This window comes from Babylonia areolata, chromosome 2, assembly GCF_041734735.1.
Source record: "Babylonia areolata isolate BAREFJ2019XMU chromosome 2, ASM4173473v1, whole genome shotgun sequence".
NCBI lineage: Eukaryota > Metazoa > Mollusca > Gastropoda > Neogastropoda > Buccinidae > Babylonia > Babylonia areolata.
The window spans coordinates 64,809,452-64,939,451 of record NC_134877.1 but is presented as its reverse complement, the minus strand read 5'-3'; the positions used below and the strand labels follow the sequence as shown (position 1 = coordinate 64,939,451).

Genomic DNA, 130,000 nt, shown 5'->3' with positions numbered 1-130,000 from the left:
TGGAAGGTGATTTTAGCAACTTTGCGAACGAAACGCCTGAAGATGGACCCTTTGACAGAATGGAAACACCAGCCGACACAGCCTTTGCGCGTACAAAGCGGGAGGAAGAAGCTGTGCTTCGATGCATTCAGCAGTCGCGCGCTATTGGTTCAACAACGGTGGACTTGAACGGAAAACGCTTGATGGCCATTCCAGATGAACTGATGCAAATGGAAGAGCTCGAGGTTCTCTGTCTGTCTGTCTGTCTGTCTGTCTCTCTCTCTCAGTTACACACACTTGATGCATGTGCACACACACACACACACACACACACACACACACACACACATGTACACGTCCACACACGCACGCACACACGCACGCACGCACACACACACACACACACACACACACACACACATGCACATGCACATGCACGTACTTGAAAGACGTAGAACTGAAGACTGCATGCATGTGTGTGTGGGCATGTGTGATGATGATTTTATGATAATGATGATGATTATTTATGGGTTTGTTTGTGTTTCAGTATGTACTGCTCTCTCAAGTACTGAATTATTTCATCCTCTTCTTGTTCTGCAGTTCGATATCACAACAACATCTATTTGTTGATTATTCTAGAGAAATGTGATTGATGCATTCCAAATATTTATTTTTCTGTAATTCATTGAACTTCATGTTTCTGTAATTCATTGAACTCTGACATTCTTTTGTGTGTAGTTGATCTTGTGCATGTATAAACATGTGAACCGAGTTCAGGCACATATATACATATACCTCAAAGATCAGAAAAATCTTGCAATACAGGCACTGTTGTGGTTCAAACTTAGAACTTTCAGGTTGAAACCACACTGGCCAGTGCTCTGACAATTCAGCTTTTATGTTGTACCCAACCTTAAGCAAGAATATTTCTAAATTGTAGCTGACTTCAAACTAATTCCCAAGATTTTAATGTTTTAAAACAAGTTGATAATTTCTATGTATCACTGGATGCATTTGATTTCTTTTTGTTTAATCAAAGTGGGTATCATTAAAATAATTTTATAAAATACAGCCAAACCGAAAAACAAAAGTTGTGTGTCCATGTGTGTGCATATATGCACACATGTGTTGGTGTTTTCTTACCTTTTTTATTTATCTGTTTAGTTATTAGCATGCAGAGTTAGTGCAAATATTCTCCTGAAGATATAACTGATTCATACATAGATACTTTATTAACATTATCACACTATTATAGGAACACATATATTTCCTGTTACCATTAAAAGTACTTACCATAGTTCAGGTAACATTAGAATTAATTCAGTTACTGTGTAATAGAAATTAGGAAAAGGAATTATTTTTAAAAATCAAAATTTTCTTTTTAACTATACACCAATTGTGTCACTGTGTTTGTGCATATAATTTATATGTTGTATCAGTGTATGACTTTATCCATGGTATATATTTAGGAACATACATGCCTGTCACTTTATGCATAGTAAATATTTAGGAACACATAATTGTGCTCATCATCTCACTGGTATGTTTCTTTTTATTTGCTGTATCGTGACAATTTATGAACTGTTGAATGCTTTATTTTTTCTGATTATATTTTTTTCATCCTTTTTCAGACACATTTTCATGGTGTGTGTGTGTGTGTTTCATTTAGCATTTTATGATGATGTATGTTACTTAATCTGTGACACTTTTTTTCTTTACTTTTCAGTATCTCTACTTGGAAGGAAATGAAATTTCTTTTCTGCCCGATGAATTCTTCAAGTCTTTCCCCAGACTGAAGTGGTTGGACCTCAGGAATAACCGACTGACTCGCATCCCCAGTATTTTTCTGGGAAGTCATGCCTGTCTTCGCAACCTTCTTCTGCAGAATAATCTGCTTAAGAGTCTTCCATTGGAACTGGGTAACTGTCTGGTTGTCTTATAATCTGAAATAAAATGGAAGCTGATCATCAAGCAAGGAAAATAAATCCAGAAAGCAAGCACCCTTTTAAAACGAAAACTCAATATTATTGTATATTTAAAAACCTGTATCTGGTGTAAATGGTCAACTGAAAAAGAGTCAGGACACAGGGATGTAAACAAATCGGTGTATGCTGTTAACATAATAATAATGTTGATACCTACCCAGTCATTCAGCTTACTGGACATGTGTTTGATGTCAGAGAGGAGTGAAAACTTTTATGATTTTCAAACAGCCATCTCCCAGCAGATCACCACCTTATTTGGTGGGGTGGCATGTGTGCCTCAGTGACCTTGAGAGCTGTGCTGGCAGAAGCCTGATGGGGCCACCCAAGCCAGATACACTCAAACTGGAACATTTTAATGACTAGGCCATTTTGCTTGTGTCAAGCGGATAGGTTAGGGGTCAGGGAGTGGGAGGTAGTGGGTGAGGGACAATGTGTAGACAGAATGAAACACAAGTCATCACTGTGAAATATGCATGTTGGCTTGAACCAAAAAGAGGAGTTGAGTGATTCATGGTACTTACAGTTATATTCATTCACATTAGGATATATCAAAGGGGAGAGGACAGACAAACAGTGATCAACAAGCCCCTCATTGTTTAGAGGTCAGGCACAGGGCTGACACCCCTTTTTCTGTAAAACTCACTATTTGTCACACTAACCACTGTTGAAGTGATCAGCAGTTATGCAGTATTTTCTCTGATGGGTGGCCTGGTGGAGACCTAACATTCACAGTCCCCTGTGAAGTGCTCCTATTGGGACAGATTTAACTGAGGTGTGAACATGCATGGAGGGTTTGGGATAAATTATGTGCCACTGAGAATCACAGAAATCCTCCTGGAAAAAGAAAAGAAAAGAAAAAGAAATGAATTTATTATGTACTGTATACTTATAATTCAGAATTATTTACAATGTTTTTGAAGGTCTTGTGAAGACACTGCATGGACTGAACATCACAAACAATCCTCTGGAATTCCCACCACAAGACATCATCCAAAAGGGCACCTACGAAATCCAAAAGTTTTTGCGAGATATGCTGCAAGCCAAATCAAGCGCAAAAATTAATGGAAATAAAGAGGGTATGTGTGTGACATCATAGTGTGTTTTTTTCATCTCCCTGCCTGTCTGTCTGTATGTCTCTGTATATTCAAAGTTTCATGTCAGTTGTTTTGAAGGGGGGGTGGGGGGGGGGGGCGTCGTTTTTGTTCTTTTTATGAGGCAAACAGCAGATTCATGTATGTTTTGTGCGATAGGACTTGTTATTTCAGAAAAAACTGACATGTTTGTTTGTTTTTTACATACCAAGATATAAACTGAATTTCTGGTTTGAAATGGCAACATGGATCATTGTTAAGTATTGATTAAATGTGTTTGATTACTTTGGAGAGGTAAATTGTGAGGGAGAGGAGGACTGTGTATACATGTGTGAATATATATATGTGTGTGTGTGTGTGTGTGTGTGTGTGTGTGTGTGTGTTCCTTTGGATTAAAGACCATGATGTACTAACCATGCCTTCAAGTCAGCTCTCCAAACCTACCTGTTTTACATTTTAGCAATACTGCCAATGCCAAAACTTAAAATCATCATCATCATCATCATCGTCGTCGTCGTCATTGTCTTCTAATTCTTCTTTTTCTTCTTCTTCCAGGGAAAAGATTAATAGAGAGAGAGATGAGAGATAGATCATACACCTTGCAAACAATCTATCAGTAATACCTTTTTTTCTTTTTTTTTCTTGTAAACAGACTTAGTGCTGGATTGCATATTTGAGGACTCTGGAGACTCGAGCAGCTCTGATGACTGGAACACAGAGGCCAGCATGATGGAGCTTGCTCGCCAGCGAAGGATCCAGAAAAAGTCCCTCTCTGCTGACACTGCTTCCAACACCACTGGCACCACAGCCACCAAGCTGACGGGCCCAGTGCCCATGTCTGCCGAGCTTCACCGCTCCCGCGGCTACAGCCAGCTGAGGCAGCAGACCAAGGAACGCATGATGAAGTTCAGCGCCAAGGCCCACAGCAGCGCCGGCAGTGGGCCAGGATCCGCCGACAGGTGTGTGGGGGTGTGTTCCTTCTGTTTCTGTACAGGCCCTGTGGGAGGACTATCATCATGCTCTGACATTTCAGACCACCAGTGCTTGATTTGAGCTTTCTTATCATAGTTATGATGATGATGATGATGAGAATGATAATTATGATAATAATGATGATTAGAATAATAATGATAATGATGATTATAATAGTGATAATAATGATAATAGTAACAATGATAATGATGATGATAAGTAGTTGTAGAAGTATCATTATAATGAAGGCATTTGTTACAGCACTTGACCTTGTGCAGAGACAAAATAAAGCACTTTCACACTAGTATTTCACACACACATGCCTAAATCTGATTCACAGGGTACGGAAGACAAAACTGTTTCATAGCTGTTGGAGCTCTAACTGACATGACACATAGCTAGGTATTGTTCAGTTTGCATCTCTATTTGAATGAATTGTAAGGTGATTGTTCAGTTTGCATTTCTATATGAAAAAAATTGTAAGGTGATTAAATCAAAGACTGTCACCTGTTTTCATTCTTGTCTGTGTACCCAGCTGTGAAACGGTTGCCACAAGAACAAAGAGTCAAGCACGGAATGGTTGCTGTAGTTGATTTGAGTGATCAGACAGTGCCCGAGTATTATTTGAGTAAAAAAGATGTAACATGAGAGAATAAGACTATGCAGTTTTATAGGCTGAGAACCCAAGTGGTTAAAGCGTTGGACTATCAGTCTGAGGCTCCCGGGTTCGAATCTTGGTAACGGTGCCAGGTGGGTAAAGGGTTGAGATTTTTCTGATTTCCCAGGTCAACATATGTGCAGACCTGCTTGTGCCTGAACCTCTTTTGTGTGCATACAAAAGCAGAAGATCAAATACGCATGTTAAAAATTCAGCAATCCATGTCAGCATTCAGTGGGTTATGGAAACAATAACACACCCAGCATGCACCCCCCGGAAAACGGAGTATGGCTAACTACATGGTGGGGTAAAAACGGTCATCCACATAAAAGCCCACTCGTATACATACAAGTGAACATGGGAGTTGCAGCCCACAAACGAAGAATAAGAAGAATGCGCTGAGAACAAAGATTGAGTCCATGTGTGGCCTGCTGTGCTGCATGAGGAGTTGCATGTCATGCATGCTTCTGACAATATGCATGTACAGGTAATGGGCAGTAGAGTTTCTGCTGGAAGACAGGCTTTGCTTCTTCTCCTTCGTTTGTGGGCTGCGACTCCCACATGTATGGGTGGGCTTTTACGTGCATAACAATTTTTACCTCACCATACAGGCAGCCCATACGCCATTTTCTCTTAGGTGCCAGTTCTTTATGCTAGATGCCGCAGTCTCCCAACATTTTCTTTGCTATAAATTATTGCATGTCATTCACTTTCATCACAGAATATCACAAAATAAGATAATAGATGATTATGACATAAATTTGCATATCACTTTTCTCACACAAAATGGCTTAGCTGTATGAAATAGTAATTAAGCAATTAAGATTTTAAATCACATTTCACACAAACTTAAAACCTCATTTGTATTTTTTTAGAGCCAAGTAACATTGTCACAGAAATATTCCATTCAAAAAACTTGTGCATCATTCATTGTTGTACAAACATCATCATTAAACAAAGTCAAACAACGAAAAATTTAAAAGTTTTGACATGTGTTCTACAGATATAGACTATCTCTCTGTATTTTTTTTCTGAATTTTTTATTTAATTACATGAGCTGGAAGGTAGTTTATACATTTTCTGTCATATGAAAATTGACATGATTCTCTGTCCCAAAATTACGTTTATGTGTTCATCATATTAATTTTGCACATTTCCTTTTCAATCAAGATATCAGAGCATTCTTTTGTTGTTGTTTTTGGGGGGGTTGTTTTTTGTTTTTGTTTGTTTGATTGTTTTTCATCAAAATACAGTATTTCACAATGAGCATTGACTGATTTAGAATAAACAGCTTTTGAAATTTCCTTTTTATTTATTGCTTGATTCAAAAGATAAAACCTGATTCTGAAAAATCCTGAACATATGTAGAGCAGCTTAGTTTGTCACAGCTTCCACTAACATGATAACAAACACAGCTCAAGTGATCATTTTTGTAATAGGTGGAGCAGTGGCTTGGTGGTTAAGCACACTTTGAGAAAGCAAGTGTCCAAGTTCAGATCTCACATGGACAGGGATCTAGACCTTGAGTGGTGGCTTGGGTGCGAGTCTTTCAGATGAGACAATAAACTGAAGTCCTGTGTGCAGCATACGCTTAACACATAAAAGAACCCGTGGCAAGAAAAATGTCTGTGGAAAACTTCTGTAGAAAAATCCACATTGAAAATGAAACAAATACACTTGCGGACCAAAAAAAACAAAAACAAAACAAGTTGGTACTGCACTATGGCTGCTGTCCCCAGGGAGGGCAGCTTGAATTTCACACGGAGACATCTGAGGTGACAAAACAGTAATACAATACATCAGTAATGTTGTATGTTGTTTGTTTTGCAGTCGTCAAAAGCCATCCAGCGTCCAGTCATGGAGGGTCAATCCTTACCCAGAGCCCCCTAGCCAAGAGTACATCTCCTTCAAAATGGCAGAGGAACGACAGCTGGCTAAAGTCCGAGAGATGAAACAGAAAACAGACGCCATTCTACAGAGACGAAAGTGGGTGACTTTGAATGTCTCATTGATTTGTCATTTGTTTAGTGTGTGTGTGTGTGTGTGTGTGTGTGTGTGTGTGCATGTGTGTGTGTGTGTGTGTGTGTGTGTGTGTGTGTGTGTGTGTGTGTGTGTGTTTGACTGTGACACTTATCATGCCCACCCTTCGCAGTACCACCTGAACTTCACAAGCAGTCGAGTGCCTGGGTGCAGACATTTTGCGTGCTTGTGGGACTGTGTGGCAAGCGATATTGTGTGTGAATGTGAGTGATTTTTTTTCTTTTTTTATGGATTTGGTGTATCTTAATGTTAATTAACTGAATTTTTTGGCATGACGTTTGTTATGTGTTTGCATCCGTGTGTCCATGCATGTATGTGTGTGTGTGTGTGTGCATTTTACTTATGTGTATGATTAATTTGCTGGATGTTTTTATTTATATATATTGTTGTGCAATACCTTATTGTCTGAATGTGTGTGTGTGTGTGTGTGTAGATGTTTTGTTCTCATTGTGTGTGCATGCATGCATGAGTGTGGATGCGTGATGTATAGACTATGTAAGAATATTTTTGAGAGGAAATACAGTTGATACAAAATGTAACTGATTCTGCTTTTGATGATTTTTTTTCCTTACATAATATGAGCCACATAGGCACAGGATATACAAATAAATCTTCTGGGGTATTACTCAGTTGGATACGCACATGGTCAATTTCAGGGACCAGTCGATGTTGAAGGGATGGCGAGATGATGCCAAGAAGCTGCAGGCCAGAAAACAGTTTGAGACGTTCACCAAGGGAACCAGAGGTGAGAGATTAGCTGCCGCACGCATTCTCACACAGAGAATCTGTCTGTCACTCTCTGTTTGTCTCCTTCTGTCTGTTTTTCTCAAGGCCTTTCTCACAAGAACTCTCTCTGTCTTTCATTATCTTTTTTCTTTTTTTCATCTCCCCTTTGTCTGTTTTTCTCTCACTCTTTCTCACAAGAGCTCTCTCTGTCTCTCATCATCTTTGTTTCTTTGTTTCTCCCCATATCCCCTTCCATTGGTCTCTCTGTGTCTCTGTCTGTCTGTCTATCTGTCTGTCTGTCTGTTTGTCTGTCTCTCACCCTCTCCCTCTCTCTTACTCTGTCTCTGTCTCTGTCTGTCTGTCTCTCTCTTCCTCAGTCCTCTTGTTCCCTCTTTGTTTCACTTCCTCACATCCTCCCTCTGTCTCACATTTTCCTTCTGTTTTGTTCAGTAGTGTCTGCTTTTCTGTCTGTCTCACTCTATTCCTTTCTTTCTGTCTGTCCATCTGTCTGTCTTCATCTCTCTGTCTTTGTGTCTCTCTCTAAGTCTCTTTCCCCTGTACCGTTTCTCTCTCATACCCCCTCTCTCTCTTGCTGTCTGCATGTTTGGTATCCTCCTGCTATGAATGCTGACATGGTCAGGTATTATTGTGTGGGTTTTTAAAGACTGAAGTTTGTTGCACGCACAGAATACCCGGAAACAGCTGAGGAAGCCCCGTTCGCTGTGGACAGACCTTACATGAAGATGCTAAACAATGACGATCGTTTCAAGGTCAGGTTTTGTACATACCACTTGGGGAGAGAGCATAGATGTTTTGTGACAGTAGAGACAGAAAAGATGTGCAGTACAAGAAAAGAAGAGCCAAATCATGTTGTTTATAGTCTTGCTAAGGAGCCATTTCAGGGCTGAAAAGAAAAGGCAAAAAACAAAACAAAAGACAGAAAAAAGGACCAGAAAAACCAACAAAAAATAAGAATCAATTAAAAATGAGGACAAGATTGCTTAATGGGCAGTATGTAATTGATGCTGTTCACTTTATCAGAATTTGGTTGTTTAGTTTATTGTAGTTGCTCAGTTCGCTTATTTTTGTATTTATATCTGAAAACATCTGTTCATTCAGAAAACAAATGTTCTAGATATCTTTTTAATATTCTTCACAGATAACTGTAAGATTACAAGAATAATAACAATAATGATAGTGGTAATAAAACATGGACTCTTGTTCAGCCATTTTTCTCAAATAGAGATCATTGTACAAAATATGTACAATACTCATTAACAACAAATCATCAAAGGTGATTGAAAGTCTATTTCAAGACGAGCATTGTATCAAAGACTAATGGGTTGCCCAGGAGACGAAGGAGAAGCCAAGGAGAGCGCTGTCCCCTACATCACGCGCTCGAGTGGAGGAAGAAAAGTGAGCCTCTTTCAGTGTTTAATGCTGTGGTTTGGGATTGATTGTCACTGGCAATACACAGTAGATCTTGAGCACTCTTATGTTTAAATGGGTGTTGGGGATGGATTTGTCACTGGCAATACTATAGACCTTTCTGTCTATCTCTCTATGAGTTTAGCCCTTAAAAGTAAGCATCCTTGCAGGTGATATGTCCCTTGAACTAGGATTCCTGTGAAATTGGCAATGCTTGATATACCTTTGTATCTTTCCATTGTGTCTTCTGTTCCCCCCACACCCACACTCACCTGCCCCTCTTGCATTTTAGCTTGATTGGCTGTTTCTCTGTGATACTGTATAAAATGTTCAGTAGGTTTCACTTTCAGGTGAAACTATTATGTTATGTATGGATGATGGTTGGGCCTGGGTGTCTGTGAGGCTGCACATTGTTGCATGTGCGTTGTATTGAAACGCATTGTATTGTGTTGCATCTTTGTCACAACAGATTTCTCTGTGTTAAATTTGGGCTGCTCTTCTCAGGGAGAGTGCATCACCACAGCAACGCTACTTTTTTTGTTTCTCTTTTTTTTTTCTTTTTGGTCATGTACTACACTCTTGATTATTTTCCTTGGAATTGATGTTAAAACAAATATTCCAGACTGTAAAGATATCTCTAAGAAACAGCTCATGTTTGTGTCTGACGTTTTAATCATTGTTTACTTTTGGAGGCCATTGTCAGTCAGCTTGGTGGAAGTACAAAGGATTGTGGGATGTACTTTTCATCACCAAAACGAGGCTAATCAGTACAGATGTACAATGCATTACTTCCATCCTTTAACACAACCTCGTCTTTATCTATTTGCTTTTGTTTGTTTGTTTGTTTGGTTCTTTTTTTTATAGGTTTATTTGCTTATTTATTCTAATTCATTTTTTCCAATAATTTGATGACTTATCTGTTTATTTGTTTCTGTATCTTTTTCATTTTTTGTCCTCAAAGCCTAAGCATTTTTGGTTACGCCGCTTGTCAGGCACCTGATTAGCAGATGTGGTGTAGCATATATGGATTTGTCCGAATGCAGTGACACCTCCTTGAGTAACTGAACTGAACTGAACTGAACTAAGACAACCTCAAATGAAGACAAGGTAATGTCTGGATGCTTCACAGGCAGTCGAAAATCCGTGAGCTGGAACGCCGCATCAAGGAACACACGGCACAGATGGTGGACCGGCGCCGGAAACCCAAGGGCACGCCACAGGAGGAGATGGAGGCTGCCAGGCGAGAGCTGGAAATTGTAGGTCTCCTTTTCCTCCCTTCCTTCCGTCCTTCTTGTTTTTTGTTGTTTTGGGGTTGTTGTTATTCTCTGCCCCCCCATCCCGCCCCCCTTTGTTTATCAATGTTCTGGTTTCCATGTGTATTCCTTCCTTTGACATTGGAATCTGATTGTAAACTCTTGTGTACTTGTATCGTGTGCCCCACAGTGTGTGACATGGCTGTTTTGGTGTGTTGTTGCTGTGGTTCTAAAGTCACCAAAAAACAAAAACCAAAAAAAAAAAAAATGCTTTTGAAAATTAAAACTCTCCCCTCTCTTTTTCTGGTTTTTAGTTCTTGATAAAGAATTATGGATCTTCAGCATAAAGTTACTCTGAAGAATGAAAGGCTAAGAGAAATTAAGTTGAAGTGAATGATACTGGAATATGAGTGGATTTGTTTGTTTGATGCAACTACGACTGACTGGGCCTAAGATGCATTTGCTTGTGATGAATTAGCTGCTGAAAATGGCACAGAATAGTGTATGCTTTACTGTTGCACCATTGTACATGTTGCACCGTTGTACAAAATGTTTACAAGCTGAACGGCTTGGGATATCTTTGCTGGGTGCTGCATTCTGATACGCTTTGATGTAAGGAAATCTTGTATTCAGCTTTTTTCTCAAGGAAGTGTGAAACAGATTTTTTTTAAAAGAAAAAAGCCTTTCACACACACTCATATGAACATGCAAATGCACACACACACAAAAGCAACACCAAAAAAAACACACAGAAAACATGCAAATGCACACACATACACGTGCAACCGCATGCAGATGCATGCACACACACACATATAGACAGAAACACACACAAACACACACACACACACATTATGATGTATGAACAAGATCAGATTTCAGACCACCCCTTCTCCCTTCCCACACCACCCCCTTTCCCCTCTTTCTTTCTCTCTTCCTCACTCTCTCTCTCTCTCTATTTTTAACCTTTCAAAAGTATGCAGGTACAGGCATGTCAGATTCAGGCCAAGAGTTTTTGTGGTTGGGTTCATGCTTTGTCTTGTTTGTGGTGTTTTATTCTGTGTGTGTGTGTGTGTGTGTGTGTGTGTGTGTGCACCTGTGTGTGTGTGTGTGCCTGTGTGTGTGTGTGTGTGCGCCTGTGTGTGTGTGTGTGTGTGCGCACCTGTGCGTTGTGTGTGTGTGTGTGCATGCGTGCGTGTTGTATGTGTGTGTGTGTGTTGTGAGTGTGTGTGTTGTGTGTGTGGATGTGTGTGTGTGTTGCATGTGGGTGTGTGTGGGTATTTGTGTGATGTGCGTGTGTGTGTGTGTGTGTGTGTGTGTGTGCGCACACATGCACAGAAACATGAGTGAAACTTGTAAATCAGGTATCATGAATGACCTGAAAACAAACGACAGCAAGGTTTCCTGAATGTGACTCCAGATAGCACATCTTCCTTTCCATTGTCTTTCCCCCTGGACCCTTCATTGGTGTGTTTCAGTGTGTGTGTGTGTGTGCAATGAAAGCTGTGCTGCACTGCGATGCCTCAGTTGCTGTGGTTTGGTTTGGCCTCACAGTCTGTTCAATCACCAGTGTGCTTTTTTATGTGAAATTAAAAAAAAATACTTGGAAGAATGTTTCCTCTGCAAAAAAGGTTTGTGAGACCACTGAAATAGACAAGTTCAAAAAGTTTTGATTCTGAGTAAGGAAACTTTCTTCTATATACAGAATGAGAGAACTTATACCAACAAAAAAATACAAACACTTCTTCATTCAAAATATGCTTCCACTAAACTCAGTGACAGTAAAAGTGCACTGTTGAAGCTTTAATGTTTCATGATCAGTATAGATAAATAATATATTTAGCAGCAACAGTAACTTTTTTTCTTCTGTCATTGCTACAGTGCTTGTTGGTTTCCTTTAGGTTTGCTGCCTGTTAACTCAGCGATTCTTGATGTTGATGGTTTCTGTCATAATTTGATGAAAAATAATCGTCTCAGTGCTAATCTACACCCACCCACCCCCAAAAAAAAAACAACAACAAAAAAAAACAAAAAAAAACATTGCTAGGTCTGGCCTTGATAATGAATCTCATAACTGATTCACCAAGAAGCATGTGTGATATTTGTTTTTTAAGGCTCTGATAATTTGTATCATAACTTACAGAAAAAACAAAACGAGTTAGGTCACAAAGCATACTAACTGTATTGCAGGCAGTGCAGTATTCATTTTCATTCAGTTTAGCAAGCAGTGAGTACTTTTTTGTCTGTATGCTGAAGTTCCCCCTCCATAATTTCATTGTTGCTTTCAGTTTTAAATTCCAACATTTATTTATTTCCATTTCTTTGTTGTGCTGTTGTGTGGTGTAGGTGAAAACCCTACAAACAGATTTGAAGCGTCGCTACCAGGAGCTAAAAACTTGGACCACAGGTTACCACTTTTGCTTTGTAGTTGCTTCCCTTGGCTTGCACTCTTGGCACAGATGCACTGTTATTAACCGCATGCCACTGTCCTGTGATACCACTGTACCACACTGTTTGTTGACTTTAATCCTGGTGTAATGTACTGTTTGTTTCTGACAAGTTGCTTCAAGGGTGATATATATGAATACTTTAATTCATCTTCAATTGATTCTTTAATTCCTCTTCAGTTCTTGACTGTAAGGATTTCAAATGGACAGTTGATCCTGGAAACAATTTTACTATCAGTTTGCTGGCCGTTTATTTATTTATTTTTATCAAAATGATAGTATTTTTGTCTTCAGAATGTTCTTTTCATAGTCATACACTTTTAAAGTGCTGATAATTTATAAATTGAATTGTTCTGTATTGTTTGTCATATTATGATGATTTTTGTGTTGTTTATGTTTGTTTTGAATTCATGCTAATGAGTATGAATGCACTGCATTATAATAAGTAAGAAGCAAAATTCTATAACAGTTACATCAGCAGTAGGATGAAAGTAAGCAACATTTTGAAGTGGCAAAATTGGCATTGATGTGGAAACATTACACAATAGCAAATGTAGCACTGAACATTGAATTTTCTTCTCTTTTTTTCTTTTCTCTTTTCTTCTTCTTTTTTTGGAAAAAAAGGTAAATGGTTAAAAAGTGTTTGTATTGCAGTTGATACGGAATGCTGCCCTCAGGAAGACTACAAAATTTATTTTGTTCTGATATTTCCGGCCACGTCTCAGATCTAAGGGCTGTGTCTTTGATGTGTCTTTCAGTTTGCTGTTTTCTGCCTCTCTCAGTCGTCTGCTGTCTACTGACTTTGTGTCTAATTCTTTCTCTCTACTGATCTCTTTCTTCTTTCCTTTTTGTTTTCTAACTTTTCTCAAGGAATAGAAATATATTGCAACAAATAGGTATCTTATTTTGGTGGCTTGTATGTTTGATAAGGTAGAAAGTAAGCCTTGACTTCCTCATGGAACTTTCTTTTTTTTAATGACAAATAACAAATACATACATGAATGCATGCTTATGTTAGAATGGTACAAACATGTGGTACTTGTGATACTTTTAGTGCATGGGGATTTTTCATCTCATGATACTGTGAATAGGTCGGTGCCTCTGCCTTTTTTCTAACCATGCATTTTGAGGAATACATTGAATGTCTGTCAGCCTGTTCACTTCTTTCTCTTCCTGCCTTTAGTTTGAATTATTGTCAGTGCAGTTCTTCCTGATTTTATGTTTCCTTTGTGCTAGGGGTTGTGCATGGGTGTCGGGTAATCACCTTATTCAACTGCAGTGGTTTTGGTGATAATGTATAGTGCTTATCTGGTGCAGATTTCCCAAATCGTGGACTCAAAGCACTGAAACAGTACATTTACAGTATGCATTTTCGTGGGGCTATTTATGCTTGTTGGGGTAACTATCTTTTTAGTGGTTATGCCTGGGTGTGATAAAAGGAAATTTGCCAACAGAAACAGGTGCTTCATAGTGGGACATCACATCATAATGTAATTATTCTTCTGGTCCAGTGGGAGAGGTACTCACATTGCATTTTCTAGCCCAGCTGTGCATAGAAGCAGGGTGTCAAACCGTCAGCTTCATGTCTGCCCCAAAGGGTTTTGGCGAGGAGGCTATGGCAGTCTGCACATTGGTTTACCCAGGCTGGGTGGTGGTGGTGAGTGTGCACACATAACATGCTGTGGCTGTGGTCATCATGCCAGTCCCTGCTTTTGCTTGGAACTGTAGCTGGGGTTGGGAAAGGCTCGGGGGTTACGGGGGGGGGGGGGGGGGGGGGGGGTTGGATTTGATAGCTTAAGGATGGGTTAGTGGGTCTAGTTATTGCTATAAGTGTTTGTTTGGGGTGTTGTTTTCTTTTGTTGGTTTTTTGTTGTTGTTGTTGTTGTTGTTGTTGTTTTTGTTTGTTTTTTTGGGGGGGGCTTGGGGAGGTGGTTGTGATACTGCTCAGGAAACTCAACATGTTTGTGGGTGGGGGGTGGGGTGGAGGATATGTGTGTGTGTGTTATGTGTGTGTTTTCAGAGTTCTAAAAAATCAGTGTCCGGTACCAGCAGAAAGTTCTCTCTCTCTCTCTCTCTCTCTCTCTCTCTCTGTCTGTCTGTCTGTCTGTCTGTACATCTATCCTAATTTGCTAATGCATGCGATAATGTCAAATTCTGAGATAATTTTTTTTCACCTCACTAAAATTTATTTCAGTTTATTTCATCCAGTGGGAAGTGGCAAGATCTATAGATTTACCTCAGTTGATGCTTTGCTGAGGTCACACTGGACATGACAGTATCTCATACACATCAGATAAACCAATACACAGTTGTAACCACAAACCATGAATGAATTATCTCACTTGTATCATTAAAGTACTTTGAAACATTATTAGATGGTTGAAATTGCAAATGTGTCTGTCTGTGTGCATGACTGCCAGAATTCTGATACATGTGGACAGTTAGCACAGGTTTGTTTCCTTTCACCCCAGTGAGGGTTATGGAGGATCACAAATAAAGAGCAGACAGTCAAGGTCTTAGATATGTTCAGAATGTAAGATAATATATATTTTTTGCCTGTGATTGTGTTTGTGTTGTGGACACCATCAGTGGTCAACACATGTCTAGCGAAGCTGACTTTCCCTCGTTCCAGAGCTGGGCTGTCGTCTCCAGAGTGCTCAGCGCAGACTTTGTATGAACACTGATGTTTCTTCCTGCATTTCATGGTTCCTTCTAGACTGCGCTGCACGAAAGCTTGTGATTAGTTGGATTTAGTTTAGACAGCATTAGCTTCAGTTTATGCTTGTACAGACTGATAGAACTAGAAGTAAAAAAAAAAAAAAATTTTAGAGTATTTTTGCTGCTGCTTATGCAAGTGGAGTTGCCATGAATGAGCCGGATGAAAGTGACATCAGGAAAGTTTGGAATGGGTCAGGTGAATGGGTCAGCTCAGGTTAAAGCGTAGTCTGACACTGTCGCTGTTTCTACTGTCGACTGGCAATTTTTAGATTTCAGGTTCATGAGCTGCTTGCCATTGTCATGATGTGACTCTCTAACAGATTGTGGATCTAGGACCAGCTGGCAATCTTCAGAATGCAGCCAGTTAGATGTGTGTTACTCTGGGTTTATTATTGTGGAATGGCCTTCATCCTCACAGACTTTTAAGATGTCAAGTGATTGTTGGCTTTATGGATAAGACGCTCATCTGCCAATACCATGTCCTTGAGGGTGTGGGTTCAATTCCCATTTACCCAAGTTTGACAGGAAAATCAGACTGAGCATCTAGTCATTTGGATGAGACAATTAACAGAGGTCCTGTATGCAGCACACACTTGGGGCACTGAAAAATAATTCATTGCAACGAAAGTGTTGTCATCTGGTGAAATTTTAAAGAAGAAATCTACTCTGATAGGTACATGAATGCATGCACTCAATGTCTGACTAGTGTGTTGGGTTATACTTCTGTCAGGTACAGATGTTAGGAAGTATATATGGATTTGTCCAAAAGCAGTGATGCTTCTTTTAGAGACTGATACTGAAACTGTTGGCTTTAAATTCCCCCCTCTTTTTTGATGTGGTCGATGTGTATGTGTGTGTGCACACCTGTGTTTGTGTGTGTAAAAGTGTGTGTGTGTGTGTGTGTGTGTGTGTGTGTGTGTGTGTGTGTGTGACAGCTAAGGTGCAATCAGTTTTTTAAGATGAAATGATAATTAAGAGCATCTGTCCTTAATTCTTTTCATTTTCTAAATGTACTTCTTGTCATGCATGTCTTTTCTGAAACATACAGTATACATGTATGCATAGAATCTCTCTATAAATTTGTTAATGAAAACTTTCCCCTTAGTCTAAGGAAGATATTAACCAAATAACCATTCTGTAACACATGCTTTATATGAAACTTTCTTCATAATCTGTTATTTCTTATTGAAATATTAAACAAATTGTAGAAGAGATTACTTTCTTAAGTATTTTATTCGCTGTTCTTATCATAGTCTGTATAATTTGGTCTGGCTTTTATGACAACAATCAGATGGAACCACTGCTTAGTGCGAGAGACAGACAGACAGACAGACAGACAGACAGACCCCATTTAGTGAGACAGTGACAGATAGTTATATTCTTTTTTTTTCTTCTTTGTTTGGTGCCCCAGTATTTGGCACATTTGGTTTTCTGTTATTTTGATGATGATGAATGATTATTAGAATGATGAATATGCTGCTATGGGGGGTTTATTCAGGTTTGGGACTTCTTGATAAAGCTGTACTCTCAAAATAATATCCCTGCATCACCCAGACTGAGAGATGCAGACACCTGCAGTGTTGGTCAGGAAATTGGAGCTGATAAATACACTCAACTCTGGGAAGGAGTTGGCCACTTGGCCAAAAACAAAAAACACCAACAAAAAACCAATCTTAGCTCTGATGGGGCTTGAACACGCATGACAGATAGTGTTCAGTAACTGACCTGTGCAAGAAATAGTTCATTCAGTAGACTGACAGACTGACCACTGAGTTTCAAGTAACTGACTTGTGCAGTAAATCAGTTCATTCAATAGACAGTCAGACTGACCATTAAGTTTTCAGAAACTGACATGTTCAGTAAATCAGTTCATTCAATAGACTGACAGACTGACCATTGAATTTTCAGAAACTGACATGTGCAAGAAATCAGTTCATTCAGTAGACTGACATTGAGTTTTCAGTTACTGACCTGTGCAATGAATCAGTTCGTTCAATAGACTGACAGACTGACTGTTGAGTTTTCAGAAACTGACCCGTGCAAGAAAAAATCAGTTCATTCAACTGACTGACCATTGGGCAGTGTGCTGACAGTGCTCAGGGAGGTGGTGATTGTGTTTCAAAAGGTGTGATAATGCGGTCAGAGATTTGACGATGTGGTGTACAGTCACACGAACAGATCTCCAACCCATGTTGGGCAATCCAAAAAGCCACTGGTTTAACACATGGGATGCCACTCAGCAATTTTAGTTTCAGTTGCATCATGCAGATTGTGTGTAGCAGTTAGGATTAACAACTGCTTAATTAGCTGATCTTTGCTCCCTCCACCCCCCTACCCTCTGTCTCTGAGTTTGACTGATGTATGCTGTACTGCTGTTCCACTACCAGGCAAGACACAACCACTGAACAGGAGTTATGTTACTGGAATAGTGCTCCTTATTATCAGAGAAAATCTCAGAAATTTTACAAGTCGACCAAAAATCTTACGAACGCAACACATAAATATTGATTTAAATCCAACTCAAACAAGAAAACATTTTGCATTGATCAGAAAAGTAGTTTGCACCACCGAACGACTGATCAGCAGCCAGGCTTAAGGGATGTGAAGGTGAAGGAATGGGAGGATTGCAGGGGGGTTGGGAGGAGGTGGCACCATAGAAAAAAACAGATTCACCATGGCATTTCTGAATGTCCTCTGTCACCTTATGGGAATGTTACCCACTGATCTGGACAAGCTCTGAGCTTGACATGGTATCACGTGTGTGAGAAGACATATGAAACAACTACACTGCAACTGCTACTATAAACTTGCAGTGAGCAAAATTCTCCTCAGTCTTCTAAAAAAAAAAGAGCTTATGTCTACGTGTGTGTGTGTATTTCTCAGTCTGTCTTTCTGTCTTAGTTTTTATTGCTCACACCCTCTTTCTTTCTCTTTCAATCTTTCTAATCTCCTTCTCTCTGTCACTCTTTCTCTGCCTGCCTGCCTGCCTGCCTGGTGTGTGTGTGTGTGTGTGTGTGTGTGTGTGTGTGTGCATTAAATACCCCATCAGCCTATAGACAATGATAAATGAGCATGAATAAGTAAATTTATCAACAGGATGTTTGACAACATCAAGGTACTTTTTACAGGAATTAGATGAGTACTGTCTTTCACAATGTTTACTGCAAACATTAGCTGTTGAGGCTTGGGAAAATACCTGCTTCTGTCTCAGAATCTTTTTTTTTTTTTTTTTTTTTTTTTTTTAGTCCAATGTGGTTGTTTTTCTTCCATGTATGATCTTATAACTTCTATTGTATCTGACAACTGTTATGAATCAGAATATTGTATTTGTGTAGCATGTGTGACAGAGAATAAGGAACAGCTGACATCTTTGATAATACATTCAGCTGATAGACATTTTCATCTTAGCATCATGTTATGTTAGTGGTATGTTGTGTAATGTGTGAGGCTAATTGACAACAAAAAGAATATTGTATTGATGTGGTGTTACCCAGTGTTTACAGTGACTTAGGATACAGAGGCTAGCGATGCTATCAGTGTGTGATTTCCCCCCCATATTGATTTTAATTGTTAAAGCTCTGGAACCCTGTATTGAGTGGTTAAAATGCATCATATTGATACTGATTGTCAGAGCTCTGGGTCCTGTGCTAAGGAGGTAGAGTGCATCATATTGATGTTAACTGTTAGTATTCTGGACCCCTGTGCTGAGGAGGTAGAGTGCATCATATTGATGTTAATTGTCAAAACTCTGGGCCCCTATGTTAAGGAGGTAGAGTGCATCATATTGATGTCAATTGTCAAAACTCTGGGCCCCTATGTTAAGGAGGTAGAGTGCATCATATTGATGTTAATTGTCAAAACTCTGGGCCCCTATGTTAAGGAGGTAGAGTGCATCATTATGATGTTAATTGTCAAAACTCTGGGCCCCTATGTTAAGGAGGTAGAGTGCATCATTATGATGTCAATTGTCAAAACTCTGGGCCTCTATGTTAAGGAGGTAGAGTGCATCATTATGATGTCAATTGTCAAAACTCTGGGCCCCTATGTTAAGGAGGTAGAGTGAATCATATTGATGTTAATTGTCAAAACTCTGGGCCCCTATGTTAAGGAGGTAGAGTGAATCATATTGATGTCAATTGTCAAAACTCTGTGCCCCTATGTTGAGGAGGTAGAGTGCATCATCATGATGTTAATTGTCAAAACTCTGGGCCCCTATGTTAAGGAGGTAGAGTGCATCATTATGATGTTAATTGTCAAAACTCTGGGCCTCTATGTTAAGGAGGTAAAGTGCATCATTATGATGTCAATTGTCAAAACTCTGGGCCCCTATGTTAAGGAGGTAGAGTGCATCATTATGATGTCAATTGTCAAAACTCTGGGCCCCTATGTTAAGGAGGTAGAGTGCATCATTATGATGTTAATTGTCAAAACTCTGGGCCTCTATGTTAAGGAGGTAAAGTGCATCATTATGATGTTAATTGTCAAAACTCTGGGCCTCTATGTTAAGGAGGTAAAGTGCATCATTATGATGTTAATTGTCAAAACTCTGGGCCCCTATGTTAAGGAGGTAGAGTGCATCATTATGATGTTAATTGTCAAAACTCTGGGCCCCTATGTTAAGGAGGTAGAGTGCATCATTATGATGTTAATTGTCAAAACTCTGGGCCTCTATGTTAAGGAGGTAGAGTGCATCATTATGATGTCAATTGTCAAAACTCTGGGCCTCTATGTTAAGGAGGTAGAGTGCATCATTATGATGTCAATTGTCAAAGCTCTGGGCCCCTGTGCTAAGTAGGCAGAGTGCAGTACCAATGCTGATGAAGACAGGGAGGTGATAGGATGCCTGGTGTGTGTACTGACCCATGTGTGTAAAACCGACTGTAGGCAGAAGCAGCGGGGGTCACTTTGCAGCAGCAGGCAATGGGTTCTAGGCTGCTGCCGATGAGGGCAGCTGGAGGTGAGTTGTATCCCTTTCTGGGCTCCCCCTCCACCCCCTTCCTTACCCTTTCCACAAGGCCCCTGTTCCTCTGACCCCGTCACTCTGTCCTCCACACTCTCAGTTCACCCATGCATTCTCGCAATCCTATGCTTTCTTTCTCCTGCAAGAAAACGCGAGATTGACAGAAAGCATGGTTGTTCCCCTGCCACACTTACAGTTGCAGGAAAGCATTGGTGGACACCCCCTTACCTTCTTGCAGTGTATGAGAAAGTGTGGAAAGTCCCCCTTATTTGTATTAAAACCATTTTCTTTGTCATCGGGGTTGGGTTCTTGTCTTTCCCCAACACAAATCTCAGAGAAAGGTAGCAGAGAGAAAGTATGGGGGCACCCTCCACCCTTTCTCACAATATGTGAGATGGTGTGGGGTTGCGAGAAAGCATGGGTTAACACTGTCGTTTCAGTCCATTGTACTGTTGTCATGGAGGGCACAGGGTGATGGGAATCACAGTACTGTGGACCTGGCACCAGCTGTGCCGGTGGGTCGGTTGTCATCTCTCATTTTCTCCAACTTCATGGTCCTCTCTCTCTGTCTCTCTCTTTCACTGAGTTTTCAGTTTCATAGAGTTCAGGATTCATCCATTGGTGCCGGCCATTGTAAGGAATCTTGCTGGTGTAGCTCTCTTCTCCACTGCTGTCTGTGATGCTCTGTGTTTGTACTGTGCTTCAGCGAGAAGTGGGTGGGAGAGGGAGAGAGAGTGGGGAGGGGTGGGGGCGGTGCCAACTGTATACCCATATTATGTCAAATACTGTGCTGATTCTTTGAAACATGTTTGCATTTGCCTCTTGGTGGTTTTTGTTGTTTTCTTACTAGCATTATCCAGTGAGCCTTTCTGATTTATGATAACGTGTCCATTTTTTTGTTTGCTTGTTTTTAGTATTGGGATTACTCTTATTTATAATGTTACAACCATTACGTTTTCTTATGTGTGTTTTCTTTTTATTTTATTTTTTTGTTTGTTTGTTTGTATTTTGTATTTCTTTTTATCACAACAGATTTCTCTTTGTGAAATTCAGGCTGCTCTCCCCAGGGAGAGCATGTCGCTGCACTACAGCGCCACCCATTTTTTTTGGTATTTTTTCCTGCGTGCAGTTTTATTTGTTTTTCCTATCGAAGCAGATTTTTCTGCAGAATTTTGCCAGGAGCAACCCTTTTGATGCCGTCAGTTCTTCTACATGTGCTAAGTGCATGCTGCACACGGGACCTCAGTTTATCGTCTCATCTGAATGACTAGCGTCCAGACCACCGCTCAAGGTCTAGTGAAGGGGGAGAAAATATTGGTGGCTGAACCGTGATTCGAAACGGCGCGCTCAGATTCTCTCACTTCCTAGGAGGACGCGATACCTCTAGGCCATCACCACGTATTGTTGGGGTCATTCTTAACATAGATATGATGTTGTTGTTTTTTCTTGTCAGGGCAGTCTTGTGATTAATGATACTGCATGTGAACCATACCAGTAGAGTGGCTGAGGTATTGTAGTGTTTAATGTTTGGTTTGATTACATTGCCGTTAGTGACTGTCAACAGGTGTCTGGCTCTTCTAACTCTCTTCTTGTCCCTCTTTATTATGTTTCCTTTTCATTTCCATAAACTATTATTGAATAAACAACCCATTATTTGAACTGAATGCAGTGTGTGTGTGTGTGTGCATGTGTGTATGTGGGTGTGTGTGTCTTCTTGCATGGATATATGAGTTTGGAAGAAGAATACGAAGAAGGCATTTTAGAAAGTGATAAATGAAAATAACATTTCACTCTGTGCAATGTGGCTTTTTTCCATTCTTCATTTTACTATTATTAATTGATATCTTATATATCATAATTATATTGATTGTATGCTTTCTGATGTATTCTGTTCTTTTGTTGTTTTTGGTTTTTGTTATTTTGTTTTTTTTTTGGTTTATTCTGCTTAATTTTATTATATCAGTTTTGTTTGATTTGTTTTTGCTATGATTATTACTCATCAAAGCGTGCGTTTATTTTTGCTATATCGCATTAATATCTATGATCTATTGAACATATTGTGAGACATTCTTTTTTCTGCTCTAACAAAATCAGTGTTTTATCCATATAACAAGCATCCATTTTTTGCAAGGAAATATACTCTTTTGTTCCACAGCACCTCTTTTTTAAAGACTGGTTGTTTTGGAAGACTTTCTTCTAAGATTATTGATAATGACATATATGTATGTATTCTCATGAACACATTTGTATGTAACTATTCTTTTTGTAATTGTTTGGACCAAAGTTTATATGTAAGCTAGAGAGTAATTTTTGTGTGTGTGTGGTTTTTTTTTTCCAGTTGATAACCCCCATTTGTAGATACAGTATACCTCTGTGAATGAGCGTGCATGAGAGAGAGAAAGAGACAGAGTGTGTATCCATGAGAGGCTGAGAATGAGAGAGTTTATTCATATAGGCCAAAACATCATTAGGAGGGAGTATACATTAAATGATGAATATATTCCTGCTACCAAGAGAGCGAGAGAGAGTATCCTGAATTTTCATCAGTAAAAGTGACAGTTTCATAAAGATGGCTTTTTAATTATTGGCTTTTTTTTTTTTAAATGTATGATAAGATAACTGTGTAATGCTGACAGAAAGTTATTTACCCTGTGACGGTAGTTTCACAACTTGTTAGTTCATTATTATTACTCTTGTTGGTTAAATGCTGTTAGTTCATTATTCCTCTTGTTGGTTAAATGTTAGATGTTGTATAGTTTCAGTTCATTATTAGTACTCTTGTTGATTAAATGTTACATGTTGTGTAGTCTACACAACATGTAACATTTAATCAACACTAGTTTCAGTGTCATTGTTCAGATGAAATCCATGAACAAATTCTGTCATTGGTAGACTGTGTAGCACTTGTGGAATTTGTAGGTGTGTGTGGTAACTAACACAGATCTGATAGGCATAGAGAGCACAGGCACAGAACTGCGTGGACATACAGACAGCATGTCTTCATTTATCAATGTCTCACGAGGTGGACATGGCTTTAGATGTCTGCGATCTGTTGTAGGTGTGTCCCTGTAGGTAACAAAGCTTCACTTTGGTGATGACTAATACAGGATGAAAATCTACACATGTTCCCTGTTAGTAAATACATAAATATAAAGCAAACAGTAGATAACTGTTATCAAGTCAGCAAATATGTCAGATAAATGGGTCTTACTTTCAGGATTCCATGTAATAAATAATAGTAGGGAGTTATTTGTACTGTTTATTCCCTGGACGAATCAGTCTTTTCTGGAAACTGACAAACTTTCCTGACCTTACATTTTGACAAAAACATGTTCTTGTTGGTGGATGCGATTTGTTGTCCTGTGCCTGTGCTGGGGAAAGAAGCAAAGTGTGGTGATGTAGACTGCTGACAGGAGTGACTGTCACAGTAAAGTGTAGGACAGCACCAGTGACAGAATCAGAAACCTGTTTGTCAATCCTGACAACGTTCGCACCATTCCACAATGCCTGCCTGGGGGCATTGCTGCCAAAGTGATCATGGCTAAGAAAACTTTGTGCAAAAAGCCCCCCCAAAAAACCCACCTCTATGACTAAGAAAACTTTGCGGAAAATGACCAACCTTTAATTCCCACCCACCACCCCTCCTCTGCCCTGTTGATGTTCCAGACTGGTGTGTGTTGCAGGCTGAGGATCTTCATCGCCAGCTGATGCAGCGACAGAAAAACGTGGAGTACAGGCTGAAGGAGTTTGAGGCAGACGTTCAGAAGAACTTTCCCGTGGGCACTCGCTTGCGGCACTAATGCCTGTGTGGTCATGGGCACTCGCTTGTGGCACTAGTGCCTGTGTGGTCCAGAGGAACTTTCCCATGAGCACTTTCGTGCGTAACTAATGTGTAGTCCGTGTCTGGTCCAGGGCTCAGGGATTGCTCTGGCTTTTTTGGCAGCCACACCGTTTGCCTTACAACCACAGTCACTTTCAGCATTGGTGTCGTCGTCATCGTCATCGTCATCATATTCACTTCATGCACACACTGCAGCAGCACGTTCTCCCTGGGGAGAGCAGCACAAATTTCAGACTGAGACGTCTGTTGTGACAAAGAGTATTACAAGAGTACTACAAGACAAAACATTTGCTGCGCAGTCTGGCTCAGTTTGGCAACATGTACGACTAAAACTAAAAAGACATGAAAAGAAGAGTTGGTGTGTGTACAGGGATGATGGCAATGTTTGTCAGGTGGAGAACATGTTGGAAACATTTAGAGCGCTGAAATTGTGTGTGTGTGTCTGTGTGTTTCGTTTTGCTTTGTTTTTTTAATTAGCGTTTTTTTTGTTTTTTGCTGAAAATTTGGTTTATTTTTGTCTCGAGTAGTTTTACAGTCATTTAGATAGCACTTTCTGTTACTGTGTTACACATGATTTATCGATGCTTGATAAGACAGCATTAAGTTACAGATTACTGTTTAGAAAAAAAAGTTATAGATCTATTAAATACTTTGTAGTTTCTGGTTAGTCAGTAGTGTGTGAAATCAGGCATATAAATCTGTTATTATTGTATTGAAAAAGTCTGTTTCTTTTTTTTTTTGTTTCTCTTGTGCATGACAGCTGCCATATAATTGTGACAAACAAAACACGATGGATGTTGTAGTCACTGGAGTGGTGTATGTGTTGCCATACCAGTTTTTACATGTTTTTTTACACCCCTCCCGTGCCCACATCCAGTCCCTTACCAACTCTCCAAACCCAGTGTATGAGGGCGTATGTCTGTAATGAAATGCATGAATGCGTATGTGTCTTAATCTCCATGTAGTCAATAAACCAACGAGACCAACGCTAGTGTGTATGCTTGGCCATATCAGTGCTGCTTTGTAATCCAAGAGTTGATGCTAAAGATTTTTTTTTTTCATGCCATTTACATATATATCTAAGTAAATCTTGTTTTTGAGGTTTTAGTTTAACATGCTGAACCAGCATCAGCTGTGTACATGTAATCGTATGTACAAAATATTGTGTTTATGGCATGCATGCGGGTGTGCTTGTGTTGCTGTGTTTCTGGTTCAGTCAAAACATGCAGTCAGGAAAGTTGTAAAAATCCCTGAAAATAATGAGTTTACGAAATGTTGGACTCCACAAGGAATGTGTACGTTATCTAAAAATTAATATTAGAGATTGTAATATGCAAGTGAGACACACTATTTTTGACATATTTCCTGACCAGCTTGTGTATTGGATTCAATGTTTTCTTTTATTTCAATGCTTGTCATTCAGATTTTTTTTTTTCAATGCTCTTAGCCCCTCCTCATCACACCCTGAATCAACCACAACGCCCTTCCTTCCACCCCCCTCTTCTGTCAGAGTAACAGAGTTCTAGAATACCAGAAAATCATTGTCACACATCACATAGCACCAGAACCAGTTACCTCATTGATGATTTGAAACTTGGAGTTTTTTCATTTGTCAGAGAGGGTGCAGTTCTTACCAAATTACCCCCACCCCCCCTTTTTTTTTCTTTTCCTTTTTTAAGCCTCATGAATTCACCCCAACTACCAGAGGCCTAGTCCATTATATGTACCACGTTTAAGCTTCATTAATGGAGGTGTGTTGGTAACAAATGCAAGTCAGATGAATGTGTTTTGTTTTCAGGTAACCACTAATAGTACTGTACTATTCCCTGAATGAATCAGTGAGCTTTTCTGGGAGATTACAAATTTCCTGACTTTCACGTTCTGACCCCAAAAAATGTTCATGTTGGTGGATGTGTAAGCACATGCATGTTCTATATGCCGAGATAAATAATGAAGTCAACTTCTGACCATGGAAGTTGAAAAGGATATATACAACCTTGTAATTATTATCTCTATGGAATAAAGATATAATCTAGTAAAATTGAATATTATTAAGTATTTGTATTTCATTTATTCATCATTATACAGTATTATGTGTCCTCCATGTTTGGCTGAATCGGTACACACCATTGATATGTCATGTCATGCCAAGGCAAGTCAGTGACTGCATTTTTAACTATATGAACACTTTACATATATATCATACTTAACAAAGTGTGTGTGTGTGTTTGAAATGTTTGTTTACCTAAAATCAGCTAGCTAGAAACAAGATATTGCAGACGACCTGGCCCTGCTTTCCCACAGCCGCCAACAAATGCAGGACAAGACTACAGAACTAGCAGCCACCTCATTACAAGTTGGCCTCAAGATTCATGAAGGCAAAACCAAGATTCTCAAGATCAACGCAGCGAGTGAGGACCCAGTCACACTAAACGGGAATGAGCTGGAAGAAGTGGAGGCATTCACGTACCTGGGTAGCATCATCAACACGCAGGGCGGCACAGACGCAGACGTCAGAGCAAGAACTGGCAAGGCGAGGGCAGCGTACTTGCAGCTGAAGAACATCTGGAGCTCCAAGGTGGTGTCGACTCGCACTAAGATCAGGCTGTTCAACTCCAACGTCAAGTCAGTCCTACTGTATGGAGTGGAGACATGGAGGACAACAAAGACCACCATCAAGAAAGTGCAGACCTTCATCAACAGCTGCCTGAGAAGAATTCTCCAGATCCACTGGCCCGACACCATCAGCAACGCAGACCTGTGGCAACGTACCAACCAGCTGCCAGCCGAGGATGAAATCCGGCGCAGGAGGTGGGGATGGATCGGGCACACCCTGAGGAAGCCAGCCAGCAACATCACAAGGCAGGCACTATCATGGAACCCCCAAGGAAAACGAAAAAGAGGAAGGCCAAAAACACCTGGCGACGTGACTTTGAGGCAGAAACCAAGAGGATGGGATATACCTGGAGACAGCTAGAGAGAACAGCCCAGGACAGAGGACTCTGGCGGACTGTCGTCGGCGGCCTATGCTCCAGGGGGAGTGATGGGCCTAAGTAAGAAAGAAAGAAACAAGATAGTTTGGTATATGGATCTGCCTCAGCTAACTTTTTTCCCCCCTGATCAATTGTTCTTACACACTCTCTCTCACGCATGCATACACACTCACCCCCCACCCCTCCCCCAACATAGCGACACCAGACACACTGATCAGTCCTGACACACACTTCTCTAAATGGCAGTCAAAACACTTCTTCCCTTCACTTCCTCACCTTCACCTGTCCCTTAACTTCTGTTGATGTCGTTGGGGCACCAGTGAAGACAAAGCCTTCGCTCTTCTCTGCCCTCTCGCACTCTCTGGGATTCCACCAGATTCATCACAGAAAGTGATCTAAAAATTATCCTATGTTCAATTTTGCTCATTTGTGTAAACAATGCGAGTCTGTGTAATAACATGGTATTTGGTTTTGTGTGTTTGTGTGAACATATGTCTGTGTCTATGGTAAACTTATTAAACATTGTTATTTTCTCTGGAAGTACTTTGCCAATACCAAAACTGGATTGAAAATAGTGGGGAAACAATCTTCACAGTCATACCAATATGGATTAATCTGCATTTCCGGATCATGAAAAGTTTTGTTGAGGAATCAAATTAAATTGCTTGGGTTTGAAGATGGCATGACCTCATTTTTTCTTATTCACAAATGAAAAAAACAAAAATTCTGGACAGAACATATCATGACACCAACTACATCATGGACATGTTTACTGCATATGAATATTCATGGATACTGAATCGTGGTTTCCGAGTGTAACTAAGCCTGTCAAACACAGATCTCTGCAGATCTAGAGAAAATGGCTACATTTTATGGTGTGCTTGAGGCAAAGTCTTCTTTACTGCGGACTTTAAAGAAAGTGTTTTGTTTTGTATTGTGCATGTAGATCTGTTACATGGGAAACTGGAATGGGACAGTAAATCAAGTTCATTCCACGGAATTTCATTTATACCAATGGAAGCTGTATACAGTATAATTGTATATTCAGATGACACTGGATTGCTTTTACTTTAAAAAAACAAAAACAAAACAAAAACACCACACAAATGTGTGTATTTCTGTAAATACGCATGTGATTGCAAAGTAGATTTCCATGTAATATTGTGCTGCCCGAATTTTTGGTCTATAGGCCTACATAAACATTTTGTGTTCACCCATCGATGTATGCACCAATTTTGTGTTCACCCGTCTATGTATGCGCCAATTACTAGTAGGTCATGGTTAAGTATGTGTAATTAAATTAAAACTGGGGAATGATCTTTTGTTTGGCATTCGTTTAGAACCAAGATAGATACCATATGACTGCCTCTCATTCTGTATAAAAATAGGTGAAAGACTGCAGTCCACATATGCATGTCACACACTTTGAAATTTTTTTTTTTTTTAAAGAAGAAAAAGACATAGAAAGTTCAGTTGTCCCTTACGTTACCCTTCAGATCTATTGGTATTTTACTTTCTTTCCAATGGAACTACCTCCCAGTTGTCCAGAACAATATAACACTCAAACACAATAATCCTGGAATGATCTGACACTGACTTTTTAAAGTCAGATTTCTGGATGAGTTGGATGCGTCTGGTTGCAAATACTTTAACTGAAATCTTTGTCAAATAAATATATTTCTCTATTATCAAGGTTAAAAATTCACCAGAATCAATTCTACATTCTTCTTACATATTTAATTGAGAGATAGAAGAAAAAAAAAGGTGCATGTTTAGCGTTGTCTTGTCACCACAACTCATCACTACACAAACACCACCATACAAACGGACTTGTGAGAAAGAAAGGCCATTCAAAAATTGTATGTCATTTATTTAAGTCTGTGTTTTCCTCGGCAGAGGAAGCCAGTGGTGACTGCCCAAAGCAGCTCACCACAGCAGCCAGCAGTCTAGCTGACCAGGCCCTGACTTGAAGGGTGTCCAATACATCTGTGGGGAAAATGATCAAACTCCATAAGCACTCACAGTTACAGCAAGCATCACTCTGACATATGGGGACAGCAGAGAAAGGGTGAGGGGAGGAGGAGGGAGTTCACATCTTCTGTTATATTCCCAGCTCATCGCTTTTCTCCCTTGGTTTCATTAAAGCCAGAGGACGTGTTCTCCTCCATCCTCCCCCACCCCAACCTCCCCACCCCTTTTTTTTTGTCTTTTGTTTTCTTCCTATCTTGCATAGCAGTCACCACAGCAACCCATAAAGAAAACAAAATCATAAGCTAAACCAGCATGCATTTTTTTCCTCTCAAAAAACATGGTGATGAGGTGGGGTCCTGGCCAAGACAGGTCCGTCACCTACCGGCCAGATTCACAGCTCCAACAACATGACATGATCCAAGCTATCCCTTTGTCATCTGGCCAGGAGGGCAACTGAAAACTGGCTCATGGTCTGCTTCCTTCCAAGTTCTGTGACAACTCCTCAGAAAGCAGCCCAAACACAAATCACGGTTGTGCTAATTAAGCAGCATACAATGCTAGCTCTGTGCAAGTGTCAGAGCAACACAGTCAGGACAAAATGCTCCAGTTTAAAATAATAATGCCACATCAATAAAATGACAACGCATTCAGATGTACAAATGAAGGTTCTGCCTGGGGAGGCAGAAGAATTCCGTTTGTTCAGGGAATCACAAAATGTCAGCAATACTTCAATATACCATACGTGGTATCCACTCACCTATGCTGAACATTCAAATCTCTTTAACGCCAGACTATCACAAAGCAACAATCTTTGGCTGGCGAAGCAAAATAGCTCATATAAGAGCAGTGACACAACATCATGCAAGGATACTGCATTACTGAAAGATAAATATGTTATAAACAAAAAATAACCTCAATAATAAACAACAGAAAAGAAGCACATTCATTAGTGTTCTTTTTCCAGAGTTTCCAGCCACACTTTCTAACTTGTGTTAAAGTGAACACAGTCTAATGAAATACTGAGGCTGTAGGAAATGATTTCAAAGTAAAAACTGAAACCAAAACAGCTAACAAGTAAAACAAAAGAACGAGGAAAAAAAGGGCAACAACAAGAAAACCTAAGTCATTTCAACTCAAACTGATTTACAAATAATAAAAATAAAACGATGATGGAAAGACAATTACGCCTAGCTCAAAACAAAAATGGAAAGACAACTTGTGGGAAAACTGTTTACACTCCTCTCCAATTTGAATTATTATCCTCTCCAATTTGAATTATTCAAGTTGTATACTACCCTCTTCCACCCCATCCATTCATGATCCTCCTCAGTATGCACACAGGTAACTTCAGTCTGAATGGACTGACCAGCACCAAAGGCAGTCTCCAGTCTGCCAGTAGTTTTAGTTTCAAGGAGGTGTCAAAGCATGCAGACTGATGCATGTACGCTACACGTCTGCGTAAAACCAGTTCCAGTTCACCAGCATAACCCACAATCTGCTTTTCAGTCATTTAATGAAGACCATTTAACCATAAATTAGTCCCGACAGAAGCAGAAGTAAAGCAATTCCATCATAATGAGACAGAAAAAAAGAGAGAAAAGAAGAGAAAGAAAAAGAAACCTCCAAGAATGTCCCCTTTCAATTCATTAACTACTTCGAGAGCAGGAATATTATTCAACCAACATTTACCAATGGAATCTGATGAGAAAGACATATCAATTTACAACTTAGCGGGAGCTTTGCCTGAACAAGAATTCCATGAAAGCATAGTGATCTTCACTGGTGTATTAAAAGAAAAAAAGGGGGACAACAAAAAAAAACCCCAAGTTCTAACCACCACATGGTATTGTTACAACCCCCAAAGCATGACAAAGTGGAAACAGGTACACTAAAGTGTACATTTTATATATATGATAGTCAGTCGTGTCCAACTATGACCATCAGAACAGCAGAGGAGGCAACTGCTGTTCCGACTATTTGGGCTAGAATTTGATTATAGTGGAGACTGTCTTGCCCAAGTACATCCCACTCTCTCGGCCAAGAGGGTTTTAGGACAGTCGGTGTTGGGATGGTTCCCAAAGGCCAACTAGCCCACAAGGCTGCAGCACTAAGAGCCAGTGCAATTTTGTACATAGTATCAGGTTAAAATAAACCTGACCCAAAATCAGACTCAAGCGTACATTGGCACCATTCATAAACTGGGGACAAAAAAAATATATATATATATCCGCTCCAATTCACTTGGAAAAAGTCTCGTATCCAAGAGTTAACCTAAGATGTAAATAAGTTAACCAATGGTGTCAGTAACAGTGAATTAAATTTTTAAAAATCACAGGTATATAGTCCATGCATCCTCAAGGCACAGCACCATATGCCAGAGGGAACACCATCATTTGGAGAAAAATGAAGCCTCTACAATCATTTTTTTCTTAAAAACAGCAGACCATAAAAAACGAAATAAAATGTCTATATTAAAAAAAGAAAAAAGAAAAAAAAAGAAAACTGAAATCATCAAATCTGGACAGCATTTCTAATGCAACATTATATTTTTGCAGATCTGAGTGCACCTTGTACTAAAGTGTTCTGGTTACCCATACCCCTCAATTCAAATGTTTTAATCAGAACAGAAAAGTGTTCAAAAACATCATCAATGACGAGATTTCTGGTTTTCTCAATTCCACTGAAAAGGTCGGGGGTGCAGGAGGGAATTTTTTTCATAAAAAAGACAATTTCCCAATATCCCTGTTAATTATTTTCCAATATTTTTCAAAATGCAAAGTAAAAAAAAAAATTTTTAAAAGAAAACCCACAAAAAACAACTACTTGGCTTTCCCCATACTGTGTGACAATTTGTTTCAGAGTTCACCTTTAAATGTACTGGAAAAAGCCCATGCTGAACAAAACAATATCAACGCTTTCCTTCACTTCCAAGCGAATCAGTATTTATCACTGTCATAGAGACACACAATGCAAGTTATTTTACATTTCAAACCAGAGTTTATCAGGTGTCAAAAAACCTAGGGTTGAACAAGTGTATCAAGGATTCTCGCTCTACAAAAAATTATTAAAAAAAAAAAAATTGTTAAAAAAAAAAAAAATTGTTAAAAACATTCTCTTGAAAATTGAAGTTACACAAATGTATTCTTATTTTAAATAGACAGAGACTGAGAGAGAGATAGGGAAAGAAAGAGACAGAGCGAAAGAGAGAAAAATGTTCCCTCTACAACTGAAGAGAACGCATTCTGTTGTGTTCAACTGCAGCAGTGAAGTGACAAGGGCGGCACCAGTGCCTCTTGCAGATCAACAGACAGACAGAAGCAGCGCAGTCCAGCAGGCTCCGTGGAGGCACAGCCGGCGCAGCCATGACCCCTACCCACCCCCTGCCCCGCCCCCCAACCTCCACTCAGATGCAGCCCATGCCCCCCTTCTTCTTGGAAAAGATGTCCTTCATGTTCAGGTTGATGTCCAACTTTTGCCGCTCTCTGGGCGGCGTTGGAGTCTCCATCACAAATCTGCAAAATTCAGTTCAAGATGGAGTCAGTTCACAGCGTTTTCTATAGCCCAACCGAAAGAAAGCACATAATATGGAAACATGTCCAAAACTAAATCATTCGAGGTACAGCAATAAAATAAAAGATGATTGACAGATCTACAAAACTTAAAATTAATCAAAGTCAATCTTATTTCACAACCTACAGTTTCTTTTATAGATTTTCTCCATTTGTAAATGACCGAATACTGGAGAGAATAAAATCCTCTGCATAACAAAAATGACAATGTGACTGAATCATTGACCGAGTTAATCTAAAAATGACATGATAATCAAATCAAATGAAAATCATTTGCTTCTTTCAACAACTTAAAATTCATCTTTCAGTTGACTTTGATATAATCAATTGAAATGAAAAATACTGTTTGAAGAACAGAGACAGTATCTGTTTAACTCCATTTCAACAATATTTCGAATAATTCAGTCTATTAAATATGTCTTTATTTCACAAATTATACAACTGTGTCTAATTCTGATTTCAATAGTTGAAAAGAGAGACAAAGATATAACTTAAACTTAAAGTCATCACATGCGTTCTTTCTGAAAAATTACATTGTAATATTTTTATATATATATGTATATATATATATATATATATAAACAGGGTTATTACACAGACAAGACATTGTGTGTTAACACACATGCGAGTCAGTAAAGAGAATGAATAAAAAAAATAAATAAAAAAATAATGTTAATATAATAATAATAATAACAAGAGAGGCAAGGCCTTCAAGACTTACTTGTGATACACTTAAAAAAACAACAAAAAAAACTAATCGTTAAATGTGTTCTGTATTTGTTATTATAAAACTTCGCGTTAAAAAAAAAAGAAAAGAAAAAAAAGAAGAAAAAAAGTCCTAACCAGATTCGAACCCCGCGTGTTCAGGTGAGAAGAAACTGCCTTATCCATTACACTATGGCTCTTTAACTGACGTTCTAAAATTTAACATTTGAACATACTTTTTTAAAGGGCAATAAATCAACTGCGGTATTCGCAGTGAGAACGCTGTTTAAATCATATTATTCTGGTGTATCTTGGGCATTCAAAAAATCTTTAAGGGCAATAAAAAATTCTTTTTAATGGCTATCGCTGCAATCACACTGAAACATTTAGCCGTTTTCACTAGATCTAGATAGATGTACAAGTTTAGTTACACCCACCGGGAATGTAGTACGACACGGGCGATTCAATTTCTCTTTTATGTTCATTCTAGTTTTATAGTTTTAAAGTTGATATGAAAATTTAGTATTTTGTAAAACTAATAACATGTAGAGCCAAGTACAAGTACTTTTAGGCTTCATTTTTTTGTGCCCATCCCAGAGGTGCAATATTGTTTTAAACAAGATGACTGGAAAGAACTGAATTTTTCCTATTTTTATGCCTAATTTGGTGTCAACTGACAAAGTATTTGCAGAGAAAATGTCAATGTTAAAGTTTACCATGGACACACAGACACAGACACAGACAACCGAACACTGGGTTAAAACACAGACTCACTTTGTTTACACAAGTGAGTCAATAAATCAAAGCATGCAAAAGGAATCCAAAGTCCACAGGCTTGGAAAAATCCTCACCCGCTAAACCCTAAAATTTCAATCGCCACACAAAGCTTTGGACAATGCAAAGTGCATACGACACTATATTAGTTTGCCAGCAAATCTGTAGTTCAGGATCCTATAATGTGTTTTACTGGGCTCGCAAAATACAAGACAAAACATGTACACTTGAAAAACAGAATATTCAGTGCAATTTAAAAAAGAAGGTATTTGCTTTGTACATTTTCACACTGATGGATGTAGTTCTCCATTAGATTCATCAGCTCATTAGATTCATCAGCTCATGAAGACAGACTTTTGGCTAAGTCTTTCAACACAGTTTGCATGTGTGTGTGTGTGTGTGTGTGTGTGTGTGTGTGTGTGTGTGTGTGTGTGTGTGTGTGTGTTCCTTACACACATATGTCCCTGGGGCACACAGCCCAAATTTCATTCAAAGAAAATTGTTATGACAAAAAAAACAACAAAAAACAACCCACAAATAAACAATACAATACAATACAATGTATGTATACATACAGAAACACATACTGTTCAACAGATGCTTGGAAAATCGTACAAACAAATCTTGTGATGAAGTGCTCATGCTTGTCAATGAACACAGAGCCCACTTGCTAAAATTTGTTACCAACTTTTATCATGTGTACTATACCAATTTCTACACTTTTTAATTTCTTTTTTTTACAAGCTTCATATCATGTGTACATTCTGCAACCAAGGAAGGCTCCCTACTGATATTAACAGCTTGTAGAGTTAAAAACTACCAAAAGAGAACAGTATCAACACTTTGCGTGCCTCCTGATTTTTGTCAGGAGTGGGGGAACAGGGGTGGAAGGGGCTGGGGAATTCATAAATATTTGTATCAAATCAGCTACTATCCACCTTATTCTTGATTCAGACCACTGAGAGTTGACTCTATGTCCACTATGCATGCATGTGAGTAAAGTGCATTCTTTGTCTCACCATGGATTTACATAAGAATTTTTTGGGGGTGGTTGCTGACATCTTTGTGTCATTTCAGTGACATTACTCTCATACCACTCATCTTCAACATCATTCACACACTTTGTGTTCCAATGATGAAATGAAAAATTTTAGATAAAAAAAGTCCAGGGATTTACAATGTTAATAATATTAAAACAAAAATAAAACAAAATAAATAAAAGACAGAGAGAGAGAGAGAAGAGAAGAAAATCATGAAATACAGTTTGCTTTGTCCCTTTCACTGGATTCTAACTTTTTCCCACAACGAAATTATACAGAGGTGCCAACCCCCAAGATGGTTTCTTAGTACTGACAAAGAATGGTAGTGTTTCTTTTTTGTGCTACTCCATATCCTTTTTTTTTTTTTTTTTTATAATAAAACAGTCTTGTCAATTTTGGTTAAATAATGCTGGCCAAAACTGTGTTAAGTATTACTTTTAGCCAAGCAGAATTTGAATTAAACCAAAAGAAAGTATATTAACCATCAATTTACTTTTAAAATAAATAATAATTAAAGAAAAGGTCAAAGTGTCCTTTGCTCCATGACTGATCACAAAATCAAATTAAAATGTGGTACAGCTCATGTACCTGGCTTAAATCAAGGCAGTGTGGTTGGTAAACGCTGCACTTCTTATTTCCAGGTTTGTAAGACTTCTTTAATATTATCATTATAATATCAGTCATTCGAATGAGACAATAAACTGAGGTCCAAAGTGCAGTATGCACTTGGCACACGTTAAAAACCCCCTAGGCAAAAAAAAAAAGGGGGGGTGGGGGGGGTGTCCCTGGAAAGAATTCTTTAGAAAAAACCATCTGATAGAAATAAACAGAAAAGAAACAAGAAAAAATGGATGGCAATGCACTGTTTGGCACCTCTGTAGTGATCCAAGAAGTAAGAAACAAGACATACCTCTTGAACATCTCTATGTCCCATTCAGCCTCATCCATGTCGTTGCTTTCCAGCTCTTCCTCAGGCCTAGGCATGAACACTTCATCTACAACACAGAGAAAATCCACCTTTACTCTTTATTTATCTTTTATTTTATATTTATTCATTATCTATTTATTTCGCTTCTCCTTTCACACTTTTTCAGTGACGTTCTCCTCATGCTGCTCACCGAAGTACTTCAATACCTGAGTGGCAGCAATCAGCAGGGAACCATCAATGTAAGGTTGCTGTGACAGGAGAATTCAAAACTAAGATTACCATTACCATAAAGGCAGGCCATGAAAGAACAGAACTTTTCTAGTTTTATTACAATGATGAATGAGAATGATGACAATGCTGCTGTGGAAATCCTTTCTTATTGTAAAAAATTTCATCCCCTGATCTTCCACTGTTTTCATGGCATTACCCCCATGCCACTCATCCCCACACATAACCACAACTAGTCACACTGCCCCTGCCCCAGCCCCAGCAGTCCTCGGGGAACTACTACTAAGAATAGCTTTTACTAGTTTTAGTGAGTGAACTTTTCTTGTGGTCTGTTTTCAGTTTTCCATTTAATGACTAAAATAGACAATCTGTTTTATCAATTCAAGGGAGTTACTGATTAAGAAAAAAAAAAGATGCTTTCAAGACGTGTGATACGTAGTAAGTCCCAAAGCAAGAATTACAACAGATTGTAGAAAGAAAAAAAAACAAATGCAAAATGTGCAAGGCTGGGCATCATGGCCCCATGCCAGATATACTCTGAGCGGCATCCTGCGACATTGAACTTATCGACAAGATTCGTGTTTTGACCATAACCAGCAGCTCTGTTTAGATCAGGAAGAGAAATTGCATGACCTGAGCTCTGCTGTGCTTATGACCTTCTGTAATGCCTTGGTGAGATCTTGATCTTTGAATTTCAGTAATGTTGGTACACTTATTATGGCCAATCAATGTAATATGATCATGATTCCACAATGGCTAATCAAAATACCAAGTCTGATGAAGACTGGATGCAAGTCCCAAAATCTACAGTGCTTCCAGTGCTTTTTTTATGGTGTCATGCTGACCTTTGAACCCAAACCTCCATGTTCCAAAATACTCTTTGCTCTCATAATGATAAATCACTGTTCATGTCTGATAATGACTGAAAAAAAGACTGGGACCGGTCAATCTGATGAACTCTGTGAATTATGTTGTGCTACAACCTTGACCAGTGTCCTTGAATTTCACTCTGATACATGTATTCTCCACAGCTGGTCACTATACCAACACTGATGAGGATTGGATGAAAGACACAATCTCTGTTATGCCTGAAAGTCTGTTCTTTCAAGCTATGTTATGGCCTTTACCCTTTGACCCCGGATTCTGAATGACAGCCGATTAACAATAAGAACAGCATGAAAGCTTTTGTCAATACCTACCATCCTGCAAAGCTGCCTTCCACTTCCATTTGCAGAGATTGAAAAAATGCCAACATTTCACCAAGGACATTGGCACACATTGTACATCACACACACACACACAAAACCCAGATACCCACAAGAAGAAGACAAGCCAACAATGGCAATTATAACTCTGCTTACACACACAAGTCAAAAAACCCTGAAACCAGATCTAAATAAGACAAGCAATGTTAAAAATGAAACATCAAACAAGTACACAAATGTTCACACATACACCATTTCAAGCCAGTGCTGCTTTGCCTTTCTGGCTGAGGAACAAAACCATAATTCATCACTAACAAACAAACTGGGAGGCTCCTTTTTAAGGCAGTCTGTGCTTCCTCTGTCCTGTGCAGGGTGATGTCAAATCAAATCAAACTGTGATGCTTATAACCCTGTACAGGCTAATATGAAGTGCTAAGCAGTACTGGCTTGAAGTTAAAGAGCAAGATTGTGTATCTGCTTGGCACATGTAGAATAATCAATGACTGCCATCAAATCTTCACACAAAAATTTTGAAACAATAGTAAAGAATGATATAAGATTTCAGTTAAAACTTCACATAAACATTTAGAAACAATAATGATGATACACAACTACTGTCAAAACTTCAAGTCTACAAAGCATATAGAAAAAAAATCAAAGCTTATGGTCTTGGCAAATACCAAGAATACCATGGGATGAATTTTATGCCTGAAATGACTTGCACAAAGAGGAAAAAGGGTGATGAGTGACTTCTCCAACAAGTGTTCTGCAACTTGAGCATCCAGGTGACTTTGTTTTCTCACATTTCCTATCTTTCTCTTGATTGATTGTCATGTTGTCAGGTCTTCCAACAGAACACAGCAAGTGACAACCAGTTTACTCTGTGAAGAGCTAATCAGGTTTGTTCAATGCCAGCTGATCAGAAGACAAACCATTCACATACAAGCCAAAGCATGAAAAGACTATGTGTATCAAAAACGCGATCAGTGAAGGGAAAGTAAAGAATAAAAGGACAGACATTACTGTGATCTGCCTGTTGGAAGTGCTCTTACAAGCAACCCTCATTTCCTCCTTGAGCTGTCACAGCCTCCTAAAAGAAATGCAAAAAACAACAGCAACCTTTCTTATATTACTGATCATACACTCACCCACTGCCCGTATGTCCTGACTCTGCTTTTTCTTCTTCTTTGTTTTGCCCTTTGTATTTTTGGTCTGAAAAAAAAAGTGCACAATAACTATTCCACAAAAAAAACACAAAAAAAACAGAGCAACATTTTTTCAAAGCACACAATTGGAAGTATATTATCTACATGATCCAATGCTAATTTAATGACTGTAAAACATGTCAGTGTTAAACTATGTCATCAATCAAAACATCGCTTGCTCAATGTTAAAATTCCCCTCTCCAAAATTCTGAATGCAGGCTTTGTGTAAACTGAAAAATATCTGTATTTCAATCATTTATTACTTGAACCAGAGCCATAAAAACTGTCCGCACAACCAGAAAAGAAAGAAAGAGAAAAGCTTTTAAAATGTTTTAAAACAAATACATAACAGCACACACTATCAGTCAGGAAAACATGTCCAACTTTTATAGATTACACTGACATCTAATGGTCTATGTGATAACAACAGACACCCCCTCACCTTCCTTCTCTCTGTCCCCCTTAACCTCTCTTCTTACCGTAACTTTTTTTATTCGAAAGATGCTGCAGTTTGTCAACCGTATGAAAAATCTAATGACACCATTTAAACTCTGCAAGTTAATGACCGAGTGATTTCATGCTTATTTATCAGGCTGCCAAAATGGGAAAAGATTCCTTCAAGGAGGACACTCAAAATGGGAGATAACTCCCCTTACTCAACAGAGTCAGCAGGGGTGGAATGCAAATCTTTTCTTGCTTGTGTGTGTGTGCTCTAAATAAGTCATTTTATACACACAGTGCAGCAAACAGCACAGCAACTTTATACAACTTGGCAACAGAGAACACACACATCCATTTCAACATATTAACACGTCAGATTCTTAACTCTCATTCCAAACACAGGAGGGGAAGGAGTTGTCATACTGGCCACACTGACAAACTAAGTTGAGATGAGCAATATGAGTCATTGCAGTTGGAGGTTTTAATGCAGTCACTCAGTATGGAGACTGGTCTTTTTAACTCTGATTTTCTTTTCAGTTTCAATCTTAGTAATTCCCGAAGACACACTCATGTGTATTTGTTCGGAACTAAAGCAAGCCACTCCACCCAGTTATCCAGTCACTGCTCACAAAAGACTGTTTCTGCACCGGATGAATTGAGTTACATTACAAAAAAAACAACTGGTTTGTTGATCCTAGGGCACAACACAGCACCCTCCTGATGATTTATTTAGAACCATAAAAAATGATAAACGCAATTATATATATATATATATATATATATATTCATACCATCCATGTCTTGGTAGTGAAAAGAAAAACGAAAGAAAAGACCAGGCAATGAAAAACACTTTTAACTCATTCCGGACGAAGTTTTCTCCCTTGCTTTCCCCTGCAGACGATCCATTTGTTAGGGTTAGCGAAAAAAATCACAAAAAATACAAAACACTAAGTAGCTGAATAAAACTTGACCCACTCCTCACATCATGTACACCCCCCCCCCCCCCCCAGCCCCCACCCCCTTCCTCTCTTCACAGCCCTCAGAAGCTGAGTCACTGTCAGTTCCTTCTTGCTGGTAGCTTTCTTCACTGCAGATACTCTCTTCAACATCATCATTCCCGCCGATGTCAAAACTTTCAGCATTTCAATCACTTCAGCAGTAGTAAAAAGCCACTGTTGTGATCTAGTTTGCTCCAAAAATTTCCACTTGGATCACCTGTGATGCCATTTTCGATACGTATGCAGATTAGTTTGTCATGTGGGGTACCAAGGTCAACGGCTCGCCAGCAATTGTATAGTTAACCCCTAGGCTGCCTGCATGACGAGATAACTCGTCATGGCAAGCATGTATGCTTCGCTGCCTGCATGACCAGATAACTCGTCATCGAAATATTCTGACTTTTCCCTGCTTTGCATTCAGTTCGTTGACAAAAATGCTGGTAGCTTTAGCTTGGGGAATCTTTCTGGATTCTATTCATAGCTAGAAACACCATCTGCGTCATAAGGCAGTCCTTTATTTGAACGTTTTGGTTGGGTTACTGGCCGCAGTCTTTGCCTGGCTCCTCTCCTCGCTCGCTCAACAAAATGTCGGACTGACTCCGTGCTCAAGACATGCGCTCGTGGCGAACTAAATCAACCAAGATTACTTTCTTCAGCTAATGCTCAGAAAGAATTGGAGCATAAATTCGAAGGAGAAGACAGTGGTGAACATTTATAGGACGATTTGATAGAAAATAAAGGGAGCAATCAAGAGAGTGGCCAAGATACAACTATCAGTGAGTGATGCAGGCTGTTCAACTCTAGCAGACGAATTTTTAGCAGGGCACCGTATGAGCTATTTTCTTGGCACTCAGCCAACGCGGTCTGATGAAGTGACGGTGTGAGAGGGGTGAAGAGGAGGGGGGTGGAGACTGAGGGGGCGTGGCCTCACATCCATATTATCATTTGCAGAAGTCACAATGCATCTATTTCTTTTTCAGTTTTTTTATATTGTGGTTGTTCTAGTATGATTTTGTGTGTGCAGATATCCATTTGTCCAGAAAATGATATTTTTGTGCAAATTACCAGACTAATGTTTGTAATGAACAAGTTGAAAATGTGACAAAAAACAAAACACTGATTTCAAAACAACAGCATGTCACTTAAAATGCATAAAATGGGAAAACATCATGTGTTTTGTATTCTTTATTCATTTCCCTTTCAGAAAATATATACTTTTATGGGTCTTTCTCCAATAACAAAGAGCACAGAATTTTTTGAAAATTTATACCCGTTTTTTGTGAAAAAACCCTGGCAAATAGATTTCACTTAAATCTTATTTTCCTGGCAGCGAAAGGGTTAAGGAAACCCATGAAAAAATTTTCCATTCCACCCTTGACACGTTCACAATGCCCGGCATAGCTGCGATTTTTATGCTACCTCAAAAGGAAAATGTGGAACACGCTACAGCATTCCATTGCCAGAATGAGTTAAAACATTTTTTTTTTTTTTAAGAGCAAGGAGAATGTATTCATGTTTGTAGAAAATTAAACAGCAACAACCAGAGGGCACTGTTCACTTAACAGAGTCATCCAATGAACCAGATGGAAAGCAGCTATGTTCCAGGGAACCTTATTGGCCATTTGCCGAGCTAGAGTATGGGCAAAAGTATTTTGTGTCAGCTCTTCTCTGCAACGTTCAGCCAGACAGAGTAAACCAAGCAGTTACAGTTTGCTACTGTCCCACACAGATCTGACTTTTAGGGGAAAAAATCTATACTGTGAGCACATGCAAATTTCAACAGGTAAACATGACTCACCTGCTCGGTCTGCTCCTGGTTCTCAGGACTGGCTTTCCGCTGCATGTTGGCAATGTGGGCGTGATTGTCTGCAGACAGGGCTATCTGAGCCTGGTTGGTCAGACCATTGGCACCGGACGCCAGTTGCTTGCTAGAGACTGGTGCAGAGGCAGTGGCAGGACTAGAGACGGGGCAGGACTGAGAGGGGCGGGCCATGACGGCCACACCATTGGCCAGTCGGCCATGGTTGGCCATGGTAGCCTGGTGCTGTGGGGCCATGCCATTGGTGGTCACGGGCTTGCTGGGCTGGGGCAGTGCAGGGTTTGGCTTTCCACCTCCACACTGCTTCACGCTGGCTTCTGGCTGTGCTGGAGTCTGAAGCCTTTGTTGCTGCAGCTGCTGCTGCTGCAACTGGGCTGGTGGTTTATGCAGGGTTCGCTGCTGTGTCATTCGTTTGCGCTCAACCAGCTTCTGTTGCTGCTGCTGCTGCTGCTTCTCCTGCTCTTGTTGTCGCTGCTCCTGATCTTTCTTTAGCATCTGCTGCAGCATCTGTGTCTGCTGAACTTGCTTCATTGGTGATTGCTGCATCTGTTTCCTCAACTGGGTCTGCTGTTGGGACAATTCCTCAATCTCCTTCATCTGCTTGGCCACTTCCTGCTTGGCTTCATTCCTGCGCTGAATTTCTAACTGCAGGAGCTCTGACGGTGGCTGAGTAAGCAACTTGCGCTGTGCTGTCAGCTGGCCTTGTGTGCCTGCCGGAGCGAGGCGCCGTTTGGCTTTCTTGGCAGTGGGAGAGTTGGGCTGGCCTCCCAAGGTGGGTAGTGGTGCTGGGCTGGACATGGAAGGGGTTGTGGAGGCCAGGCTGGAGGCCTGTTGCAACGTCTGCTCTGCCAGACTCCTCATCAAATGAGCAGGGGGCTGGAACACTTCCACTGACTTCTTGGCCTCCCTGTCACTGGTTAAGGGACCTGCTGGAACACTCCTGCCAACACTGTTCTGTGCAGAGGGCCTGCTGGTGGTGACTTCCTGCCTTGTCCCAGTGAACGTGCTGCTGGTCACTGGCGCCGCCAGAGTGGGACCACCAATTTTCTCTGCCTGGTTGTCTGACTGCTCTTCTTTTAAACGCTGCTTCGCCCTTGTGATGGACTTTGTCTGACTGCTCTTGGACACTTCACTTCCACTGGGGGGGCCTTCTGATCGTACTGCTGTGGATCCCCTCTGCTGTCGCTCTTCTTTGTGCTTGCCCTTCTTTTTCTGACCTGCACTGTTGACTTTCTCGGCTTCCAAGAGGCGCTGGGCTGCCAGCTTCTGTTTTCTCTCCTCCTCCTCTTGTCTTAGACGTTCCTCAGCCTGCAGGAAAAAAAAAAACGAGAAAATTGGAAAACAGGCCACAAGACATTTCTGCTCAACTAGAAGTTGTACAATACATATCCTTTTTTTTAAAGCAGTAGTTAAAACAATCATCTTTCATGATTTTCTTCTTTTCAAATAATCAAGAAAATAACTACCCAATGGAGCACACAAAAAACCATAACACACAGCAATCTCTTCAAAGGTAGGATTACATAGTAAGTTCTGTTTTCGACATTTCCCTTTCATGGTGTATCTGAAAGTCGTTATTACTGCATCTGCCACAAAATTTGGCTGAAGTGAAGGCTGGTAGCTGTGTCTGCAGCTGCCGAGAGACCAGATGCTACCCTATTGCCAAAAGCGTGTAACCTCTGGTCGGTGAAGAGGCCCGGCGGGACTGAGGAAGGAGACCCCTTGTCCTGATTAACCGGACACTGTTCCCACAGCTCATTGGCCCTGTGAAGGAACGTGTCGAAGGTGTACGCCGTGGAAACCTCGAGGGGGCAGCGGCGGGCCAATTTGTCCCACTCTGCTAACGTTTTAAAGTGTAGGTTAGCTGAAGTGGGGAAGGTGGTGCGCTGTGAGACCAACATCCTGTCCTGTGCGGAGGGCTCTGCTCCGCTGTAGGCAGGGTGGTCCTGTGTGTACCAGGACCACACCCCTCCCTTGGAGGAATCTTAAAGAAACTTTCCCGGGGAAAAGGCGCCCGGGGCAGAGAGGGACTCCCTGCCTGGAGGAGGGATGGAAGCAGCACCCCTGACAGTGCGGGCTGGCTTATTAAGCCATACCTGCACCATTTCTGGCACTCTGAGTTGCCTTGTGGTTCTGGAGTTAGAGTCACATGGCGTAAGGAGGGTCAAGGGTAACAAAGTAGCCTGAGGGACTGATTCGGCATACGTGACCCTATTGGGGAGGGTCAGTTGGAGCTCGGCAAAGTCCGAGTTTGGTTCAGGCTGGTCCCTAGGGAGGCATGGGCTCAATCTGTCCCCCCTGGGATGTGGGCGAAGAGTGCCCATCTGCTTGTTCGTCCTCATCCGAAGACAGGGGCTCCCACTCTTGTTCGCAGTCCATCCCCTGCTGGGTGCCATCCCAAGTGGATGTACCCACTGGGGCGTCCTGTGAGCTGTGGTCAGCCCAGCGGGATGAGCTGGGACGATCCCGAGCTGGGACCATGGCCGCCACTGTTATGTCCTTGACACCTGAAGCGGGTGGGGAGCGTGTGGACCGTAGGTCCAACCATGCTTGGGATGGTGGGTGCCACACCTTTTCAGAGAGGGCGTCCCTGGATGCAAGAGTGACCCACGAGTGCTGTGTGGGGACAAACACCCAATCATCTCACTGTAGGACCGAGGGCTGGGCAGGTGGGGACTGCCGGCTCCGCCGGGCCGAGTAGGGCCCCTGAGCAGCCGTCGGTCCTGACAAGGAGGCCGTTGTGACCGTGGAGGTCACCTGTGGGTTGACAGAGGCCCGATTTGTGGACAGAGTGGCAATATTGGTCGAGGAGCTCGACCTGACCGACAAGAAGTCGATCCCACTTGTTGGGGCTGTGTGTGTCACCCTGTGAGATGTGCTGGGTTGGGTCCGGTGGGGAGCGGACAAGGGGCTGGCCCTTGGTGCTCCCGGCAACCCAGTGTGCACCCTAGGTGCACCCCAGTACGGGTAGAATGGGGGTAACCACCCGTGGGCACCAGCCATACTGTGACCCGAACCCCAAGGGTCACTGGTGCGTTGACCTCCATGAAGGGAACAACCTGGCCAAGTCGGAGGGAGGTCAGGTCCGACTTGGGTGTCAGTCCCGCCCGAAGACGAGCGGGCTGACTGCCCGGAACCGCCTGACACGCACGGGCCTCCCCCAGCAGGGGAGACCGGCCGGATAGCGGGAAGACCTGCAGAGCAGGTTGCCACGCGCCCCGAATCCCCTCCCGTGGGGAGACTGGGGTGGCTTGGCCCGGGGTGGGCAAAGTGGAGATCCCCCCCCGGAACCAAATTTTTCTCCCCCCCCAAAAGGAGGTGGGGGAGGGGGGTCGACAGAGAAGGGAGGAGGGGGAACAACAATGGGGCACGTGAGGGCCGTCTCCGAGTGGGGACCCGGGTAATGGCCGGGCGCGGCCTCCCCTTAGGAGTCCGCGCCTAGCTGCGAGTCCCCACAGCACGGAGATGACTTGCCATTCACCCTTCTCCCTGCCTCGCGCTGGGACACCTCGGGAGGCGACGCTCGTACCTCTTTCCCCCCGGTCCCCTTCATGACCGTTTTACTGGTACGAACGTCGCCTCCGCGATCAGCGTCTAACGACGCATTGCCGCGGTCCGTATCGGGAGGAATCATGAGCTCCGGGCCTGGGAGAGTCTCTTACCGAGTCTCAATCCCAGCATCATGATTCCCTGCCTTCGTGGTATGGCACACGAGGCATGGAACCCGCGCTTAGGCACCCAGCGAAAATCCGACCCCCAACAGAGAAAGGAAAGACAGGATCGACTTAGAGGCAGAAAAAATCGAACGAATCGAGGGTGCCGAGTCGAATCGAGTACACAGAATGTAAGAATACAATAAACACAAGCCGCATGCAACAAAATAAGGCCAAAAGGATACGCTGAATAGCCGAAAAAAGCGTAAGACGAGACAGAGCGTAAACCTGACAAGATGGCGTGGAGAGCCTTGGCCAAAGGAATGATTAAGCGCTTATAGTTTTTAGAGGCGTTTGATTGGCTGAGAGCGGGTGGGCCCGTCTTTTCACTGTTAGCCGCGCAAAATTTGGCCAAGCAGAGCAAACCAATAGGCCTAGTTTGCATCAGTTTGACATGGTACAGTATATGACACCAAATTTGGCCACACAGAGCAAAAAAACCTGGCAACAGCTTGCATCAGTTTCACACTAACTGATTACAATGCCAAAAAAAGCTTTTCCCCTTCTCACCAATGCACAGTGCACACATGTGTGCATGCATACAGGTATGTCCACGTGAGTGTGTGTGTGTGTGTGCGTGCACGAGCGCGTGAACATGTCAGTTAGCAGCAGCATCCTCACCTTGCGCTGTTTCTGCCTGGCCCTTTTGGCAGCCCTGGAGGACTGCTGGCTCTCTCCACGGCTCCCTTCAGAGTCCGTGCCATTGATAAATTTGAGCAGTTCATCCACGTTCATGTTAGCAGCACTGTCCTGAATGTCTGACTGGCTCCCATGGTTGCTCCCACCCTGCTTGGCTTCAGTCTGTTGCCACACAAGTCAATACCAAAAAATACATCAGAGACAGTATATGGAAACATACCACTGCCTCCCATTCTTATAATTGCTTCACATCCATTCAGAGACAGAGGGGGGGGGGGAAATTCAATACTCCTCTAAATGTCATAGTGCCAGATCATATAGGAGAATGTTTTCCATTGATAAGCTTGAAAGTAAAAAAAAAAAAAAAAAAAAATTGTTTTAAATGGGGGGGGGGGAGGGCAGGGAAGAGATTAAGCAAGGGGGGTTGGATTGGGGGTGCAGGAAAGAGGGAACTGGGTAAAGAGGAAAGGCAGAGAGAGGGAAGGAATCTAAAGAGGATTAGAAAGAGAGAATGGTTTATATAAAACAAGCAGAAGAAACATAAAATGGTGAAATATCTCTGTGACATAACCACCATAAAAACAAGCAGAAGAAAGATAATATGGTGAAAATGTCTCTTTGACATAGCTTCGTCTGTGCTTTATTTGTGTGCGTGCTTTCTCATGTGTGTATATGTTTGTGCATATTTTCAGACAAGAGAATTTATTTTGGTTTTTAAACAGCATCTTTGACTTGGTTGTTTTCAGAGATTTGTAGCAATTACCAGGTCTCATGAGTGTGTGCCAGTGAGAGAGAGAGAGAGAGAGTGAGAGAGTGTGTGTGTGTGTGTGTGTGTGTGTGTGTGTGTGTGTGTGTGTGTGTGTGTGTGTGTGCATGCACGTTGCTGTGTGCTGTCCGTGTGTGTGTGTGTGCGCGCGCACACACACTCGTGTGCATGTGCAAGTACCCTTGTTAATGTGCATGTTTGTTCACTCACAAATATTCGCCTGAACACAACACATCTAAACCATACCCTCTGTTTGAGCCTTCTCCGCAAACGCTCCCTCATCTCAGCGTAATTCTTGCTTGTTTGGGCCACAGGTGGCTGCACAAAGATAAAGAAGAAATCATATATCCCTGCCCTCTGTGCTGACAACACTGTTCCTGCACTTTCAGATTTTGAATTCTTTCCTCAGTGTAATGAATTCTAAATGTACTGAATGTACTGAAATTCTAAGCATGTTGGGTGGTGCTGGTCAAGCATCTGCTTACTAGGCATGGTATCGCATATATGGATTTGTCTGAATGCAGTGACACCTCGAGAAACTAAAATGAACTATACTAAATGTACTGAAGCAGCACAAAAGCCTGTCTGGCCTTTGAAATTCTTGTCTGAATTTCTAATGTTTCATCATCATCCATTGGCATTTTTATGTATTACAATTTCCCACCACCACCACCTGGAAAACACTTCATTTTCCCACACCTTTTCTGATTGTACAAACCCTGCCAGTTGAAAGAATGACTGGAATGCTGATGAAGGAAAAGAGCTTCAAAAAAAAACACACAATATATCTTGATGCACAAGAGATTGAAAGGATGTCAAGACACCAAATGAATGAAATAATTCCTCAAGCAATACTCACATTTCCATGACCAAAGAATTCACAGTAGCAACAATCACAGTATTTGCCCTCCTTCTGGTTGTTGGAGGTGGACGTGGACGAGGATTTCTCAGAGCAGCTATCATCAATGCTGTCGCAGTTGTCATCATGGTGTGACTGACAATCCGGGTCTGTACAGAGGGTGGAGGTGCCTACACTGACATTGTTGATGGTGGTGGGAAGTGCCGATGCTGACGAACACATTCCCACGCCCGCATGGCCATCTACCTGACTCTCCCCTCCACTGCTGTGTACCATCTGCAACCATGTTCAGAAAACATCAATCAAAAGATGTTTGTGGATTTTTTCTTCTTCTTTCTTTTCTAATGACTATGTCACAAATCAATATGGTAACAGAGGAATCAGATTCAAATTTCACTTGTCTTCAGTTAAACTTTTTTTCTTTTTTTTTTTTAATTCACACCATAACTTTACAAGATAGCACCCACATTGTTTCAACACAAAGCAATATGATTCCCACTGATTTTCCAATTTCAAAAGATGACAAATTATATAAAACAACTTTTGTCTACAAGCTAAAACTCTAGTCAGCTGCAGACTCATTAGAGACTTGCTGACAATGCCACACTGCTTTGACACCTGATGGACAGATGGACGCCTGAAATGGTTTTGGCCAGACCGTCGGCATAAAGAAGACAGGCGTCATGGGTCAGTGTCAATAAGCCATTCTCCGTCTCCAGCAATTTCTCCACTCCTGAAAATGTTGACAGCTTCATATACTTGGGATCCATGATCTTCAATAACCTGTCCCTCAACACTAAGATCAATACCACAACTGAAAGGCTGCCATCACCTTGGAATGCTCCACTGGTGAGTGCAGAAGAACAAGAACCACACAAACAACACCTTAAGATCTTCCTGGCATGCATGCTCAGCACTTTCCTGTATCCCAGTGTTTGTCAGCAAGAAGAAGGAAACCTGTTCTTTAGTCCATCTGTACTGCTTCGGATGTATCCTAGCCAGACAGGGTTCCAGACACTGAGGTACTGAAGAGAAAAGGTCAACATCTTAGATGGCTAGCTCATGTCTGGTGGGAGAAGAATGAGACGAATCCCAAAACACCTTCTACAGCCACCTTGAGACAGCCTTGTGCTGTCAGATGTCCATCCCTCCACTAACAGAGACAAATGCACAAGAGACGTGATCTCTGCAGCCAATGACAACAACAAGAATTAAATCAACACTGAGCACCATGCTTGCTAAAAGGAGACTAAAAAAATTAATCAAGCAATCTGTGGAAAAACAAGCACACAATCTGTCAAGTAAACTGAAGGAAGGAATATACACAGTGCCACTGATCCAGCTCTATCAACTTTCCTATTCAAAGTCTGCAAATGAGAATGCCATTCCATCACTGGACTGTTAGTCCATCACAAAGTTCAAGATCCACAGCATGAACATCAACTGACTCCAGTCTTACAACACATGCAGAGAGCGCCGCTATAAATGCCTTGCAGAATAAATTCACCTTTACAAATTTATATAATTCACTTCTGGAATAAAAGTAAATTGCCTAATACCCATTATAAATATATCTGCATGCATGTGTACATGTGCATGCAAGCGTGTGTGTGCGCGCCCATGTGCGTGTGCGTCTGTGTGTGTGTGTGTGCATGTGTGTGTCTGTCCTTGCAGTAAGTTAACCTGTCTTTTAATCAGAGAATTTAAATCCTCAGTCTGTGTGTGTGTTCCAAGCAATATGATAACCTATCATTTTAAATCAGACATTAAATGCTCAGTCACTAAACTATGTAATCAGAACAACAGAAGCTGTAACACTATCGGCAACAAAAAACAACTGTTTAACAATAAATGTAATAAATGACAAAAACACAATTTTATGGCAAAATGGCACACAAAGCCCATGCTGAAATGTTTTATCATGAAGAAAACTTCCATGATTATCTGAAAGAGATAACCAGAAAAACATTGCTTTTAAAACCTAGAAGACAGATGGCACAAAACAGATATATTCAATTACACTGATGTTCATCAAAGTTCTTTGGTGAGAAAGTAAGAGGACATTTTTCAACCACTAAGATGTGACTAGTGTTGTACACCAAGCATAAAGACAAAAACTTATCTTTGTCCCAAAAATCCCTGTATGGTGCATATACAGTATCAGTCGATAGTAAGCCTACAGCTATCAGACTGTGCTGGTTGGTTTTTTAACGTGTGAATGAAGTATTGAGACATGCCTCACAAATATCTTCTAATAATAATTCCAAAGAAAATGTAAAGTGCCCAGTTCAGAGAAGACATGCTATCAGTACACTAACTTGGCTGCAAGCTCAGTCCGCATTGTAGTGGTAGCGTCCAGCACATGTATGACAATAACTGCCAACTCAATATGACAACTCAACTACCATGCTTTGTTTACACAAAACACACCTTCAGAATGTTTCAGTCCCAGTAGCGTTGACTGACTGATTGATAAGGATACTTTTATAGCGCCTATCCTCGACTGGACCAAGCTCTAAGCTCTTCACAAACACGGGGTCATTTGCACAACAGGCTGCCTACCTGGGTAGAGCCGACTGACGGCTGCCACTGGGCACTCATCATTCATTTCCTGTGTCATTCATTCAAATTTCAGGCACGCACACATACACACTCAACAGACGTAACATTTTACGTGTATGACCATTTTGTTTATTTACCCCGCGATGTAAGCAGCCACACTCCGTTTTCGGGGGTGTGCATGCTGGGTATGTTCTTGTTTCCATAACCCACCAAACGCTGACATGGATTACAGGATCTTTATTTTGTATTTCTTTTTATCACAACAGATTTCTCTGTGTGAAATTTGGGCTACTCCGCATGGAGAGTGCATCGCTACTCTACAGCGCCACCCCTTTTTTTTTCTTTTTTTTTTCCTGCGTGCAGTTTTACTTGTTTTTCCTATAGAAGTGAATTTTTCTACAGAATTTTGCCAGGAACAACCCTTTTGTTGCTGTGGGTTCTTTTACGTGCATTAAGTGCATGCTGCACACGGGACCTCGGTTTATCATCTCATCTGAATGACTAGCATCCAGACCACTACTCAAGGTCTAGTAGAAGGGGAGAAAATATCGGCGGCAGAGACGTGATTCAAACCAGCACGCTCAGATTCTCTTGCTTCCTAGGCGGACGTGTTACCTCTAAGCCATCACTCCACTTCGCGTGCGTATTTGATCTTCTGCGTGCATATACACACAAAGGAGGTTCTGGCACTAGCAGGTCTGCACATATGTTGATCTGGGAGATCGGAAAAATCTCCACCCTTTACCCACCAGACACCGTCACCGAGATTCGAACCCAGGACCCTCAGATTGGAAGTCCAATGCTTTAACCATTTGGCTATTGCGCCTGTTGACAAATTAGGTTCTAATTAAGCTGCCACCTCTGCCATCACTTCCAAATGTGTTTGCTACAGCTTTTAGTATCAGATTACAAGATTGTGTCTTCAATAGGCACTAACCCAAGTGAATATCTGTGCCATGAATAGCTGTGACTGAGTATCAAATGTCTATATCAATGTGGACTGTGGCAGCACACAAACTACATGAAAAGATCTGAAAATACCTGTTGTTCTACTGAAATTCAATATGTCCCCAAGACTGACAACAGACAAATACTATGGGTAGACATGACTGCTTAAATGCTTTCAGGGTAACAGGCAATACATACATAAAAATTTTTTAAATCTTAAAACTTATTGGGCAAATACTTTTGACCATATACCAAATACGACTGCTTGATCGCTTCCACCAGCGCTGCCTTCGCACCATCCTCAGCATCCACTGGAGTGACTACATCACAAATGTCGAGGTCCTGGAGCAGGCAAAGACTATCAGCATCGAGGCAGTGCTGCTAAAGACCCAGCTACGTTGGGCAGGGCACGTGTCTAGGATGGAGGACCACCGCCTGCCCAAGATCGCGCTGTATGGCGAACTGTCCACTGGCCACCGTGACAGAGGAGCACCCAAGAAGAGATACAAAGACTCCTTGAAGAAAGCTCTCGGTGCCTGTCACATTGACCATCGCCAGTGGTCCGCAGTAGCCGCTGATCGAGAGACCTGGCGACGCACCATCCACCAAGCTGTCTCCTCCTTCGAAAACAACCGCAGGGCCAGCCTTGAGGACAAACGCAGAAGGAGGAAGAACCACGACGCTGCAGCCGCGAACCCAGACCAGACTTTCCCTTGCAACCGCTGCGGCCGACTCTGCTTTTCCCGCATTGGCCTTGTCAGCCATGAACGTGCCTGCATCAGACGTGGACAACGCCCTTCCTAGATCTTCGTCAGCGAAGCCAGGCCATGAATATACCAAATTAATCCAGAATAGTCTACTTAATTAAGATTTATGACTTCACCCACTGATGTCCTGTATCTTTATAAAGTTTATGGCTAGGAAGGTCTATCAATATCTACCATCCAGCCTAATTTGGTTTTTCTGGCAGGTACAGGAAAGAAAAAAAAAAGTTTGTTGAAGTTGGAATTTTTTTTCTTTCCTTTTGTTGTTGCTTTTATAGTTGATAACATTATACTATTTTCCTTACATGCTGGCTGTGACTGCAGGAATGCGAAGGCTGACTGCTGGCAGGAGCCTGTCGAGGTTTAGGTGCCGATTTTCCTGACGTTGCCTGGACACCACCGGGCAAGCTGACATTTAAGTGGTTGTGACTGGAAGGGGGTGGGGGTGGTGGGCTCACTCCTGCTTTGCCCACAGATCCAAAGCCTGAGTTTTGAGGAGAGGAGGAGGTGTATTTTTTGCATGGCTGTGCGTACGTACGCTGCTCCTTCCCGGGTGCCGGAGAGGTCCCTACGTTGCCTCCTAAGGTGACAGGGCGAGTGCTGGGAGGTGGGTTGAGAGGAAGAGGAAGACTACTGACAGAGGAAGGGGAGGCCGGGGAAAAGCTGAGGGGTAAGGAAGACAGCGCTGTTGAGCGCAGGTTCAGGTTGAGTTCCGGAACGCTGGAAGTATGTTGTGGCTGGGCAGAAGAAGAGGTGGACGTGGGCGTGGTGGTGTCTTGAACAAATTGTTCCGTTGGAATCTGGAACGCCGGGGGAATCCCTGTGGCAAAACCAGCAGTGGCGACAGCTTTAAAAGCGCTGCTTGTGGTGGTGGCCATGCTGGAAGAGCCCAACATGATGTGGGAGGCTGCCACTGCATGGGACGGGGTGGCCATGGACGACGACAAGGCCTCCAAGGAAAATGGAGCATCGGCCGTCATGGGTGGAGGAGGGAGGAGGTCCTGACTGAGGGTGGTGGAAAAGCGATGTGGTGGGGGCCCCAAGATACGAGAAGAGTCATACGAGGAGTTGTCCCAGTCCCCGTACGCACTCAGCAGATGGTCGTGAATAGAGTCTGGGTCTTCAATATCCAACTTGAAGGGCAGGCGAGCGCTGTGCAGGTTGTAGAGTTGAGGCTGGAGCAGAGAGCGGTCCTGGGTGTGGGGGGCATGGTTGACCATGGGGTGAGCAGCGTGGTGAGGGGCAATGTGCAGCTGGGAGTGGGTGACCGGCAGTGTACCATGGATGTGAGGGTAGAGGTGAAGTCCAGATGGCCGGGCAGGGATGGGCAGACTGGTGGGCAGAGCAGTGGACACCGTCTGCCCTCTCTGCTCCAGGCATATGTGGCACTGGCACTCTTGTTGTGACACCTGTAATACACACAAACACACACACCCATGGGCAACATGACTTCTGGTGACACCTATAAAAAAAAAACACACACACACACATGGGCAACATGACTTTTAATGACACTGTAACACACACTCTGGATCGAGCACAGGACCAATGAACATGTACGGAGCAGAAATGAGAACCTTGCTGGACCTCAGGAACCTCTCCTTTAAACTGTGAAGAGACGCAAGCTGATATGGTTTGGACACAACACTCGACACACCAGCTTGTCCAAAACAATCATGCAAGGCACCATCGAGGGCGGGAGAAGAAGAGGAAGACAGCGGAAGAACTGGCATGAGAACATCAAACAATGGACCGGACTCCACACACATGAGCTGCTGCCAGTGGCTGCCAACAGAGACAGATGGAGAAGGGAGGTTGCGTCTGCGGTCCTCAGGCTTCCCCAAATGACTACTTTGTAGTTATGGGCCTGAGGTGAGGTGAGGTGAGAGGAAACACACACACACACACACACATGGGCAATGTGACTTCTGGTGACACATGTAACACACACACCCCCCCCCCAATGGGTAACATGACTTTTAATGACAACTGTAACACATACACCCATGGACAACATGACTTCTGGTGACACCTGTAACACCCATGGACAACATGACTTCTGGTGACACCTGTAACATACACCCATGGGCAATGTGACTTCTGGTGACACCTGTAACACACCAATCGGCAACTTGACTTCTGTTGACACCTGTAACACACATGCACACACAGATATGGGCAACATGACTTCTGCTGACACCTGTAACACACACACTTATGGACAACATGACTTCTGGTGACACCTTTAACAAACACACACCTATGGGCAACATGACTTTTGGTGACAACTATTACACACACACTCACACACATAGCCATGGCCAAAGTGTCTTCTGGTAACACCTGTAACACACCTAAAGGCATCATGTATTCTGGTGACACCTTAACTCACAATTACCACACCCACAATATAATAATGAGCCTTCGCCCCCTGACTGAGTTTGATGTAAACACATCCATTGTAGTGTTTTGACATGAACCAAATCGTATGACTGAGAACGCTGTCTAAAATATTTGGTGTAGGAGTATTTTTCACATAGGTGGTGAATGAGCTGATGTTCTGGCCAATTAAATCATCATGCTGAATGATAATTGGATGAAATGCCGTATTTCTATCATGCCTCAACATTTAATTCCACCATGCTTCAACACTAGATCCAAAATGCCATGTTATGACCTTGAACTTCAACCACTAACCTTGTCTATTTATATGGATTTTGTTCTCACCATCACTAAACATCGTACCAAATTTGATGAAGATTATGTACAGGTCCTACTCAAATTCATACAAACAAAAAAAAAGTTTTCTGTCAATATCATTTGCCATTTTGTGAACCTGACCTTAAACCTCTGATTTTTAATTTCTTTAGGAATAATGATGTCACCAAGACTAGATAAAATACCAAGTTTGAAATAATGATATCACCATGACAAGATAAAACAAAAAGTTTAATTAAAATTGCAAGCAAAAAATTATCAAGCTTTTTCTATTCTGTAAAATAGCCTTGATCTTTGACCTCTCACACTGCTTTCCATATCATCATAAAGGGGTGACTTCAAAGGTCTTATCTATACCTACTATCTTAGTAAGTTAGGTTCCTATGGCACTTGCAGTATCTGCGAAGGTGCCAACATCAATGTTTACCATGGATGGACACAAATACATACCATGAGATTACACACTCTGTTAACACACGCAAGTAAAAAATTGCATGTTCTCACACACACACACAGTTTGTACATTTACATCTACCCTGGTCTCCGTCTGGGCTGGTGAGACACAGTGGTGACAGGCACAGGGTGGTGTCCCCATGTTCGGGTAGTCCTGTGTGTTCAGCTCCAGTGCCTCCTCCGACTGCTGGCTCTGCTGCTGGCACATGGCGCCCCACAGCTTGTTGAACCCTTCTGCTGATGGAACCACCACCGGTGCTGTTGGCATCCCCAGCTTCCCTGAGGCCAGCATTGCGTCAAACTCCTTCTGGTCTTCAGAAATACCGTCGTCATCTTCATCATCGTCGTCTTCATCGTCTTCTTCATCCGCGTCGCCTTCCTCCTCGTCCTCGTCTTCACCGTCGTCATCTTCATCTTCCTCATTATCGTCGTCGTCATCGTCTTCATCATTGTTGTCATTATCTTCGTTATCTGCATCGTCTTCTTTGTCGTCCCCCTCATCCACTCGCGATGTTTTTTCTTCCATTTCCCGATTGTCCCTGAGCACAGACAAACAAAACGATGAGCAAAAAAATAACAACGAAGTGCTCTTCTATAGTACTGTTCACTCAGAGAGAGGCTCACTGCATTTCAGGTGCACAGCACTTCACAAATTACATATAACAAGAAAGAAACAACAACAATCAAAAGAAACAAATAACAGTCATCCATGGCACTCCACAATTTACTTGTTACAAAAAACAAAAGCAAAAAAGAAAAGAAACTATAATTATCAAAAATCAACCATGAAGAAACAATCACCATCCTTACATCATAAACCATGCACACACACACACACACACACACACACACACACACAGCACACCCGCCCTGGAAAGATCTGTACATCTCCCAAATAACAGAAAATTAATTTCAAACTAAAAAGACGGGCACTACACTCTAAACAGAGCATAGAGAAAAACAGTAGTGTGGTGTCGCAGCTTGACTGTTGAAAAACTACTTGGGAAAATTGCAGTTTATACCTAATTCTGCCTTGAAGACTACTGATAATGATGACCAAAGAAATTATACCAGAAATGTTTCATGTGAAAAAAAATTACAAAGAAAAGCAAGCAGAAGACCATGTGGCCAAACACATCTGGTCGAGGCACTTAAAGTTGTTTCCTGATCCTGTATAACTGAAAATAGTGAAGGAGTGCTTTAACAAAGAGAAGCTGAGGGCATGGCATCACTACTCTCCAGGCCAAACTGTAGTGCATGACTCACTTAGCACATGTAGAGCGCATTCATGAACAAGAGGAGTACCTAGCAGCCAGATTGACTGCAGACGACTTCTGATATCTCGCAAACTGTCAGATGCAGTAAACCGACTCAGTGAATGCTGTCTAGCAGACTGTCAGACACAGTCAACCAGTAAACCGACTCAGTGAATGCTGTCTAGCAGACTGTCAGACACAGTCAACCAGTAAACCGACTCAGTGAATGCTGTCTAGTAGACTGTCAGACACAGTCAACCAACAAAAAAAATGTGATTAATGTTGTTTCAATGTGCTTTTCCTTATGAATCCCTAAATGGCTTACTTCACTATTTGTATGGAAGTTCCTGCCCTTCTGACTCAACTGATGGGAAAATATGGTATTATGTTATTCATGCCTGCCTTGATATTACTCTTTAAACAAGACAGGCAAGGCCTTCAAGACTGGCATGTGACAGCCAATTATTTGACAACAGGAACTGCATATTAGAAAATAAACAAGACCAAAAATCTTTTGTACCAGCTAACTTTTCCTGCTGATATAGAAAGCCAAGTCATTTTTCATCTGACCTTTATTTCAATAAGGATCATGCTATCATCATGGCTAGTCACTGTACCAAGTTTGAGGGGAACTGAAAGAATGACAGGAGCTCAATTTACTTTTTGTTGCCAAATTACCTTGACCTTCCACTCTGCTTACCAAGACATTTGTCATAAAGGGGATGATCATAAAGGACTTACAGCATGCCAACTATCCTACCAAGTCTGGTCCATATTTTATTTGTGCTTGGTGAGAAAATTCTAATGTGGGGGAGGGGCGGACAAAAAAAAAGAAGAAAGGGTACTGTCTGAAAGAAACCAAATTCTCACCCCTGTGATGACTGGCTGCAGGAGCTGAGGTGATTGGTAGCCATCTCTCGTGTAATGGGCACCGGGGAAGATGACGCTGAGGAAGATGTGGTGGATGACATAGACGGAGGACTAACGTCGATGATGTAACGATTGGAGTCGGGTGGAAAGTTGAAGGTACGGTGAGAGCCGTTCGTTTCCAGCTGCTCGGGGTTGATGATACCACACGTGATCATGTGAGTAATGGTGCACTCATCGCACGGACACCTGCACATTAACGAAACAATGACTCGCACTGTTCTCACATGATTTCAGACTGTAATACTAAAAACACCTCTCACATCATATCCTGAAAAAAAATCTCATTACGTGCATCTGCACATGAATGATTAGAAAAAAAAATGTTAAAGGTCCAACAGCCTTCTGAGATGAAAAGGGCACCAAATTCATATCCACTATGTTTAGGGCTCGGCATGGGTAAGTATGCAGGTACCCTTTCACACCTCAGAGGAATGAGAAAAAAATCAGAGAAAAATGCCTTTCCAACAACAAAATACCATGCTGAAACAGGGCCTTGAACTCCAACTACTGATGAACGTCAGATATGAATTCCAACAGCTAATTCTGACAAGGCAATTTTGCTACAGCACCTTCATGAATAATTACATTTCGCATTTAAATGTATGAAACCCTCATCATGATCTCAAAATAAGTAATGACATGGTTCAGTTTGTGGCGGTACATGAATAGACTATTGGCAGTGCCAGGTGAGTTACCAACGATGCTTTTTCCAGTCCCTTCAAGTAAATGGATGCACAGCTGCTACTCTCTCATCCCTCTTCACATTCACACATGTGAAGAACAACAAACACATTTAAGATTCCCTAATGAAAACTCATATCACAGCTTGAAAGCTTGAGGGCATACAAAAATAACCAATACTCAATGGTCCAGAAAAAAGAGGACAGCTGCCTCAACATCAAGAGAGAAATCAGCCTTTTACCTAAAGTCTACCATGGAAAGGAGAGCTGCTGCCCAGGAATTCTGGAAAACTTGGATTTTCTTCCGTGTATGGTTTTAAAAATATCTGTTCCAACTCACCAGTCATTTTCAGACTACACCTTAGATTATCCATATCCTCAAGGAAGTTCAGTCAACGTTGCCCAAAAATTCTGACTGATCCAGCTCATACAATCTAATAATACCAGTCACAAAAGCACACACATACACACACACACACTCACATACACACACGCTCATGCTCCCCGCAATGCCAATGCAATGTACATGCACGGGCAATATTTGGACATAAAAGAGTGTATTCCCACACAATGTTAGATTCATGTTCTTTTTCCACTGAAGTTGTCCTGGCAGTGACCAACTACAATAAATATGTGAAAGGAAAAAAGAAATCAGCTGTCACCTAACACTTCTATCCCTTTGAAAGGTAAAGTGTTTTAACTATTAACGGGCACACAACCAAAGAAGAAACAGTGGACAGTAGGGCTGAAGTGTTTTCTAATCCTACTTTTAGCATTCAGTCTCTGCATCCACTCCTTCCAATATGTGCACACAAAGGTATCCCAGTGGCCTACCTTTTCCTGCTACACCTTGGACAGTGCGACTCTTCAGCAGGTGGTTTTTGGCCTGTCAACATGTTCCTCATTGTTTCTGTGAACTGAGCTTCCATACTGGAAAAAAAAAAAAAAAAAAAAAAAAAAAAAAACCAAATGAATGTGACGCATGAACTGTCACATTGTGGACTGATAGGCAGACAGTGACCACAACACTTACATGGGAAAAGTGATTTCAAGGAAAGCCACACAGGAAAAGCAGCATGCCACAAGCAACAGTGCAGGTAAACAGAAATGAGCGGTGGGTGCACAAATCAGATGGTTGCACAAAACCAGGTGAAAAAAAAAAATTGGTAAGAATGAAAAATGATCAATGGCAGATCAACCATGTGCACCACTTCAGGCCATTCAAAAAGAAAATGCAGAAACAAAAAGTGACTGATCAATGTACAGACTGGTGCTGTAATAACAAAAACAAAATAAAACAGCCACAAAAAAAAAGAAAAAAAAGAGAAAGCTCACATCAAGTGAAGAAAGAAAGGATGACAGAAGCTAACTCCATCCATTTGTATACCAAGTTCAGCCATGTCAATGTTACGTGATTACTAATGCTTCAAACATGACATATAGTGCAATTACTACCACAAAGCATCTGTCACATCACCATCATGAGCACTAAAAAGTTCCTTTTTGTTCCTGTTTTCCTTGTTTCATTACTTTCAATTTCTATCCACTCAAATTATTTCCTTCAAATAACTTTTCACTTTCATAAAAACTGCTTTGTCCGGTCTTTTTTCCCCCTAACAGTTATAACAAACTCATTCTGTAAGTTACCAACAACAACAAAGAACTTTTCAAAAGGGTCACGACAAGCAAGCACTTTTGTTTCTGATTCCTTATGTATAATTTCAATTTTTTATTTCACATTGCTCAGTTTGGTCTTGGTTAACTTTCCTTGACCAAGACTGACAGTTTTTGTCTTACCTGTGAGGCATAGAGGCCTTTGGATTACTCTTTAGAACCTGCTGTTCCAGGATTTTCCGCTGTGCCTTGAAGAATTCCCAGTCTTCCTTCAGCCATTTCTGCTTTACTTTGAGTGCCGCCTGTCAAAATTCAACAAAACAAATCATGAAATGTCGCTCACCAATGCTGTACTGACGTACACCGTAGGTCATGTTACAACATTCTATGTTTCGAGTCCCGCATTACAAAAAATACCCATTAAATTAGCTCCCCTGAGAGCTCTTTATCTCCCGAGTTCATAAACTAAAATTATTCACCTCATTGTCATATTTATGGCGAAAGTTTTGCAAGTTGGTACGAAGCTCAAGTTGTGTTTGCAAAGCCATGGCTGAACGCAGACAAACCTACACACTTACACTAGTATTGGAAGACATCTTTCATGATGCAAATAGTAGAGATAAAGACTGTGGACTGAATGAGATATAACTGCGAGAAGTTGATGCCGAAGATGCTGATTTTGACATGGAGGGGGGTGGGAGGTGGAGTTGCTTGACGAAACTGAAGACAGACAAGCTCAGCTGATTCAAGATGAGGTGGGTGTTTACCAGGTTTGTCAGTTTAGTATCTGCTTTCTGTTTGCTGTAACAATGAATATGACTGCACTGTGTGTGTTTTGAATGTGTTAGCTGTGGTAAGTAGCTTCGTCAGTCACTGATCAGTGTGTGTGTGAGAGAGTCAGTCAGTCACGTGTGTACTGTGTGGGACCATCACAGCGCAAGGAGGCGTGGCTCGCTGGCTGGCTCATTGTTGATGACAGCATGTCGCTCGCCTAGAGCTTTCTGTGTATTCGTTCCCGAGTGTGTATTGGTTTGTTGTTGTTATCGTTGTTATTGCTGTTGTTGTGTGTGTGTGTATGTGTGAGAGAGTGGGGGAAGGGGGAGGTGGGGTGGAGGAGATGTTTATAAAACTGAAATAATGGAATTTTATGCCTAATTCACCTTGTAAATGCAACACCTGTAGAAGTGTGTGTGTGTGTGTGTGTGTGCATGTGTGTGTGTGCGTGTGTTGTCATTTGTGTGTGTGTGTGTGTGTGTGTGTGTGCGTGTTGTCATTTTGTTTTGTATGAGAAATAGAAAATGAAGGGAGTGTGGCATACCATGAACCAGTTTCAGTGTGTGGGTGTGTGTGTGTGTGTGTGTGTGTGTGTGGTGGGGGTTTGGGGTTGGGGGGGTGGGGGAGTAGGTGTGTGTGTTTGTATTTCAGCTTTGAAAACAATCAGAAATAAAATGGCACCATTTCATAACCTTTTTATATGTTATAAAAAAAAAATTAAAAAAACAACAACACACCTCCAAAAAACCAAACAAACTTAGTCTTTTATACAATGTGTTTCAGGTATGCAGCATGGTGATGATCATGATGTTCATCCTCGACCATCTGGAGTTGACAACTTGCCACAAACCTGCAGCTGAAGACCACCAGCAGCAAGACCAAAGGGCAGTAAACAATCCCCCAGCAATTCTGGATTACAACAAAAACATGGGTGCCGTGGACCATCATTACCAACAGCTGCAGCCCTAAGATGCCACAAGGAAAACCCTGAAATGGCACAAATAGCTGTGTGTGCATTTTCTACAGATTGCATTGCTGAATGCACACGTCCTCTATAAAAAAAAAATTTTTTTAAAGCTGGCAACAGCAGTACACTTCTGGACTTCCAGAAGGATGTAATTAGTGCCATGATTTTTGGTGACCAAAACCCAGACACTGCAAAAGATGACCACGCTGTTTGTCTTGTGTGGACGACACTTCATTCATGTCATGCCACATACCTCACAGCAGAAGAGTGTGATGTTCTACTGCCCAGACTGCCCCAGCAAACCAGCATTGTGTCTTGAAGACTGTTTCCACAAGTACCACACACAGTGTTTTTACTGGCGATAGATGCTGGGTGAGTACACCCTCTCCATTCTTTGTGTGGACTGTGTTGGGAGTCTTGTGGACCTGGACACTGTTGCTCAGCATTAGACAGTGTGTGTGGTTGATCACAACAGTCACAAGAAAGACTGGTTGATAACCTGGTTCATGTTGTAGCACCTACATGATGGAATGACAGTCCCTTTTTTTTTTATTGCATTTTATGGAACTTTTGTTTCAGACTGACTATTATTTGAACAAGTGAGTATTAAAAACAAAATCTTGGTTCATTTTCCTTTCATTTAATATATACTTTTATGCACTTATCTAAGTACTTTAGAAATATAAGCAAATTAAAATCATTGGCGTGTTTTTCTTGTTTTTCTGAAAACTTTCTCAGCATAGGCTATAGCAAAACACACTAGAAGTGAAGGGGTTAAATAAGACTGCCCACATAACTGTGTGCAAGACAACCTATCTTCTACCTAATCTTCTCCATTGAAAGGAAAAGGGTAATTTCTTTTTTAAATCACTGTGGAGTAGAAACAGCACTGCTCTTGAAAATAAATAAACTAATCTCCTACAAATTTATCACAGCTACCTTTACAAGCTGTAAATTCTATCTCAGCATTGTCAGCCTGTTAAACTGTGAGTGAAAGACAAAGCTGTAAAAGGCAACAGCTTGATCTGGGGGAAAAATGAAGTATAGTAAAAGAGAGAAAAGACACATTTTCAAAAAGTCTACATGATGCTCAGCTTCTAAGGGTAGTACATCTTGACATAAACTGAGAAACTTCAGAATTCATTTTAAAAAAATCTCTTGTTCTTCTTTAAGACTTTGGTTTCCTTCCAAATCAAGCTAACTTCTAAAGTATTTCTTACTTTCACTCCTCGGTTTCAGCTGGCAAAGTTCTTGAGATGCAGTTCTCATCTGCTTAGAATAACTGCATTTGACTGCAGATTATTTCCTCATTCTTTCCTAAAATGCAGCTCTCACTTTTGCTTCAGTTTTTTTTGAAAAAGACAAACTATGGACATTTCCTAAAAATCAATAGTCAGAATATAATATTAGCAATAAGAAATATATTTCACATTAACGTATGTACACACACACACACATGCACATACACACACACACACAATGCTCATACATATATGGTCATACTGAAAACAAATCTTTTCAGGCACTGGTAAGAACACAGACCAGTGTGTCATCTACCTGTTCCTCATTGTATCGATCAATCAGCTGCTGGCAGTCGTGCCACAGTACCAGTATCACAGACATCTCATTGCGAAAACTGACAAAGCTTTTCATCAAGTTGGGGTAAGTGTCCTCTGTATATGAGTCCTTGTCCAATGCTCCATACCTGAAAAAATTAAATGAAGACACTTGAAATATAACTGCAGGAGACCAACACCCTTCACCCCCTTTTTTTGAAATATCTAGAGCGTCTGTTTAACTTTGGTTATGGATCACCTTGTACAATTTCAATATCTGTACTCTATTTATGAACAGTCATTCAGTGCCTCTGTGTGTGTGTGTGTGTGTGTGTGTGTGTGAAATTTACAAGCGTGAGAAACACCATTACCAAATATATTCCAAATGGCTTTTATTTTTCAATGGCAATTAGTATCAACATCATTATCTAAAATCTGCCTCCAGTATGAACAATGATGGTTTGGTTGGTAACAAAACAAGTAAAAATCACTCTGTACATGCAGACTTCAACACTTCTGAACACATGCCAGAACTACCGTAAAGTTCGGTCTATAAGCCGCGACTTTTAACCCCAGCTTCAACCTCTGCTGCTTATACAATGATGCGGCTTATTTGCGGATTTTAACGACCCCGGGAGTGTCACGTTCTCGTCTATTCTTAGCTGCCCTTCAACTCACCAAAATCATGATTTCTGTCCATGAATTTTTGGATGAGCTTCAGGATAGTGTGCTAACTGTTCACGTTTTATAAATCAAATCCGCACACATTAAAGCCTTCAGATCAGCATTCAGTTCTATCTGCTCAAGCTTACACCCTCATCATGCCGAAAACGTGACGTCATGCCTATGATGCAGCCTTCAAATTGAAGGCGATTGACCTAGCAGGCGACAGTGCAAGCGACAAACCAGCAGCGACCTCCACCTTCATGTTCATGAAGTGAAAGCGAGGCTGAAGTCAGTGACAAGATGGCGGAGGAAGCTGTGCTGGTTCTCTTCAACTCGGACACTGAAGATGAAGATTTTAGTGGATTCAGTTAGCAGGATGACGTTGAATAAATGTGACTATCCCTAAATTATGGATCTTATTTTCGTTGTGTTTATTTATTATTTTTTTGTGGCACTAGCAGTATTTTCGCTTGCTTTTCTTTGTGTTGTACCCACTTGTGTTTATTTCATAACCTACAGTATCGACAGCTTTTCTGTAGTATCAGTATGTGTTCCAGTACTGGAAATAAGTGCAGCTTATAAACCGGTGCGGCCTATGTATGTATAAAGTTCAATTTTTTCCAAAATTTAGTGGGTGCGGCTTATATACCAGTGCGCTCAATAGACCAAACTTTACGGTAATACCAAAAACAGTGATCAATATCCAGTACCATCTGCAATGAAATGTCTTAGTGTCACCAAAACCAGCACAAAAAGGAGGCTAGGGCTCACCTCAGCTGCTCACACAGTGTTTCCAGACAACCCTGGACAGTGGGCTCTGTGTAAACAATGGTGTGATAAAGATGTTTGTTGTGCAGTTCCCACGTCACATTGAATCGCCGCAAATGGTCTTTCTGGAAAAGAGCAAAACAAAAATACCTGTGAAACAAATGTCACATTTCTCTTACAACAGATACACCTCATAAGGCTGTCGTTCTTGGGTAATATGCAACAATAGCAGCTCTTCATATTGAAACAGACCACCACAAACATCAAGTTTTGTTAGCATTTCTGTTATGACAAACCATAAGGATGAATGAAGTACCTGCAACAGGAAGGTGGAGGTAAATCATAAACCGCATAACAACTGCAAAATGATCAATCGTGTGTTCAAGGAATCTGACGTTTATTTTCATGTGTTCTTTCGGGAACAGCTGTGCGAGTTATTATACACAAGAACAGAAAATCACTACATGATATGTGCTAAACATAAAACTAACTTAGCTAAGTTAACACTGGCAGGGATAGTAAAGAAAGTACAGATGTATTATAATATATACAAATGATACATTCTGGGTGAAATGGATGTTATTCTCTATTTGACGACCATTTCAAATGTTATACTTATAGTGGTATTCCTCAGAATACTGTTGTTGTATGTGTTTTTCTTTTTTGTCTGCCGTTTTCGCGTTTTGTCCATTTTGTTCCCCTTTCCCTTCCAATTATGTATTTACAATAAATTTCTCTGTCTTATCAAAATGGAAATTTTTTTAATGTTGTAACCATTTTTTCAAAGCAGTGTGAGCTGGAGATAAGGTACTGGGGGAAGAAGACTCTCAAAGAAAAGAAGTGGGAGCGAGGGGGTAGAATTTTTTCTCTCTCCTTTATAAGTACAAATATTTGTCATAACATCACTCCAGAGCAATTTTACCACATTATGGAGAATGAAGTGAACTGGCAGTCTTTCCACTGAAAGTGACAAGACAAAATGGAATAAACTGACTGGCTTTCTAGGAACGATTTTCACCGAAAGAGGCAGATAAACTGGCATTTAACAGCACAAATGGCAAAACACATGCAGAGGACCATGAAATAAAGGAGAGACGAATTGGGAGACCTCCTAGTTGATACCATGTCGTCCTACACCCTTTTAAAATGTAGCCTCTCCTTGCAGTTTGTTATATTTCCCACGTTTATTTTTTTCTTTTTTTTCAGAACACCAGCAAAATGTTCTGTTCATCGTTATCCAAACCGATGTCTATCAACAATTAGATCCCTTCTGTATTTTATTTTTTTAATCCAAACTGCTTTAAGCATTTCCCAGTCTATTCTCATTCTATATTTAGCAAAAGTACCGGGTAAAAAAAACAACAACTGAGATAATAGAAATAAGACTTTAATAATAATGATAATAATTTTCTTATTAAAATTCAGATTCACAAATAACTTTATTCCAAGTGATTAAATAACAGATAAATTAACATACAGATTTATTACTATTCAAAATCTTAACAGTAAAAACATTTCTGACAATTTCTCAATGGTCTGCCATCATGGAGACAGCAGATAAGCCTGGGTGTGGCTGTGAAGGGTGGGACAAAGAATGGATGCCATAAATGCAAAATGAGATAAGAGATGCCTCATTTTAGTGTATTTAGTAATTAATGAAAAACAGATATGGAACAGAAAAATATTGCTCATGTTAACTTAAAATCTGTCGAATTCCACACAAATTGGTGTTGCTACAAGGAAATAACTGAAAGTGGAGAAGATTGACAACAAACCATTACGCTGTGAAAAAAACTGGAAAAAAAAATCCAAGCCAATAATGAAAGGTAAAAAAAAAAAAATTTTAATAGAGCATTGTACATCATCATGGATGTGTGTATTAATATGTGTATGTATACGTGTTTATAAAAAAAAAATGTACGTGTATGTATGTGCAGATGTATGCATATGTATATATGTGTTTTCATCTTTCTGTGTACGTATATATACATGTGTTTATGTATGTATGTGTATATGGATACATGTGTATATGTACAAGTGTATATGTGAGAATATATATATGTGTGTGTATGTACATGCATGCATATCTATCTGTATGTATATCTATACATAAATGGGTGTATGTGTGTATGTATATATATATATATATATATATATATATATATATATATATGTATGTGTATATGTATGTATATATATAGATATAGATATATGTGTGTGTGTGTGTGTTGCTGAACTTCTGTTTTAAAAATAGGTTATCATTCCGTGTACAAAATGTTTCAACGCGCGCACACACACACACACACAAAAAATGGGTGCCATGGACGTAATGCCACTTAAAAGGTGGAGATGATGGGGCAGCAAGAAAAAAAAGAGGGGGTTAACAAACAAGCAAACAAAAAATTATTCCCTTCTCACAGTCACACTCAAACACTACATCATTTACAGGAAGAAATTAAGAAAGAAAAATCTTCCAACACACATACACACACAAACACTTTGAAATCAAATAACCACAAAGAAACCATAAAACAAGTATATATAAATTGAACAAACCAACATAAGAAAGAAAAGCGTTTTCAGAGTAACAGCTCAGTGGCTTCAACCAATCAATTCCAGACAATGCAGAGAAAAGAAAACAACTTACAGCAGAAAATGATAGCTCGCAGGGACTTAAAGAACTGGAGACGAGACAGAAACCACAGAAATATAGAAGTGGTCTGAAGGCAAGGCAGGGCACAACCCTGTATGTCATCCAGTCTGCTCTGGACCATGGCACGACTTCAGATGGAAATGACCCAAGGTTGAAGGGAGCAAGTTATGCTGAATGGCTTAGCCAGAGCGAGGAATGGGAGCATTTTAATGCTGCTGGTAATCTTCAGCTACTACCATGCATTTCCCAACTCCATGTTGCAACTTTCTGTTCAACATCTTGAATGGTCTTCCTCTCCTTCACATCCTGTTGCATGCTGAGTTGTTTCATCATCTGAAGGGCGCAATAGCCGAGTGGCTGAAGCATCAGACTTTCAATCTGAGGGTCCTGGGTTCGAATCTCGGTAACGGAGCCTGGTGGGCAAAGGGTGGAGATTTTTTTCCCCAATCTCCCAGGTCAACATATGCGCTAACCTTCTTGTGCCTGAACCCCCTTCCTGTGTATACTCGCCTTAAAGATCCTGTAATCCATGTCAGCGTTCGGTGGGTTGTGAACATATGGCTACCTACATGGCAGGGTAAAAACTGTCAAACATGTTAACCCTCAAAGTGCTGGACATAATAAAACATACAGAAATCGTGCTTAAAACAAAGGGATTGTTTGCCTCCGCTACCTGTGCTCTGATCTGGGGCATTTGTACGCTTATTAGTAAGAATATATAGGTAAACCTATACATTTTTGTAAAGTAGAGTGCATAAAGAATCAGATATAAGTAACAAAAAAGCTGTACTCTGTATGTACTTGGAAATATTCCACAGGATATACTCAACAAATTTTGCACTTATTTTCCACAACGTCAACCACAATATCTATAGGTATGTTCACATCTTTTACAGAGTCAAAATCTCAAAACTGACATTAGACCGTACAAAAGAATGTCCTGGCTGCAGAATCATGATATGAATAGAACTGAAACAATGAAATTATAAGCATTGTGTTATTTGTTTAAGACACCCCCACTGAGCCATGCGCGCACGTCTACAATACCTGAAGCTATCACAGGCAAAAACAGAAATAAAAGTTTTCTTTTAGCTTATGTTGCTTTCAAAACAGTGAGAATGCTTTCAATCAAAATAATTCCCAGTTTTCTAGCTTCATTTAGTCAAGAGTTAGCAATAGATACATGCCTAACCCACTTTGCCACCCCTCCCCACCCCGGTCACCCACCCCCCACTTTTTGTGGCTGGAGACAAAAAACTCAATGAACAAGCAAACCAGCATGCCCAAGTGTCAAAATAACAAATTCGTTTTCACCATAATCCCTGTCAGCAAACGAATCATCACTAATGACAAGGTCACTCATTTCCTGAGCTATGTCAACTTCAGTGTCACTCATTTTTTCCAAAAATATGGAGATCTGGACTGTGCAAACACAAGCAGGGAAGCGGTAACACCAGAACGAGGCAGTTTTACAAAGGATGCCGAGCACAGCCGAACGATTTCAGACCTTATGTAAACAGAGCCATTACACTTCACATGGAAAGCCACGATTGTGGCCCATCGCACTCTTCAAGTTAAAGCCCACTCATGTGCATGCGAGTAAATGTGGGAATTGCAGCCCATGAATGAAGAAGTTTCATGATCTGTCATCATAATTATTTATCAAAGCAGATTCTGCAGTTTGTATTCCTGTTTTTTTGCGTGCATTCTAGCCCAGTGAGCAGGAACAACCTTGCTGACCAGAAATGATTGAATCAGGAACATCAGCATCCAGAATCTGATCAACAAACCTGACATCTGTTTTGAAACTTTACTAATCATTTCCAGCCAGAAGATAAACTCACTTTGTAGAGTCTAAACTGTGGTTCTAACAAGAGAGGCAAGGCCTTCAAGACTCACTTGTGATACACTTAAAAAAATCCAAGCTTTTTATGTATTGAGTATAATTTCAAAATGTAATGTTTAAGATGAGAAAGATCAGTTTAAAGCAAATTAACTCCCCTAGCATTAATTACAGAGTAATTTCCCTTTTTTACTATCTGCACCAAAACGTTTGCAAAATAAATAAAACTTCCATGTTTAGCAAAAGAAGTTCCTGTTTGAACAGAAAATGATAATAATGACTGCTCTTGTTGTTGGGTCAGATTATCAGATCAAAGTGCCAAGTTTAGAGAATACAAAAAATATAAATATAACAGTAAATGCAGTTTGCATATAATTAGGCTTCATCTTTTATTTTTTTGTGCCCATCCCAGAGGTGCAATATTGTTTTAAACAAGATGAATGGAAAGAACTGAATTTTTCCTATTTTTATGCCTAATTTGGTGTCAACTGACAAAGTATTTGCAGAGAAAATGTCAATGTTAAAGTTTACCACGGACACACTGACACACACACAGACAACCGAACACCGGGTTAAAACATAGACTCACTTTGTTTACACAAGTGAGTCAAAAATGTGCCTTGCCTGTAAATCTACCATCATTTCTAGCCAATAACTTGTTTTTTCTTTAAACTCAAATTTGACTTCTACGTAGCTGCATGTGCCCAATCTGTGCCTGAAAACTAAATTCAGACCGTGACCTTTGGCAACTATATATCTTACAACATGGAAAATAACAATAAATACACACAATCATATTGAATAGCAACAAATAACAACTTTCAGTTTTACCATTATTCAATTTGACAATGCTGATATTCATCATTACACAATTGAAACAAAACTGCATAGGACGCTGAATTATAAGTAAACGATCCAACAAACAAAAAACATTCTTGTAGGTTCTAACAAATGAAAAACAACCGGGCTCAACTCTTTTCATTCACAAATCATTTTTCTGTTTCATCCAAGCACTTGCATTCTTGTAGAATCTACAGGATAACTGATAACTTGCACAATATGGCTGTAGACTTCAGGTGAATCTGAAATTAAGCCTTTTGCTGCCAGGAAAATAAGATTTAAGTGAAATCTATTTGCCAGGGTTTTTCCACACAAAAAAACAGGTATATATTTTCAAAAAATTCTGTACTCTCTGGTACTGGAGAAAGACCCATAAAAGTATACATTTTCTGAAAGGTAAATAAATAAAGAAAACAAAACACATGATGTTTTCCCATTTTATATATTTTCAGTGACATGCTGCTGTTTTGAAATCAGTTTTTTGTTCTTTATCACATTTTCAACCTGTTCATTACAAACATTAGTCAGGTAATTTGAACTAAAAGATCATAATTTCTGGATAAATAGATAATATCTGTACACACAAATACACAATGCATTGTGACTTTTCCAAGTGATAATATGGATGTGGGGCCACGCCCCCTGCGTCTCCACCCATCCCCTTTTCACCCATCTCACACAGGTCACTTCATCCAGTTCTCATCAGACCGCGTTGGCTGAGTGCCAAGAAAATGGTTCACACTGTATCATGCTAATAATTCGGTCACTTTCTGTCATCTGCTACAGCTGTACAGCCAGCATCACTCACTGATAGTCGTATCTTGGCCAGTCTCTTGATTGCTCCCTTTATTTTCTATCAAATCGTCCTATAAAAGTTCATCACTGTCTTCTTCGAATTTACACTTCAATTCTTTCTGAGAATCAGCGAAAGAAAGCAATCTTGGTTGATTTAGTGCACCATCATTGCATGTCTTGAGCATGGTGCCAAACATTTTTTTGAGTGAGCGACTAGAGGAGCCAGGCAAACACTGCGGCAGTAACCCAACCAAAACGTTCAAATAAAGGACTGCCTCATGATGTAGATGGGGTTTCTAGCCATGAACAGAATCTAGAAAGATTCCCCAAGCTGAAGCTACCAGTATTTTTGTCAACGAACTCAATGCAAACCAGGGAAAAGTCAGAATATTTTGATGATGAGTTATCTTGTCATTGTGGCAGCAAAGCCTACATGCTTGCGCTGATGAGTTATCTTGTCATATAGGCAGCCTAGGGGTTGATTCAGCAATAAGAGGGCAAGGTCTTAACATTTTCACTGCCAGTCAATTTAGAGTGCAAACTTCCCTTGTGCTCTAAACCTAAAAAAATATGGTCTCAAAGAACAGCTTGGGACTCCCACTGCGATGTGTAGAAAATATTATGTCCTATCCTACCATCAAACATTAAAAGCAGTAGGTTCATGGATAATAGACCCGTGATCTTGGTCACCCTGCAGTGACATGGGTGCTCAAACTAGCTGCTGCATAAATGCGAGTTTGGCAGTGAAAGGGTTAAGGTATCTCTAGTGCCCACAATCACCCATTACACAATAACCTTTTGTCATCATATGTTCTTGTGACCCTTTCTGTATTCTGACTGTGACTCTGAGTCAGACCTCTCACCCTTAACTGACTCCGAGTCAGACCTCTCACCCTTCTTACATCATCACCTAAGTGGATGACTGGAATAGTCTTATTCATGCCTTCCATCCCATTAAGTTTGCTTCATTTACCACTTGAGGTTGTCAACATTAAAAAAAAAAAAAAAAAGTTCAACACACACACACAAAATAAAAGTTGGACATATATATACACACACACACACACACAAATAAACAATTTTTTTTTTTAATTAAACACACACACGCGCGCGCACGCATTCATGCACATACAGACAACCAAGACAGGGCAATTACTGACTTATTTTGTCTAACGCTCTTGACTTCATATTATCAGCAGCAGTAGCCATACTCTCAAAACATTTTTACCGAAATGACAGTTCATTTGTAAAGCATGCTACTTTCCCAATGCCCCAGAAGAAAAATTTTGAGCATGCACATGCATATTACTGTCAACTGTCACAAGCTTTGTGACAAATCAGTGATAGCATAAAAACATTTTCCTCTGCCTTACACGACGCTTTTACCCAACCTGATGTGTATCCAAATCCTCCACCAGAATCCAAAGGACAGGACAGAATTGTCACAAGTGTCACATTAAGAACTGTCACAAACCACTGATTTTTTCACTAACACTGTAATATGCAAAACTAAACCTTTCTGATTGTTCTCTTTTAATGTTCCTGGAATTTTATTTTACTTGCACATTATTTACGTATATATCACTGTTTCTATATTTGCCTCAGCTTCCTCTTTTCTAAACTACTCAATTTCATATCCAGAATCTGTAAGATCATCCTCTTCATCCATGGTTGCCATTTTTACACACACAAGTTACAAATGATACCTCATCCAGCCAATGCCAAGTTATTCACTGTGCACATAGTAACCCTGGAGGATGAGCACGGATGCAGTGGATGACCAAGATATCCTTTCGGTGTCTCATCTTGCTCTCTGCACTCCACAGTGCGTTGCTGTAACCGCCTTCCTCTCCGTTGAACCGATAGGTTTCTTCCGCAGATTCTGCCGGATCCAGACTAAGCATGCATGGGTAGACACACCCCGGGGGCCAACTGCGTGTGGCATGCACACAGCACAGTGGAGCTAGATGGCCGTCGGTGGCTCTCCTGAGCCAACGCCCTTTTATGGATCTCCATAAGGGTGTCTAGCCACCCGCCTCACCAGTCCCGGAAGGGAGCGGTGGGAGTGCCGGTTTAGTTGCCGGCAACCCGACCCTGAACAGGTTGTACTGGATTACAGGTTACCAGTAGCAGATCTAATGACCTGACCTGACTACGGTCTTGCCACTGGAAATTGGTGGACCCGGACGAGAGAGTGAGGTTGACGTTGCGCAACTCCTCTTCACTTTAAACAAACTCATCGCGCAAGTCATCAGTCATCCAAAATGACCTTTCATCCTTCATCATTTCATCACCCCCAAGTCCTGTGGCGACAGGCGAGCGACGAAACGACAGGTGTGGGTACACTGGCAGTCGCAGTCGCAGACCTGCACGCAGGCAGCTCAGGCCATAGGGTCGTTCTTCATCGACAGGAGCAGCGATGGAGCTCGGCAGCCGTCTGAGCAGCCCTCTTTAGGAATGCACTGCTCACCTCCCTGGCATGAGGAAGGGGCTAGAAAAGGTGCCCTAAAAATTGCCTGCTCCATATCACCCTGGCCAGCATACCGCGGCTGGCGGGGACCCTACATCAGCGGTCGAAACAACAAGAAAGAAAAGAAAAAAACAAGGATTGTTCCTCTCACCATTGGTGCTTGGAACATAAGGACTCTCCTGGACAGAGATAACGCGGACAGACCCCAAAGGAGAACGGCACTAGTTGCATCCGAACTCGCCAGATACAACATTGACATCGCAGCCTTGAGTGAGACTCGGCTTGCAGGTGAAGGCGAGCTCTGTGAACGGGGATCTGGTTACACCTTCTTCTGGAGTGGACGAGGAAGCGAAGAGCGACGTGAGGCTGGCGTTGGTTTTGCAGTAAAAACAGCACTTGTCAGCAAGCTAGCTGGAATCCCAAAGGGAGTCAACGATAGGCTTATGACCATGAAACTCCCACTGGCATCTGGCCAGAAGCACCTCACCATTGTCAGTGCCTACGCCCCAACCATGACCAACCCGGATGAAGTGAAGGCGAAGTTCTACGAGGACCTTCACTCTGTCATTGCTGCTATCCCAAAAGCAGACAAGCTCATCATTCTTGGGGACTTCAATGCTAGAGTTGGCTCTGACTACATCTCCTGGGATGGAGTGATTGGAAAGCACGGTGTGGGCCACTGCAACCCAAATGGATTGCTTTTGCTTCAGACCTGTGCAGAGCACGAACTGCTGATAACCAACACAGTTTTCTGCCTCCCTACCCGTAACAGGACGTCATGGATGCACCCTCGCTCAAAGCATTGGCATCTCATCGATTATGTCATCGTCAGGAAAAGGGATAGGCAAGATGTACGTGTAACAAAGACCATGTGCGGCGCCGAGTGTTGGACAGACCATCGCCTTGTAGTCTCGAAGCTGAATATTCGAATCCAGCCCAAGAGACGCCCCCAAGGCCAGAAGGCTCCAAAACGGCTTAACATCGCTAAGCTGAAAAACATCACCATCAAACAGTCCTTTGTGGAGCTGCTGGAAGATCGTCTGGAATCCGCCTCTCTGGACAACCAGAATGTGGAGTCTGACTGGAGGACCCTGCGTGAGCTGATCTATAGTACAGCTTCAGAGACCCTGGGACCCATGTCCAGAAAGCACAAAGACTGGTTTGATGAAAACTGTGATGAAATCAAGCAGCTTCTGGATGAGAAACGCCGTCTGCATCAAGCCTACCTGAGCAACCCAAAGTCCACATCAAAAAAGGATGTGTATGATGCCATCCGCAGGACTGTTCAGCAAAAGTTACGTCAGATGCAGGATAAGTGGCTGAGTGACAAAGCTGATGAGATCCAGGGATATGCTGACAGGCACGATATGAAGAGGTTCTATGATGCCTTAAAAGAAGTCTATGGCCCCACATCCTCAGGATCATCCCCCCTCCTCAGTGCAGATGGGAATACCTTGATCACCGAGAAGGAGAAAATTCTCGAACGCTGGGCTGAGCACTTCAACAGTGTCTTAAATCGCCCTTCCTCCATAAATGATGAAGCCATAGACCGTCTCCCACAAGTCCCCATCAACGAAGCACTGGACGATCCGCCAACACCTCTTGAGACCCAGAAAGCAATTCGTCTGCTATCCAGTGGCAAAGCACCTGGCTCAGACTCCATACCAGCAGAGGTCTACAAGGATGGAGGCACTGTGCTGACTGAGAAGCTCCATCAGCTGTACTCACTCATGTGGAAAGAAGAGACGATCCCCCAGGATTTCAAAGATGCATCTATCATTCACTTGTACAAGCGAAAGGGGAACCGGCAAGCCTGTGATAACCATCGGGGCATTTCCTTGCTCTCCATCGCAGGCAAGATACTTGCCAGGATCCTACTAAACCGCCTCACAGCACACCTTGACCAAGGTCATTTGCCTGAGAGCCAATGTGGATTCCGGAAAGAGCGCGGAACCACCGACATGGTGTTTGCTGCAAGGCAGCTGCAAGAGAAATGTCAGGAGCAAAATGCTGATCTGTTCTCCACCTATGTCGACCTCACTAAGGCCTTCGACACCGTGAGTAGAGAGGGACTGTGGAAGATCATGGCCAAGTACGGATGCCCTCGGAAATTTATTTCCTTGGTCAGCCAATTTCATGAAGGCATGCAGGCTCGAGTCCAGGACAAAGGCGAAACATCTGCTCCTTTTGCTGTCACAAATGGTGTCAAGCAAGGCTGCGTCCTGGCTCCAACGCTGTTCAGCCTCATGTTCTCTGCAATGCTTACTGATGCCTTCAGAGATGGCGATGTTGGAATTGGCCTAAAGTACCGAACAGATAGCAAGTTGTTTAACCTCAGAAGGCTTCAAGCAAAAACGAAGGTCATGACAGACATCATCAGAGACTTTTTGTTTGCTGATGATTGTGCCCTCAACGCTGGATCTGAAGCTGACATGCAACTCAGCGTTGACAAGTTTGCCACTGCCAGCAGGAACTTCGGCCTTACCATCAGCACGAGGAAAACTGAAGTTCTCCATCAGCCAGCCCCAGGGAAACCCTACGTTGAGCCCAACATCACAGTCAACGGTCAGAGACTCAGTGCGGTGGAGCGGTTCACATACCTTGGCAGCACACTGTCACGAAATGCGACCATCGACGATGAAGTGAACGTCAGGATTGCAAGAGCAAGCGCAACTTTTGGTAGACTCAGTGCAAATGTCTGGAACAGAAGAGGCATTAGTCTTGAGACCAAGCTAAAGGTCTACAGAGCAGTAGTTCTCCCCACACTACTGTACGCCTGCGAAACTTGGACAGTGTACCAACGACATGCCAAGAAGCTGAACCACTTCCACACAACATGCCTCAGGAAGCTACTGAACATCAAGTGGCAAGACAAGACCCCAGACACACAGGTGCTCGCAAAAGCCACCCTTCCCAGCATCTTCACCATCCTGATGCAGTCCCAGCTTCGCTGGGCTGGACACGTGGCGCGCATGCCAGACCATCGGCTGCCCAAAAGGCTCTTCTATGGCGAGCTGCAACATGGGAAGAGATCACACGGAGGTCAGAAGAAGCGCTTCAGAGATACTCTGAAAGTCTCTCTGAAAGCATTTGATATCAACCCTGACTCCTGGGAGGAATCTGCAGTGGACCGTGACAAATGGCGTGCTGCTGTGCACAAAGGCGCCAAGTTGTGCGAGGCCAACAGGACTGCTGCAGCTGTTGAGAAGAGGCAGGCCAGAAAGTCACGGGCAAACAAGCTCCCTGACAATGGTATGCCCGTCTTTGTCTGCCCCAACTGTCAGCGAACATTTCGTGCGCAGATTGGACTATTCAGCCATCTGCGCATTCACAGATAGATTCATGAGCATCCTCCCCCCCACCCCACCACCACCCTCCCCCCATCCCCCAGCTGGATGACAACGATGGTCATCATCGATCTCGATGGACACACACCACCAGTAACCCTATCATTCATTCATTCCCCTTTGTAGGGTCTGGCAATGAGAGTGAATCAGGGCAAGGTCTGGTGGAATGGAAAGTCACCACCACTTGTTGGGCAGTCTGGGGCACTGTGAACAGCAAGAGCACTTTTCCTGCTGGACGGTCAGTCATTTTGAATGCAGGGGTGTTAAACAGAAGAGTCAACAAAATGAAGAGCAATCCCGTCTGAATTTAATCAAGAAACGAAAGGCAGATTTTTGCAACAATAGAGGTATTGAAAAAATTTTCTATAAAAGAGAAAAATATCTACACATGCAACCACCACCTACTGAAACTCATGCACATACATGCGCACACAGTGACTTAATATAAGCACCTGCTAGCAAACATGCACAATAGCACATATAACCTGACTGGAAATTAATAAAACAATCCAGCTACAGAGTTAGTTTGGGTTTTTTTAATCTAGAAAAGAATTAATAAACGAAACAAAAAAGACCAGCCATATAAATGTTTTTTGATTCTTAACAATAAAATCTATGGCCTTGATCTTCTATAATGGTCACTCCTGCTTAACTCCATTCTCCAACCTGAGAGGTTAAGCTCTATGATCTACTTTATCACTGCCAAATATCATTTTGAACAGTTTTTCAAACAATGAATATCCATAAGTTATGCAATCATAATCAGTCCATCAGTTTGTGAAAGTGGAGTGATCAAAAGATACTGAAAAGTTTATAAGTTTAGTTTGGTCGTTTTTGTTCAATGACATGAGATGAAGTTTTCTACAACTTTTGCTGCTAACACTATCTCATGATTAAAAGAATTTTAGAGAGAAAAAAACTCACCAAAATATGAATAAAGTAACAGATTTATTAAACCATACTAAATAATATATATATATATATATATATATATATATATATATATATATATAATAGAATAAAATAAGACAACACAGAGTGTTTATCAAGGTTGTCAAATTCAATATTAAAAATACAAATATGACACACAAAACAAGGTCATGTGTGTAGCATGCACTTAACGAATGTAAAAAAACCCTGGCAACAAAAGGGTTGTTCCTGTAAAAATTCTGGCGAAAATTCCATTTTGATAGGTAAACAATAAAATACAATAAAACACTAAGTATTAGAACTTCATGAATTTTTTTTTAATTGGCACACACTTAAAATGCTACAGAGGTGCAAGTGATATACTGGCCAAAATTCAGGTAATTCTCTTACCTGTGTTTCCAAACAATACAACAACAAAAGTTAAAATCATTCAAATCTTTTTTCTTTTTGTAAATCATAACAATTACTGGGAGGTAAAGTGTGAAACTGCATAAATCAATCCAAATCATAGTTACTTTACTGTTTTCAATTCTATAATACTTCTGCTGGAAATACAAATGCAATTAGTAAACATAATAATCAATATGTTTTTGTTGAACCAAAAGTTCTATGTTTGAAGTCAACATAAAAAAGAGCAAGAAATCATTCTGTTTCCAAACTATACAGCATGAAGATGACATAAGGTTTTTAAAAAATACTGATTATGCAGATAAATTTGCCTGTCAAATATGCTTTCACAATCATCTTTTCTTGTTTGTCATTTACATCAAGTACAGAGATTGTTTTATAATACAATCTTGAAACCACAAAAATGAAAGCACAAAATTCAAAACTCATAACTTCAGGTACAATTCAGCAGAGACTTTCAAAAAACAGATTTCCAAAATATCCAGACACTGGCACCTCTGTAATATGTATATGATGGAGTGTCTGTCTCTGGAACCAGCAAAAGCACTCAGCTACACTCAGCTACATCTCCCCCTGTCTTTCGAAATCCATCGTCTGTGATGGTTAATTTTAAGTCATTCTTGAAAGCAGACTTGGATGAACATAAACAAAAACTATCAAATAGGTGAAAGGAGATAATTCAACTGAAAACACAGCAAAGCTCAAATTGGAATGACACCCTAGCCCGACAGACACTCCACCACATAACTGGCACTGCGAGTAGGATCTGAACCTGCATGGATATAACCCAACTGATTTCAAGTACAACGCCTTGACCACTCGGGGACGTTTTCTGAAACATACATTCCAAGCTCAAGGACTGATCATCTGAAACATACATTCCAAGCAATCTTAACCCACAAGGATTTTCTTCTGAAACACAATTTCTAAACTACCTCTTCATTCATAAGAACGACAACATCATAACATTGCAATTCACTACAGAACACAATCAATAATCATGTCCACAATACAAGCATTTTATGGTCACAACATATACAGACATGCTGATCTGAGGAAATATGTCAGCTGCTGCTTCACAATACAAGCATTTCATGGTCACATGTACCAAGACATGCTGATTTGAGAAAATAAGTAGAAAATAAGTTTCCCAGTAAATCCTATGAGCATTACATTAGCTGAATACACGATTATAGTCCAGCACTGGAGGAGGGAAATCAAGGGAAACACACCATCAATTATGTTACGCTGTTATGCATGAAATATAGACCTCCCAAACGTACTCCAGAACAATAACAGTCTCTTTGCATTGTGACCAGGAAAAGACACTGCCTAAATCTGGAACAACTTCAGTGACAAAAATTCTAGTGAAATTTCAATATACCGTATCCTTTTTCTCCCATGAATTGGAGAAAGAAAAAAAGCAGTAACAGCACTGAGTCCTATTACATTTTACCTACATTTATATTTACTTCTTTTTTTTCCAATCAGCAGCTAAGATGAAACTTTCAGTTATATACAAGCTTCACTATGACAGGCTCAAGATGGGTCACAGTAGTACCTGTATTGAAATGTGGTTCAAACTGCAGTGCTCACTGGGTTAGGGATGAAATGAACAATCTCAAAACATGCAGGGATCTGTGACAGCCTGAATTCCCTAATGTGTATACACATTCAGATGATCAAATACACATTATAAAGACCCAACAATCCATGTCTGCATTCAACTGGTATTAGAAACTTGAACATTCCCAGCAAGTGGGTATAGCACGCTCATGAATACAACTACAAGAGAATGCTGCTGTTGTAGTCCATGAACCCAGAAATAACAAGACCAGTCACAGGTTTAGGAGAATATTTATATCTTTCTCTGGCAATAGAAACATTTGACTCTTAGCTAATTTAAGGAATGTCAATCTCAGTTAACTTTTATTTGGCAAAAGAAATATTTGACTCTTGGCTAATTTGAGGAATTTCAATCTCAGTTTTATTTCTTAACACGATTCCTAAATGGTTGGTTAAATTATTTTCCTTCCCAAATAATATTCCATAAAATCCCATTCAACAACTAGGCTACTTTTTCCATGACATGCTTTCAGGCATGAAAAAGACCTCTACATTTCTGCAGCAGTTTACAGGAACCATTAAATACCCTCCAAAACCACCACTCAACAATGACCATCAGAAAAAAAAACTTAAAACAAAACAGCCACCACAATCAAAGACTGTTCCAACAACTCACCAGAGTGGACAAATTCTCTGAGACAATGCGAGCGACATTGCTCAAGTTGTTGTATTCCTCCAGCAACATACTCATGATTTCCTTGGCCTGTGGTGGTGTGCTGTAACCAGAGTTTATTTTCTTCCTCAAGTTCATCTTAATCTCTATGACAAATTCTCGAACCTGGGACTCCAACCGCTGAAACAGCTGATGAGGGTCACGACTGCACAATCTGAAAAAGAAAAAAATACACATTTGTTTTAACTTAAGTATAAGTACTGAGAAGACTTTTCAAGCAAATGAAGCTTGAGTGGGTCTTACACAACAGTTCTAGCTTGCTACACTTTCAAAGCTGTCTCCTGGTGTGTAATCTCACTAATCTGGTGTGATGGATACGCATCATATTAATACACATATACTGGAAATGTGTGTACAGGAGCAGCAATGAAGCAGGTAACCAATGCCAGACAACACCCTCACACTTTCTAGATAGCAAAAAATTGAAATAAATGAACAACACTGAATACTATCTCACCACAACCACCACCACCACCCCACCCCAACAAACACCTGAGCCAGAAGGCTGAAAGTAGAAGACAGCAGAATTTGACAAAGGACAGAATGGGACACTGAGTCATTGAGTGGGGGGGGAAAAAGATAAGAGAGCAGAAAAGACATGAATGGAGTTCACATACTTCCACAGATTTTCCATTAAGTGAGGAATACTATTCAAGAAGTTTCACTTCTAGCATGCTAACAATTTAACATACAACCAAAATTATATGTTAAACTATTAAAGAAATATTCAAAAAGTATAAGTAGTTGCCATTTCCCAAATCTTCTTTCAGTCTGTGTTTGATTTCAGAAATACCTCATTCCTGTGGACTGAAAGCACTGTTACAACACAAAAATGAACCCGGACATGGTTGTGTATATTGGATTCTGGACAAACACAATGAAAAGGTGTGCATAAGATTGGGCAAAACAGTATGCCATCAGCTTGACTGCACCCTATTTCCTTTGTCCTGTCAGTGTCTGATAAAAAGTCAACCCCTAACATACAAGAAAATCCATCAGATAATAATAAACATAACTGGCTAATGTGCATGAAAATTGGAATGCACAATTAATGACATATATCCATTGTCTCAGAAAGTGAACAATTTTTTTTCATCAATTACACACACCATAAGAATAAATTTAGTCATTCTGGAGACTGAACTTCATGAAACTTATAGATCTGAAAATATATCAACTTTGCCAGTAAAAGAAAACTGCGTGCGTTGGCATCTTTAATCACAAATTTTTTTTTGAAAAAACAAGAGGCTCTTTGTTAATTCTTCTGTTTACTTTAACATCTATCCTCAAGAGTGAATAAGGACGAAAATGCTGCCCCCACCATCATATCCTTTTTATCTATTCTCTCCTTTTCCTCTCACCACCTTCAGTCATTGAAAAATTAAAAAATAATATATAATGCGGGGTCAAAAGGGTGTGGGGGATGGTGAGAAGAAACAACAAACTGGCAGGCTGCCTGATCACGAGCAGCACACACACACATTCTCTCTCTCTCTCTCTCTGTACACACACGCGAGCGCGCGCAAACACGCACGCACACACATGCACATACACATGCACGTTGCTCTCTCTATCTCTGTACATACACACACACACAACACGCACACACGCAAGCACACACACACACACTCTTTCTCTTTCTCTCAGAGAAGTACATGCACATGAATATCTCTCCCGTAGTAAACTTACTTTACCTTAATGCTACTGAAAAGCATGCTTGACCCTGAAAATCAGTCCAACTGCTACTGAGAAGTCTTTGCACACAAGCAGATCTGGTTGTGTTTAACTACTCCTTGATTTCAATTGCTACCTTTAAAAAAATTCTGCTTTATTTTTAAATATCTACAAGATCAGAAAGTTTGGAAAGTACAACTACAACTAGCACAAGTGTCACCAGGAAAAACAATGTTCTTATAATTTGCCAAAAAAGGGTGAATGAGAAAATGGGTTACTCAACAAACTGTGTCACATCCTCCACTTAAGGATAAATGTACTTTGTTACCTTGGTGTTAGATTTCAATGACAACTACAGTGAAAATAAGAGCAAGTACAGCCAACAGGCAGATAGTTATCTGACTGGGTCAGTCTCCTGTGCAGACCTCTTGGCACTCTGCTCAAGGACATGTGCACTTATGCCTTAAGAGCTGTCTCTTCCTTTTCCTCTCCCCCTTCTCTTTTCTTATTCCACTCTGCTTTCCCCCACCCCCACCTTTCTCTTTGTTTTCTTATTTTGCTTGCTCTCTCTATCTCTATCCTTCCCTTCCTCCCTCCATCTCTTTTCCACTCTGTGTGTGTGTATGTGTGAGAGAAAGAACTGAACTCTGGATAACTTTTATGACTTAAATGCCAACATCCCCTATCATGACATTTCTAAAAATATACACACCTGAGAAAATATTAGTTTTTCAAATAGGAAAAAAACACAACACAAAGATTAATTCATTCAGAAATGCTGCACGTAAATTATATAGTAAATTACATGAACAACCCTCATCCATACACACACACACACACACACACACACACACAAACACTAACACACACACACACTCTTTGAACTCACTCCCATTCACTCAAACACTCACACACACACGAGAGAGACAGAAAGAGGGGAAGAAAGAGGAGTTGAGAGAGAGTACACATGTATGTTTACAGGTAAGATGTAAGAGAATCACAAATAGGAATATATATAATTTTCACAGCTAATTTAGTGCTGAAACCATAATCTCACCAAAAGAATACATCACACCTAAAAAGAATTGTACATGTACTACATTACACTTAGCACAGAAATAAAAATCAACAAAATGTCCCTACACAGCAAAAACTGCAACTGATTAATACACAATTTCTGGCCACAATAACAAAACAAAAAAACAACAACATAAATGTGCCCAAGTTTCATATCCGAACACAAGGGAAATTTAAGTATTGAATCATAAGTAAATGAACTCGGAAGGCAGATAATGAGAAATAGCTGACAGAAAAAAAAAAAGAAAAAAAAAAGAAATGAGGAAACATCAGACATGAGTGAAACTGAAAGAAATACGGAAATTCCTAGCATACTGTAATTCACCTGGATACAGTAACAGTATTCACAGTACACTCAAAGAGCAACCACCATGGGGAAGCCATGAACAGAACAGATTCTCGCTCTGTTATTCATTTGATATGTACATTCTCACATACATACGGCTGATGCAAATCAGAATGTCTGATGCAACAGTCATTCACCTAACAATAAATTTTCTGTACAGATGATTTAGAAACCAAAACTACAATATTTCAAGAAACTATGAGGAAGAATAGTACTTACTTGTCTACCTGGTTACGGAACGTTACAGCTTCCTCTTCACTCAGGCTAGTCACCTCCAAGGCATACAAACGCCTAACAGTGGTACGTAAAGTAGTCCACACTGTTTGCAAAGCTTTTGTTTCCTGTTCATACTCTTGGGTGATCTGTCGCCTCTCCATGCAAGAATCACAGTTACACACAGAGCCGTTTGGCAGTGTCGGTTCTCCTGTGCTTGGGGGAAACACATTTAAATCGCCAAGCATTCCCCCCAAAGACGCCTGGTCCAAAGAAATTTCCTGCAATGGCATACAATCACATGATTAGCTCCCTCAACTGTCACAATTAAGAAATTCTGTGTATGAGTGAGTGTGATTGTGAGTGTGTGTGTGTGTGTATGTGTATGTGTGTGTGTCTGAGTGTGTGTGAGCGTCTGCCTGCCTGCCTATGTCACTACAGTGTCTCACAATATGTATGTGCCTGTATGTCTGTGTATACATGTGATTGCACGAGTATGACTGTTGTATGTTTGTGTGGAAAAAACTTTTCAACTAAAGACAGAGAAAGAAAACACCATACACCTCCACCTACCCCCACCCCCCTCCCCCCCTCAACCAGACCCCTTACTTACAAAGACAGCACATAGTGACACAAAACAATTGTCCTATCTACTTTACTGAAAACATACTTCTGGGCTCTTGAAGAACAGCAGAGATGAAACAAATACAACTGTTAATTTGTTTTTCCAAGGTAAGGTAAGAAAGCAAAGCAATTCCATCAGCCATTCTGATTTTTTAATAAAGATCTCCTTTGCGTATAAAGCTGGTGGGGTTTTGTGGTGGTGGTGTTGTTTTTCATTCCAGATCCTCAAACACGAACACTTTACTGGCATCCACATCACCTTTTTAACTAAAGACCCACCAAAACCTAAGATAAAAAAGACAAGAGTTTTTGTTTTTATCATACAAACTTTCAACCTAAAAAAAAACACTTTTATTAGAACATACCTGCCCAGGATTCAAACTAACAGCTGGTATGGGAAGTTCACACACAGACTTCTGTTAAAGAAAAGAAAAAAAAAAGAAGAAATACTACTGGCAACATAGAAAAGTTATCCAAATGGTAAACTTCAGTTATTTTTTTGTGTTTTCTTTTTTATATTGTTTTTCAGATAAATACTCTTACATCTTCCTAATTTCACACTGCACATAACTCATCATAGTTGACTTACTATGTGTGTCACATGCAAAACTAAACAGTGCCTATTACAATGATGTTTATCTGTCTGTTTTGAGTGACATGTAAAATGAATTAATGCAATGTATTGAGGTGGGGTTTTTGTTGGGTTTTTTTATGCAGGTTTCTCTTTTCAGTTCCTGTAGTTTAAATACTGATTATTTTTTTCGAGGTCTTACTGAAAAAAAAACACCCTGAGATGTCAATGATTCATTCCTTAAGTCCAACAGCGCAACCAATTCAACTTGGTCATGACAGATTGTTAACTGGACAATTGAACTCTCCTGATTTTTCTGAACGTAACTGTCTTAAGTAGTAGTGGTGTCCTGATGCAAAAACTTAAACCTTCAAGTTGTAAATGAGAGAATTCACATGCTGTATACATGTACCAAAAATGCACAATTTCATTCTGATGACATCCAACTATAACTGACCCCAGTTCCCCAATACAACCGAATGTATATCATCTTTAGTAAAATTCTTAATAAAATTAACTATTAAAAATTTTTTTTTAAAAGATGCACACATTCACACACGCAATGAGAACTTCTTACATATGATTCACGTAACTTACATAGTCAAAACTACGATGCACACCATCAGTTGAGTTGCGACATGACTGGCAGACCCAAACCTGGAACTACAGTGCACACACACACACACACACACACACACACACACACACAGGTCAACTGGATTAAATCAAATCTACTTTCGTTTTCTCCGCATAGGCGGATAGCAGTTTGCACAGGACAGGAATGTCAGGCCCCTGCCGGAGTCTGCACTAGTGGGTCACGGTTAAGTATGTGTAATTAAATCAAATATAGTTTATATCATTATGCTGCACTGACATTTTAACACAATTCTGATCCAAATGAAGAAGTAAATAAACATCTTAAATATATGTATCTTATGAAATCACCTGCCATAGTGCCATGGATTTCTTGATTTCTGATTAAAGTTCACCTCCATTTTTTTTTTTCCTTTTTAAAGAACAGTGCTGTTCATCCCAGTGCTTCAACTTTCAAATTAAAACAATTACTGAGACAAGTGACAGATCAAAGTAAAGAATATATGTCAATAAAACACTGGATAAAAAAATCCAAATGCAATCTGTCTCATCAGATACATATCAATCTCTAACCGTTCTGTGTGATGTATGAGAGTGCATGCATATAATTCTACTTTTAATCCCTCCCCTTCCGTCTACCTCTGCTAATCATAATCGCTAAAATATTCACCACTTTAAGGTTTGATGCTTTACATAATGTACATGTATGTTAGATGTGTAACAACACTGACAGATAACTCACCTGGTCAAATGAATGCCCATCTAACTCAACCTTATTTGAGTCTTCAGAAACTGAAAGAAAAATAAAACATTGATGTTTTTTTGTAAAATGTACAGACTAAATCAAGATGGAGGAAATGATACAAAATATGTGAAAACAACAGCATACCCATTTAAAAAGTACCAATGCACTTGGCTTCTATTTTATCATTCAAATTCAAATTATTCCCTAAAGAGCCAATGTCTTCTCTGCATGAAATTCAGGCTGCTCTCCCCAGGGAAACAGAATCTCTTCAAGGAGAGCATCACCTTTGTTTTCTCTGTCTGCAGGTGAATGTTCCCCCACCCCACCCCCCGGACCCCCCCTCCCCCACCCACCCCTGAGTATTTTTGTTTTTGTTTTTTCAGAATTTTGCCAGGGACACCCCTTTTGTTGCCGTGGGTACTTTTATGTGCAGAGTGCATACTGAATATGGGACCTCAGTTTATCGTCTAATCAGAAAGACTAGTGCCCAAACCAGCACTCTGGGTCTAGTGGAAGACAGTGTGTGTGTGTGTGTGCGTGTGGTGGGGGAGGGTGAAAATTCCTGTCTATGTGGAAATCCAACCCATGGACGCTCACTTCCAGCCAGGTGCATTACCACTAGGTCCTGAATACACCAGATGATTATCCCAGCATTACTCATTTACTGTCTTTTTCATCTTTAATATCAAAGACCAAGCTTAGCACATAAAAAGGAAGCTTGTGGCCTGTCCAATGACATCCATGATTCTATCTGGCTTAAGTTAATTTGTTCGTGTTTACAGCTAAGCTGATCACACAGGGCCATTTCAAAATTGAAAATACATTGTACACACACCTGCACACGTGCAAACACACACACACACACACACACACAAATCATTAGATTACAGGTCATAATCCAGTCATACAAAGAAAATATGAAACGATCAGAAAATAAAGTGTAGTTACAATTGCATACAAACACATAATGACTGCCTCTAGCACTAACCAACTGATCTGGACCATCTTCCACCAGAGAATTCTATACAATTACACCTAAATACCATTTTACATAATTATGAAAACATCACTGCTGTAAGTTACAAACTTGTCAAAATGACTGACAGACATTACTAATCTTCAGACAACAACAAAACTGGTCATTGTCCTAACCGTGAACTTCTTTAGTTTTAAAATATGGATTCACATCACTGTGAAATGCATAAGAACATAGGGGATTACAGTGAAACTGTCCCTCAAAGTATGCAAAACACATCCTATAACCTATTTCATCTGATTTCAACACAACCAGTAAAATCAACAGTCTTTACCTGAACCCTCAGCATCTGCTGTAAAGGATTCTGGTTTATCCTTGCCACACAGCAAACACTTTTCTTTGTCCATGAAGGGGTTCGGCCCCTTGTTGAAAGCTGGCATGATGTCCCTCTCATCCGTGGCATCCATTATTTGAGCTATTCGCTGAAATGGAATATTTCAAATTAAAATAACAATGACCCACCTCTGAAGTGTCATAATTATAGAACCATGGATTTAAAGAACATTTTAATTTTCCAATCATCTAAAATGTGACAGAACAGTTCCTGTTACCTAGCTGAAACTCTGGATCCAAACAGTCTTAACAATGACAAGTATATAATCAGACACTGACTGAGTTGTGCAAATTTAACAAAAACTGTAGTAGTAACTCTGAGAAAAAAAACTGAAAATTCAGGAATGCTTCAAAATTATGTTTATAAATATCATTATTTGTGACTATGTTACATAGTATATATATATACACATATATCATACATAAAGATTTTTTTTTTTTTTTTACTCTCTTTTCTGATGGTTGCCTCACTTGTATAAAAGAGTGCGTCTGTGGTTCTTCCTGTTTTCTGGGTGGTTTTAGTTGCCTGAAAGGAAATTTTCTTCCTAAAATTACATTGATGTAACATACTTACCGTGACCCACTAGTACAGACTCCGGCAGGGGTCTGATTCCTGTCCTGTGCAAACTACTACCCACCTATGCGGAGAAAACGAAAGTAGCTACAGCCGATAACCTCCCAAAGTAAGTTACCTCCCGTTTGCATCCCTGACAAGCGCCCTCTTTTGATAAACTATTTCTTTGTACTATTTGTATTGTCCAATCAATGTGTGTTTTCATTTGTCTGGAGCTTTAATTTGCCAAGGTTTATGTTTTTTCTCTGTCTCTGTTTTGCTGTCTGACTCAATCAAAATCTATCCTCACCCCTCGATGACTCTCACACCATCCCATATCTAACACACAAAAAAATGGTCAATTCAAATAAATACCTGGTATTACTCATATATTTAGTAAAGTACAACATTTTTCCAAAATTCACAGTGACTGAGATGTGAAAACATGTATCAGTATGCTTATAGTTATATTTTGTTGCAGTGAATGATTTTTCTTCACACGGGACCTCGGTTTATCGTCTCATCCGAATGACTAGCGTCCAGACCACCACTCAAGGTCTAGTGGAGAGGGAGAAAATATCAACGGCTGAGCCGTGATTCGAACCAGCACGCTCAGATTCTCTCACTTCCTAGGCGGACGCGTTACCTCTAGGCCATCACTCCACTTCTTCAGCTCTTCAAAAATTTGCTGCTGCCAGTAACTTTCAGAATCAACACCTTTACCATCAGGTTCATCAACATCCTTGATCGGAAACGCAGAAAGTGACATCAGTTTATCAAAATGTCCAGAACACAGCACATGGCAAAACTTTTGAATCATATTCATTCTATCACAAACAAGAAAGAAATATCTTTAAAAACCCAAAACCAGGCTGAACTCTTTGATTTCCATAAAGACTGCGATCATATGATTTAGCTCCTGCCAATTACTATTAATCCAACCACATCATTCAACCCTAAATTACTTCCACCCCACAAATCCCAGCACTCTAATACTGGTATACATCTTGCAGCTGAACAGGTATCTAAAATATGTTCCTTCAATATGATGGATGTCTCCTACCCAACAAGAAACCAAGGACTCTGCTGGTTATGCTAAATAACTGCCCCAACAGTCAGGTCGACGTCTAGCAGATAACACTATTCCCCAGCGCTTCTCTTCAGCCAACTACTGAGCTTCTCATAAAAAAATTGCAGGTTTTGGCATTAATTCTATTTTTAGTGTTCTGATCGAAAGAAACATTGAGATGATGCTCGTTGAAGCAGCCAGTTTTCCAACAGACATTTGTCATGTATACATAGCTGTAAACTGTAAAATCCTGGGAACTGCATACTGTAACTAGAACAGGCAATCACAACACACATCTCCCAACCATCTATGGAAAAGGCATTTGGTCCAACCGATGGCGAAATAACACAATTCTATACAATATATAGTGGCCTTGACATGGAGACAAAGAATGAAAGAGTGATTAGAATGAATGACAGTGAGTACGAGTGAGTAAGTGAGTGAGTGAGTGAGTGAGTAAGTGTGTGTGTGTGTGTGTGTGTGTGTGTGTGTGTATCTGTATGTACACAACATATGTACCAGTTTTCATGTCACTTTTCACTCAGGCCTCTCTCCTCTCCCTCCTGTTTCAGTACCTTTCTTTCTAATCAAAATAAACTATTGATATTTCATGAATTCATTGTTCATAATTTTGTGATCAAATTCTGGTATAATAAAATTTACATTATCAGCCCTAAAAAAAATCATAAATGATAGTATTCTTATCTTCATTCGCTAGCATAACTGCATCATACAAAGAAATGTAGAACCCGCCACCCATCCCCCCATAATTTTCAAAAGCACATAAATGGTACATGAAGTAATGAGACAATACAACCGTGGTACCGTGCCTTACCAAATTTGGCAATTTGCCATCAAGACCATCTAGCCAGACCTAAAAACTATCACGGAACTATGACCCTTCTCAGTGTGAATTACAACAGCCAGAACATTCTTTCAATACAGTATACCATGCCCTGTTTGCCTTAAGAATATCACTGTTACTATTACTCACGGTTTCTTGCCAGTTCGATCTGTTCATTCCATCCCACACGAATTAATTTTGATCCAGTCAGCACTTAGTTACACAGCATTGTACCTCCGGTTACCAACAAAACAATCCGTCTAATACAGACAGCAATTGTCGTTGATGCTTCTATCAATATTTCAACTTGTAATCAGCTAACAGGAAAGAACATTACCTCCGCATTTCTGTTTTCTTCGGTCACGACTTCGGTGACTTCATTTGCCTGTGGGATGGTTGCTGCATATTTCCCTGTTGCAACCTTGTTTTTTCTTCGCTTAGCCTTTTTGTTCTCTTGTGTACTCATTGTCTCTGGTCAAAACAGACTCCTAAGAGCCTCCAGCTAACTTCCAAGTTAGCACAAACAAAAAATACACAAGTTAATTGTGTGGACAAACCTGGTTTCTTTCATTACATTCGATTAAGACCACAAATAAATATGGCGGAACCATAGAATGTACCCAGAATCCTCTCTCTGTAGGCATGTACATAAGGGAGGTGATTCTGTGCCTTCTATAGCAGACGACGTGGTTTTTTGTCGAAAGTATGAACTGGTCTTCTTCAGGTCAAGCCCATGTGGACTGCAAAGTGATGGCACATTCTTTCGGGGCTCAGAAGAAAAGACGGCCCTGACAATCAGACTGCCTTGACGACACATGCGAGGTCGTGGAGGCCATCACTCCACTTTACATCCCTTCTCCATCCCATCAGTCCTCTCAACTTTGACCCGCTCTCATTGACTTATTTAACTACATCCCCTCCGCAGCCCGACTGCCCCTCACCACACACCAGAGCATAACACAATACGTAATGTTATCCCCTACTATACCGATTGTGGTCACTTCTCACCGCTCCTGCTATTATATGCGCTCAAAGCTGAGTAATGACAGCTGGACGACAATGGTACGAGTTGTCGCCACCGGCTTGGATCAATAAACGTGGTTACGTCAGTTGACCCGCTACCCTCTCCTCTCCGGTCCAGTGAACAGACAAGATGATGGGGTTTGCCATCTGATGCGATTCACTCCAGTGGGCACGAGCGGCTAACGGCCTGATCAGACATTTCCTTTTCTCTTAAAAGGGCAACTTAACTTCACAGTCAGGTTGGTCAGTATTCAGTGTGCCTCATTCCGATGAATTTTGACCCAAACTTTGAAAAACATTGAGCTGCCTTGAGGGTGATATTCTAAAGATCCCCGTAGCTCCGGGTAAAGGTGTACCTGCGTATAAATCTACACGAGGCAAGACTGACCACCTGCTTACCCATTGCCTGTCAATGTAGACTGGACTAACCCGCAGGTACACCTTTATCCGCCGCAGGTACGATGCAGGTCTCTTGAATATCACGCCAGGTCGTTAAACTCAACTCTACAACTTAACGGGCTGGCCGCTGAGCGAAGATTGCGACGAGTGGTCGCATTTTCTAATTGCAAATGGTTTCCATTTCTGACGGTGACAGGCACGCGGGATTTTTCTTAGTTTTTGTATTCAGTTTTGTATTTGTATTTCTCAGTTTTTATCACAACATATTTCTCTATGTGAAATTCGGGCTGCTCTCCCCAGGGAGAGCGCGTCGCTACGCGACAGCGCCACCCTTTTTTGTCTTCTTTTTTTTCCTGCATGCAGTTTATTTGTTTTTCCTATCGAAGTGGATTTTTCTACAGAATTTTGCCAGGAACAACCCTCAGTTTTGTTGCCGTGGGTTCTTTTACGTGCGCTAAGTGCATGCTGTACACGGGACCTCGGTTTATCGTAGTCTCATCCGAATGACTAGCGTCCAGACCACCACTCAAGGTCTAGTGGAGGGGGAGAAAATATCGGCGGCTGAGCCGAGATTTGAACCAGCGCGCTCAGATTCTCTCGCTTTCTAGGCGGACGCGTTACCTCTAGGCCATCACCAGTCCACTTTACATCCCTTCTCCATCCGAGTCCTCGATCTGGGTTTACGCAGGTACGACAAAAATCTCAGTGAATTTTTTTTTCCCGGGAGGAACTGAATGAGCGTGTCTATGAGTGACTGAGTCAAAGTGATGACAGTTCTGCTGTCGCCGGCTGACTGATAGCCGGGTTCTAGGCCTCATGTGTTTGTTGCACTCTCACGGTCATCGCAATCAGTTGGTGCCGTGTTTGTACACGTTCAACATTAAATGACCCAGTATGTCTGGTTCGTCATGTCTTCTTTTTTTTTAAGGGGAAATGGTAATCTAATGCCTGTATAAATTCAAGTTACTCATTACGAGAACAGCAAACTCAGAGCCGTACATTAAAACCCTTCCCCATTTGATAAATATGTCCCGTTGGCACCGCGGGGTAGGGTGGGGGGACGGGGGGGGGGGGGGGGGGAAGACGAGTGGACTTGCTTCAGTGGAAGGAGCTCAGCGAGTTTTGGGGCTTTGGAGGATTTATCCTTGCATCCGGCAGTCTGTGAAGCCAGGCAGAATATACTTATGTCATCTGGGGTTTTCCATTAGATGGCTACATTGTCGCAGGATTGAAACCAGTGGAAAAAAAACACCTGAAATTTCCCTGGTTCTCCTGGCGGTGAGGAAGAAAGGTAGCCTAAATACCAGTTTCCTTCTCTGACTGCAACGTTTCAGGTTGCACGCTGTCGAGAATCTGAACATCAACATGCGGTCACAAAACTGATGCCCGGTGAGAGGGATCAGGACAACAATGTCAAACTCATGAGACGGGATGGAAGACTGGCAGACGATTTCCGTTCATCTGGGTATTCCAGTAGAACTTTCGAAGGGGATTCCTAGAACCCTTTGGAGCTTCTCTTTACGATGAATAAAAAATACACCACTAAACAGACATACACGTGGTGCGAAGGACCTTTTAGAGTTCTCTTCCACAAGGAATACAAATGCGCCACAAAACAGACAGGATGTTGCAAATATCTGGGGAAGGGACACATCATCATAAAGCATCTACCCCCGAAAACGGAATATGGCTGCCTACATGGCGGGGTAAAAACGGTCATACATGTAAAAACCCACCCGTGAACAGACGAGTGAACATGGGAGTTGCAGCCCACGAACGAAGAAGAAGAAGAAGATAAAGCATCTGCCGTGTCCTGTTAAATATCCCCGGTGCTACAAAGATGACCACAAAGCGGGGGACCCTCTGTGCAACATGACACCAATAGTTCAGATGGAGAAAGCAGTACTGATTGCACGGCGAGTCCAGTTTGTGACATGATCAGCAGGAGTTCCGGGTGTAACAGCCCACGGACTCAAGTTATAACTGAATAGATTTCTGTCTGTGCGGTGACAGCCTCACGACTGCGAATAAAAACAACAACTGCAGACTGTTCACAGAATGTACTGATTAAGAAATATATAACACAAAACAACAACAACAACTATTTAATTGCTAGACTTGCAGAAGTGGACAGATGACTGGAAGGGTGTCTCGAAAGTGTAAGGTAATACACACTGACCATCAAAATCGAGGGAATGAGTATGCAATGAAAATGGAAGACAACGAGCTGAAAAAATAGTCTCATGTGTCATAAAGAAAATGACCTAGGTATGATTTTCAATAAACTAGATCGATCCAGAATATGCAATTGATAAAGTTAATCAAATGCTATGAGTTTAGAAAAGATCTGCTGTTTTATATTTGAAAAGACATTTTTTACTATCACATAAAGTATTTGTAATACCCCATCTTGAATACGGAACTGAAAATGACGTCCATGTTTTAAAAAGAACTTATAACTTTAAGAACAAATTGAATATGAAATGAGTATCTATAGCATCCATTAAAAAAAAAAAATTAAAGAAGAAGAAGAAAAGAAAGAATAAATAACAACTGAAAAGGTCCAAGGGAAAACAACTAAAATTGTGCAGGTGCGTAAAGATTTCAAATATCAATAATGAATGAATTTCTCATTCTGAGTCTGTTTCACAGGTTAAATGAAATGTTGAAAATTAATGGGACAGTTGGCGCCCCTTTCGAGCTCCATTCCTTTTTAACATCAGATGAGACTAGAGGAGAAATCACAATATTTAACGACGTAATATTAACCAGCGAAAACCTTTTCTCAGCAGAACAACTAGTAATTTTGATAAATCTTATTTCTATTGGGATTGTTCTTTTTATATTTGATGACTGAGACAAAGCTTGTATGCAGCTGATGCACCTCGGCCCCATATATCTGATGACTGAGACAGACTACTAAGCTTGTATGCAGCTGATGCAACTCGGCCCCAGTGAGCGTCTCTTCAAATCTCAGTATTTTGTGATGGTGTTCTCGTAGAGTATTTTTATAAGGAGCAAGGTGGCAGAATGGTTAAAACGCTTATCTGCCAACACAGTGTCCGTGAGGGTCTGGGTGCGAATCCCAGTCTCGCCCTTTCTCTTAGGTTTGGTTGGAAAAACTGAGCGTCCAGTCATCCTGATGAGACGATAAACCGAGATCCCAGGTTCAGCACGCACTTGGCGCACTGAAAAAGAACCCATGGCAACAAAAGTGTTGTCCTCTGGCAGAATTCTGTAGAAGTTATCCACTCTGATAGGTACACAAATATATGCATGCACACCAGGCCTAACAAGCGTTTTGGGTTATGTTGCTGTCAGGCATCTGTTTAGTATATATGGTGTATGGATTTGTCGGAATCCAGTGACGCTTCCTTGATAAAATGAAACTGAAAAATACAACTCTTATAACCATATAAGTAACGTGTAATGCAGTTTTGTTTTCGGATCAGCTTAGTTTCCTTTTCCATTGTCAGTCGATCCACTTTTCTACTACTGGGGATTTTGGATAGTTTTATTGTTCTGGGTGAAAGAGTCGAGGCGTTCTTATCGGTCGCGGAAAACAAGCAATGGTATCTTCCAGCAATCCGTTAGAAAAGGACCCCCAAATCTGCTGTGATCGATGTTCTTAAGGATTTGAGAATGAACTATCCATGCCTAGTTTAGAATGCCACATCAATTTTGTGGGCCATTTCTGACTTGAGATGAATTACTCCCATTTTCCCCATACCTACATATACGAATACTTCTCCATGCAGCTTTATGTATGCCCTAGTCAAATTCTCGATCCAACTCGTCCTGATCTTCAATGAACGATATTTTACTTTCTTCTGAACAACTTTATTTTTGAGAAATCCACACTGCTCTCTCCTGGGAGGGAAAGGGGTATCTATCTTATCACAAGGTAATGTCATTTTCCTTCTTTTTCTGCCTGCATGAATGTTTCCCAGTCAAAGCAAATTTGTGTCTTAACTTTTACAGGAACTCACCTGATGCCGTGTGTGTATGCACGCGCGCGCGCACGCGTGTTTTAGTGTTCTAAATGTATTCTGACATGGACCTAATTCTGAAATAATGGTACAGAGACCACTATTCGGTACGTGGCTCCTTTGACAACACAACCACTTCTTTTTCAATTCAGAGTCAGCAGAATGCGCGTTTCCATTTCTCTCGAACTACCGAGAATCTATAGAATCTCGTTTTGTTGTGCATAGCATAAACCGACCCGGGGCTTTCCCGGAGCTCTTTGGATTTGTCACAAGATAACTGTGCATTATTTTCAAGTGTCTTGTTCTGCTTTTGCTATGCGTCATCCTTGTTCTTAATCGGTGTATCAATGGTTCCTGGTCCTTTGTTTTTTTCAAGGAATTTGTCAAGACGACCACCATTTTTGAATAGTGCTTGTTACCCAAACATCATAGCCTTTTTTTTTCTTTCGATTTGCTTTCGACTTGCTTCTGTTCTGGGACTCCATATAGCGTCAGTCATTGCTTCTTCAATCGTGGTGATGGACTAGCACCACTGAGACCTGTTTGGGTGGTTCTGTCTTAAAATCCTATTACTTTCCAAAGCTGAGATAATCTGTTTGCCAAAGCTGAGACAATCTTTCTGTTTGTCCCTCATGTGAACTTGACATGAGCTGGAGGGAGTATGATGGAAATCCATTATGTTCATCTCTAAAAAATACAAACAAAATCGTGTCAGTAAATCTTCACTTTCTCAATCCTGCTCGTAACGACATTTGCTCAGCATTGATACCATTACCAGCAAGAAAATGTGATTTCAGTCCACTGAGCAGTTTGTGTCTTGTGTTGGCTGTGCTTTGCCAAATGAACCGAGTGTCTTTTGACGTTATAAATGTGTGTGGCCACTCACTTTTATATTTGTGTGTTTGTATCAACGGTATGCATGTGCGTGCATGTGTAAGCACGTAAGGCGCACATATTTGTGCGTGCATGCTATCTGTGTGTGTGTGTGTGTGTGAGAGAGAGAGAGAGAGAGCGCATCACGTGTGGGTGTGGAACGGATGCAAATATAACCAGTCTGTTTTCTTACGTTATTGCTATCAATAATCAATAATTACATTTTTATTTCAGGCTTGGGGCTGGGTAGGGGAAGTCAGGTGCCCTTTTCCCCATTAATCCTGAAATTTTATCAGCAGTGTAATTCACAACAATTTCTGTTGATTTTTTCTCTTACGTTAAGCTAACTGAAGGGCTGGGATTAAGATGACCGACTACTAGTGAGAATTACTGCAATTGACTGGATGAGATTTTCTTTTCTTGTATTTGACTGTGTGAGGGACTATGTATATTCCTGTTCAATTATTCTTTAATTGTGAGGATGCCGGAGGCTCTTCCAGTTAAAAATTGTATCCCTATCTTTAGGAAATTATGTACCAGAAGTTTTCTCTTCTACCCCTCTCTTTGTGTCTGGTCTTTTCCTTCCCTTTCTTTCTTTTCTTGTCCCCTGCTTGCTGGTCCATTTTTTTAATCGGAAGTTTTCATTTGTTTCTTCTTGTTGTTTTGACTTGGTAATTGAGTATTCTTACCATGTTGTATCATTCTTAAAAATCCAGGTTGTGGGTATAACCCATTGTCATTTTTTGTTTTTATCTATAATTTTGTGTCTCACGCACACGTGTGTGTATTTTTAATTCATTGGCGAAAAATGCTGATACGGTCAGTGTCAGAGGCATGTCCTTGGTTTATGTACATGAATGTGACTGAACCTGTGTGCCTAGTTTTCTTTACCAGGTTTCTTTCTTTTTGGGTTCTAAGGGATCAATGTTGAATTTGCTTTCAGCTCTGGTATGGTCCTAATGGTCGCTTAGGTAAAAAGCAATGACGATAACAATCTAACAATAATGATAATAGTCTAGTGATCCATTTATGTTGGTCAGGTTTGTTTTCTTTTGTTTATTTTTTTTTGTTTTTCCAGTTGGATCATTGGTGGGAAGAAAATGTCTTTTACAACAGAACCCTATTTTTATCTAAAAAAACCCCCACACAAACAAAAAAACTGTCATTTTAAACATAGTATTGGGAATTTGGTTTCCATCAAAATATGTAAGACTGCCATTTTCAGTCAGGAAGAAGGATTTATGCTGCCTCAGTCTCCACACACCTGTTCATTTTCCAGGAATATGTTTCAGTTCAATGTGATTCTTATTGAATGTGTATAATGTTTCCTGGATGCTGGTGGCCATTTTTCCAAAAAATTTATCTTTCAGAATTTTTAAAAATTCGCCTGAGGATTCTCATCGGTGCAGCTATTGGATAGGAGGGACAGGCCAGGCAGATAGATAAGAAGAAATGGAATTTAAGCTCAAATTTTAAATCACAAACTTAGATTAAATACAAATTTTCGCTGTTTTTGTCTGCAGCTCAGCCAACTGCACAGGGACATATCAAGGTTGAAAACGTTTTATCTTCAGAAAACAACCCAGAAACAACAACAGAAAAAGTATCAACCCACATGTCCATCAGAACCTGAAAAAATAAATGACAACTGACAAAAAAATAACCCCATATGCACCCCCCAAACCTGCGGGAAAAAAAGATATAATAAAAAAACCAAAAAAAACCCCAACAAACAAACAAACAAAAACACACCTAAAACCTGGAAAAGAAAATTCATCATTACAGGCAGCTTTTGAGTTGACTGTTCCATCCAGTTTTAACCACAGGATTAAAATAATAATACTAATAACCCTCGCATTTTCCAGGCCCTAACAAAATAGAAGTTAAAAAAAAAATGCCCAGAGAGAGACAAAGAATGAATGACTTAAAGCAAATCCAGAACTCCTCTCCCTCTTTCTTTAATTTGAAAAAGAAAAAATGAAGGAAAAGTAAATCACAAACAACTTCAACGGACACAAGGGATTGCTTTTGTCATCTTTAATGGCTTTCTCTTAAAGTTAAAACGAATATCTGAATCACATGCCAGATGTTTTGCTTGTTTCACATCATCATTTTTCAGTTCAAAACTCACATAACACTGTTACTTTTAATGCTAAAAAAAAATCAGTAAATACATATTTTTAAAGATATTCATTTGAACTGACAAACATGTAAATCAAACTAAAAAATACATCAACCATTTATGACAAGTAACAAATCAAAGCAAATTATAAAATACAAACATATATGACAAAGTACGTATGATGTGTTCTGCAGTTTACACATGAGCACTGCTCAACTGCAGAGACATTTGCTTTCTGCTTTACATAAAATGAAAGATTCCATTTGACCATAAACAATACATGCGTTTTTTGCTGCTGCTGCTGTTTGTTTTTCAGTTTTGAAGCACTCTCACCATTCAGACTGCATTAGTTTGTTGTTCTTGCCATAAAAGGAAATTTTCTATTTAAAATTACCTTTAAATAACATACTTACCGTGACCCAACTAGTGCAGACTCCGGCAGGGGTCTGACATTCCTGCCTGTGCAAACTACTATCCGCCTATGCGGAGAAAATGAAACTACGGCCGATAACCTCCCGGAAGTAGGTAACCTCCCCTTTGTCCCGCTGGCTAGCGCCCTCTTTTGACGGCAATATGCCATCACCAGCGCAGCGAGCAGGGAGAACAGGAAGCGGGGAGGACGGGAGGGTCTTAAATTTGGGTCATGGTAAGTATGTTATTTAAACGTAATTTTTAATAGAAAATTTCCTTTCAATTACACATACTTAACCGTGACCCAACCAGTGCAGAATAGTGCGACAAGGTGGAGGGCTCGCCTGTTCTACTGTCTGTGTGCTGTGATGGCCTGTTGTGCAACTACCACAGAAGCGATGCCTCTGAAGCCATCATCCCGTAGGCGTGCGACGTCTCTCTGCTAGAAGTCTATGAGCCATCATCCCTAAAGCGACAGATGTCCCTCAAGTAGAATTCGACGAAAGTAGAGTGTACTGTGTCACCTAAGGATATTGGTGCGGGCAAAGAAGACAGAAGTCCGCAGCCATATTGTGGGGGAGGTCTGTGGACCACAGCTGTGCTGATAAACGTAGGGCAAAGAAAATCGGGTCGGTGGGTTGAATCCACACTTTACTGAGAGCCCTTCGAATCAAAGGGAGGGAAGGAAACACATACCCTTATAAGGTTGTCTCATTTGAGCGCGGTTGAGCATCAATGCAAGCAGGTGCACATGTGGTTTGATCTGATGATTACATCGGATGTGGGCCGATAGTGGAAGTGATTTTTGGTTTTGAAGGAAACTGTGGCACGAGACACAGGTAGGTCACCATGTTGGGCTTGCCTTAGGCATGACAGCCAGATCTGTAGAGCTCCTCCATGCGAGCTGACAGGCAATGGGCGCTCCCCCCCACCACTTTTTTGTCATTGCCAAAAAATGACAGCACTGGTATGTTGCCTATGCATAGAATGGCAGACATTTGGCAACAAAAGACTTGATGTCCCTGGTGCCTCTGGGACAGGGTTGTGTAATTGCCCAGGTAGGTACCATCACAAAGGGGCTTACGGAAGGCTTGGTGGCTTCTCTACCTGAGTGTGGCATGTTGGAGCCACCTGCAGATAGTTGTCAGTGGTCAATGGCTGGGTTGGATCAGGCTGTGGAAGTGCATTTCATGCGCCCACAGGTCACTCAGTCTCATTCTGTGGTGGAATACCAAACGGAAGAGGGTTTCCATGGGGAAAATTTATTGCTGAAGGTTCTGTAGTGAGAAAGGGGACCAGATCCATGACAGGCCTCTGGCTGTGTGTGGTGCACACTGAGTCTGGGATGGAGCGGGGCGGGGGCAGGGAGGTAAGTGGCTCAAGATGTTGTACTGGCTATTTACATCAAAGTACTGATCTGACATACGTTTCCAATATGGCCACCTGCAAAGTGAGAGCTGTATTATCAGTGGTTTCTTAATTGCAAAGGGAAATCATTTGCAGCTTAGCCTTTCATGAATGACTGTCTCTCAGACTGGAAGTCAAATTGCACTGGGACTTAGTGCTGTAGCCTTGGGCCTAACTAGCCATTGGGATCCGTCCTAAGGCCCTCTTGATCGAGGGACCGGGGATGCAACTTATGCAAAACACTCTCTACTGGAAATTGTATAATCGAATTCCAGCCTGAATAGTTGGGACAGCAGTTGCCTCCTCTGCTGTTCTGATGGTGACTGTCGCACACGACTGATTATCATATACTGTTCCTAGGAGGACACCAATCAGCATGGGTAAATCAGGAAACAGCTGCTGTGTGCTTGAGGGATGAAGGTGTCCACCATGCAGGTTATGTTGCAATGTAAGGGAGCCGGAAAAAGTTGATGGGGTCTTGTGGTGCAACCATGTGTCTGAAAGACATGGTGCTTGCTTCCGAAGTGACAACAAAGACATCCTCTGACAGGCCCTTGACTGAAGGCTGGGGCTCCATGATGGGATAGCCTGCCTAGGCTAGAAACCCCTGGAAGTGTCTCATTGGAAAGACAGTGCTTGAGAAGGAGTGGCCATCTGTAACCACAGCAGTGGTTGTGTGTTGAGGCTGAAGGATCGGGCAGGGAAGACCAAGTGCAGAAAGTGCTTTCAAACGCCAATTGTTTGCAGGGATCAGGTTCGACATCGGTCATCGGTCACTGACGCATTTAATTTTGAAATGACCTATTGTTTTTCAAGTTGCCAGGTCACATGACTTATTGTTTTTTAGACCAGTCGGTCAACCAAAGTAACCATCTCTCTCTCTCTCTCTCTTTAACGATCGCGATCGCTTTGTCGTTTGCTCCTACAGGAAATGACTATAAACTGGTTTATTAAAATATGGATCCGTGACGAAACGAAATCTGAAACGAATCTTTATCGCTGCCTTTCGCGAGCTTCGGCGAGAAGAATTGGCGTTCCCACTTTTGCATTAACCGAGTGCAGTTCCGGGAAAACTGAAAGTAGACTTCTGATATTTGACCTATTGATTTTCAAAATGACCTATTGATTTTATGTTCTTCCGGTCATATGACCTATTGTCTATTGAACCCAACCTGATCTCTGTGTTTGAGACGTTGATGTTGGATCTCTGTTCAAGCAAGGTGATGGGGTGAACTGATGTGCTTGAATGCGGCATCTGCCGTGCTGGTATGAGTGGGCAGTAAGGTACACCCCTGTGGCTAATGGACGGTTCGTTGTGCTCTGTGAGACGCATCCGTCCTCGTCAATAAGCCTTTCTCCCAAATGTAGAGGAAAACAATTATGACCCAGGCCTTCTGGTACTAGAGAGGAGTGGAAGAGATGGGCTTAGGGTGATTGTCTTCTGCCCAGTGGGCAGATTTTGGGTCCGCAAAAATTTTGGGAATCAAAGATTGACACCCCTTCATGGGAAGGCTGGCTAGGATGTAGGGCCCGTGTGGAGCTGTGGTCACAACCACAGTGGTGCAAACCAAAGGCTGATGTAGGCAAGGGGGGGAAGAAGGGATGCCTTACAAACTGGGGAGGAATGAAGGGCATGTGTGTCCGGAGTGGCACTTCTAAGTTGGACAGCCTCATCCCTCCTTGTGCCAAGTTAGGGCATCTCCAGCCCTATGGTTGATTGTTGTAGGCAAATGAGCTGGGCTGCCTTGTCCCTCCTTGCGCCAAGCGAGGGCATTCTTAGCCCTGTGGGTGGGAAGGGGGTGTGTGGGTCCCTAAGGACCAGCCACTACTAAAATGTGAAGGAGCATACATTCAGGCGTGAATGAGGCAGTTTTGTCTGTGAGTGCAGTCGTCCTCCGAAAGCAAGGTAGGGATGAATTTATGAAAATGAATACATACATGTGCAAAGGGAATATAAACTTCCATCAACTCAAGTATTGATGTCAGAAATATGCCAATGACAAGGGATCGAAACACAAGAAATAAGCGGCTGTATAAGCATACATGTAGCATGCACAGATATAGCCAAGTAAATGGGTAAGTGTGCATAATCAGTAATGGAAAGGAATCTGTGTATGCACCTAAATATGAGATGTACATACACATATGAATAAAGTGCAAGTACGTTGGCACAAAGAGTTCAGGGCATTGTGGACAGAAGGCCGCAAATGCAAGTGTGCCTATATTGCTATGTAGGGAATCCCAATGAATAGATGTCAATGAATAGAGATAGAAATATAATTGTACATGTTAATAAGAAAGTTGTCTGAACCTATCCCATAAGCGCACATGCATGTGTATTCTGAGGGATAAGTATACATCTATAAGTGAATAAATGTAGCAAGATATCTCATACTAGTCATAGATATATATGTATATGTGTGCGTATATATATACCTATATACACACACACACACACACACATACATACACACACACATATATACATACATATATATGGGCTTGTGTTGTTTTTTTTGTGTTTTTTTTGTGTTATATATATATACACATACATACATATACATATATACAGCTATATATATATATATATATATATATATATTTCGTGATTGTTGATTGTGATAAAAAACAAAAGGACAGAAGGGGAAATATTGTGATTTATTTCCTGTTACTGTGTAGAAGAAAAAAGAAGAAGAGAATGGTAACAGGACTGGTTGCCTGTAGAGGGCTGTGTGCCTGTGTGGGGGATGAGGAACCCCAAAGTTCAGTCACCAATAGCCTGAGAAACAGCAAGAAAGGTGTAGTTGCTGTGCAAAGATGTGTAAAGTCCATGAATGGGCATGAGGACCCAATGAGAATTCGAAGAAACATCGTTGGTGGACAGCACAGGGGGGCAGGAGTGACATGCTGTGTCGGTTACAAATGCGGAGTTGCCTCCCTTGGCGCCAATATTCGGCGAAAAGGATGGTTTCTTTAGAGCACATATCCCCCGGTGTGACGTTTCCTCGCTGTAGAGGGAGGAGCGTCATGCTGCGTGCGAGAGTCCATGGTTCTATGCCACCTTAACCGATAATAATAATGCCTCTTAGTGCCGTAGGCATCCCGACCCGAATCGGTCGCCATCGGACGCGAGACGGTGGGGACATGTGGCATGATGGCGCCGTAACCAGACAAGATCGGCCCGAGCACTGCCGAGTGGCAGAATCGAGTTATCAAGAGGCACTCCGACGTGGAATTGCCGATATCAGTCTGGGTAACAGTGGAGATATGCAGTGGGGCAGAAAAAACTGTCACTGCCGAAGTTCAATGGGCTGTGCACGCATCTGCTCTGTGCGTAAGGGGTGGAGCAGGCGCTAGGTGTGGCACCAGTGCATAATTGCCGCAGCAAGTTCCCAATGGGTTGCTGGTTGTTTGGTTGAGCAGCTTGCTGAGACGCCATTAGTGGATGGGAAACAGCAGCAACCGGCAGTGTGGCAAATGGGGTCATCACCGCAAAGCTTGAAGGGACCGAGCACGCACCTGCACTGTTGGCGAGGAGCCGTGCCGGTAAAGGGAAGTAACGGCGGCGGTCACCGGCAAGGGTGCCGAAGCAGGAGTTGTCTCCCTTGGATCGGAAAATCGGACAAGGGGAGGGTGCACACGCATAGACAAGCGTGTCCCCTAGTGGTCCACCTTCCTCCCTACCCCTGGGGAGGGCATCCCTAAGCGCCTCGGTCGCCATAGGATCCGAGACGGAAGAGGCATGCCGCGTGGGGGGCGCGTGAGCCAATGTCACGGCTGCCGCCACGGCCGCATCGCACATAGGGCCCAGTCTAGCGTGCGGATCCAAAGCCAGTGTATGGTGTTGTTTTCCAAAGGTGTTATGGCACATTCCCAGTATGTGTAATTAAAGGGGTTATGGCACATTCCATTGTTGACATGGGAAAAGTGATACAGGAGATCGACTCGGGTGTCCTACCGACTGGCAGGGACGAGAAACGCGGATCGCATCGACTTCGCGAATTGAAAAGGAAAGCATCAATGGCACCACTGACCTGAGTATGGGGTAACGTATCCCTAGAAGTCGCTGGAGAGGGTGCAGGAGGTGGCGGAGGTCTGGAGTCGACCGGAAGAAGCGAAGGAAGTGAGGGAGGCGTCGGGTTGGCGTTGTTGAGAGGGCCAGAAATAGAGGGCCCAGAGTGTCCGCGAATCGATTTCGATCGCGCCTTAATTTTAGCCCGATATCCCAATCGAACCATATAATTATGTGACCTGGTTCGAGACAAAATTTGACAAAAAACAAGAACGCCAGAGAATCGACAGACAGACAGAAAATACGAAAAAACTTATGGAGAGCACAGGACAGGAGTCATAATGGCTGCCGGAAAAAGAGGGCGCTAGCCAGCGGGACAAAGGGGAGGTTACCTACTTCCGGGAGGTTATCGGCCGTAGTTTCATTTTCTCCGCATAGGCGGATAGTAGTTTGCACAGGCAGGAATGTCAGACCCCTGCCGGAGTCTGCACTAGTTGGGTCACGGTTAAGTATGTGTAATTAAACAAAAACTTGCGAAGCAGAAAGTCAATACGAAAGGACACAGAATCATTCTTGGAGCTGACATGCTATTTTCTAAACAAGAACAAGACCTGCAAGTTCCACCACTCAAACGTTGTTGATGGGGACATGTCATATTATGGCTTCCCCTACCATGCTTGTAGTGCTTCTATTTCTTTTATCTGTTCTTGCAGAAACATATTTGCTATAAATACTTGTTTGATGCAAAATGGGGTTATAAGATTATCAAAAACAACTGATTCCTCATGAGCAGAAATGCTGCAGCATTATTATCAAAAATGCTGTGAGATACACAAACACACATTCATTAACATGCTTGCTACACACTGACTAGATAAGAATGCACGCATACATATACACATACAAACACACACAAAAAATGCTTTATTTCTTAAGCCTGTGAGGCTTCAGCCAACATGGTGTCCTGTATTACAATTATATACATGTTCTTGTGCAACATTGTGATAACCTGTTGGTCCAAACTACCCACTGATATGCAATACAAACTTATTTCATGTGTCATTCCATGTGCATGTTTGTTTACTTGTTAGCCATTTGGGCATGATGTATTTTGTCTTTAAATCAAAGTAAAAAATATTAAGGTCAAATATGCAGGCATAGAGCTAATGTGTTTCAACTCTTAATTACATATAACGAAATGTCTATAAAAACTAAAGTATATGAAAAAGATATTAAGTGAAAATGATTTCATGTTTACAACTAAAAGATGCCACTGGCACCCGCATGAGGAGAGTGAAAGAGACAATCATGACAAATAAAACAATGCATAAACATTTGCAGGGTTCACAAAAAACAACAAAACTTTCTGACAGCAGGAAAAGATACAGTAAATTAGCTTAAAACACAAAAAAGAATGGGAATTATGTACATGACAAAAGCATACTAGTCTGCAATTCCTTATATTTGTTGGGTGTGACTGAAAATATAGTATTGTCAATGTTTTGATTTGTCCTATTTGGTGCCAGTGTGATCCAACAAAGGCAACATTACAAATAAGATGTGTGTCACTTTTTGTGAATCAGTTGGAAATGGTAAAAGGAATAGATTATCATTAATTGCTTTGCCTGTTTCATTGATGATTCATTTACATTTTACATGAATAAATCATGCAATGATGGCACAACGGGTAGCAAACATCATGCAGACTACTGGAAGGTAATAGGTTTGAATCGCATCACAGGCCTGCATTATATTACTGAGAGATTAAACTTTTTTTTTTCCGCCAGTAACCCTTTTTTCCCAAAGTTAAGTGAACAATGAGCTGTAATGGGAAGCCTGGGACCGTATCAACCAGTGTATACATTTCACAGACACTTACTTGACAGTAGTCCTCAAACTTTCCAACCAACTTTGCTAAGTGCCCATCTCCTAACCCTGGTTGATGCCAGGATATGTTATGAAACTTTTAAAGGTCCAATAGCTTTTTATCAACACAGGGGCAGTGAAATCACATCCGCTGAGTCGGGTACTCAGCAGAGGAAGGCAGAGTCCAGTCCTCTCCTTCAGCTGCTTTTTACTTTCCCCAACTGATGTCAGGTACCCATTCACACCTGGGTGAGGTGAGGAAAATCAGAGTCAAGTGCCCACAACACAACGCTTGGCCAAAACAGCTCCCAAACCCTATCACTGGTGAACACCAGATGAGAAGACCAATGCCTACCAGATTCTGTCACAGCCCCTCCTATGTAATGAAAGGATGCACACTAAGTACAATACTGTTAAATCATCAAGCCACATAACTCTCCCCCAATGGGTATTTATAGCATCCTCATCACAATTCTCATCAAGCAATAAACACTCTGAAATTTTGTGTCCTTACTTACTGTGCTGTTTTGGTGACCCGTTTTTCCTGTTGTTCATGTCTGTGTGGATTCTGTGTCAGTCTCCAGGATACACATATTTCCAGGGCTGTTACTGGAGAGATGTGGTGATCATCTCCATTCAAAGGAAGTCATCACTCTCAGTCTGTCTCAACATCTGAGCTGCCTTGTCAGGTGTCGAGCAAGTTGGTGGTGTTCCCAGTACACTGATTCAGACAATAATGACCACCACCAAGCCAACTCAGTGACTAGGTAGGATCCTTTTAATCTTCTGTTGACATGGCATTTATACTTTAGTTTCCCATGAACTGCCAGTACACAGTGACAAAACCAATCCAGGGGGTGACTGTATATGACACAGGCAGGACAGGTGGATGGAGGGAAGAGCATTAAAGTCACTTAAGATGAGGTAGAACAATGTCAGCCAGAGTTTTCTCATCACAGCCACTTCACCCCTCTCAAACACACAAAAACACTAAAAGAATATTTTGATTGTAAAACTTTCATAATTCACAACCGAGTATCAGTAGACAAACAAGCACACAATGCAACAAAACTGAATTCTGACTTTACACAGAAACTGAACTGATATGGACAGCATGTATTACATTTCAAGCAGTTTCCACAACAAAGACTTTTCTCATTTCAGATTTGACAAACAAAAACTGTTAAACTGTGACACGATAGGTCTCCTGAAATTTCATATTAATAATTCACAATAAAATGTCTAGCTAGTTAGAAGTGCTAAAAACGAAAAAACAAAAATTGATTGAAAAGATCATTTCAGTTCCCTAATGACTAAATTCCAGAATGTGAGACATATATTAAATCTTGTCAGTGTCTCTGAGTAATCAGTAGAAGACCTCTCAGGGTGATGACAGGTATTAAAATTACAGATAGCCGATATGAGTTGCATGCCATTTGATTCTCTACACTAACAAAATATTAGTCAAAATATATGTACATGCAATTTGACATACTTGTGATAAGATGTGCGTCAGGTAGAAATTCCTCTGAATGGTCAACTGATCTACACAATGAATTCATGCTTACTAAATGTCATTTTGAGCTTAAGTTTTTGGGATACACTTTCGTTTGACATACATCAGAACTACACAAGAATCAGTTCATGACTGTCAGAATGGTTCACCATCACTGTGACTGACTGTCATAACCAAATAATTATCCTCTCGATATACTGGCATGCCAACAAGTTTAAAAGCCAAAAGTCATATAGATTTCTGATATCAGTTAATTTATATGAAGTTAGAGTGGTTGCTCCTGCACCTTTTCTAATGACAGAAGCACTGGATGTCCTCTGCATTTACTTTCAAGCTGACTGGTACAAAAACAAAATGTGTATTTGTATGCAGTTGAGAAGTTATCCCACTTAACTGGAGCTCAATGTTCACTGATACTTTCCCATCCGTATGTAATACTATGAGCAACAAACAAATCAGTCAAAACTGGCCACTGCCAAAAGAACCCATCAGTAAACATAATTACTAAACCATCCGGTCGGATGGTCTGGTCACAAAATAACAGGCATTCAGTTTAACAGATCACCACACCAAACAAAATCACAGATTTTTTTGTTTGTTTTTTTTGGTGTGCTGCACATGCCTTTCTTCATAGGCCAAACATAGATAATAATAATATAAAGAAAGAGGTTGGAAAAGGCGAACGAGAGAGAGAGAGAGAGAGAGAGAGAGAGACAGAGCATCATCAATGCACAACATGTTGTCTGCGTGTTTTCTATTCATGGGCAGTTCTTTGAATAATTTCATGTTTAAGAAGTGCTTCCATGTCTGCATTTTTTGACTGTTCCAGTGTAGGTTGTTTCCTTTTGTGTGTGTGTTTCTGTCACTCTCGCACTCCAAATCAAAAAACCAACTCCCTCTCTCAAAGGTTCTCTCTTTATGTGATGAAGATGGTAATGATCTTGTATGAGTAAATAATGGGCCTGAAGTATTGGTACTAAAGAACTGGTGTAGTCACAGTTTGTGTGTGAGTGTGTGTGTGTGTGTGTATGAGTGTGTGTATATATGTGTGTGTGTATATATGTGTGTGTGTCTGTCTGTCTGTCTGTGCGTGTGCTTGTTCCTGAATAAACAAAATCACAGATATATTTTATGAATTTGTCGCTTTGACAGTCTTTTTCGGCAGGTGGGACACATGCGCTGGGTTTCAATCGCCTGCACGATGCATGTACTGCAGAAAATATGGCCACACACTGTGGAGTACAGTTGCCTGTTTCGACGAATCTGAAGGGGAAAAACAAAAAGTTTGCAAAAGTCTGCAAAAATAGCAATTGATCATCATCACAAACATTTAATGATGTTTCTTCACAATCTTTTTTTTTTGCCTTTCACTTCCCAGATGTGCATTGTCATTTTAATTGGAAAGTGAGGAAAGAATTTTTGTTCTTCTTCTATCAAAGCTAAATTTGGTATTGACAAAGTATTTCCGGAGAAAACAAAACTTAACATTTACCACAGACATACATATGCATACATGTATACATACACATGTACAACTGAGACAGTTATTAGACAGACTCACTGTTTAGACATGTAAGCCAAAAACACTGGCTGCGTAGGAATTCACCAAAACTTAAAATCTGAGGATTTACACCCCTTGAGTCTATTCCTGTCATTGTACAAGAATATCAAAGGTGTCTTCCATCCCATTTCCAGGTGGTAGGTCTCATACATCTTAGACTGAAATCAAGACAGCTCTATGAAATACCTGTTCAATGGGCGTTCCTCACCAAAACCACCTCATTAAAAAAAAAAAAAAAAAAAAAGATTATAAAATACATAGATTCCCACCTATGGTACAATAAACTGAGTGTATGAATACTTTCAAACCATGCTCTGGGAAACAAATCCAGATAACATACCTGAACATCAGTCTCCAAGCACACAGGGCAGGTGACCTTTGGAGTGGCGTAGCCACTGGCGGCACTGCAGACAAAAGCACTCAATGTGATCTTAAATATCATGCAGAGCCTAACTGGCGAAGACTTCATATTTGAATGTTCTCAATTTGTTCATTTTCCTCACCAAAGGTGCGCTCCATGAGATGAGGTGTTGTCAAACCTGATGGCGGGGGAACTGGAGAGCTGGGGGGTGGGGTGGGGGTTGGGGGAGTAAAGTACATGTACTGCCTTAGATCAGACCTGCGCTAGCTTGCAAACACAAGGTCTCCATTGACTTACCAAAATCTGACTCACAAGGTAAGCAAATGCAGGGTGACTGCATGTCAGACAAAACAATACCACAACATAGACATATATGGACTTGACTTTCTTCTTGCAAGCTGTGTGAGGATGGTATTTTCTTTTGCGCTGTCCATTGTCATCCGGTTGAGCTGTGAGTGAAAACGTCAATTTCATCTGCAAGATATCTCAGAACCAAGATGAGTGGAAGAAAGACAAAACAAGTATGTACTTGGCTAATGATTCATGTGTAGTCCAGAAGTAAGGTATGGAAATATCTGCTCTAATGACATTCTTGTAGAATATGATTAAGACACACAAAAATATTTACATACATGTATATATAAAAAGTCTGGAGACGGTTGAAAGCAAAAAAAAAAAAACACACAAAAAAAAAAACCACAAAAAAAACACCACAACTTACACTACTACAATTTTCAAATTGTAGTGTGCGTGTGTGTGTGTCTGTTTATCTGAGGTATCAACTTTAGTCTCCATATCACTTGCTGTCCAAGGAAATACATTTCCAACAAAATCTGAGACAACAGCACAAGTTGTAATGTTTACATTTGTGGGACTGGGAGTGGCTGATTTTTGAAATACTGAAAAGTTCGCAGGTGTCCCTGGGATGCTTGGGGCCCGAAGTAGGATACTGGCGCAAACACTAAAAAAAAAAAAAAAAAAAAAAAAAAGGAGCTAAATCATCAAAACGCAGTCCTACCCACATCCAACCTTGTGAACCAGTGCACAGACAGGCCAATGATAACCAGCCTGACTGATCAATACAGACAGACATGGCATGATACTCTCAAATCAAAAGAGTGCTTTGAATTTTTTTTTTTTTTTTGGTACTTCTGAGCAAATGTTCCAAACTGAAAAATACCTGCAATATAAGATGCTTAAGTGTTATAAAGGTATACAAAATTCAGACTTGGCATTTTCCCTATCTATAAAGATATATACAAAATTCAGACTTGGCATTTTCCCTATCTATAAAGATACATGTACAAAATTTCAGACTTGATATTTCCCCCTGTCTTTTTGCAAAGACTGGTAAAGACAGGATTAACACCAAGCCATTTATTATGCCTTGTTTGTAAACAACAGATAGAAGATGAATCCCACATGCTGTTTAACAGTAAAGAATACAATGTTTTCATGGCAGATGTAAGTATTATTCATAAAGCAAACGACAATGTATCCTATGCGATGTCATGTGATGATGAGTTATCTGTTGTTCTGATATTTTGATTTTTCTACAAAGCGTTTCAGCTGAGGCCAAAATCATGAATACAAGAACAGTCAGACTGATTGGTGTGATGGAGGTAGAGAAATTGAAGTTTAAAGCAAGAAAGTCTTTAGATAACAGCAAAAGCAGCTGATTTAGTACTGATTTACGGTAACGTTTCCAAATGATAAATTTATACAAAATTGAAATAATTCATTAATTGGTTCCACCCCTTGACATGACAGTGTGTGTGTGTGTGTGTGTGTGTGTGTGTGTGTGTGTGTGCACGCATGCACACGCGTGCGTGCATGTGCAAAAGCTTCATCTTGTTTGTAAGTCTTGATTTCAGCGCCCTGTGGTTAAGCATTTCCCCACCTCCACATACTGATGTTTACTGTAAGTGCTCTGGGCACCTGTGCTAAGAAGGGAAAGCACATCATAAAAGCCCATTACAGTCATCATCTAGTCAACTAAACTGTATGTTGTCATTGTCAACACCAACCTGCTGCTGGGGGGGACACTGAAAGGGACTTCAGGAAGCTCATCGTCGGTCAGATCTTCCACACTAATGATCGACCGGTCCCTGCCTCTTCCCGACACAGACCCACCAGAACTAGAAGGTGATGGCCCTTCTCCTCCAGTGCCGTCTTCACTGTCCTCGCTGTCCTCATCATCCGCCTCGTCGTCTAACCGCAGAATGATTCGGTGCCTCCTCGACACCGGTTCTGCCCTACGATGGGTGTCTGAAACACACCACAAGGCAACATGGACAAAACCAGAGATGGTGACATGAGAAAGTGTTTGGAATGAAGCTTTAATCTGGAGCAATGGTCTAGTGGTAATGCATCCCCTGACGCATCATCTGAATGCACAGGTTCAAATCCCCCACTTGCTAGTGTTTTCTCCCCCCTCCACTAGTCCTTGAGACGATTAACTGAGGTCCTATATGTAGCATGCAGTTAAGAGCACATAAAAAATCCCACAGCAGCAAACGGGCTGTCCTTAGAAAAAAAATCTGTAGACAAATCCACTTCAATAGGAAAACAAATACACTTGTAGGTAAAAAAAGAAAAGAAAAATGACCTGGGTATCGCTGTTATTGCATCCACGCACTCTCCCTGGGAAGAGCAGCCCAAATTTCACTCAGAGAAAGATATTGTAACAAAGTGTAATAATACAATGTAATACACATGCCAGGATGCATATTTGGGCAATCAGACACAACTCTGGGAAGAATCAAGTGGCCCGCCTGGGAGGGAAGACTATAGATTCCATGTTGACAAATTTGCACACATCTACACGTGTGTGTGTGTGTGTGTGTGTGTGTGTGTGCGAGTATGTGTGTGTCACTGTGTGTGTGCATGTAGCACAAGCTAATACAATACACTAACGCAAAGTGACAATTCAGATCTACATACCTGCATTATCCACATCAGTTGGTGAAATTACCTGGAAACAAAACAAAATTCTTTTTATCTGTCTGAGGCTAAACACTTACATACAGATCAACTCACTATCATTTTCGGTCTATAATTAAAACTATAAGGTGCTCTAATGAATGAGGCACACCTGAATTTCTAAAAGCCTCATTATAAACCCTACAATAAGGCCACCAAGGTATTAGGTGGGGTCAAATTGCAATTTCAAATTGAAAGGAACTTCATAACTGCAAACCATGGCTGAAAGAAACTTAAAAACTTTCCATGTTTGCAATTACATGACACTCAGAAAATAAACAACATAATAGAGTTTTAGGAAGAAGTTCAAACAATACCATCTCACTCAAGAATCATATTCATCATTACTATCTGATAAGCCCAATATCAAATTGCAGAGTCTGAAAAAAAAAATCAGTAAGACCCATCTAACAATTTGTATTCATGATGAAGGTAAAATAACCTGGGAAAGGACATAAGACACAATTACCATGATATTCATACACATAAACCTAGGACATGCATCTGACTTTGTGGCCATTTCAACCATTCTTTTACACAAAATCATATATATTCTTCTTCTTCTTTGTTCATGGGCTGCAACTCCCACGTTCTCTCATATGTGCACAAAAGGGCTTTTACGTTTATGAACATGTTTACCCTGCCATGTAGGCATCTATACTCAGTTTTCTGGGGTATGCATGCTGGGTATGTTCTTGTTTCCATAAGCCACCGAACGCTGACATGAATTACAGGATCTTTAATGTGTGTATTTGATCTTCTGTTTGTGTATACACACAAAGGAGGATCAGGCACAAGCAGGTCTGCACATATGTTGACCTTGGAGATTGGAAAAATCTCCACCCTTTACCCACCAGGCACTGTTACCGAGATTCGAACCCGAGACCCTCAATTTGAAAGCCCAACGCTTTAGCAATTCAGCTATTGCGCCCATCAAATTATATATGTATTAGGCAAACAAAACCAAAAAATGCCAATGGTCAACTAAAAACATCACAGGAGCAAAAAAAGAATACAATGTGGTAATGCATGTTGTGTCAATGTGTCTGCATGCATTTGATTTAATTTGATATGGATACTTCTATAGCACCTATCGTTGGGTTGGAAACCAAGCTCAAAGTGCTTTACAAACTCAGGGTCATTTGCACAACAGGCTGCCTATCTGGGTGGAGTCGACTGACGGCTGCCATCGGGCTCTCATCATTTGTTTCTTGTGTTGTTCAATCAGACTTCAGGCACGCACACCTATACACTCAGACAGACATGCAACATTTTACGTGTATGACCGTATTGTTTATTAACCCTTTCGCTGCCAGGAAAATAAGATTTAAGTGAAATCTATTTGCCCGGGTTTTTTCACAAAAAACGGGTATAAATTTTCAAAAAATTCTGTGCTCTTTGTTATTGGAGAAAGACCCATAAAAGTACATATTTTCTGAAAGGTAAATGAATAAAGAACACAAAACACATGATTTTTTTCACCCATTTTATATATATTTTAGTGACATGCTGTTGTTTTGAAATCAATGTTTTGTTTTTTGTCACATTTTCAACTTGTTCATTACTAACATTAGTCAGGTAATTTGCACCAAAATATCATATTTTCTGGATAAATGGATATCTGCATACACAAAATCATACTAAAACAACCACAATAAAAAAAAAACAATTAAAAAGAGATACATATACAATACATTGTGACTTCAAGTGATAATGTGGATGAGAGGCCACGCCCCCTCAGTCTCCATCCCCCTCCTCTTCACCCCTCTCACACAGTCACTTTATCCAGTTCTCATCAGACCGCGCTGGCTGAGTGCCAAGAAAATTGCTAACACTGTCCTGTTCAGTCACTTTCTGTCGTCTGCTAAGGTTTGCACAGCCGGCATCACTCACTGATAGTCGTATCTTGGCCACTCTCTTGACTGCTCCCTTTATTTTCTATCAAATCGTCTTATAAATGTTTATCACTGTCTTCTTCAAGTTTACGCTTCAATTCTTTCTGAGCATCAGCAGAAGAAAGCAATCTTGGTTGATTTAGTTCGCTACGATCGCATGTCTTGAGCACGGCGTCAGTCCGACATTTTGTTGAGCGAGCGAGGAATGGAGCCAGGCAAACACTGGGACAGTAACCCAACCAAAACGTTCAAATAAAGGACTGCCTCATGACGTAGATGGGGTTTCTAGCTATGAATAGAATCCAGAAAGATTCCCCAAGCTAAAGCTACCAGCATTTTTGTCAATGAACTGAACGCAAAGCAGGGAAAAGTCAGAATATTTCGATGACGAGTCATCTCGTCATTGTGGCAACGAAGCATACAGGTTTGCCATGACGAGTTACCTCGTCATATAAGCAGCCTAGGGGTTAACACGCCATGTGGGCAGCCATTCTCTGTTTTCGGGGGTGTGCATGCTGGGTATGCCCTCGTTTCCATAATCCACCGAATGCTGACATGGACTGCAGGATCTTTAAATTGCATATACACACGAAGGGGGTTCAGGCACTAGCAGGTCTGCACATATGTTGACCTGGGAGATCAGAAAAATCTCCACCTTTCACCCATCAGATGCCGTTACCAAGATTTGAACCCAGGACCTTCAGATTGAAAGTGCAACGCTTTAACCATGCAGCTATTGCGCCCGTCAATGTCAATGCATCATTCTGTGTCAATATCACTCCATCCAGTCCATGTCTCTGTATGTGGGTGTGTATCTGTGGATATTCATTCTTGCAGCATGAATGCTGTGTCAAATAAGACCTTACTAATGTAAATCCCCAAGACTAGTAAATGACAAGACTTATGGAAACTCAGAATGATTAAGCTATCACACTCACCACTACTGGATCAGCATCAATAGCACTCTGACTGGTGGACAGATTAGTCAAATCAATCACATCACCCATGTCCAATGAATCGTTGCCAGTCAAGTCAATACAAACACCTGCACAAACACACAGTGTTGTATCAAACAACCCAGAGGTATGTCTGCACTATAAAACAGTCTTTGTATCCATTAAAATTATCATTACCTGTGACAATAAAACATGCAACAGCATCACAACAAAATAAGCCTGGGTGCTGCTTTGTATAGGGGAAAAGTGGTGTGTGGGTTATGCCAGTGATACAGCAAATAAGACTGACAAAACAGAAAAACTTTTTTTCAAGGGGCGTGTGGGTGACTTAGAAGTTCACGGGGATGAAGTTGTAACATATCACTTCTCTGTTCTCAGCACACACAAAAATAAATAAAAAGTATTAGAATATTTTTTCTTGGATAACAACTGGCTTAAAGAAATACACTGATACGTATGAAATAGTCTTGTAAGCTGTTAAGTGCTGGTAAGTGCAATATATACACACCTGTTCAGGTCAAGTCAGTCAAGCTGATGCAGAATTTACAAAAAATTATATAAAGAAATGGGATATATACAAGAACATGGATACATCCAGTATTGCATACCTGCATCATGATCAGACTCCATATTTCTGCTGGATGCACGGTTGGTCACTGAAATGTGTTGACGTCCTCGGACTCTGCCAGATCGTCGGCGCTGATATGGATGATTACGGGCCCTCGACTGTGACTGCACTCAGGATACAAAGCAAAACTGATCCAATAGGCTAATTAGTGCTGGCTACAAGATTAACAATTAACTGGCCTGAACAATACAAATATGTCAACATCCCACACTTTCTTGCCATGAACCACAGCTACAAACATGAATGCACTACACTAAGGACTTCACATCTAAATGCCTGATGTTAGACACTTGTCACAGTTGTGCTTACTAGACAACTGCAGATTAGGTACCATTGAACTTTAAAGCTAATACAAAAATGCCTGAAATGTTTACTGAAACCACTGCCATTTGCTTGTTTCTCTTTTTGGTTTCATGGTCCATCACCCACACAGATTGTCCATGATGTAAACAGGGTTCCCAGGTGGTGGGCATGAAGCCAAAAAAGGACCTTTAAAGGACTTTATAAGGACCTCAAATCAGTTTAAAAGGACCTTTGCCGACATGACTTTACAGTACACCCCAATCTATTTGACATGCAGAACAGCAGACACTTACCTCTCATAAACGGAAGAACAATAATCCCATTTGACTGTCGTATTTAGTCTTTGCAATTCACGTCACTGTAGGCTAGGCCTAAGCAAAGCAGCAGCAGCAGGCGTGACTCACAGCCACTGTACCACGCTTCACGTCTGCCACCGAGCAGAAAGCGCACTACTGTTAGGGCCTAGGCCTATAGGCTGTATCCTCCTACAGTAAGTACTGAGTTTCAGACGATCGCGTCGGCATCTTTCAACTCACTTTGCAACTTGCGGTTTTGGTGTCGAAGGTGTTTCAGTTTCGTTCTCAAGTCTCTTTCTCTTCATAAAACAGGACTTAACAGTACCTTTCAAAAATTAAAAGGACCTCCTGATGAGTTAAAAGGACCAACTTGCTGAATCAAAGCACTTAAAAGGCCTTTTGACCAAAATCCAATTCCTAAGGACTTAAAAGGACTTGAAAGGACCCTACGAACCTTGTGTAAAGGTGGAAGTTGATCTCCAGTATGTAAGCTGCAATTTTTAGTCATCTTGTTGCATCTCTCAGCTTGGTGCAGGTTCAGTTCTGGGTGGTCTGTTTGCAGACCCCTAACGCTCCAGCAGGGTTTTCACTAGTCCACTCTATTTCTGAAATCTTGGCCGTCTTTAAAAAAAAAAAGAAAAAGAAAAAAAAGGTGTTTTAACCACTGCCATTGTGTAATGAGTCTGACTCTCCATTGCTGATCTGATACATTGGCCTTGTTACTAAGCTACCATCATAATTGAGGTAGCCTTGGTTTTGTATTCAAGGGAAGAAGTTCAGTTCATTTCAATTTTTCAAGGTGTCAAAGCATTCGGACAAATCCATATATGCTGCACCATATCTGCTAACAGATGCCTGACCAGCAGCATAACCCAATGCGCTTCATTGGGCCTTGAGGAGAAAAAAAAGGAATAGGATAGATAAACAAATAAATGGATAAGTCATCAAATCAATAGATCAAATCATAAATTAGTATATATAAACCAATTAATCTAAAAGTAAAACAAAATAAAAATAGGTAAGCAAATAGATAAAGAAATTTAAAAAAAGACAAAAAAAGACAGTAATAATAAATAAACAAGCAAACAAATGTAAATAAACACACTGACATGCATGCACACACACTGACACAGTCTAATATCACTTAACAGGGAAAAGATGTTAAACTAACGAAACACACACATACACAAACATGCACAACAGATACACAGCAAATATGCAGTCTCACGGAAAATATTAAAGCACACAAACAAATGTGTATTGGCCCAGCACTACATATAAAAGCACATGAGCCCCGACACACACATTTACCCCTGCCCCCCCCCCCTCAACTCGCACACATTCATACTTGTAGCTTCCACGACACACACACACATGCCCATACCCCCCCCCCCACCCCCCACGCACACATATAAACACACCACATTCATATACTGCATAGCTCCCACAATACACACAATACAGACATACACACACACACACCACAATCCTACTTATCGCAGCTCCCACAATGCGTGCGCACACACTCACACATACAAATACACACACATGCACTTGCACAGAGCTCTCCTGACACACACACACTGCCACCAATGTGCTGCAAGAGGGGTGGGAAGAGATCTCTGATGCCATGTAGCGTCTAGTGTGTTGCTCAGTCTACTGTATTTGGGAAAGCCTAGAAAGGCTCTGTTCCATTTTGAAGAAAACTGCACAATGTTGGATTGGAAATGATGCCAAAAATGGGAAAATTCGTTTGACTTGCAAAGGATCATGCTCTACCTTTCAAGCTAGACTAACGGCTACTCCCTCTATCTATCTTTCTGTGAGGTGATCATGGTGAGATGGCCATGAATCCGGTTTTGAGGCACTCTTACTTTCTTAGGATTTCTGATTTTCCCAGATGTAGACCGCCTGTTGTTGCCTTATCAGCTAGCCTGTCAGCTCGCTCATTTCCATTAACACCTGCATGTTTGGCACAATATGACCATGTAAGCTTCTTTTTTTCCACCTTTTTTTCCCTTTCTTCTTTTTTCCTTCTTCTCCCTTCCCCACCATCTATTCAACAATGGCAAAAAAAACCCCAAAAAAACAAACAAAAAAACCCACCCAAACAAACAAGCAAACAAAAAACAAAACAACAACAACAACAACAACAAAAAAACACATACCCCCCCCAAAAAAAAAACCCCATACATGTACACATACATACAAGGCCAGTGTGGGTGTGTGCATAGTCATGAGAATTGAGAAGAGGGACTGGGGGAATGAGTGCACTTTCTTTCATGTAAGCTTTTGAATCTTAAAGTTGTGCACTGCCTCATGCCATTCTGGGCTCCCCATTCCATTTAGTTTTTTGTACAAGATTCACCGAGTCAGTCAGAATCATGGCATGTCAATGTCCAGGCGTATGAATAGATGACAGCCACTGGAGAACATGTCTCACAGCTTCAACTTCCATAGTCAGGCTGGAGGTTGTGACTTTGTACATGGCATTCTCCTCCCTAATTGTTTTTCCCTTTTGCTTTGCAGTGAATCCCCAACCGGATTGGTCTTTGGTGACTGAGCCATCTGTGTATATGATGATATCCTCTTCTTTACTGTTTTCTTCTATAAATAGCTTCACTTCTGCATCAGTTTTGCCTTCTGGCCATTCACGACAATGTCTTCCTAGAGTGGGTGAAATGATTGTCTTGAAATATGTTTGAGGTTTTCAGGGTTCCCCCCTTTCTGTTGTTTCTTTCAGGTTTTGTAGCTGGGATACGAGCTCGATTGTGCCTTCTGTTTGTCCCATCCATGATGTTCCACGTCCTAGATGGCTGCCTTTTGGTTTCTTGACAGCATCTTGCAGTGGGTTTTGAGGGTTTTCAAGGGAAGAAACACACAACAATGCTAAAAGTAAACAAAATACATAACACATTGCATCAGCCAGTGTTGGTTCATGTTCATGATAAGGGTCATTTTGGAGAGTTCCTTGGCCATCTTGGATCTTGCCCATGTGCATTGTGAGCAATGCCAAAGGCAATAGACATTGACAAAAGCAGCAAACATGTGCTGTCCTCCATTTCTTCGGTTGATAGCCTCCATTGCTACAACATTCAAACACTGTACAATGAAGTGCCATCAGATGCACATTAACCATTCGCCATACACACTAGGTAAAATGTACCCAGATATTCATCTGAAAATTTGTAACTCAACAAAGTATTTGAGTTGCATCAACAAAATTTTATTACTTCATCAAATATTGTTTTCTTCACACAATTATAAAAATTAGTGCATTTTTATCAAACAAAAGTAGTTTTAATCAAGTAAAAATATTAAATTTATGTGTGCCGTATGTACTGGGTCAAAATTACCCCTGGTTTTAAAGAAGAAACTTGCACTGCATACACAATGGGGAAATTTCAACCCAGTCTGGTGAAAGCTGATGTGCTGCAAGGTCTGCGTCACTGGCTGGAGGCAATAAAAGATACAATGTTGTAGTTTGTGTTAGTCAGAATACCCAGTATAGAATGGGATTGGCCAAAATGCAGAGAGGTTGTAGGGAGGTGTCATATAGCGGGCATCTGAAGAACCAGTTGGACATAAGCAAACCAACACTTCAATTCACGCTAGTGTGTGCAGTGTGTTTGGGCATGTGTGCATTCATGCACATGCTACAATTGTTTGTGTGTGTGTATGTGTGTGTGTGTGTGCGCACGTGCGCGGATACATGTGAATTCCTTTCCAAGAAAGTATGTGAATGTGTGTGTGTGTGCGTGTGTGTATGCACGCGCCAGCATTCAATTCAGCTCTGTGACTGTGCATGCATGTGTACCTTTGGAACTCTGGCTATAGATCCCAGATCTAAATAAACTAACTCTCCATGAACTGTTGTGCCAAGTGCAGCAGCATTGGCTGATGTAATTTCAGCCAATGAGATTTCACAGACTGTGTGTGTGTACGTCACACAGAGTCAGACAAAAGTTGGTCATTGTGTTTCTGTCAGCACAGGCTGGCATACAGTCATTTCCACCCATGTAAATATCCTGTATTCTTTATGTTTGCATAGGTGGTTCTGTAAGTCTCTGTAATGTAGTGTAACACTGTATGTCTGGGTATTGAAAGGCATGGGTTACCAAAAGGCAGATTACTATGTTCATTCACTTGTCAAAGAACAAAGGCCAACAACAAATCGTCCCAAATCCTGCTCTCTTTCTCTCCTCCCTCCCACTCACTCTCTCTCTCACTGCACAAAGGTGCACGTATCAGTCATATGTATATGTCATGCTAACCTATTCACACACATACACAGCGGCATGAAGTATGTGGTACAAACTTATTCATACATGCACGCACACATGCACCAAAAGCATATGTGTATGTGCATCATGTCCTTGGTCTTTCTCATGAAGATGGCCACATAACGGAAAACAAGACACAGACCAGCCAACCACCAAGTTTATCTAAGATGTCATCAACGTTGATAGCAACGAGCTGCTTGCTGTCCCGCCTTCAAAGTCTCAGTTGGGGAAAGGCTAAACGACATGGGTACATTTTGCCCCAATACATACAGCATGTGAGTTTTGCTATACAAATGGCTATGGGTCAATAATTCCCCAGTGTGTACGCCATGCAAGGATTCTTCTTAACAAGCATGGGTAATTTGTTTTCCCAAGTTGGTAGGACATGTAAAAATTTACAGTATGTATGGTTTTTTATAGTTTATTTATTTATAGTCTGTTCATCTAAGATGATGATATTAGAAAGTATGTACGGTGAAGGTTAAGAAAACCAATATATGAACTATGAAGCAAAATTGAAGCCTGCTATTTCGCACATTCTGCCTCTCTTGATCACCTTTGTTGCTTGCAGTTTGGGAGAGCTAATCAACTTTGAGAGCACAGATCATGTGAGGTGCCTCTATAAGTCATGTAACACAGAACTCTCCAGCTCACTTGATGGGTGGATTACATGCCACATGTCATTTTTGACATGTCTTCTTTGCAAAAGCATGAAAATTTTAACATTTCATATTCAAATGGATCCTAGAATTAAATATTTATAACAATTTAAAATAGTTATTTACCACAAAATCATTGCATACTCACATTCATGAGGTCAGCAGACTGGCCAACGCCAATGCTCCAAACCTGCCCTATGTTGGCGATATTAACCCAATGACAATGGACAAAAGTTGTTCTTGGGTGATGATATTCCAAGGAAGTCAGTCTGCAGCTGTTCATGTGAAATTGCACTAGCTAATTTGATCAAACCTGAAACACAAATGACATGAATTTTTTAAAACATTTAATAGGCTAGTAGTAAGACAATATTTGATAAACAAAGATCAACAGAAAAGGCAATTAAAACCTTTCAAAAGATAAAATCGGTAACCAATGTTTATACCAAGTGACCAGTAGTCAACGACTGGGCAAAAAAGAAAAAACTCTAATTTTAACCAGTGCAATATTTAACTTCATGCGCTCTTCGCCATAAGGAAGACTGGCGCGAAGCCCTGTCGACTTAAAACAACGAAAAGTGACGCTTTCCTTTACGTCTCTAATTTTTTTTCTCAATAAGGGACTCATGGCGACCTTACCATCTTTTCTTTTCTTTCTTCTAATCACGTACATGTACAGAGTACAAAATAATGACGATTGAATAAGGCTTCACGATAGCTACTTCTCATTCCACACTCAGTGCGACAGTCAACAATTCATGCTGTAATAAACAAAGGCTTCGTCTTTTCTCATAATTTCATCAAAACAAATTCACGTACATGCGCGTGTGTAATATAACTGGAAACTCAAGAGCTTTTAAACAAGAAATCAGCTGAACTGATTCTCTTCTGACGGAGAGACTTTCTCAACGAACCACATTTGCAAGAAGGGAAGTCACTCTATGAAGTTTACAATATGAGTCGTTGTCTTTTTAAACATAACGTCTAAAAGTGGTCGAAGATTATCCCCATTAATGAAATATGTGTCCAAATTTGCTTTTTTTTCCGCAGCAAAAATGCAATCAATGAGTCAAAATCCTATTTAGCGTCCTAATTTCAGGAACCTATTTTACCGGTTTTTGTTTTTTTTGCATTTTTTGAAACGACCTACCATTAGGTTGTAGACTATGATGTAACCACTGATCTAAATCTATTTTTAGATCAGTGTGTTGTAACATGTAACATCGACGGAGGAGGGGCAAAGTGACAGGTGGAGGTAACCACTGGAAGTCATAGCACTGCACGGCCTGTGGTCCTGTGGTCGCTCATCTCTGACCCAGCTGGGCAGCCTCCCAGCCGACTGCAGTGAACAGCCCTCTTTAGGGACAGCAGTGCTGCTCATCTTATATATCGAGCTATTCGACACGGGAAAATCAGTGACGAAGTTTACCACTTAGATACGACTGAATAAACCTGAGGCCTACTACCTTAATCAGGTGTGTATTTAATACTGCATGGATGACTCGTATGTATCCGGCAGTTGTGGTCACGGTAGCCGGCCGCATGCAAAGTAGCTCATATAGATGGTCGGTATAATTACATGACCTGTAAAACACACACACACACACACACATGCATAAAATTGATAAGAAACGGTTTTCCATACCAGCAGCCGTTAGAAGGCACATCACTCAAACCGGCCATTGCTGTCTGCGGCGCTACCTTGGCATCAGAAACTGAGTGTGGTAGGTATATGCAATCTATAAATCATGAGAGGTTCCTCGTCAGCGTATGCCAGCTGATCAAGGTAGCTCTAGCGATACTGGTTTAGGACTGACTTGAGTTGCGAGTTTTTGGTCAGTTAGCCTTTCCGTTTCGGCGCAGATCAATGTATTTTTCTGACCGGCGAGTATCCGGCCTCATATAGCAATGACTTATTTTACAAATATGTCACATACAAACCTGAATGTTTACAAGTATATCGAAGGATCGGTAACATGGTTTTCGGACAAAAATGTGTATCGAGGAAACTCAGTTGAGCCGATGCCTGAAAAACAGTGTGTCACCCTCAGCGGTGTAAAAACCCATCGGACCTCTTCAGTCGGGTCGTCATGCCCCCACTGAATCGGGCCGCGTCATTCTTCAGTTTTTTTATAACATCTCTAGCAGACATTTGTAGGCTATTCATTAACTAAAAGAATCAGTTTCGTCATAAGGGAAACGATAAATATAGCCTGTGTTTACCCGGAACATTCAAGTTCGTATTTACGGCTGAGTATACACAGACGATTCCGATCAGCCGCAAAATCGTCGATGAGTACAAACTGCATGATATGACCTGAAGATCTTGTGCTGCGCTTTTGTTTTTAATGCCAATACCACGTCAACATTAAAAAAAAAAAAAAAAAAGAAAAAAAGAAAGAAAAGAATTAACCTTGATCGCCCAAGCGATCCGGCTGCGTGCGGACATGTTAACAGTCACCGCGCGGAGGTCATACACAGGCAAAAATAAAGAGCAAAACGATCACCAATGAAAGACACTGCACCCCTCAACTCTTCCCTTCCCCCTGTCCCCACCACTCACCCCTCTCTTCCCTACCCCCTGTCCCCACCCCTCTCTTCCCTATCCCCTGTACTCACCTGTCTCTTCCTTACCCCCTGTCCCCACCCCTCTCTTCCCTACCCCCCTGTCCCCACTCCTCTCTTCCTTACCCCCTGTACTCACCCCTCTCTTCCTTACCCCCTGTCTTCCCTACCCCATGTCCCCACCCCTCTCTTCCTTACCCCCTGTCTTCCCTACCCCATGTCCCCACCCCTCTCTTCCTTACCCCCTGTCTTCCCTACCCCCTGTCCCCACCCCTCTCTTCCCTACCCCCTGTCCCTACCCCTCTCTTCCTTACCCCCTGTACTCACCCCTCTCTTCCTTACCCCCTGTCCCACCCATCAACTCTTCCCTACCCCCTGTCCCCACCCCTGAACTTTCCCCTAACCCCTGTCCCCACCCATCAACTCTTCCCTACCCCCTGTCCCCACCCCTCTATTCCCTACCCCCTGTCCCCACCCCTCTATTCCCTATCCCCTGTCCCCACCTTTGTCTTCCCTACCCCCTGTCCCACCCATCAACTCTTCCCTACCCCCTGTCCCCACCCATCAACTCTTCCCTACCCCCTGTCCTCACCCTTGTCTTCCCTACCCCCTGTTTCCACCCCTCTCTTCACTATCCCCTCTCCCCACCCCTCTCTTCCCTACCCCCTGTCCCCACCCCTGTCTTCCCTATCCCCTGTCCCCACCCCTGTCTTCCCTATCCCCTGTCCCCACCCCTCTCTTCCCTACCCGTCTGTCCCCACCCCTGTCTTCCCTATCCCCTGTCCCCACCCCTGTCTTCCCTACCCCCTGTCCCCACCCCTGTCTTCCCTAACCCCTGTCCCCACTCCTCAACTGTTCCATACCCCCTGTCCTCACCCCTCTCTCCCCTATTCCGTCCCACCCCTCTCTTCCCTATTCCGTCCCCACCCCTCAACTCTTCCCGAACCCCTGTCCCCACCCCACAGCTCTCTCTTCCCTACCCTCTGTCCGCCCCCCCCCCCCCTCAGCCCTCTCTTCCCTATCCCCTGTCCCCACCCCTCACCCCTCTTTTCCCTACCCTCTGTCCCCACCCCTCAACTCTCTCTTCCCTACCCCCTGTCCCCACCCCTCTTTTCCCTACCCCCTATCCCCACCCCTCTCTTCCCTGCCCCCTTTCCCCACCCCACAGTTCTATTTTCCCTACCCCCTGTCCCCACTCCTATCCCTCTCTTCCCTACCCCCTGTCCCCACTCCTACCCCTCACTTCCCTACCCCCTGCCCCCACCCCTCAGCTCTCTCTTCCCTACCCCCTTTCCCCACCCCTCAGCTCTCTCTTCCCTATCCCCTGCCCCCACCCCTCAGTTCTCTCTTCCCTATCCCCTGCCCCCACCCCTCAGCTCTCTCTTCCCTACCCCCTTTCCCCACCCCTCAGCTCTCTCTTCCCTACCCCCTTTCCCCACCCCTCAGCTCTCTCTTCCCTATCCCCTGTCCCCGCCCCTCAGCTCTCTCTTCCCTATCCCCTGTCCCCACCCCTCTCTTCCCTACCCCCTTTCCCCACCCCTCAGCTCTCTCTTCCCTACCCCCTTTCCCCACCTCTCAGCTCTCTCTTCCCTACCCCCTTTCCCCACCCCTCAGCTCTCTCTTCCCTACCCCATGTCCCCACCCCTCAGCTCTCTCTTCCCTACCCCCTTTCCCCACCCCTCAGCTCTCTCTTCCCTATCCCCTGTCCCCACCCCTGTCTTCCCTATCCCCTGTCCCCACCCCTGTCTTCCCTATCCCCTGTCCCCACCCCTCTCTTCCCTACCCCCTGTCCCCACCCCTGTCTTCCCTATCCCCTGTCCCCACCCCTGTCTTCCCTACCCCCTGTCCCCACCCCTGTCTTCCCTAACCCCTGTCCCCACTCCTCAACTGTTCCATACCCCCTGTCCTCACCCCTCTCTCCCCTATCCCCACCCCTCTCTTCCCTATCCCGTCCCCACCCCTCTCTTCCCTATCCCGTCCCCACCCCTCAACTCTTCCCGAACCCCTGTCCCCACCCCACAGCTCTCTCTTCCCTACCCTCTGTCCGCCCCCCCCCCCCCCTCAGCCCTCTCTTCCCTATCCCCTGTCCCCACCCCTCACCCCTCTTTTCCCTACCCTCTGTCCCCACCCCTCAACTCTCTCTTCCCTACCCCCTGTCCCCACCCCTCTTTTCCCTACCCCCTATCCCCACCCCTCTCTTCCCTGCCCCCTTTCCCCACCCCACAGTTCTATTTTCCCTACCCCCTGTCCCCACTCCTATCCCTCTCTTCCCTACCCCCTGTCCCCACTCCTACCCCTCACTTCCCTACCCCCTGCCCCCACCCCTCAGCTCTCTCTTCCCTACCCCCTTTCCCCACCCCTCAGCTCTCTCTTCCCTATCCCCTGCCCCCACCCCTCAGTTCTCTCTTCCCTATCCCCTGCCCCCACCCCTCAGCTCTCTCTTCCCTACCCCCTTTCCCCACCCCTCAGCTCTCTCTTCCCTACCCCCTTTCCCCACCCCTCAGCTCTCTCTTCCCTATCCCCTGTCCCCGCCCCTCAGCTCTCTCTTCCCTATCCCCTGTCCCCACCCCTCTCTTCCCTACCCCCTTTCCCCACCCCTCAGCTCTCTCTTCCCTACCCCCTTTCCCCACCTCTCAGCTCTCTCTTCCCTACCCCCTTTCCCCACCCCTCAGCTCTCTCTTCCCTATCCCCTGTCCCGACCCCTCTCTTACCTATCCCCTGTCCCCACCCCTCTCTTCCCTACCCTCTTTCCCCACTCCTCAGCTCTCTCCTGCCTATCTCCTGTCCCCACCCCTCACTTCCGTACCCCCTGTCCCCACCCCTCAGCTCTCTCTTCTCTACCCCCTGTCCCAACCCGTCAGCTCTCTCTTCCCTACCCCCATCTCCAACCCTCTCTTCCCTACCCCCTGTCCCCACCCCTCAGCTCTCTCTTCCCTACCCCCATCTACAACCCTCTCTTCCCTACCCCCTGTCCCCACCCCTCACCCCTCTCTTCCCTACCCCCTTTCCCCACCCCTCAGCTCTCTCTTCCCTACCCCCTTTTCCCACCCCTCAGCTCTCTCTTCCCTACCCCCTGTCACCACCCCTCAGCTCTCTCTTCCCTACCCCCTTTCCCCACCCCTCAGCTCTCTCTTCCCTACCCCCTGTCACCACCCCTCAGCTCTCTCTTCCCTACCCCCTGTTCCCACCCCTCAGCTCTCTCTTCCCTACCCCCTGTTCCCACCCCTCAGCTCTCTCTTCCCTACCCCCTGTCACCACCCCTCAGCTCTTTCTTCCCTACCCCCATCTCCAACCCTCTCTTCCCTACCCCCTGTCCCCACCCCTCACCCCTCTCTTCCCTACCCCCTTTCCCCACCCCTCAGCTCTCTCTTCCCTACCCCCTGTTCGCACCCCTCAGCTCTCTCTTCCCTACCCCCGGTTCGCACCCCTCAGCTCTCTCTTCCCTACCCCCTGTCACCACCCCTCACTTCCCTACCCCCTGTCCCCACCCCTCAGCTCTCTCTACCCTACCCCCTGTTCCCACCCTCAGCTCTCTCTACCCTACCCCCTGTTCCCACCCCTCAGCTCTCTCTTCCCTACCCCCTGTCACCACCCCTCAGCTCTCTCTTCCCTACCCCCTGTCACCACCCCTCAGCTCTCTCTTCCCTACCCTCTGTCCCCACCCCTCTCTTTCCTGTCCCCTTCCCCACCCCTCAGCTCTCTCTTCCATACCCCCTGTTCCCACCCCTCTCTTACCTACCCTTTCCTCACCCCTCAGCTCTCTCTTCCCTACCCCGTGTCACCACCCCTCTCTTTCCTGTCCCCTTCCCCACCCCTCAGCTCTCTGCCCTACCCCCTGTCCCCACCCCTCAGCTCTCTCTACCCTACCCCCTGTCACCACCCCTCAGCTCTCTCTACCCTACCCCCTGTCCCCACTCCTCAGCTCTCTACCCTACCCCCTGTCCCCACCCCTCAGCTCTCTCTACCCTACCCCCTGTCACCACCCCTCAGCTCTCTCTACCCTACCCCCTGTTCCCACCCCTCAGCTCTCTCTACCCTACCCTCTGTCCCCACCCCTCAGCTCTCTCTTCCCTACCCTCTGTCCCCACCCCTCAGCTCTCTCTTCCCTACCCCCTGTCCCCACCCCTCAACTCTCTCTACCCTACCCTCTGTCCCCACCCCTCAGCTCTCTCTACCCTACCCTCTGTCCCCACCCCTCAGCTCTCTCTTCCCTACCCCCTGTCCCCACCCCTCAGCTCTCTCTTCCCTACCCCCTGTCCCCACCCCTCAGCTCTCTCTACCCTACCCTCTGTCCCCACCCCTCAGCTCTCTCTTCCCTACCCTCTGTCCCCACCCCTCAGCTCTCTCTTCCCTACCCCCTGTCCCCACCCCTCAGCTCTCTCTTCCCTACCCCCTAGCTGTCCCCACCCCTCCGCTCTCTCTTCCCTACCCCCTGTCCCCACCCCTCAGCTCTCTCTACCCTACCCTCTGTCCCCACCCCTCAGCTCTCTCTTCCCTACCCTCTGTCCCCACCCCTCAGCTCTCTCTTCCCTACCCTCTGTCCCCACCCCTCAGCTCTCTCTTCCCTACCCCCTGTCCCCACCCCTCAGCTCTCTCTTCCCTACCCTCTGTCCCCACCCCTCAGCTCTCTCTTCCCTACCCCCTGTCCCCACCCCTCAGCTCTCTCTACCCTACCCTCTGTCCCCACCCCTCAGCTCTCTCTTCCCTACCCTCTGTCCCCACCCCTCAGCTCTCTCTTCCCTACCCCCTGTCACCACCCCTCAGCTCTCTCTTCCCTACCCCCTGTCCCCACCCCTCAGCTCTTTTTCCCTACCCCCTGTCCCCACCCCTCAGCTCTCTCTACCCTACCCCCTGTCCCCACCCCTCTCTTACCTACCCTTTCCTCACCCCTCAGCTCTCTCTTCCCTACCCCCTGTCCCTACCCCTCAGCTCTCTCTTCCCTACCCCCTAGCCGTCCCCACCCCTCCGCTCTCTCTTCCCTACCCCCTGTTCCCACCCCTCTCTTCCCTACCCCCTGTCCCCACCCCTCAGCTCTCTCTTCCCTACCCCCTGTCCCCACCCCTCCGCTCTCTCTTCCCTACCCTCTGTCCCCACCCCTCAGCTCTCTCTACCCTACCCCATCCCTGCCTCTCACTTCCTTACCCCCACCCCTCAGCTCTCCCTTCCCTACCTTCTGCCCCTACTCTGTGTGTGTGTGTATGTGTATGTGTGTGTGTATGTGTGTGTGTGTGTGTGTGTGTGTGCTCTGTGTGTGTGCTGTGTGTGTGTGTGTGTGTGTGTGTGTGTGACCGGTTGGATAGGGTCCTCTCACATCAGTCTGGTCTTCAGGTTCTTCAGTCAAGTCTTTTATTAAAGACGGGGAACGTGTCGGCATGTGGGGAACGGGACAGTGAGGGGTTAAGGGCAAGAGACTGGCACAACTCGTACACCAAGAAAAAAAAAAGAACAAAAAACCTGTGGACAAAACAACAAAGTCCTGTTTTTAGCATGAATTACACATTTGTCTATCAAAGTTCATTCAGTCACTCACTCCAAACATCACATTACCAAATACTACACAAGTCTACAACTGAATAAGCGAAAAGACTATGATATCCCATTGATTAATTAAAAGCGCGCGCTGGGGGAGGGTGCAAGTGGGGATGTGGGGGGCGATATAGTACAGTGCTTTCTTCAGTGCTTGAAGAATAAAACCAACATGCTCGCGGCATCATCGTGGAAGGTCGGTGTGTGTAATTTAATCGTGAGCCCTGAAGGATTTTCTTGTCAGCCTTCACGTTCACACAAAGCCGGACTAGTTGCTGTCGGCAGCTATCCGAGAAATGTACGTACGTTATTTTGTGCTTTCTCGCCATGTATGCCGGCGGTAAGTGTTCACACTGGCCACCAGTCATCTCCAGACAGTTGTTTGATTTGTCTCCTGTTCTGAGACAGATGAAACGGATAGCTGGTCCAGGAACTCTTCAATTTTATCAGTCGCGTGAATCCCAATTATATTTCTTTTTTCCGTCTGGAGAGCGCC

At 42.0% G+C, this 130,000-nt stretch overlaps 3 protein-coding genes across 11 annotated transcripts in view; 1 reads left to right on the top strand and 2 right to left on the bottom strand.

Moving 5' to 3' along the window:
* The window catches only part of LOC143276282 (uncharacterized), a 26,622-nt gene extending 238 nt beyond the window's left edge, over positions 1 to 26,384 (top strand). The window contains exons 1-12 of one of the 4 annotated variants that reach the window (XM_076580794.1): positions 1 to 224; positions 1,706 to 1,898; positions 2,885 to 3,040; positions 3,708 to 4,014; positions 6,516 to 6,671; positions 7,382 to 7,470; positions 8,139 to 8,221; positions 8,803 to 8,867; positions 10,009 to 10,135; positions 12,479 to 12,539; positions 20,182 to 20,254; positions 23,941 to 26,384. The exon at positions 1 to 224 is cut by the window's left edge and continues 238 nt beyond it. In XM_076580794.1, the coding sequence (XP_076436909.1) occupies positions 1 to 224; positions 1,706 to 1,898; positions 2,885 to 3,040; positions 3,708 to 4,014; positions 6,516 to 6,671; positions 7,382 to 7,470; positions 8,139 to 8,221; positions 8,803 to 8,867; positions 10,009 to 10,135; positions 12,479 to 12,539; positions 20,182 to 20,228 (1,508 nt within the window). In that variant the 3' untranslated portion in view covers positions 20,229 to 20,254; positions 23,941 to 26,384. The remainder of the gene's footprint in view (positions 225 to 1,705; positions 1,899 to 2,884; positions 3,041 to 3,707; positions 4,015 to 6,515; positions 6,672 to 7,381; positions 7,471 to 8,138; positions 8,222 to 8,802; positions 8,868 to 10,008; positions 10,136 to 12,478; positions 12,540 to 20,181; positions 20,255 to 23,940) is intronic. The other 3 variants (XM_076580801.1, XM_076580808.1, XM_076580786.1) reach the window with 3 other exon arrangements.
* Positions 26,385 to 31,863: 5,479 nt separating this feature from the next.
* LOC143276252 (uncharacterized) lies at positions 31,864 to 90,485 on the bottom strand. 6 transcript variants are annotated; one of them, XM_076580734.1, is made up of 21 exons: positions 90,209 to 90,485; positions 87,347 to 87,494; positions 86,034 to 86,083; positions 85,295 to 85,360; positions 84,492 to 84,542; positions 83,509 to 83,783; positions 80,136 to 80,346; positions 64,611 to 64,732; positions 63,175 to 63,322; positions 60,060 to 60,178; positions 59,097 to 59,192; positions 57,523 to 57,768; positions 55,467 to 55,935; positions 52,531 to 53,634; positions 47,952 to 48,227; positions 47,339 to 47,410; positions 46,309 to 46,488; positions 41,954 to 43,282; positions 38,660 to 38,723; positions 36,061 to 36,145; positions 31,864 to 32,574 (listed from the first exon to the last, which is right to left on the bottom strand). In XM_076580734.1, the coding sequence occupies exons 1-21, from the start codon at positions 90,335 to 90,337 to the stop codon at positions 32,466 to 32,468; spliced, it is 5,349 nt and encodes a 1,782-aa protein (XP_076436849.1). In that variant the 5' UTR covers positions 90,338 to 90,485; the 3' UTR covers positions 31,864 to 32,465. The 6 variants fall into 6 exon arrangements, with proteins under 6 accessions (XP_076436849.1, XP_076436859.1, XP_076436867.1 ...); XM_076580744.1 differs by having other exon boundaries at positions 55,473 to 55,935; XM_076580752.1 differs by having other exon boundaries at positions 55,479 to 55,935.
* Positions 90,486 to 105,565: 15,080 nt separating this feature from the next.
* On the bottom strand, positions 105,566 to 122,339 carry LOC143279550 (uncharacterized). Its single transcript, XM_076583619.1, has 8 exons — positions 122,233 to 122,339; positions 121,562 to 121,726; positions 115,853 to 115,976; positions 115,227 to 115,333; positions 112,355 to 112,385; positions 111,439 to 111,679; positions 109,391 to 109,454; positions 105,566 to 108,752 (listed from the first exon to the last, which is right to left on the bottom strand). The coding sequence occupies exons 2-8, from the start codon at positions 121,694 to 121,696 to the stop codon at positions 108,606 to 108,608; spliced, it is 849 nt and encodes a 282-aa protein (XP_076439734.1). The 5' UTR covers positions 121,697 to 121,726; positions 122,233 to 122,339; the 3' UTR covers positions 105,566 to 108,605.
* Positions 122,340 to 130,000: the final 7,661 nt, after the last annotated feature.

What these genes read in the sequence shown, in the direction of transcription:
- LOC143276252 (XM_076580734.1), bottom strand. Translation starts at nt 90,337, where the DNA reads ATGAGTACACAAGAGAACAAAAAGGCTAAGCGAAGAAAAAACAAGGTT. An exon ending in AAGAAAACAGAAATGCGGAG is followed by an intron (nt 87,495 to 90,208) that starts GTAATGTTCTTT and finishes ATTCCATTTCAG; the next exon opens with CGAATAGCTCAAATAATGGA. An exon ending in GGAGAAGGCTCAAACAGAGG is followed by an intron (nt 46,489 to 47,338) that starts GTATGGTTTAGA and finishes GTGTGGCAACAG; the next exon opens with ACTGAAGCCAAGCAGGGTGG.
- LOC143279550 (XM_076583619.1), bottom strand. Translation starts at nt 121,696, where the DNA reads ATGAACAGCTGCAGACTGACTTCCTTGGAATATCATCACCCAAGAACA. An exon ending in TTGATGCTGATCCAGTAGTG is followed by an intron (nt 112,386 to 115,226) that starts GTGAGTGTGATA and finishes TTTTGTTTCCAG; the next exon opens with GTAATTTCACCAACTGATGT. An exon ending in AGTGTCCCCCCCAGCAGCAG is followed by an intron (nt 109,455 to 111,438) that starts GTTGGTGTTGAC and finishes TTTTGTCTGCAG; the next exon opens with TGCCGCCAGTGGCTACGCCA.